Raw genomic sequence first — 144,179 nt, forward strand, 5'->3', positions numbered from 1 at the left:
GTGTGCGGCGTGATTCCACACGTCTGGTGTGAAAAGTGTTGCAGTGGGCCTGAGTGTGGCTATCCTTTTGGTACAACCATGTCCGGTTTTTGGCGTTTACAGTGCTGGGTTAGATCCCTGTTGCTTTCCAGAAGGGCGGTTCCGATTTACAGACTCACCAATGGTGCGCAAGGATTCCTCTCTCCACTCATGCTTACTTTTGTCTTCTTTCTGCTACGTGAGGTGATGTCTTTAGTTTGCCAATACAGAGCGTTCTCTTCTCATCAATCTGAGGCTGTTTGCCTCAGATGTGAGGTTTGAAAATCAAGTCCTTGGCCCGCTTTAGGAATCGTATTGCCGTTTTCTTGTCACGCGTCTCTCCCCGCTCCCCCAACCCCATTAAAGGGAAATAACGTCTCCAGCCGTTGCGGCTGCCAAAGACAGCGCTGGGAATTTTCTCACGTCCCCTAGTGGGTGGAACTGCTCTAGCTGAGCGTATTCACGTGGAGAGAAAGACGCTCTGTATTAAGTCTTGTCAAAGAGTCTGGATTCAGAAGGCCAGTTTTTGATGCACTGTTTCATCGAACTTTAATCTACGTTTTGTAAGATTCTTATCTGGGAAACTTAGTTGGAGCGCGTGAGTCCAATATTCCACGCTGTCTTTGAGAACGCTCAAGTAGCAGGTGATGCTGCTCCCTGTGCGAGCTCTGTGAATATAACCGCTCTGATGGTTAATATTTTCATCTAAGCAGTCTCTAGGAGACAAAACTGGTGCGTCTATAAGGGAGTTTCTGGATTGGGTTAGCGGGGTGGAAAGACCCACTTCAGCTGTAGGAAGTTAAGGTTACCAGGCCTAGAGACAGCCAACCTGGTGCCTGCCTGGCGTCAGAGGTCCTGATCATGCCTAGCTAATGGGGCGACCGTGCGATGCTAACCAATCAGGATGCAGCCTGGGTGCTGGGAGGCGGGTCTATGAGACTCTGCTGCCTCTCTTTGATGCTACGTCACTGATGCCACGCCTTCTCACGCCCACCCGGGAGGGTGCTGTTAGAACCCAGCTAAGCTCAACCACGGGCAACAATGTGTCGTGGACTGGGCCCTAGACTGGACGAAGAAGGAGAAAGTGAGCTGAGCACATCTCTCTTTGCTTCCTGCCTCAAGTGCCATGCAGCACCTATCCTGACACCATGCCCTCCCCACCATGACAGGCTCTACCCTCAAACCACAAACAAAAGCAAACCCTCCCTTCCATATTAGCCCTTTCCAGGCGTTATGTCACGGCCACCAGAGAAGTCACGGGTACACCCGCCTTTGCGCACATTCTTCTGTGACATTCTGATTCTTCAGTGCTCCGTGCCAGCCTGGGTCTGCCCTGCTCAACCTGGCGGAAACAGAAGTGTTTCCTCTCGATTACCTCGGTGGCATGGTTTGTTCACTTCGGTTAAATTCGTAGTAGGTAAAAATCACAAGACCATACTGAAAGACTAAATCTAAGAAGATCCCACCAATGTCACTTTGCGGCCTCGGAGAAAACCTGTGACACGTTAGTTAATGAAACATGCCCACTGCTATTCTGCATTGGCAAAAGACCGACCTAAGTCGTCGAAGGAAGCCGACCATCCTTTTTCAAAAACAACACAACACTGAGGAGAATTCCTGCAACCTTCCTGTGAGGCCTTTGCTCAGGCGCATTCGTTCACCAGGCTTTGTAGCCAGGGCCGGTGACTGGCGGTAGCTGCTGCCCCCTAGTGTAAGGTTACTGGCTACTGCAGGCCCTGAGTTCTTTTTATTTTATTTTATTTTTTTTAGGTTATTTTTTATTTTTAATTTAATTTATTTATTTATTAAGGATTTCTGCCTCCTCCCCGCAACCGCCTCCCATTTCCCTCCCCCTCCCCCGATCAAGTCTCCCTCCCTCATCTGCTCGAACAGCAATCAGGGATCCCTGACCTATGGGAAGCCCAAGGACCGCCCACCTCTATCCAGGTCTCCTAAGGTGAGCATCCAAACTGCCTAGGCTTCCCCAAAGCCAGTACATGCAGTAGGTCTGATCTCCAAAATATATAAAGAAATCAAGAAACTAGACCGTAAAAGGCTAATCAATCCAATTATAAAATGGGACACTGAGCTGAACAGAGAATTCTCAACAGAAGAACTTCAAATGGCCAAAAGACACTTAAGGTCATGCTCAACTTCCCTAGCGATCAGGGAAATGCAAATCAAGACAACTTTAAGATACCATCTTACACCTGTCAGAATGGCTAAAATAAAAAACACCAATGATAGCCTTTGCTGGAGAGGTTGTGGAGAAAGGGGTACACTCACCCATTGCTGGTGGGAATGCAAACTTGTGCAACCACTCTGGAAAGCAGTGTTTCGGTTTCTCAGGAAATTCGGGATCAACCTACCCCTGGTTCCAGCAATACCACTCTTGGGAATATACCCAAGAGAGGCCCTATCATACAACAAAAGTATATGCTCAACTATGTTCATGGCAGCATTGTTTGTAATAGCCAGAACCTGGAAACAACCTAGATGCCCTTCAACGGAAGAATGGATGAAGAAAGTATGGAATATATACATATTAGAGTATTACTCAGCAGGCCCTGAGTTCTTGACTCACCCAAGGAGCCTTCCTGATAAAAGAATGGGAAATAGGGGAGATAATAAAAATGATTGAGACATTTGCAACGTTAGTCTTTCAGAATGGGTCACAAGGGGGGGGGGTCAGAAGGACCATACTGCAGAAGGAAGATAGCTATTCACAGGCCTTTAAAACAGCCACGCAGGTTAACAGGGGTGGTTACCTGTCTTCAGGGATGAGTGCCAAAGCCCTGGGGAGGAAATGACTGCTCAGGGTTACGTCCTGGCAGAAGTCAATCTAGACCCGGGGGTCATTCGCAGCTCAGCTTTATCCGTCTCATTTTCTTTAGCCTTTTTCATGGGTGTGTGCGCGCACACGTGTGTGTGGTGTGTGCGTGTGCACCTTTGTGTGTGAATGTTTGTTGTGGACACGTGTGTGTGTGGGCCTGTGTGTGTGTGAGCCCCTGTGTGTGTTCGTGTGTGTGTGTGTGTGTGTATGTGTGTGTGTGCGTGTGTGCACAGGTAGGTTCCTGTTGAGGTCCAACATTTCTCTCAGAGGTACTAAGTAAAGCAGACTTGGGGTACAGATTCAGAAAGAAGAAAAAGCAGGATGGCAGGCAACACATTGGCTACAGTAAGGGTTTCTGAAGATACGTAGAGTGAAATTGGAATATTTATATCCACAGCAGAACTTCTCCCAATATGGTTCTTGGTGTAAATTTAAAAAAAAAATTAAGTGAACTTTAGAGCATGAAGACAGCTCTTAAGCTTTAAGATAAGCCGTGGAAACTGTCCTCCTGGACATGCGGAGACAGCCTGCACCCCGACAAGCCAGGCTCAGCTGTGGAAACTGCTCCTGCACCCTGACAAGCCAGGCTCAGCTGTGGGAACTGTGCTCCTGCCTGTACCCCGACAAGCCAGGCTCAGCTGTGGAAACTGTGGACAGCCTGCACCCCGACAAGCCAGGCTCAGCTGTGGAAACTGCTCCTGCACCCCGACAAACCAGGCTCAGCTGTGGAAACTGTGCTCCTGCACCCCGACAAGCCCCTGTACCCCGGCAAGCCAGGTTCAGCTGTTGGTTCTCAGTGAGCCAGTTAAAACAGTCAAGTTAGTTGTGAAAATCAGGAAAAGCATGTGCCCATGTGGCGCGGTGGGAAGGGGCGTTCAGTGGCTCCCTTCCCAAGCCCATTTTCAGGGTCTTGATTTGAGGTTGAGTTTTAAGCAGAGGCGCAGGGTTGTGCCCATACAAGCAGCTCTGGCCAAGGTGTGGTGCCGCCACTTCTGACCCATCATTCTCTTCTCTGTAAGGCAGTCGAACCAATTGTGAATCTTCTTTTCTGAAAAGTATCCCCTCCAGATGGCCCAGCGTCTAGTCTTTCTCTTCTCCCAGCTTGAGAATCCTGGGGGAATTCTAATTTCTTGGGGTCCACTGATTCTGTAGTCTGGTAGACAAAGCAAAGGACACAAGTGTGCCTTTAGAATAACTTCAGCCCCCCCCCCCCCAGACTGGCTACAAACACAGTTAATATTTACCAGCCACAAGATTGAACGCTTGGTCCCATGAAGGCTGAAGGGGTACCCACCCAAACTTGGGGACTTCTAGGTTCAAACAGTCAAAATAGAGCCTTCCTGCAGAGGGCATCAGATGACCAGGTAGTGACAATCTGTGGCCAGCCCTGCAATGGAAAGTCCTGCAGAGGGCATCAGATGGCCAGGCAGTGACACCCTGTGGTCCTGCAGTGGGAAATCCGGGGAAGGAGCTCTATTGAATAGACTCAACTGTGGCAGTTGAAGATCAAGGAAGGACTTGCCTGCCTCTTCCTGCAAGCTCCCAGCTCCTTCTACACACTTCTCTGTGTGACAGCAATCTGGACCTTTCAGGGTTGACAGACAGGTTGAGGAGAGGCTGTGAGGTGTGTACACACTTGCAGTAAACTGGACAGACAAGGAAAATCACAACAGACTAAGCTAACATCTGGCACATTGCATTGACACTCTTATGAGGCAGAGAAGAGGAAATTAGAACTTTTATTTGGACAAGAATATTTATTCTTCTTAAGTTACGGTAGAGGTACTGCCCTCAGAGTCTATCTCCCATGTATCTGGGGCAAAGATGTGAAGACGTAAGTCATAAACAATGCCACACCAGTTTGGAATTATGATTAATAGGGTGGTATTTATTTAAAGGGGAAAAAACTTACAGATCACTGTCAGCCCTCTGCGCAACCAGGAAGGAAGTCTAGTCACCGGGCGGAGCAGGAAGTGAAGAGAGAGAGGAGAGGGAAGTGGTCGCTTTTTTAAAGGGAGAGAGACCACGCCCCAATGGGCTGGTATCTCAGCGGTGATAGGCTGGAGGAGTGGGAGGACCTCCCGTAACAAAGATGGAAGCCCAAATAAGGAATGAGAGCTGATTCGCAAGTGAGTCTACTGAGAAATACAGATTCACCCCTCTCCGACCTGAGTGTCTGTGCCTATCGTTTACGTCAGATATGAGGTAGGTAAAAGAAGAGAGGTCAGACGCTTGGAGATGCTGACGTCTGGTCCTCCCTGTGAGGCAAGGCCATGGGATCAGAGGCCACACAGGATCTTCTGTGACGGGCAGACAACTTGGGAATAGGTGAGGTCAGTGAGCACCGGAAAAGAAGTACCAGGCATGTGGGTGAAAAGGGCCAGCCTTCTCATCTCCCTGCCACGTCTCCTCGTATCATCTCCCACTGAGCTACCCCCAGGAAATGGCAGCCAGGGAGAGAGGAGCACCATGGTGTGCTGTGGACCACTGAGGACACACATCCGTCCTGGGCAGTGGCTCGTTTTCTCTTTTGTAGCAGACAGCACCCATCTGTCTGTTTCTTAATACAGCGAGCATCTCTCAGAGGCTCGTGTCAAACCCGTGCCTGGAAACAGGGAGGAAGGCAGCATGAAGGCATCTGGGGGGGGGGGTGATGGATGTCAAAGGAACAGGCCAATCACGGGCAGGCTGTGACAGAGCATAGAAGGACAGAGGCTGCTGCTTGCACGTGATGGGGGAACTGAACTGAAGCAGTGGGGGGAGGGGAGGCAGTAGTATGTTTTAGGAAAAGTCAGTAGGGTTGGCATAGGCACTGGGGATGTAGTGTCCACTGGGGTGGGCGTTCGGGAGAGACAGACTGTTTCCTGACCAGGTGCAGGGTGATGTGAGCGCACAGACTCGGGGATGCTCCAATCCAGTCGCAGGCTGGATCCTTTCCTCAGCAGGCGCTTAAGAAGGTATTGATCCTTCTTCAGTTGGGCTACTTGTCTGTTCCGTTCCCCAACCGCTGCTCATGGGTAACTTTGGCGGCTGCCACCTTTGTAGCTCTGGCTGCTCTCCCAAAGGACCGGGGTTCAGTTCCCACGGCAGCACACAGCCATCCCTATCTCCTGCTCCAGGGGATCTAGCACCCTCTCTGGCAGCAGGCACACACATGCCTACATACGTGTGTGCGTAACACTTACATACATAAAATTTAAAACATGTATTTTAAAGCTGGCTGCCTCATTGCATCTGTTTCACAAGAGCCATGTGACATTAGCAGTAATTTTCTCTGGGCCTCAGTTTCTACTTTTATTAAATGAAGAGTTAAGATTTTCTATCTATTTCTTTTACTTTTTTTTTTTTTGGATTTTCGAGACAGGGTTTCGCTGTAGCTTTTGGTTCCTGTCCTGGAACTAGCTCTTGTAGACCAGGCTGGCCTCGAGCTCACAGAGATCCGCTTGCCTCTGCCTCCCAAGTGCTGGGATTAAAGGCGTGCGCCACCACCGCCCGGCTTCTATCTATTTCTATACCTACCTACCCGTCTTGTCTATCTGTCTACTTGTCTGTCTGCCTGTCTGTGCAGGAGCTCTCCTGTGCCGTATTGTAATGACTGGGTGCTAATAGACTGCTTTCTGCACGACATTTCCCCCCCTAAAAAACCACTCTTACATTAGTTTATTTTGCACTGGCACACACTGTGGAAGTACGGAGAGCCACTTCTCTCTTCCCACCATGTGGATTCCTGGGATCGAGTGCAGGTTGTCCAGCTGGGTAACAAGTGCCTTTCCCGGTGACTTGCCCTCCCTAAAACACTCTCCAGACTATGCCCAGCCTTCCGTCTGAAGCCCCGCTCGCCTCAGTCACAGAGGCGCCACTAGTTCTTGCTTAGAGCTGCTCTGCTGAGCCGCTGTTGAAGTCCTGGTCCCAAGAGAGCGTTCTGTAGAGCCTTTTAAATACGCACGTGCCCACAGCTCCTTCCCTAGCTCACCCACCTCTGGCCAGTTCTGCTTACACGGTACCTTGTTAGAGGATTCTTCAGTGATGCACGCTGGCAGCCAGAAGTGTCTTCCTTGCATATGAACGTGACCATGTCATTTCCAAGCTTGAAGTGTCAATGACAATTGGGATACAGCCAGTGTCTGTCACTTAAAGGGTTTATGTGGGCCCAAGTTCAGAGTTTGAGGGGCTGTCGTTCATCGTGGGGAGGGCATGTGGCATGTGGCTCTGTGGCAGTGGGTGTGTGCGCCCGATGACTGCTCCAGTCCCAGTGGACCAAGCAAAAGGAAGTGAGCCATCTGTCCTGTACCTCCCAGGACCCACCCTAGTGCCATTTCTCCCAGCTAGGTTCCGTGTCCCAAAGGTTGTATTATACAATGTCTTCTAAAACAGGACCACATGTCCAAACACATGCTGGGTGCGTTTCAAATCTACTCTTCCCATGGCAACCATGGCTCATGACGGTGATGCCTGTCTACCCTCTATGTCTTCCTGCCCCTCCCCCTAGCCACAGCTGCCTGGCCTCCAGTGTTCTACCCCACTCCCTGTCACAGCTCTTCTGTTTTCTGTCACCTTCTCAGGCATTCTCTGGTGCTTGAGCTGGTGGGGAACCCTTCCACCATGGTTTCATGACACTCTACCAACCCTTAGCCCTTTAATTGAGCTTACCACGTGGAGTGAGGCTGCCACTCACCTTGAGGTGGGGGAGCCACGGTGATTCAGTCTGTAAGCAGTGCTCACTAAATAAACCCTCCACTGGCATCTCCTAACGTGCTCTGCCTGAAGAGCGTGCACAGCCAGGGAAGAACTGTGTTGCTGGGGAACACTGTTCTCCAGCCATTAGCACATGCTGAAGAGGGGACAGGATGGGTCATTAGGTCAAAAGCCTAACTAGGGGACAGAATTCTTTGGGTAAGTTTTCTCATTTTCTCTGCTTTTGCAACACGGTATTACTCATGCATATTTTTTCAACCTAGGTTTCACCTCTGCTTTTTATAAACTATTCCTCCAAAGGTGGACACACTGCACATTGGGGTGGGCAGGGTGGAGATGCTGTCCTCTGTGAGCTCCGGCAATGTTACCAGGGACACAAAAAGTGCTCTGGGCGCTGGAAGAGCTGATTTCAGCTACTTATTCACTGTGGCTTTTGAGCAGTTCCTGGGGTGGCTGCGACATCAACCTTTACTCAGGCTGCAAATGCATGTCCCATGGCCACCGCAGGGTTCGTGTTGATGTCTCAAAGCTGGAAATACAAACCAGCGAGCATCTTAGTTTCATGGCTGAAATGGGGGGGGGGGCATTAGTCTCTTTTAAGTCTACTTTAATGAAGCAGCCTCCCTTTTCTTTCGTGTATGTGTGTGTGTGTGTAGAGTGCACGCAGGTGCACGTATCCATGTGCAGGTGCACGCTTCTGTTGGGAGGTCAGAGGTCAACCACTGTTCTCAGTCACCATCTTAGTTATTAGGCAGGGTTTTCCATGGAACTTGGGCATGTTATTTCAGCTTGGTTGGCTGGCCAACGAGCCCAGGATCCACTTGGCTTTGATCTCAGCACTGAGTACTGGTGTGTGCTGTGTGTCACGTGGGTGCTGAGGGGTTGAACTCAGGGCTCATGCCTGCACAGCAGGTTCTTCACTACCGAGCCATCTCCCTAGCCTAGTTGCTACCTTCTAGGCAGAAGATAGTTCTTCAAGTTAATACTGCATTTAGAAAAAATATCATTTTTTATCACTGATTCATAGACCTACTTTGTCATCTTTCAAAGGAAACAAAACTATATCTTGAAGTATTAAGCATATAAGAAAGAAAACAATTGTACTGCCCCAATGAATCTTGAAAATTTATTATTTGGGAGAATATCAGATATTGATCTTTTGCTTTATAGCTCATGATAATAATCAGAAAATATACATTTTGAAATGAAGTCAAAAGAAAATAATTACATATAATACATATTACAGATTTCTTATTTATACATCAGCAAAGCGGTACTAAAAGCATGTTCATGGCCCACAGTCAGTGAACATGGCCACTTTCTGTCTAAAGCTGCAGCAACGCAAACCCTTTTGGGTCAGTGACAAGACACTGAGCAGGACATGGGCGGGCTCTCACCAGAGCTGCTGTAAACCTGTATTTCCACTCTCCCCTCCCCCCACATAGACACATCTATTTATTGCCTTTAGAGTTCTGCTGGTTTAATAGTACGCTAAAGAGCCATCCGCAGGCATTTGGTTTCTAAAAATATATAAAATGCACGGGAAGGAGCTCTCGCGGCTCTGGCGCTGCCACTGACCTGGAGTCCAAGGTGCATGGGAAGTGTGAAGCAGCAATACTGAATAAATACTGATGGCCGTGAACCCTTGACCAGCCGACAGCCTTCTCCTGGAACGTAGCCACAGCAGACAGGACGCACATGCAACTTAAAGACACTGACATGTTACCAAAGGAATACGTAGGAGCTAGCTTCACCGCAGACTAGTCAAGACAGGCTGTGTTAGAAAGGGATGCAGAGCGTCACTTTGTAGATATATATATAAAAGTTAAGGCCTACTTTGTCAAAGGCAACGTCCAACGCTAACTGCTGCCCCAGTGCGTGCCTCAATTCAGCCCTGTCTTTTCTCCATACTATTTCTTCAGCCTGTCAGTCCTCACTTGGGAAGGTCTCCCTGGCATAGCATCCTTGTCTCGGACCAAGACTGTGAGCGTAGGACTGCACTTGGTCTTGGCTGTGGGAGCAGTGCGGATCTATAGGTCTGGGCCACCACACTCACCACGAGCTGTGTCTACTTTACATGCCAGGCTGGAATCGGCTCTGTTTAAACTGACTTCAGCTCTAGGAGCTGCTGAGCTGCCTGCCCGCCTATAACTAAGTGGGCATTCAAAGGGCAGCTTCAGCACCATCTGAAGCCTCACATATAAAAAAAAGCCCTGTTAACTGAGACAAAAATGAATGTTAACAGCCAAAATATAAAGAAAATGACAAAATACACACACACACACACACACACACACACACACACACACACACACACACACAAATGAGGTAACCCACTGTGGGTGATTCTCTGAGAACAAGGATGCTCTAGAGGTCAAACAGACCAATGATATTCAAATTATTCACTGGTCAGAATAAAACATATTACATATTTAATACCTGTAGAAAAAAACCACATAATATAACCTGCAGTGCTAATTTAAAAGACACGAAAATTTGTGATCTAATTTATTATTTAGAACCTGGATATTTGTTTCCCCATATGCAAAATTTGACATTTGGCACTTTTTGAATCCCACTGCCCGCACCCCTCTGAGATGTGGCCACAGACAGGGCTCGAAAGCCGATACGCTTGTAGTCACAGTAGGTAAAAACAGGCACAGTAGACTAAAATCTCTGTAGGGAAATTAGTTGTTTTTCTAGCTAAAAAAGACTTAGAAAACATTGACAGTGGTGTGCTTGGGGAAGTCCTGGACCTGGGGACAAAGCCCAGCTGCTCAGTCTGCCTGTGAATTGAATTCACATGGCCACACTCCGCCCGTCCGGGAGGCTGTCTGTGTGTATAGGTAGGCCCATGGAGGGCAGCTGGCAGCTTCGGAGCTGAGGTTGGTAGAGATGGAATGTGTGGTACTCACTGGTGGAGAGCCAGGACTGTCGGGAGCTGGTGGGATGTGAAACCTGGCAGTTCACAGAGCTGTGTACTGTGCTGCTCCACCAGGCGTGCCAAGGAATCGTGCAGGTCCTTCCCTTTCCTTCTGAGATAGGGCCTCAAACTAGACTCCAAGCTAGTCTAGAACTTTCCACAGAGCTTAGGACAGCCTGGGTCTTGTGGCAACTCTCCTGCCTCGGTCTCCTGAGTGCTGGGATTATGTAATGAGCCACTGTGCCCAGCTTTGTCTTTGATTTCTCATTAACATTTATCCATTTGTGTAATGTTTACCTTTGTGGTCAAGGTTTAATGGAAGAATAAGGCATGGGCTGGGCGTCATGAGTCACCACTGTCATAAAAAGATACAAATCCCTTGGAATTATATTTTTAAATATATATAGATATGAAACAATTGTTACAAATCTGGATCAAATGTGTACAGGCTGCGGTTCCTTCTTAAGTCCTCTGCAGAGCAGTAATGGCAAAATCAACTTGGTAAGTCCGAGGACCCAAAGACATCAGGTTGAGGTCTGATATTTATGTATTTATGTGGGTAGGGGCGACATTCATGGCTTTCAGTTCTCAAGAAGCGTCTATTACTTCACAGCCATTCTTAAATCTTCTCGCTGGAAACCTAAACAAAGCTGTGTGCTCGGCTTCACTAAACACCGGTAAACCAAAAGTAGCCCGGATGTGTTCACACATCCAGAGTCGCCCTTAGCGACACCAGGCGTTGCCCTACTAATCCACTTTTATTTTATTGCATGTAAGCAGTACAGGGGGTGCATTCTCTTTAGAATTAAAAACTACTTCACGTTTCAGACCGAAGTCTTACTTGCCTCGTGCCACATGTGCTCCGAGAGAATGGAAACGGCTGGAAGGCTGACACGTGTCTAAATATTACTTGTGAATGCAGCTAAGTCACTGCGTGTGAGAAAAGTATTGACTCTCTTTTTTTTGGCTTAATACACAAAATGATACAAATATAAGACTAGTATCCTATAAAGTCAAACTTAAAAATAAAAACAATCTCTGAATTTAACTTTATTTCCTTGGTAAAAAAATACCCGACCGCGGTGTTGCCGAGGTGTGACTGGGTGACAGAGAGCACGCAGTCACATTTACATTACGGCAAACGGCACCTACCCCTGCTGGCATGGCACAGACTACACAGAGGAAGTGGGTTGCTCTGAAATGTATCCCATGATTCCCAAAGTATGGCATCCCCATCTTCAGGGCTCTCTCCTCCTCACATCATGGGAGCGTAAGACAGGAAGACCTTAGCATGTACCAGGAAACCCATGGGCAGCCATCAGCTGACCTGCTGGCAGTCTGTGACCACAAGCATTTTATATGAACAGTTACCCCATTAAAGCTGTTTCTGTGATGGTGTATGGTAATTTACATTGGGAAATACTGTAAAGAAACGCTCAGCTTCCAGGGCAGAGAGAAAGCGGGGGTGGGGAGAAGCCCCAGCATTAAGTGGGCTGCGCTGGAGTCAGTCTGGACGGTGAGCGTCCCAGGAGGCCGCGTAGCTATGCATGAGCAAAGCTCGGACGGAATCTGCCAACATGCACAGTTAGAAGCCCACAACAGTTAACATAATTAAGTCACAGGATAAGGATTAATAAAATATTAAACAGCAACATTCATACATCAATCAGTTACATGGAATAAATTAAACTAAACAGTTACATAACTTTACTCTTTAATTCAGGGTTTATTCATGTATAAACATAGGCTAATACTTTTCTAATGTCCTCAGAATACTACAAATAAAAATGAAGGCTTTGCATGTCAGCTGCTAGACAGTGCGTCAATACTGCAAGTGTGAACAGCTCCGTGTTCGGCGTCAGTGCACAAGGCTCAAGTGGTCTGCAACTGGAGAGGGTAGAGTGGCCTGGGACAGACCCTCGTTCAGTTGGCACACACTGAAGGATTTTACTGTCCTCGGTACCTTGGCTGGACCTTTCCCCTGAAGACAATGTTATACATAGATGCCTTCAGGATTAAATCCAGAGGAGATGGGGTTCTGCAGAATACGAAGATTACTGGGGAGCTGCCGTGAAGAACCAGGTCGCTTCAGGGACCCAGACTGGAATGGCGCTTCTAAACAGGGAACAGACAGTCATCTGGTGAATTGGCTAACCAGAAAACTTAGTAACTTCTCACCCCAAAGAATTACAGAGAGAAGGCCACACTGCAGCCAGAAGCAGGGGAAGAAGGCAGGGACTGGGAAGGAGAAGGCAGGGACTCTGGTCAGGAGCCTGTTCCCAAAGTCTAGTGGGCTTTGCTCTGCAGCTTCTCCCAGTTGCTGGGGCCACAGCACAAGATAGGAAGTTCCAATTACAGAACAGATGATAAACAGAGACTCAGGAGAGGAGGGGGAGTCAGGAGAAGTTAGGATGCAAATTAACATGACCCATATTCATATTCATATTTTGGTAAACAGGTCCATACAGAAGCAGTTTAAAATAAACCATATGTCCATCCAAACAAACAGATCCCCCAGAAACAAGAAGGACATCACTGTAGTGACTTCAGGGAGGACAGAGGAAGGCCTTACCTGTCTCTATGTCTGCCTGGGACGCCTCTATTTCAGTGGGCTCAGCTGGCAGCACGGTGACCTTCGTCCCTGTCTGCTGGATGAACTGCTGGAGGTTGACTTGCCGCAGCTCTTTGGTCAACTGCTCCAGCTCCTGCTCCTTGTCCTGGTTGGAAAACACCAGCTATTCTGTAAGGTGCTGTGTAGGTGGGGCTGAGGGGCGGGGCCTGCTTTCAGGACTCATTTGACACTCTTGGTTCTGTGCACAGGGTGGCTAAAGAGAGTTCTGCCCATCCTCCTACACAGGAGGCGTCCCTTCTGGATGCGGCCACACACTCGTGTAAAAAAAATGTACGGCGTTAGTCTGCCATCAAAAGTACTGTTTCTACACACCTCAGTGCTACATCAGTCTTGCTGATCTTGTGACAAATGCCCTCCTACGCACTTTATGACCATCCGCACATTAAGAGCAATTTGGCTCACAAGAGCTAGAGCTCTTGTTTTGATGAGGTGTTGGAACTGAATCTGCTAACTCTTATTATAGCATGAAGCGAGCAAGACTCTCATGAACTTCTCAGTCTATAAGGTTCCTAGGTCCACGAGAGAGCCTGGGCTGCAGAGCCACAGCTGGGTCTGTCTTAAGCTTCCCCTTACACGGATGAGGTATCCTGCTCAGAGATAGCCTTACCTGTAAGCGCTTGGTAGCCTGCCCCAGAGACCTCTCCACGGCTCGGATGCCGTTCTCCAGCCTCAGGCTCTGCTGCCCTTGAAGGTCCATCTCCCCCTTGACCTTTTCAATCTTCCCTTTCACCTCCTCCTCATTGACCTGTGCCTCCTGAACCTCCCGGTGCAGCTTCTCCGCTTCGAGGCCGCTCTCCATGGTGTGGATCTGCGCCAGGTAGTCCTTCAGTTGGCTGTCACAGTCCGTGACTTTCTGCCGGATCTCCTCAAGCTGGTCCTGCAGCTGCTTTTCGTTTTCTTGTTCGATCTGCAGTTCATTTTCCCAGAATTCCTCCTCCTCGATCTCCACATCGTTCCTCTTGATCTTCTGCTCCAGGCGGACAATCTCCTCTTCCAGGCTGCAGTTGTACTTCTGCTCCCAGAATCGTATTTCGAGCTCGCTGGACTCCAGCTGCTGCTCGATGGCCTGTAGCTTCTCTGTCTGGAGCCGGATCAGCCGCTTCAGCTCCTCCGCAGTGCTTCTGCAGCTGCTCAGCACCTTCTGCCGAAACTCAGTTTCCTTCCCTTTCCCAAAAATGTCCACCAGCCCTTTGGCACCTCCTGTGAAGGTTAGTGATTTCCTTTTAGGTTCCCTTCTTTTGATCGACTTGTCCACCTGAGGCCGCAGTTTGGCTAAGGGGGGCAAGCTCTGTCGGTACAAAGTTCTTTCGGGAATCCGGGCCACACTGTCGGAGGTGGGTCGCTCACTGAGAGATGGCCCAGTCCGACGCAAGATGAGCTGTACGTCGCTAGCATACTGCCCCCACTTGTTCAAGGATATGATGGGGTTTTCGTGTGGTGCCAAGTGCCTTTCCGTATCTCTCCATTTTTCTATTAGGGTGTACCTTCCGGTTCGACCTGGAAAGGACCAGAATATTCTGTCATAGTGGGACAGGAGTGATAAATGGCGCAACAGACAAAACCGACATTTGCTCTAGGTCAGCACGGAAATGCCAGCGCTGAGAGTCCAGGCGCCTCGGCAGCTGACGGACGGCATGTTGTTCAGATCTCAACCCTCTGAGCTGCTGGGAAGTTCACTTTCTATTCCCCTGACTAAGAATTTTATACTCTGCTCAGACATCTACGCGCTCAGGACTTCTGGGGCAAGACTGAACAAAGGGAAGCGCTGGGAACGCTTCCCTGCAGCCAAGAGGGAAGGTCCCAGAAGTTAAAGCCGCACAGATTCTCACTGTGCCAGCCTTGACAAGACAGACCAGGGTTAGTGGAGAACCAGCCCCAGCTCACTGCAGTACCCAGGTCTCGGGGCTCCCCAGCACTCAGCTGGCCTACAGCTCACACAACTGAAGCTGCCCAGTGAAGCTGCCCCTTCCTAATAACTTCCTGTAAAACGGGGTCTGAAGATACGTCTAATTTAATGTTGACAAGAATAGTTTCAAAGGTTCTTAAAAAACCCCAAATTTAGATTTTATTGTTAGAGACAAAACAGTAAAATCATTTAAATAAAAAATATGCTTTATCCACTAATTACAGGATTGAAGTAAACTTTCAAAAGATAACATAGGGCCAGAATGAGGGCTCAGTGGGTAAAGATACTTGTCACCAAGCCTGGTGACCCTGGGCACACACAAGGTGGAAACAAAGAGCTGATCCTGAAATGTTTCCGGCCTCCATGGTGTGGGAGGTCCTTCTGTCTGTGGGCTGCTTTTATTGGTTCATAAATAAAGAAGCTGCCTTTGGCCAATAACAGAATACAGCCAAGTCGGAAAAGTTGGAATATATATCTATATGTCTATATATCTATATCTACCTCTCTCTCTTGAGAGAGAGAGAGAGAGAGAGAGAGAGAGAGAGAGAGAGAGAGAGAGGGAGGGAGAGTAGGCATTGTCAGGGAGTCGCCATGGAACCACCAGGTGGAACCTTGCTGGTAAACCATGAGCCTTGTGGTAAAATATAAAATAATAGAAATGGGTTAACCAAAGATATAAGAGCTAGCTAACAATACACTTAAGTGATTGGCCAAGCAGTGATTTAAATAATATAGTTTCTGTGTGGTTATTTTGGGAGTCTGGACGGCTGGGAAATGAACGAGCGGCCTCCCGCCAACACTCCACATGTGAGTTTTGGTGTATTTGCTGCCCTTCTCCCCAAATAAATAGATGTATAAATAAATAGATAATGTAATGTACGGGTGTGAACACATCGTTTGTTAAGCGCGTACATGAGGCACTGAGGAGGACAGTAGCCAGTAAACAGCAGCTGACACACATGAGCACCTAAGTTCAGAGCCCAGAGCCCACAAAACACCAGGGACAACAGGACACACGTGTGACCCTTGTGGAGTCTGGGACAGTGAGAAACTGTCTCGACAAAATGCTAGGGAGGTCATGAGAAACGACCTTTATACATGCAGGTGACACACGTATGCATATGTGTAGTAGTTACTGTCCTAGGAAGGAGAGGCCTGGCTCTGCCATCTTGCAGTGGGGGCATAGGAGCAGAATCAGCTGCTGACACACACAGTGTTTTCTCTGTTTCTGGGTCAACACAGGGGCATCGGGGTGTATGGGTACAAAGTGCCCCCAGTGATTCAGAAGCGGGACATAAGAAGAATAAACCGACATAGCCTGAATGTTCATCACGCTACCTACCCATCTAGATATCTGTGGCACTGAGCACCTAAGCTGCCTGTTAGACAAGTGTGACATAAATAAACAAGGGCAAATAAAACGCTGATAATGGTTTTAAGTAGCGGGAGCAGTCAGAATGTGGCGGACAGGAAGCAGCTGCAGGCCAGTCACCAGGCCAGCTCCTCCTCAGAGGAGCTCTGTATTCAGTTAAGTTTTTATGATACAAATAAAGGACTTTTTAGGCAAAATTTGAAGTAACATCATAAAACATCTATATTCAAGTTTTTAGCTTTTCAAAGTAGGCCTTGAATTGAGTTACTGAGAAAACGTTTGTTCACAGGTTAAATACATTCTTCACTCTACATGAAGAAACACATCTGGTGAACAGGACATGTTTTCTCCATGGCACTCTGCAGTGTGGGTGTGTGGTCACCATACAGAAAGACACATCTGGTGAACAGGACATGTTTTCTTCATGGCACTCTGCAGTGTGGGTGTGGTCACCATACAGAAAGACACAGCGGTGGCAGCAGCTCAGTGAGTGTGGCTTCTACAGGCTCACTTTCCTCCTCGGCATGCTGGTGTGTGCACTTGGATGGCTGAGACAGGAGAGTTGCCACAGGTCCCTGTTGCCACAGGTCAAGGCCAGCCTGGTCTACATAGTGAGGCCTTGTCTTTAAAGATTTCTTGTGGGACTCCTCACAGTGGGACAGGGGCTGTCTCTGACTCTTGCTGGTTTTTGGGACCCTACTCCTTACACTGGGCCACCTTGCCCACCCTTAATACAAGGCAAGGTGCTTAGTCTTACTAGAACCTGACATGTGTGTTTTGTCACACCCATGGGGGGCCTGCCCTTTTATGAATAAAAATGGAGGAGGGGGGATGGGGAGGCAAAGGGTAAGTGGGGAGGAGAGAGAGAGAGAGAGAGAGAGAGAGAGAGAGAGAGAGAGAGAGATTACTTAAACAAACAAACAACAGCAACACTGTTTAGGTGAATTCTGAGTTGAAGCCTTAATCATGCTGACCTGGCTGATCTCACTCAGCAGATCATGGAGGTTCTCAAGAGGAATACTGAATATATTGGCAGAAAAGAATGCCTTAGTCCCCTTCCACATTAAACCCAATTAACAGTCCTGGTGAAAGGTGTTTTGCTAGCCAGGGAAGCCCAGCATTTCCAGCACTGCTTTAATACAGTGAGGCTGCAGACCTTCGGAAAAGATGAGTGTGCTGACAACGGTGACCCGTTCCAATCCTGAACTGACTTGACATGCGCCTGCTATCAACCTCTGACTAGGAGCTCAGGGACAGAGAACAGCCGAGCACCTAGCAGGTCCTGGATGCAATTTCCTCTTAATCATGTTTGCTAAATGGCAGATTTATAAATAGAAACTTTGAACACATTACTTGGTTTTATGGAGATAGAGGTTTATGCCTTCATTGTGTTCCAAAAAATAATCTAAAGCATCTAATAAGTATATATAAATTCTGATAAAATCTTAAACAGGGCCTAGTGGCTCAGCCCTATAATTCCAGCAACTTAGGAGACTGAGGCAGGAGGATTCCAAGTTCAGGACTTGCCTGGAGTACAGAGTATTCCAAGGTCAGCCTGGGCAAGCTGGTGGTAACCTTGTCTCAAAACAGGAATGACAAGCAGGTTTTGGGACAGAGGCATGATGTGGGATTCCCTCCCCTCTGTATGCTGTGAATACCATTGGTTAATAAAGAAACTGTCATGGCCTGTGATAGGGCAAAAGAACAGAGGTAGGCAGGGAAAACTAAACTGATTGCTGGGAGAAGGAAAGTAGAGTTAAGAGCAGCCATGGAGCTGCCACCAGAGACAGACGTGCTGAAACTTTGCTAGTAGGCTATGACCTCATGGTGATGCACAGTTTAATGGAGATAGGTTAAATTAATGAAGAGTTAGCCAGTAAGAAGCTAGAGCTAATGGGCCACGCAGTGATTTAAGTAATATAGTCTCTGTGTGTTTATTTCGGGGCTGAGCAGCCGTGAACCAACAAGAGACCTTCCCACAACAGTGGAAGAGCACCTGCTCAGCACTCCTGAGTCCCTGGGTTCAATCCCTACTACCATGGAAAGCTTTTATGCGGAGGTGTGTGTATACAAACATACATACATACACACACACACAAAGACATGTATGTGTATGTATATACTTTTATTTTTAAATTTGTTTTATTTTTTTCAAAGAAGTACTTTTAAAAAAAAGTTTAAAATAAATTAGAGGGAAAGCTGAAACAGAATAGGAGGAAAGACAGAAGACAGAACCAGGAAATGTGGCTGAAAACATGGACTTCAGGGCATGAAACAGGGCAACTTCATCTTCATTATGTTAAAAAAAGTCCACATTCCTATTTAATAAAGACACACTGCCTAATTTACTTTATTCTTTATTTTAAATGTATTCAGAAATTGACAATAAGTAGAGTTTAACTCAGAAGAGGTTCTGGGAGCTAGGAGTCTGCTCTGGATTAGGAAACATCTACAATAAAAAAAATCACTATTGAAGACAAACATCAGGAGCAGGCCGTACAGACTTCAGACACAAGGTAGCATGAGGGAGGTTCAGAGCGCAAGCCTTACCACAGCCTGACACACAGTGTGCCTGAGAGCCCACTGGAGAAGAACGCAGTGTGCACCACACATGGTAAGGTGCACGGGATGGGCAGGAGAGCCTCGGTTAGCAGAGCACAGGTCTGTGGTGTCCGTGATGGCATTTCTAGAGGTGATGATTAGGGCCCTCACCAAATAGACGAATTCATCCTTTGATGGACTTATGGTTGTATTATTGAGTTGGAGGAAGTTGTCCATGGGGTCACGTCCTTTGGGACCACTTCTGTAAACCTTTTTGACTTGGACACTGTGGTGGTTTGAGTAAGAATCACTTCCATAGGTTCACATATCTGAATAATAGTGAGCAGGGGGTGGCACTATTTGAGAAGGATTCAATAGAGTAGGTGTGGCCTTGCTGGAGGAATTGCATCACTGCAGGTGGGTTTTGAGGTTTCCCAATCCTTGCCAGGCCCAGTCTCTGCCTGCAGATCTGAATGTAGCTCTCAACCACTTCTGCATGCGTGCACCATACCTGCTGCATCTGCTGTGCTCCCTGCCACATGAGCATGGACTAAACTTCTGAAACTGAAAGCAAGCCCCCAGTTAATGCTTTCTCTCCTAATAGTTGCCTTGGTCACGGTGTCTCTTCATAGCAACAGAACAGTGGTAAGACAGCCACACCCTTCCCCATCACGATGGACTGATGCCCTGGAACCATGGCACAAACCATACTACTCACGTAATAACTGGGCAAAGTAACCAACACAGAAAACTGATACCAAGAACGGGGTCACGGCTGCCATTCCATCTGACCAGGTGGTTTTTAAGGCCTTTAGACGTACTTTGTGGGGTGAACTTACAAGAGTTTAGAGAAACAGGCAGGGAAAAAAGTCTTAACATGCTGTAAATCAGAGTTATGGTGGTTTTGGTAGGAGCTCAGAAGAGCAGAATTCCAGGGGAATGTGGACAAGGCATGCCCAGAAGTTTCAGATGGGAACAAAACTCATGGGAACTGGATTAGAAGTCATTTATGTTATGCTGTGGCAAATAACTTGTCTACATTTTGTTCATACTTTGAGACTTTCGGGAGGGGGATTTAAACAGGATGGCATATTTACTCTGGCGGAGAGCATTTTGGACAGCACAGCATGTGAGCGATGGCACAGGTATCACTAGCCGCCGTGAGCCAGGCTTACAGCAGGAACTGGAAGGAAGAAGCAGAGTGAGGTGTGGACACAGGTCAATGGCTAGAGGAGGGTGCTGCAGACAAGGGCACGGCTACCCACTACAGAAGCCAGTACGTGTGCAGCGTCAACAGCAGGTGCCCTGACAGAACCTCAGGACCTGGCCAAACCCCCTCAGAGTGAAGAGTGGAAATGGTAGCATCACCTGAGAGCTTTTTCTTGGAAGGAGCGCACCTGTGGGAGCAGGGCTGCCTGGGAAGTATTCCCTCAGGACTGTCACTGTGCACAACTGCCCAAGGACGCAGAGGTGTTGCAACTGTGGTCCAAAGAGGCCCAGCTGCTGCTTGGGCTGCCAGCAGAATTGGTATCATCCAATTGGTGCTGGTTTTACAGGCATGCAGAATGTAAGAGTTAGGGATAATGGAAACTTCCATCCGGGTGTTGAAGAAAAGCCTGGGGAGCCAGAACATGTGTCAATGTCAGAGTCCCCAAAGGCCGTTCTGTGAGGTCAAGGAGTGAAGCCTGAGGGTGAAAGGGAAAATGTGCAGTGAAGAGGGGGCTGCAGGCAGGGAGAAAAGTCAGTGCAGGAATGAGGTCTTATAGTGGGTGCTGCTGGGAAGGAAACAAGGTTCCTACCCCTCCCTTCCTCCCTTCCTCCCCTCCCCTTCTCCCGGCACCCCATGTACTTCGATTACCTGGATGTTCTGCCCAGACATCTTAGGCCAAGAAACTATAGGCTGAACCCTCTGAAACTCTGAGCCCAAGCCTCCTGCTTAGGCTAATCTGAGGTATTTTATCAAGACGCCGAGAAAGCTAACTCATGCGTGCATCTCCACACCCATGAGCACTTGATGGGTTTTACTCACCTATAGCCTGGGCTAAGGCTATCACAACCTCCTGGCAGGTTGTGACTTCAGTGACACCGCAGACGATCCTCTGAACTCCATCCACCCACACTTTCAGTTCCATGGTGCACCTGCCAGTCACTCAGAGGCCCTGACAGTGGTCATCAGGGTTCAGGTCATGGCTCTGGCTCTGGCAACACAGAAAAGACAGATTCTATATTACAAGCTAGAAAACAAACAAACAAATAAACAAAAAGGTAAAATATCGTCTTTTTAAAAAGGAAACTTTCCCTATATTATGTGAACTATAGCATAATACTAAAATGTCCCACTGCGATTGAAGTCCAGGCTTGCTCTATGGGGCAGAACTCCGCAGGGTAAATGGCTCCTAACTCAATTGTGTCCCAGGTCTAAAGACTTGCTCAATGCTGTGCTGGTGTCTCTCTTCTCAGTTTGTTCATTAGTGTAATGTCAAGAGTTTTTTTTTTAATTTATTTATTTATTAAAGATTTCTGTTTCTTCCCCGCCGCCGCCTCCCATTTCCCTCCCCCTCCCCCAATCAAGTCCCCCTCCCTCATCAGCCCAAAGAGCAATCAGGGTTCCCTGCCCTGTGGGAAGTCCAAGGACCACCCACCTCCATCCAGGTCTAGTAAGGTGAGCATCCAAACTGCCTAGGCTCCCACAAAGCCAGTGCGTGCAGTAGGATCAAAAACCCACTGCCATTGTTCTTGAGTTCTCAGTAGTCCTCATTGTCCGCTATGTTCAGAGAGTCCAGTTTTATCCCATGCTTTTTCAGACCCAGGCCAGCTGGCCTTGGTGCGTTCCCGATAGAACATCCCCATTGTCTCAGTGTGTGGGCGCACCCCTCGTGGTCCTGAGTTCCTTGCTCGTGCTCTCTCTCCTTCTGCTCCTGATTTGGACCTTGAGATTTCTGTCCGGTGCTCCAATGTGGGTCTCTGTCTCTGTCTCCTTTTATTGCCTGATGAAGGTTAATATTCAGGAGGATGCCTATATGTTTTTCTTTGGGTTCTCCTTCTTATTTAGTTTCTCTAGGATCACGAATTATAGGCTCAATGTCCTTTACTTATGGCTAGAAACCAAATATGAGTGAGTACATCCCATGTTCCTCTTTTTGGGTCTGGCTTACCTCACTCAGGATAGTGTTTTCTATTTCCATCCATTTGCATGCAAAATTCAAGAAGTCCTTGTTTTTTACTGCTGACTAGTACTCTAATATGTATATATTCCATACTTTCTTCATCCATTCTTCCATTGAAGGGCATCTAGGTTGTTTCCAGGTTCTGGCCATTACAAACAATGCTGCTATGAACATAGTAGAGCATATACTTTTGTTGTATGATAAGGCCTCTCTTGGGTATTTTCCCAAGAGTGGTATTGCTGGGTCCAGGGGTAGGTTGATCCCGAATTTCCTGAGAAACCGCCACGCTGCTTTCCAAAGTGGTTGCACAAGTTTGCATTCCCACCAGCAATGGATGAGTGTGCCCCTTACTCCACAACCTCTCCAGCAAAGGCTATCATTGGTGTTTTTTATTTTAGCCATTCTGACAGGTGTAAGATGGTATCTTAAAGTTGTCTTGATTTGAATGTCAAGAGTTTTTAAGTTCCTGTCATTTCAGGAATCATAAATGACAGAACCATTTTAAACAAACTTGCTCTGTGTCCTGCTGACCAGTGTGCATCCCCAGGCCTCTCTGAGCTGCTCACACCAGGGCTATGAAAACCAGCAGAAGGAAATCATTCCCTCATACATGTCTGTCTTTTCTTACTGCTGGTTCCCTGATTTCATCAAGTCAGAAGAGTCCAACCACTAACAATAAAAAAACACACCCTTCCCAGTGTTCACTGTTTACCCAGTTCCTTAAAAACAATGTGGCCACATTATGTACCAACCAGAAGGCTTTACCGAATTAAACCAAGCTCTCCCACTAACTGGGAACATCATCTCACTGAAGTTCCATAGGATCCCTTCTTTCTGGGCTTTAAACCTCAGCTCATTCTGTGGTAAGTCTACAGTCTGAGGACTCTATCTGTTCTGTGGTAGCCTACAGTCTGAGGAGTCTACCTGTTCTGTGGTAGGCCTACAGTCTGAGGAGTCTACCTGTTCTGTGGTAGCCTACAGTCTAAGGACTCTATCTGTTCTGTGGTAGCCTACAGTCTAAGGACTCTATCTGTTCTGTGGTAGCCTACAGTCTAAGGACTCTACCTGTTCTATAGTAGCCTACAGTGTGAGGAGTCTACCTGTTCTGTGGTAGGTCTACAGTCTGAGGAGTCTATCTGTTCTGTGGTAGGCCTACAGTCTGAGGAGTCTACCTGTTCTGTGGTAGCCTACAGTCTGAGGAGTCTACCTGTTCTGTGGTAGCCTACAGTCTGAGGAGTCTACCTGTTCTGTGGTAGCCTACAGTCTGAGGAGTCTACCTGTTCTGTGGTAGCCTACAGTCTGAGGAGTCTACCTGTTCTGTGGTAGCCTACAGTCTAAGGACTCTATCTGTTCTGTGGTAGCCTACAGTGTGAGGAGTCTACCTGTTCTGTGGTAGCCTACAGTCTAAGGACTCTATCTGTTCTGTGGTAGGTCTACAGTCTGAGGAGTCTACCTGTTCTGTGGTAGCCTACAGTCTGAGGAGTCTACCTGTTCTGTGGTAGCCTACAGTCTGAGGAGTCTACCTGTTCTGTGGTAGCCTACAGTCTGAGGACTCTATCTGTTCTGTGGCAGGTCTACAGTCTGAGGAGTCTACCTGTTCTATAGTAGCCTACAGTCTGAGGAGTCTACCTGTTCTATGATAGCCTACAGTCTGAGGAGTCTACCTGTTCTATAGTAGCCTACAGTGTGTGGAGTCTACCTGTTCTATAGTAGCCTACAGTGTGTGGAGTCTACCTGTTCTATAGTAGCCTACAGTGTGAGGAGTCTACCTGTTCTATAGTAGCCTATAGTGTGAGGAGTCTACCTGTTCTATGGTAGCCTACAGTCTGTGGAGTCTATCTGTTCTGTGGTAGGCCTACAGTGTGTGGAGTCTACCTGTTCTGTGGTAGGCCTACAGTCTAAGGACTCTATCTGTTCTGTGGCAGCCTACAGTCCAAGAATGTCTGCCTGCCTATTATCTTATGCTCTTTCTTGATTTAAAAGAGAATGACAGGCTTAGGAGAAGTAATAAACATTGTTTTAATTAGGTGGTTATTTGGATTAGTTTTAAGGTTTATAAAACACTAAAATCTTTTCTTGTCCCTTGTGCAGTCTCGTAAGACCTTAGGACAACTCAGGCTACCTGTGCCTGGGGTGGACAAGTGAAGAATACCAAGCCTCGAGGGCACAAAAGCACACTTTCTGTCAACTCTAACATAAGGAGACTCTGATTGTTAACTTCCCAGAATGCTGGCCCAGCCCTCCTATGATGCCAGCCAGCACATGAGCTTGAGCTGACTTCCCTGAGTTCCTCAAGCGTGGTGCCCTGTGAGATGTGAATGGCTAGGGCAGGTGTGGGAGGTTTACATGCCACAGAAATGAAGGAGCTGCAGCCCTGGACTTGCACGGGTTCTGCAGCAGACTCCTTGAAGCCTTCATAGCTTGGCAAACACCTTTAGATGCGCAGCCGCATCATCATTCTAGAGAGCATTGAGGAATAGGAAACCAGAGAGTCCTGACAAGACACAGCTCCTTTCTTGTTAGACGCCTGGCTCACCAGATGCCCTGTTCACCAGAAATAGCACTCCTGATATTCTTCCTTTGGACAAAATTATCAGATATTACATACACCTTTGTTAAATTAAAGGTTCTGAATTGAAGCCTAGTTAGTAACAATTTATTGTCCATTAAAAAATCCTCAATCTTGAGAAAGCTTTGGGTTTCACTGAAATCATCTCCTTCCCAAGAAACCTGCACGGGAAAGGACCCCTCAGGTTCAGGATGACGGCCCACAGGACATGATGGAGTCGTTACCTCTAGACACACTGTGGCCTAATAGTGGGATCCAGGGCTCACACACTCTGTGACTGCAATGAGCAACTGTCCCCAATGCCCCCTTCTGTGATCTCCCCTTCTAGGCAAGCCATCTACGTTCCAGATCCTTACTTAACCTCTGGCACATGACCTCATATTTTCCTCTCAGGGAAGAAGGGTTTCACTTTGAACTTTCAATCATTAAGCTACTGCATTAAACACAAACACACGCACTTCCGCTATCAGGGACACTGCTGATCACAGACTCGTAGCATCTCACTCTCGGAGTCAGGGCTCTGACCAGGGCTGGCGGGACCAGTCTTTGCGGTTTTGTTTTCACACATGGAGACATGGCTTCTGTCAGGTTTGGGGCTACACTATATTCATCTCAGCTCCATTAAACACCACTGCATTATTTGTGAGCTCATCTAAGAATGAGCTTCCCCATCCTCCCAGCAGAAGCCCCTAGCATAACTCTCCAGGAACTGAAACCTGAAGTTTCCTCTACACCTTCTGAAGTCTGATCCCGGCTCTATGCCCAGTCCCCAGACTTGACCACAGGGGAAACTGGAAGTCTACACCAAGCTGCATGTGGGTGAGTAATTGTTAAAGTGATGGGGGAGAGTCTTTTGTTTTGTGTTAATTTTATTGGTTAAATAAAGAGACTGCCTTGGCCCTTTAGTGGACAGAAAATTAGGTAGGCAGAGTAGACAGAATGTTGGGAGAAAGAAGCCAAGTCAAGCGGTCGCCATGATTCTCCCACTCCAGACAGATGCAGGTTAAGATCTTTCCTGGTAAGCCAGCTCATGGTGCTACACAGAATATTAGAAATGGGTTAGATCAATATGTAAGAGCTAGCCAATAAGAAGTTAAAACTAATGGGCCAAGCAGTGTTTAAAAGAATACAGTTTCTGTGTAATTATTTCAGGTAAAGCTAGCCGGGCGGGAAGCAGCCCCGCTGCTCCTAGGTAGAATTTCGAATGGGAACAGTGACACAGTGAAGTCCTCCGACAGCAGTAGCATGCCTGAGGGCCTGTTTTTCTCACAAGGTTTTTACGTGTGCAATTCTGGCCTCTTAGGTTTTGGTAGAGTCTTTGGCTGAGCTACTTTGGACTCAGTAGGATATGAAAATGGCTCGGAGAAGAAAGTTTCTTTAGCTACAAACCATTGCTTGTGAAGAAGCCTTCTGTGGTCAAGTATCTATGTGTGTGGAGGCATCTCACAAGAGCAGGCGTGGGTGACTGGTGTTCTGACAGTCACCTGAGGACAGGCCAGGAGCAGCACAGCAGGAAGTCTTAGCTGTGCAGATGGAACGCTGGCCCTCTCACTTTTCAGCTCCTGAACTGGCAGAAAGCAGTCTTCCTCTGGCTGGCTGTTGTGCTGGTTTGTATTTTCATTGTTGGTTTCCCTGGATGAACTGCCCCACCCTCAGGCACAGCAATGAGCTGTCTAGAGCCTAATGTAACTGATGGAGAAAAATACACCAGACAGAAGACACTCGGTGTGAATGGAACAGAATGTGGACTGAGTGTTTTTCACTACAGCATCTGAAACAGGCGCAGACTGCTGCTGGTCATGTGCTGATTTACAAACTGCTGCTGACTAGATGAATGTCACGTAGACCTCACAGAGGACAGGCGTTGTGCTGCGCATGCAGAGACAGCATCTCTGTGACAATGACAAAGCAAACTTAACTCCTGGGACAGGAGGAGCAAGCACAAAAGGAGCTTATGGCCAAGGCTGGGTCATTAACACAAGATAAAGGTTCTAATGTCCTACAATAGAGAAAAAGGAGAACTTGTATTAAATGTAAATCAGCAATTTGTCATGGGGGAAGAAAGTCTGTTACTAATATTTTCACTACCATGACAGGAAACCTACAGCAAGCAACTTAAGGGAGTAAGGATTTACTTCGACTCAGTCTGGCTCCCTCGTGGAAGAGAAGACATGGAGGCTTCATGGTAGCTCATGTGTGAGGCAGTCTGCTAACATCTCAGTGGATCGGGAACTCTATCTAGGGTAAAATGGAGCTGGTATATAGTCCTTAAACCTACTCTGACGGCCCCACAGCTGCTTGCTAGGTCTCATGTCAGAGGCTGCATAATCTCTCAGAACCAAGAGTTCAGACACACAGGCCTGTAGGGACCAGACTTCACATTCACACTACAGAAATGCCTGTAATGCCGCCCCCCCAAAGACAAGCTAGAGACTGCAATCCATGCCTGCATATAAAAGGGAAGTGTGTCCCAGCCCTTGCAGGCGTGGAGGCCCCTAGAAATGGTAAGGACCACAGTTCTGCTTGGGGGGGTTCAGCTCTGCCCACTGCGTGGCAGGTCTTCCCTGCCTTTCCCCACCTCTATAGTCAGGCTCTAGAGCCCAAGATGATTGATTAATATGGTCAAGCAGTACAGGCTCCAGTGACTCCTGTACATAGAAATGAAAATGCTTCCAAAAATTAGAAACTTCTATTATACAGAAAGTCATTAGCAATAAAACATCTTGGAAAAATAAGACCACTTAAAATAAGGGACATTTTAGGTTACTGTAATCATGTATCTAAGAACAGTCAACAACTTAACATTTTTTTTTCTTTTTTGGTTTTTTGAGACAGGATTTCTCTGTGTAACAACTCACTTTGTAGACCAGGCTGGACTCAAACTTATAGAGACCCACACCGCCTGCCTCTGCCTCCGAGTGCTGGGATTAAAGGCATGTGCCACCACGCCCAGCTTCAACCTAAGATTGTTTAAAGGATTACTATTTAAAATTTTGATCACATTTAGTATAAAACATTCTGAGTCAGATAAAGTTACTGGAATGAAAATACTAATTCTTCTATTAAGAAGTGTCTTTTTTTCTTAAACTTTAAAAAAGTTTCTATTACATTTAGTGTGTGTGTGCTGTAGGAACTCCTCAGCCAGTGGCCTTTAAGTTACCAGCCCACTTGGGCGTGGCCTCTTATACTATGAATGCCTATAGAAAGCACATGCTTGCTCTCTCCCTCCTGGCTTCTGGATTCCATTCCTGTTCCCCACTCATGCAGAGGACTGTGATCTGGGAGTCTACCCCTAAATAAATAACCCTTTATTATATGCAATTCTGAGCTAGTGTGGGATTATTTTGTAACTTCCATCTTCGTGTGCCTGTGTGCGTCTGTGGGAGCACACCTGTAGGAAACGGTTCTCCTTTTCTACCAGAGGTCCGAGACTGACAGCAAGCTCCTTAACCTGCTGAGCCATCCTGATGGCTCCTTCCTTACACTTTCCCGTGAATGCAAGCAGTACCTAGGTTTTAATCTCATTTCTTACTTTGGCACTACAAAAGGCTTTTCTTTTTTCCACGCTCATCCTGGATAGTGTCCTGACACACTGACATACCCATTTTCCTAAGCCATATACGATTCTGATTCCATAACTGCACTGAGATTAACTCCATACCCACTGCTGTTAACAAGCAGCTCCTCAATCAGGACCAAACGTTTCTTTCGGAAGCACAGTGCTTAAACAACCAAGGAGAGATGCTTCTCTGTGCGGAGCCTATGCTGAGCTGGGGAGACAGCGACTGGGACCCAAGGATGCTGCTCTATCCTGGGGGCTGGAGTTCCCATCCTTGTACCGTGTTAGACGGCTTGCCAACACCCACAGTCCAATGCCCTGTTCTGGCCTGCACACACATTTGTGCATATACTCAGTTCGACTGACAGACAGACAGAAAGGCACACACACACACACACACACAATTGTCTTTTAAATGGGTAAAATTTGCTTTTTAACTAGGATCTAAGGACAAATGCAGAATTTCTATATAATAACCATAATTCAAAAATGAGCAAAATCTTTATGTTTATCCATTTTGGAAGACAGGTGTATGGATAACTGAGAGTGGTCTCCAAAGTGAACTCTGTTGACTGTCTCTTTCTACTACACTGACAAACCAAGTGAACTCTGTTGACTGTCTCTTTCTACTACACTGACAAACCAAGTGAACTCTGTTGACTGTCTCTTTCTACTGCACTGACAAACCAAGTGAACTCTGTTGACTGTCTCTTTCTACTGCACTGACAAACCAAGTGAACTCTGTTGACTGTCTCTTTCTACTGCACTGACAAACCAAGTGAACTCTGTTGACTGTCTCTTTCTACTGCACTGACAAACCAAGTGAACTCTGTTGACTGTCTCTTTCTACTGCACTGACAAACCAAGTGAACTCTGTTGACTGTCTCTTTCTACTACACTGACAAACCAAGTGAACTCTGTTGACTGGTCTCTTTCTACTGCACGGACAAACCAAGTGAACTCTGTTGACTGTCTCTTTCTACTACACTGACAAACTAAGCCTGTCATCATCCCCAACTACCTCTAACACCCTAAAGGACCACAGAACCGTCGTTAGACTAGCCTCTTTTCTGGCTGACAGAGAACACTGCCACACCAAGCTCTCTGCATGGGGCAGCGGGACAAGAAAGCAGCACAGTGGGCATAGCCCACAGCCTCCCTGTGAGCAGCACTACAAGCGGTTCCCGACGTCCCTAGCTTTCTGGGGGTCAACTCTGACAGGAGTGCTGCACCACTTCCAGCACCTTGTCCATTTCCCTCCTCCTCTCTTTCTCCACATTCTAGCCGCGCTATCCCTACCCCTCAGATCACTGACCTAGCAATGACTGAATGCCCAGAGCGGATGGCTCTACCTGGTGAAGGGGTTTTTCATGGGGTAGGTCCTCCAGGCATAGGGAGGATGCTGGGCTAGTCTGATTTGTATTATTCCACAAGTCTGTCCTCTGGTGGCATCACTGTGGAAGGGACCACAGTGGCAGAGCCAAGTGGATGGGAAGCAAGGGTTCCAGATGTGCTGAGAGTGCTTCAACAACGCTCTTGCCAGAAATAACCGGGGCGTGGTGGGATACCTTGACTCCTTTTGAAGGCAACTCCATGGTGCCCCACCTCTCAAAGGTCCAAAGTCTCGGATCATAGGCAACTCTAGGAAGCAGGCTTCCAACACATGTCCTTTGGGGGACATGCAAATCACATCCAAAGGCCATGGTGGCTCAGAGTTCACTGAAACCAACTGGAAAAGAACCACGGCAATGTCCAGCACCATGTGACACGGCTGTGTATATATTATAAAACAGTGCCCAGCAGAGATGCCAAGCAGGGTATTTCTCTCAAGAGTCAGGGATAGCGCATTGGCATAAGAAAGCCATACACGGCTGCTGCTTTCCCTACTGTTTGGCACAAAAGCCCTTAAATAAAAAATATAAAAACAATGAACTTCTGGGACCTGTTTGTTGCAGTAGTTTATTAAAGGGAGCATGAAAAGCCGTCTGTCCTGTAGTGTGCCTCTGTCGGGTCCCAGGATACTCTTAACCCCTAGAGACGGTGTGAGTGGGCAGCCTCTCCCACTGCGGCTTGTACCCCAAAGACCCTGTGGTGACAGCACGCGCCACCCACATGCCACCATAGGGCGCTCTTCCATTAATGAGCAAATGTCAGGTACTTCTACTGAAAACCTGCGGAGAAGGCAGATTTAAGGACAACCCTGTGGGTGTTCTCCTTGAGTAGGGAACTCCTGGGCTTTTTATTACTCAGGACAAAAAGTCAACCTAAGGGCAATGTGCTCAGGAACAGCAGGAGGAAGCACTAAGTCTTTCTGTGACAGAGTCTGCCAGTCAACTCTGTCTGTCTGTCTCTAACCTTTCATCACCCATCTGAGTTTAATTCACGACATGAATTAAACAAGTAAGGAAACTGAGGCAGAGAGCACTTGGACGCTCACCCAAGCTGACCCTGCTAGGAAGTGGCAGGTTTGACAGTGCCAGTAAGCGCTTATGAAGTGGGCATGTGTACCCACTAACACTCTTTCAGGAAAGATGTGCGCAGTTCCTGTGACAGCCAGTTCTAACACTGATGTAGGAGGGTCTTTATCTATCTGTTGTTTCATTGGTTGATTAATAAAAAAAACTGATTGGCCTGATAGGTCAGAACTTAGGTAGGCGGGAAAGACAGAACAGAATGCTGGGAGGAAGAAGGCAGTGAGGCAGAGGCCATAACTCTCCTCTACAAGATGGACACAGGTTGAGATCTTTCCTGGTAAGCCACCACCTCGTGGTGCTACACAGATTATTAGAAATGGGTTAATCAAGATGTGAGAATTAGCCAGTAAGAGGCTAGAGCTAATGGGCCAAGCAGTGTTTAAAAGAATACAGTTTGTGTGTTGTTATTTTGGGTGTAAAGCTAACCATGCAGGAACCGGGTGGGACGAAAAGCAGGCCTGCTCACCTCCTTACTACATAACACTAGCTCTGAAGGACGCTTCAGGGCCATGGCTGCTGCAGTCAGATGGATGGAACTCACAGCCAAAGGCTGGGAGGGAGGGAGCGATGCATGGCATGGGGTTTCTGGGGGAACAGTGCCTCCCAAGGCCACTCATCTCAGCTAAGCAGGGTACACGTTAGGGTCTGAGTACAAATACTACCTCACCCCAGAGTCTGACGGGGGAATGGCAGCATGGTAATAATGGCTGTTTGGATGGGAGAAGGCTGGAAATGGTACCCTAACAGTACACACAAGCTTAGTGGTTGATAAAAACTGGTCTTTAAAAGAAACATTTTTATTGAAGTATAACATATTAGAGAAAACTCAGGTATCCTAGGTAAGAATTTGGCAAAATGAACACATCTACCTATGCACCTCCAAGACCAAGTGCCCTTCTAGACCTGGTCCTCTGCAAAGGCAACCACCATGACAGGTGTGAGCACACGGACGCTCGCACAGTGTGTCTGTGAGCCTGGCTCATGCTGCAGAGCAGCAATGGCTTCTTCTACCTGCAGTAGAGATGCTCGCGGTAATGGACTATGGTGTCTTTTCTTAGCACTGACGGGCACTTGGGCTTCCAGATCCAGACGACTCAAATGGACTGCTGTGGACCAAACTGCTGCACTGCAATTGCCTGCTAGCTCATCGCTGTCCACGCTGCCTCTGCTTGCACATCACTCTGTACACTATCACCACAGGAAACCTTTTTCCAAATACAGTCCTACTAAAGAGATCACAGCTCTGCAGCTTCTCCAACTGTACTTCCCCCACCCCTGGAAATGTTTCTCATTTTTGGCCTCCTAATTCTCCACAAACCGAGTCCTTTGTCACAGTGACGACACAGGTGGACACAGCACCCACGTCTGTAGAACCGGACAGTAACCGCACAGATGGTGGTAAGGAGAAGCACAGGCACACTGGGGACTCTGAATGGGAGGACTCAAAGGTGTTCAGCATCAGAGCCCTTCCTCTGACTGCTCAGAGTCCTCGGTGCTGCTAAGTCACACCGTTAGTAGACGCTATGGAGCCTATGAAACACCGCAGTGTGAACCTCAGAAACGACACCCAGGTGGCATCAAGACACGGATGCTACTCTCTCATCTGTACTCTGCAGCTTCCTAGAGTTTAAACAAAACAGTTACTGAAGCAGTCTCCCAGATATTGTTTTGTTTTTAACATTTAGGGAAATAGCCAAGCAAATCATATTTACGGAAAAGGAGATAGAAAAACAATTATAAAAACTGTGTCTAATACCACTTAGAAGTGAAAACATTAACCAGTATTGTATGAAATTGTCTCAGAAAAGATGTTCCATATCACATAATAAAGCTTTTCTCTCTTAAAATAAGTTCATCAAAACAGAGCGAAGGTCACTAGTGAAGCAGCCAGACTGGCTCTGCTTTACCTTAGGCGAAGGTAAAGCAGAAATAACCAAGGAGCGTGAGGAAATCTGAACAGAGGGAGCAACGGTGCCCAGCACGTGGGCAGCTCCTCTGAGGCACGGAGACAACATAGAGAACCCATGCTGCATCCTGCCACTTCTCAGGGCCACAGGCTCCACATGCGCTCTCCTCTCAGCTCGGTTCTCGTGCGTGCGTGCGTGCGTGTGTGTGTGTGTGTGTGTGTGTGTGTGTGTGTGATTCATACATGCACATACCATGGTGCATGGAGCAGTCAGAGACTTGTGGAAGTCAGTTCTCCCGCTCTACTATGTGGGTTCTGGGAACCGAACTCTGGCTCTCAGACTTGGTGGAAGGCGCTCTTATATGCAAAGTCATCTTCCCAGCCTTGACAAATTCTTAAGTTTCTGTATGTTTCTTTTTTAAGTGGAAAAAATATAAATTAAAATTACTTGACTGACTCAGTGGGTGGGTGCACCCCTCGCAGTCCTGACTTCCTTGCTCATGTTCTCCCTCCTTCTGCTCTTCATTGGGACCTTGGGAGCTCAGTCCAATGCTCCAGTGTGGGTCTCTGTCTCTATCTCCATCCATCGCTAGATGAAGGTTCTATGGTGATATGCAAGATATTCATCAGTATGGCTATAGGATAGGGTCATTTCAGGTTCCCTATCCTCAGCTGCCCAAGGAACTAACTGGGGACATTGCCCTGGGCACCTGGGAGCCACTCTAGGTTCAAGTCTCTTATCAAACCTAAGGTGGTTCCCTTAAATGGGGCTGATCTATTGGGAGCTCACCAAGGCCAGCTGGACTGTGACTGAAAAAGCAAGGGATAAAACCGGACTCTCTGAACATGACGGACAATGAGGGCTGATGAGAAGCCAAGGACGATGGCATGGGGTTTTGATCCTACTTCATGTTCTGGCTTTGTGGGAGCCTAGCCAGTTTGGATGCTCACCTTCCTAGACCTGGATGGAGGGGGGAGGACCTTGGACTTTCCACAGGGCAAGGAACCCTGACTGCTCTTCAGACTGGAGAGGGAGGGGGAGAAGAATGGGGAGAGGGAGAGAGGGGAGGGAGGAGGGGGAGGGAAATGGGAGGCTGGGAGGAGGCAGAAATTTTTTTTCAATTAAAAAAATTATTTGACTGAAATTTATATTATTTCAGAAAAGATCCTTATTAAAGGTAATGCTCATAGCACATTCTGGGGAAAAGCTATCACATCCTTGTATTTTAGGTGATAAATATTGTATAGTGAGGTAGTAGCATGGCCTAGCAGGACCTGAAATGTCCATCCAGGTACCATAAATGTCCAGTGCTCAGAACCAATAGCGCATCACAACACACACACACACACACACACACACACACACACACACACACAAGGTAAACAAACACAAAACAGCTGACATTTATCTTAAGACTGGACATTAAAATTTCCAAAACATGGGCTGGAGAGATGGCTCAGTAGTTAAGTGGTTAAGAAGACCTGGATTCAGTTCCCAGCCCCCACACAGCAGCTCACAGCTGTCTGTGACTCTATTCCACCCTCACATAGACACACAAGCAGGCAAAGCACCAATGCACATCAAAAAAATCAAAACACAGTAGCCAGCAACTTCCTGTCTCAGTAAGATTCTGCACTAAATAAAATAGTAAATCAAGTTTTGGATATATTTATTTTGTAAGGGTGACATGTAGTTCTGTAGAGCTGCACAGAAAACTTAGAACTATGTACTTAAAAGAGAAAAATCAGACACAATAATACATCACTGTCTCGGCGCGAGCGATGTCGTTGAGCCTCTTCTTGCCCAGCTTTGAGACTGCACATGTACAACAGCTGCCCATCATGGGGATCCAGCTAACTCACTAGCACCTCACTGCACACAACTGTGCTATGTGTGCATATGGAGGGTATGTGTGCACACACGCTCTCTACTTTCTAGCACCTCACTGCACACAACTGTGCTATGTGTGCTCATGGAGGGTATGTGTGCACACAGCTCCCTACTTTCTAGCACCTCACTGCACACAACTGTGTTAGGTGTGCTCATGGAGGGTATGTGTGCACACAGGCTCTCTATTTTCTTGTCTGCTGCGGGAACTAGAGGACAGTGTTTCTGCCATCTTCTACAGGGACGGGAGCTTGTAAACCACACACTCTGAAACGCACTGTCCAGTCGAAACTGTTCAGGTCTACACAGCCACCCAATTAAAAAGATGCTGAATTTCTGATCATCTGAGTTTTCACACATTCAATAGCCCACCCAAGATCCCAAGGAAAAGCACAGACCTCTAAAAACAAATCAAACGTGAAACCCTAGAAGAACATTTGAAAACTGAGAACTTTTCAAAAGAATCTGGCTTTGTTTTGGTGTAATTAAATATTCCGGGGGAAAGGCAAGGATTGAATAACAGATTTAGACAATGGGGTCACAGAAAGAAGCATGTCTGCTGGGTCAGCAGCCGATGGACAGGGGTCCAGGGAAGGTGGTCAGGGAAGTCTGCTTCTGCCCCACAGACCCTGAAGAATGCCAGACTCCAGGTCAGCTGTGCTGCCTCCCAGTGCTGTAGCACAGCCCCATCAGAAAGGCCATTTCCTCTTTCCTCTTCTGCTGCCTTCGGGAACTTGTGCCTTTGTTTCCTCCTCAGGTCAGAGTTCACCTTACAACACTCTCTCCCACTCGCCACCCAGTAACCCTCCTCCACCTCATGATACTAATTCATTTTCTAAATTCACTTAGCAGTGGCAGAGCATCTGAGAAAATTAAGTTGGCTAAGTTTGGGGCTCAAATGCAAAAACCCAGTAATTTGTTCTAGCTATTAATCCAAAATTATTATATTGAGGACGTGACAATTTTCTGATTTCTTTTTTAAATACCAAGACTGGACACGAGCGCAGGGTGGGGGGATGGTGGGGGGATGGTGGGGGGTTGTAGATGGGCCAGCGAGTAAGAACACTTGCTGTGTGAATGGGAGAACACGGGAAAATCCCTAGCACCTCACACAGAAGCTGGCCATGGCCACAGGCGCCTGTGCAGGGCAGGGCAGGGCAGGTGGGACGGCTGTTGGGGTTTTCTTGTCACCAGCCTACCTCCAAGTTCAGTGCAGACTGTGTCTCAGAGGAATGACAGGGATAGAGCAGCCACACACCCCATATGTGCACACCACACACACAGCAAGAAAATGAAGTCAGGACTAACACGCTTACATTAGGAAAACAACTACACCAGCTACCATCGCCATCACAGGACACCCGAGGTAACCGACTCACAGAGGAAAGCCTGTGGTCAGAGTGCGGTGACCTGGTAACCAGTGCTGCCATGCATCTGTTGGGGATGCTGAGGACAGGGGTGCAGAACAGAGAGCACCCGCTTACCTCACAGGCTCTCATCTGCGAGACCCCTGGCCCCACTTCCTTAAAGTTACAAACCCTGCTAGCACCACTCTGAGGATCAGCCTTTAAAAACGTGCTTTGGGGCTGGGGGCATCCAGCATCTACCCTATAGCAAGAATAAAAGTCCAAACGTCAGAACACCAACAAAAACAAAACACAGAAGCTGATCTAAGTAAGTACCCAGATGTTCAGGGAATGGTCAGAGACAAGAAATGTTGAGGATTCGCCAACTTGTTTTCTTTTTCTTTTTTTTTCTTTTAATACAGGGTTTCTCTGTGTAGCTCTGGCTGTCTTAGAACTTGCTCTGCAGTCCAGGCTGGCCATCTGCCTCTGCCTCCTGAGTGCTGGCATTAAAGTCGCGCACCACCGCCTGGCTGGATCTGACTTTCCATGAATAATGTGATTCATGGACTCTGTGCTAATTATACCAGCACAGGGTCAGATCTTCTGTAATGTGGTTACGTCATGAAGACACAATTGACAAACACTCTATAACATTCTATAAAGATAGGTGAATCACATGATCTGTCTAATCTGAGCCACAGGTTGAAAGTATTTAAATAAATCCACTTATGAAGTAAATATGAGGAAAACACAAAAGTCCTCTCTTCGTCTCCAGTAATAGGTAGTTTTCTTTAGAGTCACAAGGCCAGGATGCTGAAGAGAAATCTGTATTGCTAAAAATGTCATGCTAGCCATGGTGGAGGCAGAAGCAGACAGATCTCTGTAAGTTCGAGACCAGCTTAGTCTACACAGTGAGTTCCAGGACAGCTAGGGTCCTAGAACAGGTTCTCACAGCTACACAGTGAGATCCTGTCTCAAGAAGTTTGTTTAAAGTCAGCAGAAGACGACTTGGAAACCATCAGCCACCAGTGCTGCTGACACATTGGAGATTGGATACCATGGGCAACAAGTGGTTACACCAAAGTCATTACAACTCCTGGTAAGGCCTTTCGAATTTTCAGTTTAAAAACTTCAGATGTGTTGCCAAGTGTTTAAATGATTTATGTAATACTCACCCACACCCTCATCAAACCAAAGCCTCCAAAGATTCCATGGCAGGGGTTACTGAACTGCTCAGGAGCTCAGGCAACCAGAACTAGACAGGGAGCTAAGTCTAGACCTCAGCCTTGGAGCCCCAAACCTCTACAGCAGGGCATGGCATCACAGCCACCACTCCACACCCTCAGATCCACAGCCGCCCATGCTCTTAAGCTCAGAGTCACTGTAATGTAGTAGGCGTTAAATGAAGAGGTTATGCCCCACCTTGGAGGAAAACCAGAAAGGAGAGTACCCTGTCTACTTTAGCAACACTAACCGCAGGACACTGTGAAAGCCACCGTACAGATCCACCTTCTGATTCAGACTACAACAGCATGGACCACACATCACAGGGACAGGAGTCCATGGTCACAGCTGACCGAAGGAACAGCCACACTGGCCATCAGTTCATAGGTACTAGTTCCTCACATGAATTATTTTTAAACTGCTCAGAAGCAAACTTTGCGAGTATAAACATTCTGACGAACACAGAGACAGATGACAGATGTTGGTAAGGAAGTGGGGAAGCAGGAGCTCTGCCTCTCTGCTGGCAGAAATGCAGACTGCCGCAGCTGTCCTGGGAATCAGCTGGGACCACCTTCCCAAACCTAGTGACAGAAACCACAGCTATGTCCTGGATGGGGAGTGAGTGCAGGCATGCAGGAAGGGCTCTGTGCAGGTGTAATAAGTCCTATTGCTCCCCAAAACTAGAACTCATTTTCCCCAGAAGGAACAATCAAGCCAATGCCACAGAAAAACACTCCTTGCTCTTCTTTTCTGGGAGCCCTGAAGCTCTTGCGCTTTCCCTCCCACCCCCACCCCCATGCTCAACACAGAAGCCAGAAGGGCCTGCTGCTGGCCTCACTGGTGTGCAGGGGGAGGGAAGCAGAGTGGAGTCACACACACAACAAAAGTATTGCAGTAGGCTTCGTAAAGCTCATGTATTTGATTAAGAACTTCAAAAACTGTATCAAGCTGAAAAGCATGATGCAGCAAATTCACCGACTCACCTTACAGGCATCTGACACATCTGACAGATGGCCTTTACCCTCTAGGTCAAAGGTTCTCAACCTGTAGGTGGCAACCTTTTGCCAAACCTCTATCTCCAAAAAAAAAAATTTACATTATGATTCACGACACTAGCAAAAATCAGTTATGAAGTAGCAATAAAATAACGTTATGGTTGGGGTCACCACATGAGGAACTGTATTAAAGGGTCACAGCAATAAAAAGGTTGAGAACACTGCTCTAGGTAAAAATCTTTTCTTATCACTACTGTGCTAAACTTTTGTGAGCATTAGTTGCTATAAACTATATCTTACTTTGGAGAGTTGTGGTAATTACTCTTGATGTTTCATTACGAGTTTTAATGGCATTTCCCCAACTGTCCAACACTTCTGATAAAAATTAGTAGAGGTGCAGTCATTTCGAGCTGTCCCATGGGTGTGGCCAGTTTTACTCTTATATAGATGGTCTAGTGACAGCAAGTTCCCCTCTGCATCTCTGGTTAAGAAGAATTCTACCTGCGACAGACATAAGAACGCTCATCTCACAGTTAATATTCAAGAAGAAAATGAATGTACTGTAGAGGAGAAAACACCCAGAGATACTCTGAACAGACAGACTGCATACGGACATGAACTTCATCAGAAATGGTTGAAAGTGTCAGTAACAACGCATCCTAGCTCCTTTCCTTGACCAAAACCCATCCCAGGTCACCTAGCACTCCAGGGGTTCACACACTCAGTATTAACATATATCTGGGGTCATCCTAGGTCATTCTGTCACTCCAGGGGTTCACACACTCAGTATTAACACATATCTGGGGTCATCCTAGGTCATTCTGTCACTCCAGGGGTTCACACACTCAGTATTAACACATATCTGGGGTCATCCCAGGTCATTCTGTCACTCCAGGGGTTCATTACTCTGTATTAATACGTATCTGGGGGCACTCTATCATGATAGAGTGGATGCTCCTCACTACTGCGGGATAATAAAGCCCACATTTTTCACACGGCCTACTTTCCTGCAACATCATCTTCAGCTGCTGTGAGACAACCATGTGCCTGCCCTGTGCATTGTTTCCTGCGCATTGCTTTCTGCTTAGAACATCTTCCTCCTGCTCCCCCCCCCTTCACTAGTGCTCAGGTAAATTGGTGGGAAGGAGGGGGCACCAGATATATAATGAGAGAAAATAATCCACAGACGCAATTTCATTGTCGTTATAAATTTATAAATGCAGACCCAAGCCCTGAAAAGGCCAACTAACATGATGCAATACGGTTCACAACGGTGGAGCAAAGACCCGCAGAGACTGACACTAAAGTACCAGACAGACACACAGAGTGCACAGCAGACCTCACCTCCACTCAAAACACACAGAGAAATTGTTACAATCAAGGTGAGTGACACCAACATTCATTCACCCTATAGACTTCTCTTTTTCCTATTAAACAATACTCTAACATTATACTTCTGCTGGTTTTTTTTTTTTTTTTTTTTTTGGTTTTTTGTCGAGACAGGGTTTCTTTGTGGTTTTGGTGCCTGTCCTGGAACTAGCTCTTGTAGACCAGGTTGGCCTCGAACTCCCAGAGATCCGCCTACCTCTGCCTTCTGAGTGCTGGGATTAAAGGCGTGCGCCACCACCCCGGCTACTACTGCTGTCTTTTAGGTCACTAGCTTAGACAGACAGCACGTCTTTTTGATCCCAGGAGCTGAGTGCAGAGTGGAGCCCGCGAGGCCGGGGACAACTGAGTGCAAAGTGCACACTGAGCCCCGATGAGGCTATGAGCTCAATCCCAGCAATAAAACCACAGAGAACAAAGTGAATGCCGAACCAAGGGGTCCCCCACATTCCCAGATTCTGTGATGGCCTGAGACCGGGCTACAACATTTATAAGAAACTGACTGGAGCTCTAGACACTGCGAAGGACAAGACTGGCCCTGAATGTGGGCGGCATCAGCCAAGGGGCTGGGTCCTGGAAGCCGAGGAGGCTGGGCCTGCCTAAGCTTGTTCTGTGCTTCCTGGCTGCTCCAAGTTGTTGCTGCTCCAATGCTCTGCCTTCACAGGTCACTGGAACCTCCAAAGTGGTGATACTAAATCAAGACTGCTTCCCTGGAAATCGTCTGTGCTGCTCTGTCAGAGTGGCAGGGGGCTGATGAGCGCGATGGTGAAGCTGAGCGCGATGGTGAAGCTGAGCGGTCCCTGAGTTTGGATGCGAGAAAGCAAGCGCATACGCAGCCTGCGCTCTGCAGCGCACCTCTACCGCCTTTATTAACCCATCGTGTAATAGTTCAGCTTTGGCAGTGCAAGGGTCCAGATGTTTGCTCTAACAGCTTCTGCAGACACATCAGGTTAATATTAGACACGTAATCGCTGGTTTTGGAGTGCGGCCATATGCTGTTTAATTACGCCGGCACTCCGGGCATTTCAAACATGAACAGAATTTCTCAGCTGACATCCCATGTGGAAGCAGCAGTGCGGGGTAAGGGAACTGGATGCTGATGGGATGCATCTAGCTCTTCCACTTTTAATAAGCCTGCAAGTTTTACAGATTAAAAGTTTCTTAGGCTATGACTAGCTGAAAAAAGTACACTAAAAATTGCTAGGAAGCTGGGTGTGGTGATGTGTGCCTTTAACCCCAGCACTTGAGAGTCAGAAGCAGGTGGATCTCTGAGTGCAAGGTTAGCTTGGTCTACAGAGTGAATTCCAGGGCAGCCAGTGATACACAGAGAAACCTTGTCTCCCCCCTCCCCCCCAAAAAATAAAATAAAAACTGCTAGGAAAGAAAGTTTCTGAGTCTTTCCCACCCTCCAAAAAATAAAATAAAAACTGCTAGGAAAAAAAGTTTCTGAGTCTTTGCTATGCACAAATGTAGAAATTTCCATTTTTCTAAAAAAATTTCTTGCCTAAAAACAATCTGTGTGTTTTAGAACACGTGACAGTCACAGAAGACTCTGAAGAGCCCCAGACCCTGGCTTTGGGGCACACACTCTATGCAAGCAATATGTTTTGTATGAACAATTCAAGCTTCCCTGCCTGTGTGATTTTCAACATTTTTCTATAATTGTAAGCGATACTCAATTAAGAGTTTTAATGTACATTAATATGATGTAGGTGAGTCTTCTATCTATCTGTTGCTTTCATTGGTTAATTAATAAAGAAAACTGCTTGGCCTGATAGGTCAGAACACAGGTAGGCGGGGAAGACAGAACAGAATGCTGAGAGGAAGAGGGCAGGGAGGCAGTCGCCATGCCTCTCCTCTCTGAGACTGACGCAGGTTAAGACCTTTCCCGGTAAGCCATCACCTCATGATGCTACACAGATTACTAAATATGGGTTAAAGCAAGATGTGAGAATTAGCCAATAAGAGGCTGAAACTAAGGGGCCAGGCAGTGTTTAAAAGAATACAGTTTCCATGTTATTATTTCCGGAGCAAAGCTAGCTGTGCGGGGAGCCCGGCGGGATGAAAAGCAGGCCTGCCCGCAGCTCCTTCCACATTAATAACTCAATTTCTCCTACTTCCTTCTATGAAAGAATTAAGTATCAACATACACAATAATACCATATCAAACTTCCTGAAAGACCTTTCAGTCAACACATGAAAACAAGCAAGGCATCACAAGAAAGGGTCCCCAGGGGGATAAAAAGCCGAGGCTGTGTCAGGAGGACAAGGCAGTGAAGCGAGGGGGTGGGAACTGTCATCTAGAAATCCCCAGATACAAAATGCTTCAGCACCCAGACGGTCTGCTGCTCATTCCTTTCCAGGCACGGCTCCATTTCAGACTCCTGTGGCGGCTTGCATTATGCGTGTCTCACTCAACACAACCCAATGTGACGCTGTACACATAAGGAGATTGGTGACTTTCTTTGAAATGTTTAGAAAGCAGGCATTTAAGTCAGGTGGAAGTCCTGGCTTCCTGGACACTGCTGAGTCAGAAAGTCCCAGGAGCACAGAGCCTTCGCCTTTCACACTTTCCAGTCCAGATCTGACCTCTCATGCCCATCAAGGAAGCAGCTGTGGACGGATTCCTCTGGCACCAACTGCTCACCACCCTTCCTGCCAACAACAAAGGCTCCCACCTTTATTATTTGTAGCCGCTGACGCCTCTCTGCAATCTACCAGGCCCCGGCACTCTCTCACCCTGACTGTACAGTACAGACGATTTCCACAGTACTAAACCTGTGCACAGACACGTGTGGGAGCTGGAGACACGGCAGTTGCTGCTCTTCAAAGAACACAAGTTTGGTTCACAGCACTCATGCTCTTATCCCACGCTGCCTGTAACTCCAGGACCAGGAGACTGTCGCCCTCTTCTGGCCTCCACTGGCAACTGCCCTCTCCTTGTGTTGTTACAATGGGGCACTGAAATGCCATGTTTCTACAAAATGATATTAAAATATTGAAGACAGGCTTATGAAGTTAAGACGTCTTAGCTTATCAGAAGAGTGGTTAATAGTCCAATAACATAATAACTAAGTATTCTCTGGCCTCCAAGAAGCTTTCTTATGATATTATTTGGTCATATTTTATGATACTGATACACACACATGCTACATGGTGAGAAAATAAATTCTTGAGTTTTTGAAATAAAGGCACAATTTCAGAACTACTTATCTATCAGAGTGGTCAGAATCACCTCTAGTTATTAAAGGAAATATTTCTCATTCAAATGATACACTCCTCTATTTCATGCGGTTACCGCAGGAGTTCCTGCTATGGAGTTGTACTGCACCATGACTGTCATGGCAGACAGTCTGAACATGAAAAACACACTCAATGCCACACCTCACCTGGACAAGTAACCTTAAAAGACACACCCTGAAACCTGCAAGAACTTTCTCAAGTGAGTAAGCTGGCTCATTTCTGGTTCCAGGACTGTAAAGTGAAAACAACATGGGTTTGTATTCCTACAGAAATACTTCAAACCCCTAGGCCTCCCCATTTTTAAATCTATTTACTTTTATTTTATGTGCTTTGGTGTTTTGCCTGCATGTGTGAGTCTGTGTCAGGTCTTAGAATTATAAACAGCTGTAAGCTGCTATGTGCGTGCTGGGAATTGAACCCAGGTCCTCTAGAAGAGCAGTCAGTGCTCTAAACCACTGAGCCATCTCTCCAGCCCCTGACTCCATGCCATGGCTCTTAATCAAAGATATTTTTTCTTGTTTTCTGAATAAGACATTATTTTGCTCACAGGGGAAAGCTACTAAGAATGCTTTCACCATCGAGTGTAAACCCCAACTATTAATCACCTACATATTACATTCACCTACATTCTCACAAAGGGGAGAGACAGTTAACACATTTTGTTTTCCACAGTATAGGCCTCCTTGTAAGTAACCCAACATGTTTCTTTTTAAAAGTGGGTCTCAAAAAACTAAACTTTGAAAGATTGATAAGAGCAGAAACTGACAAAAGGCTGCACTTACCGGCAGACTGAAGCAGTTGGGAATACTACCTTCTAGGACGCAGCCAACTTACACACCAGACAGCTGGCGTGAAGACAAGCAGCAGGCGAGGGTAGAGAGCAGACAGCATAGTCAGTGCTTTAACCAAGAGGAATGACAGACTCTCTACTCAGAATGGCAAAATACTTCAGTTAAAATAGAACTTTTAGGTTTTATTATTAGACAAGAATGACAGGGAAATAATTGGGAATACTTGGGGTCTGGAATTAAGGCTGACTGTACAAAGGGCACATGTGGCAGTAACGAAATGCTGTGTGTAAACATGTGGGAAGTCACTCACGGACATGGACCCGTGTGAGCGAGGCCACAAGAACAGACAGTGCAATCTAACAGACAGAAATGAGCTTTCCTGTGAGTGTGGGGCTTGTGGCTTCAGCCACCAGAGGTCAGTCTTCCCTAGAAAGAGGCAAGACAATGCTCTACTGCTATTTATCTGTGGAGAGTGATCTCACCCATCTCTTAGAGCAGGCAGCGGAGGACAGAGCTGAATGCAGCCCCAGAGGCTAAAACTCTGTCCATAATGAAGCTAAGTCCCATTGCTGAGGGGCAGAGAAGGGGCTGTGGTTCCCTCACAGTAGAGATTTGTGGAACCATTACCAAGCAAGTAAGGCATAGCCTGGGGGGCTTTCCAAGCTCTCACTGCAGAACCGTAACCACTCCTCCCAGGCACTCTTCACCTAGAGTGCAGTAATGTCTCCTGTTGCTTCACGAGGTTGCCTCACAGGGCTGCTTCAGGGTTCAGCACACTCATTTGAACCAAACAGAAGGAGAAGAGCCTGGACTGGTGGTGTGTGCCTGTAACTCCTAGCACAGCAGGGGGGGGGCGACTCTGACAGCAGGCTAGGCTGCGCGGCAAACCCTGTCTCAAAACCAAACTAAAATAAAAAAACAGTCAGAGAAGCTTAGTCCATCATGAGCCTTGAACAAAATACCCTGCTCCACCTCACAGACAGCAGTGGAGACTCCGTCAGTTCCACTATTTAAGGGAAGGTCTAATTATGGCCACAAGCAGGAAGCTCCAGGGCCACAGCTCTTCTTGATGATTTCATGTACACAGCAGCAAAGAACAATTCGGCAAAGACCCTCTGGTTACCACAGGGCTAACCCAGCAAAACACCATCCCTTATTTCACTACAGAAAAACCACGAAGAGCCCAGTAGAGAGTGAGTGACCTCTTCATTAAGTCCCTGCTTGGAATACATTGTATCCAGAGCACTGCGGAAATTACTGCACACCACTGTACCCTCATGTACAGCTTCTTCGATGCAAAAGTTAAGTGTGTTCACTAAAAATATCCAGAAAATCGGCACGGCTTTGAGAAAATAAAACCGCTGAAAACTCCACCGAGGATGGGAAAATGAGGATGCATGATACATTTTAGAACACACACAATCTACATTGACAGTTTACTTTATAATTTACCCCCATTTATCCTCAGGGAGCACAGTTCTGACAGCATCACCAAGAACCCTGTGCTGCAGTCTGTGCCCTCCTGTAACATCCTCTTGGGATGTCGCTATAGCGTCAACGCTCTGGCTTCTCCTCCATACCCTTGTCCTGACTGCATAACTGTCCTCCTAATCTTCTCCTATCTGGTCCTTCCCCAGCTATCACCACCTGAGGATGCTCCCTTTTAGGTTAAGCCTGACTATGAATACCCATGTTCATCCTCTGTCCTCCTCTCTGACGGCAGCCACTAGGAGGAATGTGGTAGGTAACCTTACATACAATAGGTCCCTGATAGGGATGTTGTCGATGTAACTTACATACAATAGGTCACTGATAAATGTCAGACTTTCATTAATGATTTAATGGTTAATAACTTGCAAATCTAACTTCCAGGAAGCTCTTTGTTCCAAGGCCAGTCAGACCCACGCGGTAGCAGCAGTCTCTTATCTATGAAGGGCAGGTTAGTCATTACAGAGGGTTTAAGCTGTGAATCCTAACCACATAACTTTGATACACTTACACCAAACAAGTTGGTTCGTTTCCTAGATTTTTAGAGTCCATGCCTTCTCTTTAGGGATTTACTGGTCCTTCTGTCTTTCTTGCTTAAAGTTCAGCATGAGAAATTGCCGGACCATCCAGTTTGTTTGATTAACGCCGTTTCCTAAGATACCACTAGCATTCCATGAGTCACTAGCTAAAGAGTGTAAGTTGACTGTGTAGCCATTACCACAATCAATTTTGGGACTGTTCTCACCCTCCACAAAAAGGCCTCAAACCCATTAGTACTCACTTGCCACTTCCCATCAAAACTCTAGCCCAAGCTTCCAGAAGACAAAAATACCCACAACCCCACTAGAGTGGGGATGAAGGAGTGATTGAAACATTTAAACACACACACAGCTGAATTTACACAGGGCTCCGACTTCTTTATGTTATGATTTATCTCTATTACAAAGGGCTACGCTGCCTCCTGTTAAGGCTCTCACAGAAACAATCCCGTCTGCACGTACATCTCTGTGACTGGCTCTTTAATGAGCACAGCACTTCCAATGCCCACCTATGCTCGAGAAGCTGAGGCCCTGTTTCCATTACCGCCCAGCATTTTATCCTTCCGCTGTTTCTTCTTGGTGCCAAGTGCTCTCAGGAACACCACTGGGTAGTTGTACATGGAGATGTGCTAATGTACTTGGGCACACTTGAGCTAATTAAGGCAATTAGTTTTGAACTAGGTTGTAAGAGATCTTATACTGTGTAGAAATAAGTCCTTTGTAAAATATTTGCAAATATTTTCTATTACAGAAGAGTTTCTTGTCACTTTTTTGATGGCACCATTTAAACCGAAGTTTTACTTCTGATGTTTACTTTATTCTTCTTCTGCTGCTGCCCTGGCACTTAGTGTCATATACAAGGAGCTGCTGTCTGGTTTCTGAGGATTCACACCTTAGTTTGAGAGTTTCTGATTCCTCATCTTTAAACCTGTCCTTACTTCCCTTTGGTGCACATGAGAACTGGACCGCCTCCATTCCTGTGTACACGATCCCTAGTGTACACAAGATCGGCTGCCCTTATTAGGGCTTCAGTTTTCTCAACAATGTTTATAGCATTTGGTTTCTAGCATTTATAATTTTTGTGAAAATACACCCTAAGCATTTTATTGTTTTTCACTGTGCTATATGCAGAGATTTGAATCTCACTGTGTGTCGGCTCCACACCAGTGTATAGAAACACAGGACCGTGTATCTCCCCTGCAGCAGCACTCCGCAGAGGATCCTGTAGGATTCTCTAAGATTGTTCTACAGCTCCACCCTTCCTCTTTCCCTTTGCCTCAGCATGGGGCCTAAATCTGCCAGGGTAAAAGTCAGCCTGGAGAACTGGGGTGTAACTCAACCCCTCAAAGCCATTCATATTGTAGAAGACTCTGGTGACTGCAGTGCCCACCAGCACATGTGTAATAGCCGGTGACTGCTGGAAGGGCAGTCTGGTGGGCAGGTTGTTACCTGCCTTGGACCCAGGGTCCACCAAGGCCTGTTTCTTCAGAGAGGCGTGGAACAGAGCAGGAGTTTGGCCACAGCCCCTTCCTGCTGAGCTGTGTCATCTTCCGTGATTCCAAGTTTCACTAAGAAATTAAAGTCACGTCTTTAATTGTTAGTAAGATATACATTTGGGCTTATCACACAGTATAGTTTATCTTAGCACATGAATTTTAGTGTTTTACAATTTTTATTTTTATGTGAGTGAACGTTCCTTAGGAAGTCAAAAGTATCGGGTCCCCTGGAGGGGAGCTAGTGTAGTCCTGGGAACTGAACTCGGGTTCTTTGGAAGAAGAGGAAGGGAGCAGTCTCTCCAGCCTGAACTGTCCTCCTTTAAATAAGGGACGGTGCTGGGCAGTGGTGGTGCACACCTTTAATTCTAGACCCAGAAGGGAGGCACAGGCAGGCTTATCTCAGGCTCATTTCCAGGCCAGTCTTGTCTATAGAAAAGAAAGGAAGGGAGGAAGAGAGGGAGGGAGGAAGTGCTGTAGTAGGATGTTTCTTTAAAAAAATCCATACTCAGATACTTTAAATTATTTTTAAATTAAAAGATGGACCTTCTAAAGATGACCAGGGCTAGAGCTACTTCTGTTCCGGAAGAATGAAGGCCTACAGGAGGCCACGCCCATCGCCTGGGGTGTGTGCTGTATTTGTGCTTACAGTCCAATGACCACAGCAGAGAAGAGGTGAAATAATACAACTCCTTTAAAACAAAAACAAGTTGACAGTTACAAGAAATATTAAACATTAGTCTGTTCTGTCGAACACTGTAGATGTTTATTTATGCAAGGAATTCAATCTTTTTATCTCCCCTACCTTTTAAGACTTTCCTGCAAATCTTTTCTCCCACCACCACCTTGGAAAGTCTTTATGCCAATGTTAGCCTCCAGCTGGTAATTCTGTGTACACAAAGACACTTAAGTGACCCCCGTGGTCAAGCCTTCCTTCTTTCCATCACATTCTTCGCTTGATTGAAAACTAGCTAATTACAAAGACCATGAGGTTGGACCCCAGTCAGTCCAACCTCTACCTGTGCTAGAATGTGAGCTTCCCGGCTGTGTGCTTGGCGCATTCCTGCAAGAAAGAAACTGCCTAGCTGAGCTACTTTCTCTCTGGTCACATATTCTTTGTGTGTTACCAAGATACGCTTGTTTCTATCACAGTGGCGCTCCAAGATCCCCCTCAAGTCTACAGACAACTTCAACAGCACTAATAGTTTCCTAGAACCAGAGTAACGACAGGGCTAACAACTCAAACCCTTCAGAAGTGAAGTCAAAGCGGGTATCTTTGCTTCACTAGAGCTCTGTTGGGCTATTATTATTACTGGACATTGCTTTATGTGATCCAACTTAACCCTCTTGCCTGTTCTATGAAAATAGGTCTGAGCTCCTAAGGATTTCCTCTGAATAGTCAAACCATGTGAAGTTTTGGCAAAGGAACACTGGTGAGTATAGGGTAGGTTCTACCTTCCGGTAAGTCTAGCAGCTCAGAAGGAGGCGTTCCTGGTGTGTGGGCCCTGCAGCAAGGGCAGCTTCTTCAGCACCCCCTTGGAGCCCACAAAAACAACCTAGGGCATTTTCTGGCAAGAGGCTTCATCAGCAAGATAGAGATTCTGGTAAATTTCACCAACAAAATGTCTCTATCCAGGGAGCCACGGCTGGGATTTTCCTGAGTGACGAGGCCTGTCTCCTAGGAACAGGACCTTAGCCTTAGGAGCAAGCAGTGCTGCTGCGAAAGGCCCCACAGCCTCAGCAACTCTTGGACCTCTCCTTGATTTCTAACTCTAGTTCCTGTGGTCAGAGTGCCACAGACCCTCTCCTGCAGACATCAGAACCACAGCAGTCCTGCAAGTGGGTACGCAATAGCAACCTCTTCATGTACGAAACTGAACATATACCCAGTTACAATCAACAATAATGATTTAATATAAAAATAAAACAGCTTTTGGGGTTTTTTTTTTTTAAAAAACTTTCTCACTGTCCAGATTTTTGCTCTCATGGAAACCTGAGGAAGAATGTTTCCTTATTCAACATTATTCAGGGGAGGAGGAGAGAGTTCCAACTGAAACACTGACAATAAAAATGAAGCAAATTCACAAATAAAGAGAAGCATATGCCCAGAAAAAAATAAAAATAAAAGAATTAGGTCAATTTTATAAACCATTAGAAATGAAACTGAAAAGGCAAGGAACTCAGCTGATGAGTGAACTTTAGACAAGAACTCCAGTGTCTCGGGAAAATGATGAACATAGGAAAGATACTACCACGGGGCCAAAGGAAAGGAGAGGAAGAAGGAAATATCTTCACACCATACTGTGTGGATGGACACGGTGCCAACTGCCACCACACAACTTTCTTTACAAGCGATCTAAACTGCAGATGGAAGTGTTGGTGATTTCTGAGATGTTAGACTGTACAGCTCCTAAGAACAATGCGTTCGCTCAGAACTCTGCCGTCTGTACAGCTGTTTACTCGAAGATCTTCATATGCAGAAACCACGCCTTCTCATCAGAGCCCCCTGCCGGGGCTTATGTCCCAAACCAGGCCTTTTAACAACAGAAAGCAACAGTATTCAGATTAATGAAGATGGCATTGCAAAAATACAATCTAAACTTGAGGATAACCGCACAGGGTTATTGGGAGATCTTAGCAAATGCTTACTATAAATCTATAGGACCCTTATCCTAGCGCCTAAAAGCAAAACAAAGCAGGAGTTAGATTTTTAGAACCAGAGAGATTAGATAGATAACCCATAACAAGCCAAATGAAGAAACAAAACAAAATAAAAAGCTAAACAAGAAACACTGAATCAGATTTAGGCTGTGAGATTTTTCAGGTTTTCAAAAGTTTGAGACAAACATGGCTGACTCCTCTCCGTGGTGCAGGAGAAAGCACACTTCTTGCTTCAGGTAAGCTGGGAAGCTCAAAGCCTAGACTCCAACCTTGCCGACTGTGACGGCCTGACAGAGGCACGCGATGGAAAGAAGGGTGACCAGCACTGAGCAGGGATCAGACACTCCACTGGTGTGGACTGATGCATAAACTGGACACAAAGAACCCGCAGAGAGAGGACTGCTGAACTTGCCTAAAGGTGAGATGATCTTTCAGGGTTCCTGACTCATGAAAGAGTCTGTGAGACATTCTGCAGGACACAGCAGAAAGTGACTGAACTGTCTTTGGAATTTCCTGCTTGATGAAAATGTCTGCTGGATACTATGAACCTGAAGGCTGAAGATGGATGCCCCAATGGTACAAAAGAACTTTGGGTGACTGTCCAGGCAGCGAGATGTCTCTGTCATTTCTAGAGTTTTGGATTTCTTGTTTGCTTAGGTAGTATTATATCCTTCTGGAGTCTTTGATGGAGTTGAAGAAAGGTTAGTTATAGTTTTTCTCAGTTATGATAAAAGATAAAATAGATATAAATATTGTAACTGTAATTCTTGCTTGATAACTGTTTTGTTATATGTAACCTTACTATGTTAAAATGAAAGCCTTTCTTTTTTGTTTAAACAGAAAAAGGGGAAATGATGGAGGTGGGTCTTGTATCTTATCTATTGCTTTCATTGGTTAACTAATAAAGAAAACTGCTTGGCCTGATAGGGCAGAATTTAGGTAGGCGGAGTAAACAGAATAGAATGCTGGGAGAAAGAAGCTGAGTCAAGTCAGTCGCCATGACTCTCCCACTCCAGACAGACGCAAGTTAAGATCTTCCCTGATAAGCCACCTTGTGGGCTACACAAATTATTAGAAATGGGTTAGATCAATATGTAAGAGCTAGCCAATAAGAGGCTGGAACTAATGGGCCAGGCAGTGATTAAAAGAATACAGTTTCCGTGTAATTATTTCAGGGCATAAGCTAGCCATGTGGGCGGCCGGGTGCCGGGGACGCAGCCCCGCCACTCTTATTTCAACACTCCACTGCACACAGGCTGAGCTCGTGCCCTCTGGCTCTAAAGAAGGTCCTCATCAGTAGAGAAAGAGGGGATGTGATTGAGAACAGGCAGAGGACACTGAGGAAACTCCACCAGCATGTTACATGTTACTTCGCTTAATTTCATTTATTTTTTACAAAAAAATCCAAATAAAATAATTTCAATTATTTTATAAGTAACTTTATGATACACACACACACACACACACACACCTGTCTGGCACCATTTCATTTCAGTGTCTTTGTGGCCAAGTGGCCTATCAATGGAAACATATTTCATATAAATTACTTTCTATTTCTCAGTTTTCTGTCCCTGACAGAATTTTACTCAGAGAGTAAAACTGAAGAGTATCTTCTAGAAGTTTAAACACTGAGCAGTAGATAAGAACGAGACATTTTTACTGTGGTGTTCCTGTGTCTGGCCCCAGCTCTGGCCTTCAGCCCCACACTGAGGTGCTCTTCCATGAGCCTATGGGGATGCAGGACCTTAGATCAAGGGTAAGGGGAGCAACTACAGTATCACTTTGACTAAGCATGGAATCTTTTTTTTTTAATTTAAAATTTCAAAGTGCTGCCTTTAATCAGAGGAAAATAACCAAAGAGTTATAATATTTACCATAACAAAATTTTATATTTTACTTTTTTAAATTTTATTTTGCAGCCTTATAGCCAGTTATTGCTTATTATATAAAATTTATTTCACAGATCCATTTGAAAAATTATTTTCAAATATGATGAGATAATTTGATTATATTTTTATAGTCGACTAAAATATTTTCCACATGGAAGTGACTTTTAAATGCTATTAAAATGGAAATAACTTGTATTAATCCCAACTGTCCACACCAGTCAAGATATACATAGAAAATTCCGTGTGTTTATTCTTCCTCTAAATCTGAGCAATGATGTATCTGGTTTGTTATTTCCCAAACACACTGGCTCAATTTCAGCATCCCAGTAGAATTCAAGAGAAAGTTAAACAGAGGCATATTCACAGTTAAGCATGTCACATGTTTTATATGACATGTTAAGCCTGATGAGCTACAGATGTCAAAATGAATGTCGAAAGGGCCCATCAGGCTCAGCATGAGCATCTATCATCGATTAGTGATGTCTGTATGGTCAGAAAGAGTATGCCCCTGACATAGTTTAGCATCCCTGGGATATCTGACCCTGCTCCTCATTGGCTATTCGCAGTTTCCTTGCTCTAGAATGGGAATAATAATCCTTAAACTTGTCAAGACCAAGTAATAATGAATATGAATGCTTAAAGCAGGGCTCATCACGCCACAATCACATAACTGGCAACCCTTATTAGTATCCTATTGCAATCTGCATTTCTCAGAGCTGATTACTGATCAGTCACGTAGATGTTCTGAAACAAATCAGCTGCTGTGGAAGCTGAGTCCTCACTAGGAAGCTACAGCACATAAGAACAGTGCAGTGCCCCGTCCAGCAGCACACAACAGTGCAGTGCCCTGTCTAGCAGCACACAACAGTGTAGTGCCCTGTCTAGCAGCACACAACAGTGTAGTGCCCCGTCCAGCAGCACACAACAGTGCAGTGCCCCGTCCAGCAGCACACAACAGTGCAGTGCCCTGTCTAGCAGCACACAACAGTGCAGTGCCCTGTCTAGCAGCACACAACAGTGTGGTGCCCCGTCCAGCAGTACACAACAGTGCGGTGCCCCGTCCAGCAGCACACAACAGTGCAGTACTGTTGTAATATGAGCTGCGGGACTGCGTCCCCAGCACCCCGGCCGCCTGCTAGCTTATGCCCAAAATAATAACACACAAACTGTATTCATTTAAACACTGCTTGGCCCATTTCTATCTAGCCTCTTCTAGGCTAATTCTCACATATTAATTTCTAATCATCTGCATAGCACCACTAGGTGCGCTTACCGGGAAGATTCTAGCCTATGTCCATCCTGGGTTGGAGCTTCATCGATCGTGTCTGCCCCGGAGCGGGGAGCATGGCGTCTCTGAGCTCACTTCCTCTTCCTCCCAGCATTCTGTTCTGTTTACTCCTCCCACCTATGTTTTAGCCTATCGGGGCCAAGCAGTTTCTTTATTGCTTAACCAATGAAATCAACAGATTGATATATGACACTCCCACATCACAGTGCCCCATCCAGCAGCACACAGGACAGTGTGGTGCCCCGTCCAGCAGCACACAACAGTGTGGTGCCCCATCCAGCAGCACACAACAGTGCGGTGCCCCATCCAGCAGCACACGGGACAGTGCGGTGCCCCGTCCAGCAGTACACAACAGTGCGGTGCCCCGTCCAGCAGTACACAACAGTGCAGTGCCCCGTCCAGCAGTACACAACAGTGTGGTGCCCCGTCCAGCAGCACACGGGACAGTGCGGTGTCCCGTCCAGCAGCACACAACAGTGTGGTGCCCCGTCCAGCAGCACACAACAGTGCGGTGCCCCATCCAGCAGCACACGGGACAGTGCGGTGCCCCGTCCAGCAGTACACAACAGTGTGGTGCCCCGTCCAGCAGCACACGGGACAGTGTGGTGCCCTGTCCAGCAGTACACAACAGTGTGGTGCCCCGTCCAGCAGCACACGGGACAATGCGGTGCCCCGCCCAGCAGCACACGGGACAGTGCGGTGCCCCGTCCAGCAGCACACAACAGTGCGGTGCCCCGTCCAGCAGCACACGGGACAGTGTGGTGCCCCGTCCAGCAGTACACAACAGTGTGGTGCCCCGTCCAGCAGCACACAACAGTGCGGTGCCCCGTCCAGCAGCACACGGGACAGTGTGGTGCCCCGTCCAGCAGTACACAACAGTGCGGTGCCCCGTCCAGCAGCACACAACAGTGTGGTGCCCTGTCCAGCAGCACACAGGACAGTGCGGTGCCCCGTCCAGCAGCACACGGGACAGTGCGGTGCCCCGTCCAGCAGCACACGGGACAGTGCGGTGCCCCGTCCAGCAGCACACGGGACAGTGCGGTGCCCCGTCCAGCAGCACACGGGACAGTGCGGTGCCCCGTCCAGCAGCACACGGGACAGTGCGGTGCCCCGTCCAGCAGCACACGGGACACAACTGCACAAAGCACAGGACCCACACAGTACTCAGCTGTACTCCCTTCTGGGCCTGCTCAAGCAGTACTGAAACATGCCATTTACTCTGATGAGAAATGACGGTTACAGAAATAGAACCATTTTTCTTCCTGGAACTACTCACCTACCTACCAAGTATGGGGTAAAATCTGGTAATTACACTCTGCTAAGGATATTTAGCACTAGCTACATTAAAGACTTCACACATAAAACTTACTTTAGTGACACAGTGAATATCATAAAACACTTTAAAAACTGAGATGTTAGGAAATGCCACCACATATCATAACCAGCAAGAATGAGCATAGCTAAAAGAGACACGTGTTTTTGTTATATAAAACAGTATTTCCATAGCCAGTAAGTACCCTGTCTTCCCACACTGCTGGAAATGCCACCCCATGACTGTGATTCTAGTTAGCAGACCAGCTTACTGCTCCATGCCGTGTTACTGTGGTTTTACTGAGCTGAATAAAAGGACAGGGCACGGACTAGCAGTCAGCAGACTCTGTCCATGGTGTACTTTAACCGTTGGTTTGGAACTACCTTGAACACGTATGTGATGGTTTATTGTTCCATCCACAGGGCACAGACACTGCTCACAAGCCTCAGTTCTCCCAGGCGGTAACCGTACAGACGGAGCTGGAAACTAAGGACATGAGAGGGGCTGGGACCCAGTCTCCAGGCACAGCAAGACACAAGAAGGCTGCCTGTTTACTAACCTGAGAGGCCAGATGACAGCAAACCCCGTGGAAATTATGCCCTGACCACATGAAACCTCCACTTGCCAGCCTACACTTCCGGATCCAAGGGCAGAGATGGAACAGACTGCTCAGTTCTTAAACTCACGTGGAAAGAAACATCACAAATGCCTCAAGTCCAAGAAAAAACCAATCAGGATACTTATCATAGTCATGGGTTTTTAAAGTCAACTCACGAACTGCACAAAATGCATAAGCACCATCACACCCAAGCCAGGCAGGAGGACGGAGGCCGCTGTCCAGAGCTCACAGACTCGGCTCAAACACTCCCTGCCAGCTCCAGAGCTCCGCAAAGAGCAGTGGAGCCTGGGGTTCTCATGCTCCCGTGCTGAGCCCTTTGCAGAAGGCTCACCACGCCAGGCTCTGTCCTAAGTGCTCCAAATGTGCCAGTTTGTGTGATTCTCAAAAGCTCTTCCAGACAGGTGTCACTGTCAGTTCCCCAGAGACTTCCTCAGAGCACTGCTTATCACCCTCCACGGCCAGGGAGCCAGGACTCGAATGCAGACACGCCAGGGCCAGGTATTTACGTAACATGCTCATTGTTCAAGGAAAGAATTAATGTGGCACCAAACAACTTCAACAAGCAGTTACTTGGTGGGACGGCTTGGTGCTTGCTGCACAGGCCTGGCAACCTGGGTTCAACCCCTGGAGCCCATGCAAAGATGGAAGAAAAGATCAGTCCACAAAGTAGTCTTTTGACCTCTACCTGTACACATCCTGGATGTATACACTAAAATACTAATAAAATAAAATAATTTACCAATGGTCTACTTAACTCTTCCCTGAGCCTGTGATAAACACTTAAGGATATTGCACAGAAGTTCATGTATTGGTGTGCTGAGCTACTTAACCAACACCAACAAGTAGGTAGTTTACTAATCACACATGGGGTGTGTTGTATGACGAGGACCTGCCCTGCTCACAGATGCCACCTTCCTGCTACACTGTCACATGGCAAAAGGAACAAGGCAGCTCTCCATGGTCCATTTCATACGGGACTGATTCCACTTATGACCTCTCAGAACCTGCTCACTTCCCAAAGACCACACCCCCTGAGACTCCCCCACCCCGCGATGGTGGAGGGGAGGGAGGGGAGCACACACAGACCACACCTCCTGAGACCCCCCCCCCCCGCACTGGTGGAGGGGAGCACACACAGACCACACACAGACCACACCTCCTGAGACACCCCCCCCCCGCACTGGTGGAGGGGAGCACACACAGACCACACCTCCTGAGACCCCCCCCCTGCACTGGTGGAGGGGAGCACACACAGACCACACCTCCTGAGACCCCCCCTGCACTGGTGGAGGGGAGCACACACAGACCACACCTCCTGAGACCCCCCCCCGCACTGGTGGAGGGGAGGGAGGGAAGCACACACAGACCACACCTCCTGAGACCCCTCCTGCACTGGTGGAGGGAAGCACACACAGACCACACCTCCTGAGACCCCCCTGCACTGGTGGAGGGGAGCACACACAGACCACACCTCCTGAGACCCCTCCTGCACTGGTGGAGGGGAGCACACACAGATCATACCAGGCTAAAACTCATCATATTTACTAGATTCTCTTGATTGCGGGATGGAGGGCAGATCTGAGGGAGGTCTGGCAGAACAATCCACTCCTGTCAAAAATACTACTGCTTATCAGGGAGAGTCTTCTGGGAAGGAGCTGACCAAGCTTTCCAGAAAATTCTTAAAAGGGTCTGGTACACAGATTGGCTAGATCCAGTATTCCCTCTTTTCAATGGGGATTTCTCCCATGGGCACACAGAAGAAGCTGAATTAAACTAAAGCAAAGCTTACTAAATGGTTGGCTATGACCAGATATTTCTAATGTAAGCTGGCTAAATGAAGTCCATATTGTGTTGTGGGACTGAACGTAGGGTCATGAAGATTCTGACCACAGTGAAGTCTGTGGATGACCACGAATTAGCTCCAGGTCAAACGCGTGCGTGCACGCTGTTTCTGGACGTGCTCACTCATGCTGTCATGTGACTTCACTGCAGATGGAGTTGTGAACATACACAGTGCACGTCATCACGTCATGACCACCAACACTGCCTAATACACCTTGGCTCAGATACAAGACAACTGTGTTATGGTGGGAAGTGTTCTTCTCACAGAAATGGCGGTTTACCCATAGGAAACAAAGGTCCCCCCTCTTCCTATCACACAGTTTCTGACACGCTTAGTCTGTCTGTGTACGGCACTGCTAGATACACAGCAGCGGAGCGCGCCCATCTCACGGTCTTTAATAAAGGGTAAAATCATGTTTATTAAAGAGTTATTTAAGAAATAACTATAGTTTATTATCATTAAGTGTTTAATTACATATCGATTTTATATGCATTTATAACCACAGTTGTGTAAAAATTTCTCAGATGGAAAGAAGTTGCTAGTGGAAAACCTTAACCTGAATTAGATAATGAGGGGAAGGAGGTTGGGCTAAAAAGCAAATTCAACTAATCTTCAATGGATAATATGAGAAGCAATCATTAGGAAAACAGAGCTTCACAAAAACAAGTGCAGCACCCATTCCCAGGACGCGGGGAACTGGGCTGTTGGCAGATGGGGACCCACTGTGCGTGTATAATGTGAGGTGGCTTCTCTCCCGGGTGCCCATGCAGTTCCTGCACGGCCTGAGAATGGCGCTCCTCTGTCCTGTCTCCGGCTCATTTTGGCAGAGCTGGTCACAGAGGAAGGGAGGGAAACTATGTGTTCTCAGAAACTGCTCATGGAGATGAAGTGACCGGTTCTCCAGCCCTTCCTAGTTCCTCATCAGGTTTTTATTTAATTTTTGGCTAAAGCTCATGGCCTTGGCTGGCACCTGACCCAACTTCTCCATGGAAGAAAAACAAGCCCTTGAGAGTGAGAAGGCTTCCAGCTTGAGGGCTGAGAGTCACGGGAAGCATTTGCCCCTGGAGGTCCTGGCACAGGCACGCCTGGAGAACCGTGCCCACTCCAGCACCACTCTCTCTGCCATCTCCTTCTGTCCTTACCTGTGAGGTCAAACACCTAAGCAGCTGGATTAGGGCTTTTACTGCTGTGAAGAGAAACCACGACCACAGTAACTCTCACGAAAAAAACATTTAATCGGGGTGGCTCCTTTACAGTTTCAGAGGTTCAGTCCATTATCATCGTGGCGGGGAGCATGGCGGTGTGTAGACAGACGTGACAGTGGAGCTCAGAATCCTACGTCTTGACGCAGAGGGAAGAGGAAGTCAACTGACTGTCACATTGAGAGAAGCCTGAGCAAGAGACCCCAAAGTCTGCCCCACAGTGGCACCCTTCTGACAACAAGGCCACACCTCCGAAGAGTGCCACTCCCTTTGGGGGCGTCTTCTCTCCAACCCCACAGGCTGTTTCAGACACCCTCCTTGCAGTCTCACAACCTGCACGGGCTTCTATTTCTTGTCCCTCTCTACAGCAAAATTCCTCAGTTCTCGCACATTCCACCTTCTCTCAGGCTCGTTCCTGCCCAGCTCTTGTTCCTGGTACTCAATCAAAGTGACTCTTACCAAGGTCATGAGCTTGGACCACTCAGGAGTACAGGTTGGAATGGATCATGATGGCTGGGCTGCTGCTATGTAAATCCATTTGCAGTAGAAGAAAGGACAGGTACACGGGAAAACACTGGACTGAATGAAAGAGATGGCATCCACTCCACAGACATTTTTACTCCTTACACAATAGACAGCCATTTTTGAACCAGAAGGAAAGTCCAGAGGGAATGCTCCAGTCCCAGACCATGCAATAATTTCTTCAGCATCAAATCTCAGTCTCAACAATACCCCCAAGCAAAAAAAAAAAAAAAAAGTTCAACTTCTATGTAGTTGCTTACAACATAAGTGTAAACTACATGAGAGATATCCAAGAGGGTGTGAGAGGCCCAGCTTCCCTAAGACTGGAGACCAATCTGTATGAAATTCTAATTTACTGGTTGTAAAAATCACTAAGCTTCTGGAGAGGATGAACCAAATGTCTTTTGATAGAAAAGAATAGAAACGGCAATAATTAATAATTACCCCCATTTGTCCTGAAGGTGACACTTTTTTAAATGGTCTATGATCATTTTATCTTCTTAAAACAATTTCCTTTGTAACATGAGCAATTTTCAAATGGTTTGCATATAAAACTGCAGTTGGCAGTGTAACTTTTAATGTGATCTATCTGCTAGTTCAAGAAGAATTTAAAATAGCAAGATTCTTTTGAGACCGAAAACAAGAATTGCTAAATATTTAAGATTAAAGAAACTATCAAAACTAAAACCTCTCTCTCACACACACAGGTACACATAACACATCCAATACTAGTAAGCATAAACAAGAAAACAAGATCTGGTATCACATCACCAACTATAACTTTCCAAAGTTTGGGAAGCTTGTGCACAAAGCAAGTGTCTCTGAGTCACATGAAGTCCTTTGATTTAATACATGTAAACTTTCATGCTTTAATCTTACCAAATAATACTTCAGCCATTTAGACATCAACTTAGTCACAGACTAGGCAAGCACAAGAGAACAAATCATAAAATGAGTGCTTAAAGGGAAAGCAGGTGCAGGCCTTGATTCATGCCTTTCCATGTCAAAAGAACTGGCGTGAAACGGCACAGACTAGCCTTCCCTGGGAGCTGCGGGACCACACGTGCACCTGGGTATGGTGACTACTTGCCAGAATTCCTGTCTGTCCATAAACATGCTACAAAGCTCTACAGGAAAAGCCTAGGAGGTACAGAGCGCGAAGGAACCATCTGTTTGTAGAACCCAGGGCAGTTAAAGCAATCTGCAGAGATGAAGAGGAGTTACAGGTGTCCAGTTTCCAGAAATACGCCATGCTCTATGTAGTCACCCTGAGATAAGCACTGTGAACTTCAGCCAATGAGGAAGAACCAGTGCTGAGAAAGGATGGTGACTTCAGCCCATCTGCCTACTGCTCACACACCCAGCAGTCCTTCTTTGCCGAGCATGCTGAGTCAGCACTGGGGTTGTGCCTAGAGTGACTGTGAGTCCTGGCTTACCTGCAAAAGCAACGGTTCACATCTCTTCTTCCTACCTATCTATATAGCTACCTACATATGTGTGTATGTATACACCCACCTATCTACATCTGTCTGTCTGTCTGTCTATCCATCTATCTATCATCTACCTAATCTATGTACTTACCTATCTATGTCTCTACCTACCTATCTATCGTGCTTGGTTTGAACAGCTATCTCCAATATAAGAGAAGAGAAGCCTTCTAGCATGAAAATATACACAGACTATGTCTGGAATAAGACTGAAATTTGGGTGAAAAGGCCATAATATTTTAACAAAAATGATAATAGTTTTCATTCATTAAATTGTTTATACACCAAGTCATAAATTTTCAATGAAACAAATAGATCTTCTTGTATTCAATACATTGAGAAGACGAGGTCTCCCAAACAAAAATGGCATTTCATTCATTGACACGTAACGTGACTTCCCCCAGACTGAGCTCCATACGACACGACAGTTTCTGAAAGGACAGAATGAGCACATTTGGAGACATCTTGAAAGGAAAGAATAAAAAAGAAGACGAGAGGAGGAAAAAGAGACAGAGAGAAGAAAAAAAGGTCAAGTTGGGAAGCAATCAAGGCTGCCCTTCCTCAAGGAGTGACTTTTCTTCTAAACTAAAAAGCACACTGGTGACGTCAAAGAAAAGAAATGATCACTACAGACTTGGCAAGGTCATGGAGCAAGCATCCCAAGTGCTGGAATGTGGGTTAAAGCAAGTTCCCTAAGCCTTCTAAGAAGCAAGCATGACCTGCCTGAACTCTGAGAGAAAGGAAGAAAGAGGCAGGCTAGTGTGACTATGGTTCTCTACTCATGTGGGATTCCCCTCTGTATGCTGTGAATATGTTTTATTACCATTGGTTATTAAAGAAGCTGCTTCGGCCTATGGCAGAGTAAAGCCAGATGAGAAATCTGAACAGAAATATAGAAAGTAGATGGAGTTAGAGAGACGCCATGTAACTGCCAAAGGGGAAGAATGCCAGAACCTTACCAGTAGGCTACAGCCTCGTGGTGATACAAAGATGAATAGAAATGGGTTAATTTAAGGCATAAGAGCTAGTTAATAGGAAGCCTGAGATATTGGCCAGTGCTGTAATTAACATACTTTCTGTGTGATTACTCGGGTCTGGGTGGTCGGGAACAAACGAGTTTACACTATGCAGACACCCTGCACTACCTCTCTCCTGTGCTGAGAGCTGCTAGAGACAGGTCTCTGTGCATAACCTGAGAGTAAAGAATAAGGCAACCTTGTTCACACTGCACTTTCTATATGCTTGGAGCCGCTGCATTAGCTCACACTGCACTTTCTATATGCTTGGAGCCGCTGCATTAGCTCACACTGCACTTTCTATATGCTTGGAGCCGCTGCATTAGCTCACACTGCACTTTCTATATGCTTGGAGCCGCTGCATTGGCTCACACTGCACTTTCTATATGCTTGGAGCCGCTGCATTGGCTCACACTGCACTTTCTATATGCTTGGAGCCGCTGCATTAGCTCACACTGCACTTTCTATATGCTTGGAGCCGCTGATTAGCTCACACTGCACTTTCTATATGCTTGGAGCCACTGCATTAGCTCACACTGTGCACTTTCTATATGCTTTGAACTATAATTTTATTTTTTAAATGAGCAATTTTTAAAAATTAATGACTACTGTTTGCCTTTGGGAGAAAGTTCCCAGAACTTAGGAAAACTAAAAAGGAGCCAATGTGTCAGGAAAGATACTCTGCAGTAACCAATCTTTGCCTTTAGAGAGTATAACTAAGCAAAACTAAAAACTGTTTCAAGTGACATAAAATCAAGTTTGACTTAAACTTAAAAGCAGTTCACTTATCGCTGACTTCAGCTCATGAAAGAGCAGCCAGGGCTCTTCCTGGCTAGGAACTCGGTCCAAGACTGTGTCAGGACAGACAGCACCTTATTCCCAGGTTCTTATGCCCCACAGAGACCAAAACTAATCCACCAAAGGATAAAGAAGGCCTCCAATCCATTCAGACAGTTAGGAAAAAGGAGCACTGGAAAGCTATGTTGAGAAGGAACACCACAGATAAAGTAATATTCAAGCTCAAAGGTTTAGAATATTTCCTGAAAATCTTCTGCATGGCTAGTCCCAGTGGGTGAGCTAATCAAAACAATGAAGTCAGGAGGAGAGGGGGAAGAAATGAATAGTAAGTTAACATGACTATGGGGGGAAGAAATGAATAGTAAGTTAACATGACTATAGGGGGGAGAAATGAATAGTAAGTTAACATGACTATAGGGGGGAGAAATGAATAGTAAGTTAACATGACTATAGGGGGGAGAAATGAATAGTAAGTTAACATGACTACAGGGGGGGGAGAAATGAATAGTAAGTTAACATGGCTATGAAACTGAAACGACTGTCCCGACTGCCCATGGAATCCATGAAGCCTACCTCATCACATCAATAGCAACATGTGAACATTTAAAGGCAGTGACACTGGATAAACGGGCACGGGGAAAGAGGCAGAGTTTAAGACAGAGACTGCTAGTGTGTGTCCCCTCCAAAATACATTCAATTCAATTCAATGCACTGAAATCAACTGCCATTTAAACAGCATCAGGGGGCTGGGCTTTAAGAGGTTATCAGGCCAAGAGAGCAGCTGAGGTGGAAACGGGACCTAGCAGCAGACACTAGTCTCTGAGTTTTGATCTAATTACAGGGACACTAGCTGGGCTGTCCTCCCTGTCCCTGTCCCCTATCCTTCACAAGAGCAGGACTTAACAGGCTTTTTAGTTTTTACACGGATGTAACCAGCTGGCTTTGTTAGCATCACTGTCGCACACTCAACCGTGTGAGCATGCAGTCACGATTTTTCTAGTGTTCAAACACTGTAGCAGGCTCTGTATGAGAGCTGAGCCAGTACAGAAATGGAACTGAAGATTGGGGAGCCCAGTTGCTCCAGGAATCGAGCAATTACTAGATTTTAAGGTTGTACATTTTGGGTGGAGGATTAATTTATGTGAGACCTCTGAGGATCATGCAATCACAAAACTTTAGCAAATGAAGGGCTAAGGAATTTATGCCATGGCTCACTGGCTGGTGTCCTGAAAGAGTTTATTCACCTGTGAAATGTGCACAGTCCCCTCATAAGTGATTTACCCGCACAAACAAGGCCAGACCGCTTTCCCTCCTGAGACCAGTGAGTCTCTTCCACGTCTGGGAGACAAGAGATGATGGGGCAGGCACACCCAAAGCAACCTGAGACAGGACTCAGTTTTGAATACTTGAGGTCAGGAACCCTGATGAGAGAGCTCACAGGACAGTTCGGAGTCACCAGAGAAGCCACGGAGCCTTCCTAGCCGAGCTCTGTGTAGACGCCTCTGCTTTCAGAAGTAGCAGTTAAAGAGCAGAGCAGCCATCTCAGAACTGAACTTGTTAGGACATGCACCTGTCAGCACCAGGGTGGCCTGGGCATTAGGACAGTCACTGAGGTTCTTTAAATAGACAGGCTGTAAAGGACAGTCCTGGAATCACCAGTGAACAGAACTATAAATGTCTCCCAAAACTCTAAAAGGTGTTTCAAAGTAACTGTCCTGGGCGCTCAGCTTCTAGGATGCTCATGCAAAGCATGAGCATCTGACTCACCTCCCTGCAGGGTTCGAGCAGGGCCAGCCAGTGTGAGGCAGTATGAGAGACAACAGAACACCATGCTGCTATCCTGAGTGGTTGGCACAGGCACCTGAAAACATACGAAGCGTTTTTAGCGTGATGGCCAACATCTATCTTAAAAATCATGACTTCCCCTATTTTAACTTGCAGTCCTAAAGAAGCAAAGCACAGACAGTGCTTCCTGAGAACAATCTCCCGTCAGCTCGCTCCCTACTCAGCCCTCCTCAGCCCTCTGACCCACCCCCGCAGTGACTTGGGTGGGAGGTTTCTGTTGAGTTTCACCTAACACTTTGTGTTATTGGAAAGGAATTCAGTTGTTTCTTTAAAGACCACTTAATGGCCTAGAGTGTTCCAGGAAAGGTTCTCTCCCGCTTTCTACCGCCTGAAATTCCGTGCAACAACAGCACCTGCGGATAAGCTGTTACTAGTCAGGCATTGGGAAAACTGCCTAAACCCAAGGCTAATGATGTTGAGGGAAACCCTGGGCGGGGTGGAGAGAGGCGGCCAGGCAGATCTCCCCTGACGCTTGCTGCCTAATGCCTAAAGAATGTGAAGCCTGAAGGAGTCTAAGAAATCCTGGCTGCAGGACGGAACTGACGCAGTTCAGTCTGCCACGTTCACACTATGCCCTTCACAAGTCTCTGCATCTATTTATAGAAAGTTTAGAGCAAGGCCAGCTACTGTCAGCCATTTTTACTATTTTCAAGATATACTCAGACACACACTACTCTCATGAATAAAGGACAACCCCACCCCCACAAAACCTCAATTCTTAAAGTCTTAGTCATGAAATTACATGAAATAGCAATAAGAAAAAATGGTGGATTTTTGTATCTCAAGTGAGATACAAACTGGGAATAAAATGTGTGTATTTCCACAGCGGGACACGTGAACCTGAGTCCACAGGTGCCCTCCTACAGCCGGTTCCAGCCGCAGGGCTGCTGTCTTCAGAAGCCAGTTCCTGACTACAACTTTCTAATTGTTTCACAGATGTCACCGATTTCCTAGTTCTTAAGAAGGCATTACATTTAACTTCTTACTTACTCTGCATGTGCACAAGCATGCGCGCGCGCGTGTGTGTGTGTGTGTACACATATGCCATGTAGGGCGAGTGGAGGTCACAGTGTGTGTGTGTGTGTGTGTGTGTGTACACATATGCCATGGAGGGCGAGTGGAGGTCACAGGACAACAGGAATTTGCTCCATCTAAAATGTGGGTCTCGGGGACTGAACTGGTTCCCAGGCTTGGGGGCACCTTCACCCACTAAGCCATCCCACCAGCTTGGTTATGTTTTAGACACTGTTATCACTGCAATGCAAGGTGTATGGCTGCCTGTTTACAGTGTTTAAGGATAAATAGTAGACTGTAAAGCATCATCGAATTCCCCTTCAAGTATGATGCCAGCTGTTAGAGGAAAGCCTTTGCTCCAACTAGCCCTGCCTACGTGTCCTCCAGGAGACCCTGACATGCCTGGGGATGGATGCGAAGTGCAGAGAAGGTCAACCAGCTGGAGAGAACGGGGCAGCCAGTGAAAACCATGCAGGAGAGACTAGCTGTTTGAACTAGCAGCCACAGGAGCTACTATCCACGAGTAGACTCCTTCCCCACTCACCTTCTCCGCCCCTCTTTACCTTCCCAGCACACTGCTCTCCCTTCATCCAGTTCACTTCGCAGATGAAAACACAAAGACCAAATCCTTGAGCACATCACTGTTGCCCATGAGTCCCTCTGTGTCAGGAGACTGTCTAAGCTCCTTCTCACCTCCTTTCCTGGAGCCGCCACAGAGCATGAGCCAGCCTCCCACCAGTCAGCTCCATTCATGTTGGCATCTCATGTCTGAGCCCCACCAATTCTCTCTGTGGCCAAACGCACCTCACTCCCCAGCAGGCAAGTAAGATGTCTTCTTGCCACCCCTAGGAATAATTACCCTCATACCTACAAACTAGTACAGTTCTCACCCTCACCAAAGCGCTTCTTTGTAACAGAGGGAAACTATCATAGAGATCCACAAGTAGTTAAAATGCAGAGAATTCGTGACCATGGGGTGCCCAGCCCAGTGCAGATGACACATCTACATCACAACCTACTCAGGGCTCAGGAAACATCGCAGAAGAGGGAGTGCAAAGACTCTAATGCCAGAAGACCAGGGCATCTGCTGTGACCTCTCTCCCCTCCCCTCCTCTTCTTCCTCCCTCTCACATCCCTCCCATGACAGATCTTCAGTTTCAATTGGTCAGCCCCCAAACATATACATATGAGCAACACATAGCAAAGTGACTCAGCATGTGCACGTGTTAATGTGTGTGTGACAATAATAGTTAAGAATAAGAGATCAGAGCTTGGGGGACAAGGCGGGAGCTGAGGGGAGCGAATGGAATAGGAATAAGTACAGTACTCGTTCATGTACTACATTTTCAAACATGAATAAAAAACAGAAATAAAACAAAAATGTATCAGCTTGCTTTTTCATAAACGATATACCCCTGTACCCACAAAATAAGAATAAAGTCATAAATACCATACAAATCTGAAATATTCCTAACTTTGTGGGTTTCTCATAATGATAAAGGACAGGAACATACCAGGTGTTTCTGTTTCTTTTCTCTGACATCAAATTCACAGATACACACTTCCTATGAAATTCAGTTCTGTTAAAAGCAGTGTCAGTGAGAAAGGTACCCTCTGTTTCACACATCCCATAGGAAAGGCTAAGAAAACAAAGGGCTCCAGAAAGAACAAGGTGGACTTGCTGTGGAAATACTCGCTGTGTGCTGCTCTTACAGTTAAAACATCACCAGTCAATAGGCAATGGTAACAACGAAAACAATTATATAATAATAAATTGCTAAATTCTTGCCTTATTTAAAGTAGGGCAGGCACTATAAAGACTACAGCATGGATTTCTTTCTGTGCAAACTTGTGAGACATCACCATTATCCAAAGCAACTTCTCAACCTGTGGGTCGTGACCCCTGTGGGGGTAGAATGGCCCTTTCACAGAGGTCACCTAAGACCCCAAACAACACAGATATTTATATTATGATTCATAACAGTAGCAAAATTACAGTTATGAAGTAGCAATGAAAATAATTTCATGGTTGGGGAACTTCACAACGCCAGGAACTGTATTAAAGGTCACAGCATTAGGCAGGCTGAGAACCACTGCTCTAGAGAAATAAAGTAACGTTTGCTAGGTCCCAACAGATGACAGACATTAACATGTCCCTCCTTATCTGTGGTCCTAAACTGGAGCTCCTTCCAGCTACTAATGCTGCTACACATGAGCAGGACGGGTGGCTGGAAGCTCATGCACTCACAGCTGCTGGTACAAGCTACCGTGAGCACTCAGCAGACAAGCCCCAGGCAGCGCTCTATCCAGTTCACACACGTCCACACTCTGAGGGCAACTCAGTGTGTTTTCACAGGCCACCTCTCCTATCCCAGGCTGCTCTCAGGAAATGTCTGCACTCCACAATACCTTGTCCCTCTCTCCTAAAACACTCACTGGTCCATACCCCATAAAGAACTGAACTTCACCCCAACAATCTCACAATCTACTAAACACACAGGATATCAGAGAGCAGCATATCAGAAGCTAAGAACAGAAGGTGATCAATTATTCTAAACAGCCCACCCACTGATTTTTGCTTAAACACCTCCGAAATATACTTCACAAATTCAGCTGCTAAGCTGTGGGATCATTATTTGGCCAGGGTTTCCTTCCCCTGGCTATATTTCAATATTCTATACCATGGTGTTTTCACAAGACCAGCTTCGGGCTAGACCAGTATTCACTCAAATTCTGTTGAAGATTTAGGATCCCAATTTGAGGGAGGGAACATATACCAACAAATAGATAGAGGTTGAAAAACAAACATAACAACGTGAGTAGAAACTTTATTACAGAACACACACCTGGTATAATAATGGGACATAAAGGGTTAAATGTAAAAAGGTGAGCCCTGGGAATAGAATCACATAATATCCATGGCCCAAGAGGTATATAAAAACAAACCAAACAAACAAACAAAAAAACCACCACATGGCTAGAGCCCTGCGTTTTGAGAGCAAACGTTGAAACGGATGGGACTGGAAGAAGACAGAGAAAGGTGAAGAAGAGGTGAGGAAGCAGGTTAGTGCTGCGGAGACAACCCTCTCACAGCTCTGATGGAGGCAGGGTCCTCAGAGGGATCCAGAGGTGGTGTGGAATATTAACTGGAGATGTGGTCCATTCGTTTATGCTGTTGAATATTAGTTTAATGATGCAAAGATATGTTTTATTCCTTTATGTTGCATTTGTTCAACTCTGTGAAGCTTTGTTACTTTGCCTGCTTAAAACACCTGATTGGTCAGATAAAGAGCTGAAAAGCCAATAGCTAGGCAGAAAAGAAAGGATAGGCAGGGCTGGCATACAGAGGGGATTAAACAGGAGAAGAAATCTAGGCTCGAGAGAGGATAGAGGAGCAAGAAAAGGAGGAGAGAAAGATGCCAGGTGCCAGTCACCCAGCCAGTCACAGAGTAAAAAGGAAAGAAAGATATTCAGGATAAAGAAAGGTAGAAAGCCCAGAGGCAAAACAGAAGAGAAATGGGATAATTTAAGTTAGAAAAGTTGGCTGGGCATTTATAAGCTAAGAATAAGTCTCCATGTGTTTATTTGGGAGCTGGGTGGCAGCCCCCAAAGAATAAAAAACAAAAAACTACACAAAGGGAGGAATGTGTTCTGAGTGCCGTAGATGACAAAGGTAACCTCACAGGTGAGGGCAGGAGGCTGCTTCTCTGAGCACACAAGGGCTCTCTCTGCACAGGCCTCACCCTCCCCTGGCTTCTGACTTCCACCCACCCCTCTTCTACAGCACGGAGCCCTTATTCTCGCCAACCCCACACCTCACACAGAATCTGGACAACTCAAACAATTAGACCAGAGAAAGTCAGGAACAGGGCACTGACAACACAGGAACCTGATATACTATTTCCTGAAGTGTGTATGTGTGTGGAGGGGGAGTGGGGATTTCAATTCTTCCCTATAAGGAGGGAAAGTTGCTGTGGGTGGGACTACTTCCTAAATCAAAGGAAAAATTCTAATGAGAACAGAAAGGTCCCTTGCTATGCTGTATTTTCATATTACCACAAACAAAATCCCAAATACTGGTAGAGACACCACTCCCAGTCACTTGGACATTCTCCTAAATGCCAGAGATTGCTGTGTTAACCTCTGCTCAGCTCAGACTTGATTATCCCATTTCACTGTGTGGATGAACCATCTGTTCATAATGCTACTCCCAGGAGAAAACCCCAAGATGGCTCACAGAGGTCTCTAGGTGGACGTCTGAAACTTCTCCAGTTAGGTCTCCAACCCCCCCCCCCATGCGCTACAGCCTAAGAAAATGAACTTTAAAATGCAGGAAGAATAAGTCAAAGATTGAGAAGGGTTTATTCTAAAATAACAAAAGTGAGTTTCTTGCAGAAAAGGAAAAAAAAGTAGAGGATTGGGAATGCAGTAAGTAGAAGGTGCCTCTCACCACCAGCCCTGCACCAAAGGCGCTATCAGGGACTCTAGTGCACATCCAGGGACAAACATAGATGTAGGAGAAAAGATACTACACTGGTGAACACAAAACTACTTTAGGTTATTGGCATGTTTCAGCATGTTCTAAACAATTAGCTAATTTCCTAAACTGGCTGATGGTGTATGTTAATCTTGAATCACTGCCCAATTTCCCATCAAAGAGAAATATACACAATAAAGCAATCGGCTCACAGAGCTGACTGACTGTCTTTAGGTTTTAATGCCATTTAGGTCAAGGACTTGAATGTGACCTGTTTCTGAAGCCCTACCGTCTCCTGTCAAAGGGCCTGAAGGCGGGTCTTCGGGTCCTTTCTGGAGTTATAGCACCCAACCGTTAGGGCTCAGTCTGGCTGTGCTCTCAGCTCTGACTGAAAGCGTAAGGTGGCATCTGTAACGTTTAGAGCCAGTTCGTCTCCAGGCTCAAAAGAGAGCGGCTAGAGCTCTTTCCATGTGATAAACGGCAGAGCACAGAGCTTCAAGGACATGAACTCATCTACTGATGTCACTGAAACGACCATGCGATGGGATTTTCCCATTCTCTGGTGAGAACAGGCACAGAGTATGCTACTGAAAGCCAAGCCTCCAGAGTACACAGCCTGTATTTAAGTAGCAGCACTGTCTGCCTTAGCTACACTCCTGACCACTCAAACAACACTGCAAAGGAGGCGCTCCCGCCCTTTCTCTCCAGTGATTCTACCCCGCTAAGTTCCACAACTGCTAGGAGAGTGGCCATCCCAACAACTGCTATTTTTAACCTGATTCTGACTGATTACATTTAGTATTCTTTTCTTTATGTTTAGAAGGTTGTCTCAACTGCTAAGGAGATTGTAATCTCTCATTATTACCAATAGCTCCACTATGGATTGAGTATAAGATGTTGCCCATCAGCTCAAGTATTTGAAAACCTGGTGCCCAGTTGGTGGCGCTCTTTGGGGGTTATGGAACCTTTAGGAGGCACACCCTTGCCAGAGAAAGTACATCTCTGGGGGTAGATTTGAGGGTTTGTAGCCTTGTCCCAGTCTTTCTCCCACGGTATGGATGAGAATACGCTTGGCCAGCTCTTGGTCCTGCTGCCATGCTTTAACCTGTTGCCAGGGCCACAGAAGTCATGACTGCGCTTCCAAACAGTTTCATTCCAAACTGTTTCTCTTGCTTTCTCCATTGTTATTCCACAGTGGAAAAGACACAGACACCATATTCCCCAGCTTGTTATTTCGAAGATGGTTCTTCCTCCTCCAGAACAGTAGACACTTGCACAGAGCAGTGCCTGCCACTTCCAATTCCACACAATAAATAGTGTTTGCCAGGAAACATTTTTTGAAGTGTTCTGCAAGGTGTCGTAGCACACACCTTTAACCGCAGCCTGGTCTACACAGTGAGTTCCAGGACAGGCAGAGCTGCACAGATTCTGAGACAACTCCCCCTCCTCCACTGCCACCACCCAAAAAGAAAACAGTATAGACAGAAAGCCATTGAAGAGAACTCTTAAAAAACTGTGCTGGGGATGCAGAGGTGAAATCTTCACAGTTGCTGGCTTCTGGTGGGGGTGGGGTGCTGAAAGAGAAGGACTTGGTTTTCTGTAAGGGGCAGGCATAGGGAATTTGACCATGCTCCAGTGAGTGTATGGGCAACACAAATTAGATTTGTTTTTTTCTTTTCTTCTAGGGAGGTCACAGGGTGGGGTGGACCTGGGAGACCAGGAAGAGAGTGTGATCAAGGTAGATTATGTGAAACGCCCAAATAACCAAAAAAAAAATACTACATTAAAAAAGCGGTATTACCTCAGCTTAGGAGTCATCATGGACACATACAAAGATTTCTAGTGCACAGCCTTGAGATCAGGACATATGCGGCCCACACACATCACAATCATATCCAGGAGCGCACAACCTTGAGATCAGGACATATGCGGCCCACACACATCACAATCATATCCAGGAGTGCACAGCCTTGAGATCAGGACATATGCTATCCACACACATCACAATCATATCCAGGAGTGCACAGCCTTGAGATCAGGACATATGTTATCCACAATATCACAATCATATCCAGGAGCGCACAGCCTTGAGATCAGGACATATGCTATCCACAATATCACAATCATATCCAGGAGCGCACAGCCTTGAGATCAGGACATATGCTATCCACAATATCACAATCATATCCAGGAGCGCACAGCCTTGAGATCAGGACATATGCTATCCACAATATCACAATCATATCCAGGAGCGCACAGCCTTGAGAGCAGGACATATGCTGCCCACAAACATCACAATCATATCCAGGAGACACAACCACAAGCTTAGATAACAGGACGATGGCTTTGAAAGTGGCGCCTGTAAAACAATCATGCTTCAGACGGTGCTGGCAGCAGCAGGAGAGAGCATGCAGGGAAGCAGCGCGTCCTGCACATTAGCCTCTGCGTCACGGACTGACTGACAGGGGTCTTTCAGCACGCCTGCCTCAGTGCACCTCAACTCAAAAGCAGACATACAGAGAAAAGCTGTAAGTTACCTTCTAGGATGAAGAGTCCTACCCATGCCAGAACAGCAGGCTGGACCTGGAACCATCTCTCCTCTCCTCCTCCTCACTCCAGACTGACCCGACCCCTGCCCTCTTCCTTCTCCTCACACCAGACTGACCCCTCACAGCAGGTTTCCCACTGGGTGCTCAGTTAAGACTGTGCAGCTTAAAAAGCATCTCTACACAGGTTAACCCGTAGAGCTGAAGGGCTAACAAAAAAGGCCCAGCAGAACCTGGCATAGCTCATTCACATCACTCAACTAGTGTTTTTCCTAGGATTTAAGTCAACAAACCTAAAGAGCATGACTGAAAAAACAACTTTGTTTGTGGAACTCATACTAATTTAAACGTCATGACCTGTCTGCTTTAAAGGCCTGGTGGCAGGGAGGGATCTGGGGCTCCCTGCTGCCTCCAACTGAAGAAGGCTGGGGTGGTGGGGATGGCGGGGTGGTGGGGATGGTGGGGTGGCAAGGGCTTCACTGTAGCTCCACAGTTAGTCACGGCATTTACTTCTTAAATTACACATTCTGCTAACTGGAGAGAACGGCCATGCTGCTGCTGCACATACTTAACACAGCCTGGAAGGGTCTTGGCTCTGAAGAGAGCCTGTAATTCCAGGTGTAAGAGCACAATGGGGTCAAGAGCCTGTTCACATGATCCTGCTGGGGACCGTCAAAGACACATTCTATTTGTTTCAGAAAACCTGATGAAAATAAAAGTACCTAAGTTTGGAATTTCAGATTTCACACCTACATTTCTAAATGTACCACCTTGCTTTGACCGCTGTGAACCTTTGCCAAAGGGCCACCTTACCTAAGAAAATTTTCCTAATTCCTGTCTCCCAACTAAAACTGTCTACCACCCTGTTTGCTCCTCATTCCCGCAATGGTTAACCAAGACCTCCCACCTGCTGTCCACTCGTGCCCAAGCTCACACTCTTCAGTCCTCCTGGGAAGTGCAGTCTTATTTGCTCGTCATAGCTTCAAGCCTTTATCTTAGGTGCCATCCTGGGTGACATGATGTCACAGGATGGCCCTCCTCTCTGCGCCCCGTCAGAGAGCAGCATCCACCCCCTTCCTGGCTGGTCCTCCAGCTGGGCCAGGCACTACAGCCCTCTGCTGTTGGAGTCTCTTCTTTCTCACCCACACCCTACAGGACAAGCTGGTTGCTCCTCAACTGCCCACCTGTGAGGTCAGTCAACTGATCATGCTGAAGAAATGGCTGGGCTGTATCTGTACTGCTGGCCAAACTTATAATCTGTATTTCTAGCCACTTTCTAGGGATCCCCTTCTAGAACTGAAAATGACACCTTTCTCTTTCCTGCTCTCAATGTGCTCTGGTTAAACAGCATGATAAACCGACATTATTCTTTCTCTCTCTAGCTATGAAATCCCTCCTTAAAGCCCCAGAAACATCTACATTGTTTACTGTACCTATGACTCCCAGGTCTCCCAGACTGAAGGGAGAGTTGGGACTTGTCCACAATGCCACCCAAGTGGCCAGCCTACACAGAGATGAGCCCTTATTTTAATGAAAGTACTTTTGGACTTTAGATATTGACATTTGTCATGGGATCATATGGACTCCCAGGGCTCACAGAGGCCAGTGATCCTGACCTTAAAGTCAGCCCTGTGCCTGTATTCCAGCTGGTCTCCAGACAACCTATGAAGGACCAACTGTACAACTTCTGGAAAGAGCAGAACATGTCTGTAAAGCAAGAGAGTCCATTTTTTGTCATACAAATAATTTAGTTTGGGGAACTTGAGTTGGCAAGTCACACTGCCAGTTAAACCCACTAAAACAACACACCTAATCTACTAGCTGGCATTCAATGAAAGAGTATTCTGTAAAAAAAAAAAAAAAAAGTCACTGATATGAACTGCAGTGATCTGGGCCAATTTTTCCAGAAAATAAAATCAAATGATCAGCTGAGCGAGAGATTGAGTAAGAACTTAGGCTTTGCTAGCACAGAGGGAAGATAGGTAACAGGGTGCCAGCAGAAGCCAGGCAGTTGCTTCCTATGCAGTCGACACGGGGTAGCCCATAACTGAAGCCCAGCAGGAATGCAAACATCTCACTAAGCAGAGGAACAGGGTTGGTCTGGCGTAGGAGGTCTTCTGTTTATGTGTTGCTTTCATTGGTTGAATAAAGAAACTGCCTTGGCCTTTTGATAGGGCAGAACTTAGGCAGGCGGAGTAGACAGAACTGAATGCTGGGAAGAAGGGCAGTCAGAGAGCCGCCATGGAGCTGCCAGGTCAGACATGCTGAATCTTTCCCGGTAAGCCATGGCCTCGTGGTGACACACAGATTATTAGAAATGGGTTGAATCAAGATGTGAGAGTTAGCCAATAAGAGGCTAGAACTAATGGGCCAAACAGTGTTTAAATGAATACAGTTTCTGTGTGATTATTTCGGGTGTAAGCTAGTGGGGCAGCTGGGATGACAAGCAGCCCACTTGCTCCTGTTACATTGGTCAGCTTGTGCACTAGTAGGAACTGAAAATCCCTGATGAGAAAGGCTCTGAGGACTTAACAGAAGGACCCTGATCAAGCAGGCCATGAAGAAAAAGTCTACTAATCTTGCCTCCAACATTCACGGTGGCCTGATCACTTCAGCTTTGGAGCTATCTCTCCAAATATAAGCTGCAGATCTGTTTATCAGCAATGAAAGTTAGGAACTAAATCAGGTGTAGACACAATGTGGCTAGCTGACGTTATGAAGGACCTAAGTGAGGAAAGCCAATTCAGGAGGAGAAACAAGAAGGAACCAGCCCAACGCTCTGGGACCATAGTTCTCCTGTCCTCGCTGTGAAGCCAGGGACTTCCAGGTGAGCACCATCAGGAGGACAGTACATCCACCTTGTGCCTCCCCCCCAGCCAGCAGGGGGAGGAAATGGAGACAGGCAGCCTGGGCCAAGAAACCCAGTGGAAGATTTGTTCATAAAATCCTGACTTAGAACAAAGCCTACACTCCTCAGGGCCACAGATACTACCTTCATACCTCAGGGCAACACGTAAGACCTCCAGACCTGGGCCTGGCCACACCGTCATCCCAAAAGTGACTCTACTACACTTCCTCCCAATGCTACTCCACCCATCCAGTTTTGTGTATCTAATTTGATTCTTGATTATCCAGGCTGATAATCAGACCTGCCACTTAGAGTTAGGGAAGTAAGTTCAGAAAGTAGAAGTGACATACCAAGACTATCAGCAATAAGTACTGGAGATGAGACTGGAGGCAGCTGACATCCTGGACCAGCCTCTACCACGTCCTCAGGGATGAGACTGGAGGCAGCTGACATCCTGGACCAGGCTCTACCATGTCCTCAGGGATGAGACTAGAGATGGCTGACATCCTAGACCAGCCTCACCATGTCCTCAGGGATGAGACTAGAGATGGCTGACATCCTGGACCAGCCTCTACCACGTCCTCAGGGATGAGACTGGAGGCAGCTGACATCCTGGACCAGCCTCACCATGTCCTCAGGCCGTGGTAGAGACTTTTCCCAGCTTCCCACCACATTCACCCTCACACCACTATCTGACATTCCATTTCTCTTAGGACTCTGGTCTTTGGTGTGCGCTGTCTTCTAAATGACAAGTATTTAACCACTTTCTTTACGGAGCTGACCAGGGCCTCACACATGGCACCTGAGCAAGTGTTCTACCACGGAGCAGCACACCCAGCCCAAGCCCTTTTTGGGGGCAGGGTCTTAATTCTGTAGCTCAGGCTGGACATGAACATGCTATGTAGTCTAGGTTGGCAAGTACGTAGAAAAGCCACCACCTTGTCCCAGCTCAGTCTACTGCGTGACGGAATCCCTGGTGTGAGCTACACCATCCAGCTCACCCTACTGCGTGACAAAATCCTGGTGTGAGCCACACTGTCCAGCTCAGCCTACGGTGTGACAGAATCCCTGGTGTGAGCCACACCTTCCAGTTCAGCCTACTGCGTGACAGAATCCTGGTGTGAGCCACACCGTCCAGTTCAGCCTCACTTCTGTTTCAAGTTCAGCTTTTGCTAAATGTAAGCTTCCAAAGATGCGGAGGTCCTTCTCTTTGTCAAACCAACTACCACAAAAACAGCTTCCTCACCACAAGGTGTGCCGTGAGCGTGCGCTGAGTAAACACAAACAGCCATAAACAAATGTACTAAACACGTTAATTCTCATTCGATCTCTGATGTGGGAGTGTCATATATCAATTTGTTGATTTCATTGGTTAAGCAATAAAGAAACTTCTTGGCCCTGATAGGTTAAAACATAGGTGGGTGGAGTAAACAGAACAGAATGCTGGGTGAAAGAAGCTGAGTCAAGGAGTCGCCATGATTCTCCCACTCGAGGCAGACGCAGGTTAAGATCATTCCTGGTAAGCCAGCTCGTGGGCTACACAGATTATAAGAAATGGGCTAGTCCAGGTGCGAGAGTTAGCCAAGAAAAGGTTAGATAGAAATGGGCCAAGTGGTGTTTAAAAGAATACAGTTTCCGTGTAATTATTATTTCGGGGCATAAGCTAGAGCTAGCCATGTGGGCGGCCGGGTGCCAGGGACGCAGCCCCGCCACTCCTAATACAACAGATCTCAACATTTCCCAGGGTAAAACTGGAATAAGCAGAAATTTTAGTTGAAAACAATGCCAGGAAAAACAATAATGCCCAGTGTTTTCATCAGTAAGCTCGCTATCAACCAAAGGTGAACAAGCTTTAGGAGAAGGCCGCCCTTGCCCCAGGGCTGGAATAGTACTCCTCACCCCTTGCCAGCCACTGTCCCAGGCCCCCAGGCACACAGAACCAGCAGAAATGGAGCAGGATCTGTTTAGCCTGTGCTGCACCCTGCTGCTCTGCTGTCTGAGACTCCTCCCAGCTTGAGTGCACTTTCCCTCTGATTTTCCCCCGGCTCCTGGAACTGCTCAGACGCCCCGCCCTGCCCCCAAAGGGAACGGCTGGAAATGAGAAGGGCTTTCCTTGCACACCCACCTCATAGCACTCAGAGGCTCTGTGAGGGGACCTGTGATGAGCTACTACAGCACTGCCCGATCCACCAGCATCAAGGCCACACAGCTAGGACCCGTCCCTCAGCTCTCCTGCACTATCTGACAGAGGAAGCCAAGCTCCGGATATAGAGTTGGCCCATCCAGCCCCAAGTATGGAAGGTCTCAAGGAGTCAGTGCTGTCCAGAGAGAAGCCATGATTTCCACACACACAGATTTAACATGGGAAGTGGGGGCTGCTCTAGAATTGACCTTGGCTTCAAGGTCCCTGTCTGGCAGACGGCAGTCCTCTCTTCAAAGGAGATACCCTCATCACTACAGCATACCACATCTTCACTCAGGCTTCCTCCAGCAGGGTAGGCTCCGCAGGCTGCAGGGCTCGGCCCACTAGACAGCGGGTTCTCTCCTCCAGCTCCTATCTGTGCCCACCTTCCCTCCCATACCATCAGGAAGTTACAGAGCACACTGGCAGTGATGCTCAGCAGAGCCCTCTTGCTGCCAGGCTGCCTTGGCTGCCCCTGATCCCCACACTAGCTGAGCTCTCAGAGGCTGCCTGTCATAAATCTTTAGGTCGACTTCAAATGCAGACCTTGGGATCACGTGGTTTCACTTCCAGATGGCACCTTTCCTCACCCTCATCCACAGAGGAAGCTGTGCCAACAGAACATGAATTATTTTAGTAGCTTAGCGCTCCTATGGGAACAAACAAACACACACTATGGCTGCTGGTTTATAAACAACAGAAAGTCGCACTTTCATGGTTTCCAGGAATAAGACTGGAGGTCAGGGAGGAGCCCACTTTCTGGGTAACAGCAGCGTCCTCCTGTGCTGTGTTCTCACACGATAGAGTTAACTCTCCCATAAGAACGTAAGGGATCTGCCTTCACAACCTGATCACTTCCCAAACCTCAGCTCCTCACATCTTGGGTGGTGTGTGTGTGTGTGTGTGTGTGTGTCTGCGTGTGTGTGACATCTTGGGTGGTGTGTGTGTGTGTATGTGTGTGTCTGCATGTGTGTGTGACATCTTGGGTGGTGTGTGTGTGTGTGTGACATCTTGGGTGGTGTGTGTGTGTGTGACATCTTGGGTGGTGTGTGTGTGTGTGTGTGTGTGTGTGTGTGTGTGTGTGTGACATCTTGGGTGGTGTGTGTGTGTGTGACATCTTGGGTGGTGTGTATGTGTGTGTGTTTGTCGGACCTCATGACAAGATTCTGAGGAGGTACAATCACTCAAGTCCTAGCAAGTCACCCTCCCCTCCAGAACCTGTGGAACACTGAGAGCAGGTTATCTTACAGACTCACCTGAAATTAATCCTCAATCAGTTTACTTGGATAACATTGTATTTAAAGGACCCAGGAATGAGAGAATCTGGGGATCAAACTCCCGAGAGAATCCTGTCCTTCTGTCCCCAGCACACACGTGCTCCCAGCACATCTGTTTGGGTATAGCCCCAACTTTTTCTCTCTATTCCCTTTCCTACGTCCCATGGTCTAGTCTAACTGGCAACTGAGTCTACGTATGTATAAACTTTCCTTTGTCTCTTTTAAGAAACAATTCTGGGCCGGGAATATAATCGGGTGGTAGGGCACATGTCTGTCCCTGAAGCCCTAGGTTCAATTCCAAGCATGCAAAATAAAACAACCAATCGACCAACAAATAAAACAATCCCACAAATAGTAAATTTCTTCAATTATAAAATATACATTCATTACAGAAAAATTGGAAAACATAAAGAAATAGGATTAAAAGTCATTAATAATATGAGTGTGCACTCTACAATGGCACAGAGTAAGTCACATGACCCAATATAAGACACCAGGCACCAAGGAGTACAGTAAGATTTTTTTTTTAAATAAAAAATGGTCAGAAGAGTGGGATACGCTAGAAGTCGAAGCCTGGGGGTCCTGCAGATGCTGCTGGCGTCCTGTTTCTTCGTCAGGCACTTGCTGCACACTCTGCTTGAGACGAGACAGTGAATTCATTCATCAAACAGCTGCCTGCACTGACATCCTGGGTAGATGCCCAGCACGGTGGGATGCTGCTTTCTAGAGGGTCCTGGTCTAGCAGGGAAGACAGCAGGACCCGGACCTGAAGCCTCAGTCCTGAACCTGCACATCTCAGTGGCAGGCAGGACCAGAGAACACGCCGAGAACAGGGAAGGCTCCCCTGGGTGGCGCCTTCATGGTCACTGTCATGGGTGTGCGAGCTGCTGCATTTAAGACATCTTTCTGAAGTGTTTTAAAAGCACTGGTTAACACTGTTCTGTTATCTCTGACTTTGTAAAGTCACAGTGTAGCTCTGTGCTAATACAAACACGATTATGACAGAAACAAGGGAGCTAAGAGGAACAGCTGGGGAGCAGAGAGCACTTCTGGTTTTCTCTCTCCCCTCAGTCACCACTCCTCTCAGAGCGGGAAGGTCTAGCTGACCTTTCTAGAGCCAGGATGAGCTCCAAGTAGTAATGATGAATTAGGGCACAAAGAGAGAGACTCTGACATCCTTGTGTTTAGAATGTGTGGAACAATAAACACTGCCAAGCGTGTAAATGTGGCTCGTGTGAGTTCAGGGGCCAGGAAAACTGCCCCAGAACAGAAAGGCTGGCCACAGATGAACGCACCAAAGCCCGAAGTGCAGCAGGCCAGGAGTGAATCTGGACATCAGGGACTACTTAGGGGCTCCGCGGGGCCAGAAAGAAACCATGAAGAGGCCTCTGGCCTCCAGAGACTCTCACAGACAAAGCACCTCACTTTAGAAAAGAGTACTCCACAGAACACCCACAGCAAGGGCACCACTGGCTAGGGAGCTTCAAAAGCCTACTTACACTCCTTGAACTGCAACAGGGGACTGCGAGCTTAGAGCCTGTGTAATCACTTTGAACCTAGCAACAAATGAGCCAAAAGAACCCCTTAGAAGTTCAGCTGTTTGAAGTTGAGAGCTTCCCAAATTACCACACAAAGGACTATGAGAAGTAGGCATGCATATGGCATGGAAGAAAGACTGGCTCTCAGGGAACCGAGCACTCCTGCAAGAGAGAAGCCGGCCAGGCTGGTGTTAAGGCTACCGCACAGACGCGGGCAGAACCTTTTATTCGCATGAACAAACAGCACATCGTATGAGGCATCACTGCAAAAGACACCGTAGTGAGAGCCTGCTCCAGCTGTTAGGCACATGGATGAGGGATAGGAAGGCAGGGCAGAGGAGAGCCAGCTGTACAAGGTCTGATGTGACGACCTGCAAACATGATTCTGACTGTGGCCAGGTGGTGAGGAGTGCCGGCTTCACAGTGCCCCGCCCCTTGCTTTTCCTACCCGTCAGGGTCAGGCTGCCTGCGCTGTCTATCCTCAGCTGACGGACACCCCCTGAGGAGTGAGAGGCTGTGCTGCGCGTCACCTGGCACCACTCACGCAAACACGCACTTTCTCTTCTAGTACCTTCCTTGAGCAGTTACTCAATAAAATGCAAAATAAAATGAGAAATAAAAATAAAAAGGGGAAACAAAAGGTAAAACTAAAAAGCAAAAACGAAGGCAACGATTTAGAATGGGAGACAGAGAAATGGTAGATCACCACTGCAAGAAATACAAAGCATCTGAACTAGTGTGACTGCATTCTTGTAACAGCAGAACTTCTTGTTTAACAAAAATAAAAAATAAAATAAAATGAAGGAAACTTTGAGTAGGGAAGGTTTCCATAAGGTCACAGAAAAGAGACCAAGAGTGTTATTAAAATAGCACAAACACGTTATCAAGAACTGGATTCGGCTTCTTTCATTCGGCAATGGATAGCCACTGACGAGTAGACAATCGATTTTAGAGACAGGTCAAGGAAACCTTATTAGACAAAAATCCCCTAATAAATAATGTTGGAACAACTGGGTTACTGTGTGTAGAAAATGAACCTGGACCCATAGTGCACACTGTATAAAAATGAACTCAAAATAGACCATAGGTCTAAATCTAAAGGCTGTTGCTATAAAACTTGGAAGAAAGCACAAGAAAAGATAGTTCTGACTTTGGGTTAACAAAGATGTGTTGAATACTACATTGTAGAATACAGTCCACAAAAGAAAACAATCATAGGTTGGACTGCATGGAAATGTAAGACCCCCAGTCTTCAAAGGTGCCCAGGAAGAGGGGAAAAGGCAGCTGCAGACTCAAACACGTTTGCAAAGCATCTATTTGATGAATAACTGTACCCAAATACAGGAAACCTCTCAAAATTCAATCTTAAAACACAGTAAGAACGTGGAAAGGGTTGGAAAGATGGTTCAGAAGTCAGTACTTTTCTACTCTTGTAGAGGACTTGGGTTCAGTTCCCATCACCCACATGGTGTCTCAAAAACAATCTGTAACTCCGGTCTCAGGGTATCTGACATCCTTTTCTGGCCTCAGAGGGCACCAGGCATATACGTGGTACACAGACATACATGTAAGCAAAACACTCACACATATAAGATAAAATAAAAATAAATTTAGAGATGTTCAATATCAATTATCATATAAGTGTCAATGAAAACCACCAAAGAACAGCCCAAACACTTAATGAAAAATACTAATCATACCAAATGCAGTAAGAAAGGTATGAGTGTGCGCACACACTGCTAAGAAAGGAAAATGGTGTTACACACCTGCTTATTACCCCTCCCTTCCTCCCTCCCTCCCTCTCTCCCTTTCTCCCTCTCTCTGGAGGTAGATGGAGATCCTGAGGGTCAGTTCAAGGCCAGCCAAACACTGCAAAGCAGAAGCAAAACAAACATGAAACGGTGGAATCTGCACAGAAAATAAGAAAATACTTCAGTAGTTTCTTTAAAAGCTCAGCTCATATAATGAAAGGAAATGGCCCAGAGGTCCAACAGAAGAATGGGTATGCATACAGCAACAAGGCCCAGCAGTAGATGTGTCTATCTGGGTTGTCTGTCTGTGCTTGAGAACTGCCCTTGGTATCCCAGCCTGGACTCAGGGACTTGCTAAGTAAAGGAGGATGACCTTCAGTTTCTAATGTTCCTGCTTCTGCCTCCAGCTGCTGGACTGAGTCACCCACCACAGTTCATACAGTACTGGAGACCGGGCTGGCAAGCACTCTACAATGAGTTACACCCCAGTCCTACTGCTAAACACACCACTATGAGTCCCAGACAACCATTCTGAGGGAGACAATACACCCATGACTCCATCTCAGAGTCTAGAAACTCGGCCTTCTGCAGTACAAGGAGGATGGGGAGGGGACGCACTGCTAGAGAGAATGAGACACTTGGGGAGGACAGTGGCTATGTCCCTTATGCTGGTGGTGTTGGGGACTTCCAGACCTGTGTCAATGCCTATTAAAACTTTAGCTAGGCATATGCAGGTTAGTTCATGACAATTTTATCCTACAAAATAATCTTTTGCTTAAAAAATAAATATAAGGCTGGCAAGATGGCTCAGTGGGTACGGGTGCTTGCCACCAAGCCTGAGACCCGAGCTCAATGCCTGGACCCACATGGAAGGCGGGCAAAGACTCCAAATTGTCCTCTGACCTCCACATGCGAGACTCCCCCACTCACACAAAGCAAACAAATAAATAATGCAGTAATACATTTAAAATAAGTAAATAAATACAAAGACGTTATTGTACAGTTAAAGATATGGAAGATAAAATACAAATAAACTACTTTGTTTCCCAACAGATTCTAATGTATCCAGTAACTGAACGTCTTGCAGGAATGGCCAAACTCTAAGAATTAGATCTAACCTAACCTATTCCCCAATGACATCTCTATTGCGGAACTGCAGAGAATATATATTCTACTATATTAAACAAAAATAAATTCTTACTTTTTTGACTAATGTCTATGTAGTAAAGGAATCTAATTTTTGGTATCTATATTTACATTTGCAAGGATCATTTAATCTTAACTGATTTCCCAATAATAAAATTACTACAATTAAGGATAAATTTGCTTCAGCACTCAGAAGCCAATGATAATTAACAAGAAAGACAAAGTATACATCCACATGAATATAATCTGGAAGAAAATGATTACAACTTGCCTCTTGTTACAACCTATATCTATATGATTTCTTTTCAAACCAGAGTAAACTACATGCTCCTAAGTATGCTACAGTGCTCAAACTCTGACAGCTCTCAAGTTAATGAGGTTGAGCTTGGCAACACACCTGAATGTATAAAACATACAAACAACTAAATCAAGCTATAGCTGACATGAGGGCTGGGAAATAAAAGGTAATAAATAATATCGGTACCAAGACACCCCAAGCAATTGTCCAAGTTCATCTAGGTAGCCAGTAGGCATATATACCTAAGGGACCGAGAGTAACAAAGGCACCCAGCCACAATAATGGCTACACTGGTGACCCAAATGTCCTGGGCCAAGAGACCCAGCAGGAAGCAAGTCTCATGCTGGGCCCACCCCAAAATCCATTCCTGTTTTTTTCGTGCAGGTAAGTCTTGGTCTCAATATGCTTGCACTAAGATAAAGCAAAAGACCCTGCTACAAAAGGCATACCTCTGTCTTTAACGGAATAAAAGGACCAGTTTCTCTGAATACAGTGAAGATCTGAAAACCTAAGGGTCCTTTTCCTGACTAAGTCCAGGTCAGCCACACCCTCCTCTTGAGCCAGCACGTGACTAGGTGTGTAATCTCTCTTGTTCCCCACCCCAGGAGTGCCCAGAGGGAGAGCTGGAGGCCCTGTGCGGAGGAGTCAGTTCGGAAGAGAGACAGTGAACCTACTGAGGGACAGAAGGAGGCTGGGATTACACATCTAAGGGTGAGGGCAGTAGCTGAAGGAAGAGTCGGGAGGCAATGTGTGAGCAGTAACATGATTGCATGGACACCTCTGGGCCGCAGGACACCGAGTCAGGACCGTGTCAGAGCAGCCACACGACAAAACACCCAGCCAAACACCCAGAGTTGCTTTAAGCTTCTTTGGCCATGGAAGGTGTGTCTCCTTTTGCTTAAAAAAAAGAAACGAGAACTTCCCCACCTCTAGGTGGCTCCTGTGGCTCCTCTCCCCACTGTCAGGACAGATGGCATGCTGGAACACCACTGGGCATCCTTAGACCTGGCCTGCCTTTTCCTACAGTTGTTTCCCCAACGTCCTTGAACATCTGGCACTGAGCGGCCAACATCATCTGTCTGGCAGACAACCACGTGATACTGTGTAAACATACGGCACTGTAAAATTATTTCCATTCTGCAATCCTGTGCTAATAAAAACTAATTTTAATGTTGTAGTCAGAAAAGCGGAATGTACCACAGAGAATCACAAGGACAACGTTAATTAGATGTTATCTCAATATATTTGATGTGGGCTTCCCCTCTGTATGCTATGAATATGTTTTATTACTACTGGTGGCCGCATATATTACCATGCATTTCCTAAACACCACAAGTGCATTATTTTTCTTGATATTTGCACTCAGGCTGTTTCAGATCACACAGCTAACACTGTTTGGAACACAGTAGGGCTGGTTTGGCTTTTCTGTCACAAAACATAAACATAACAGTGGTAAGGACCATTGAAGCACTTATGTGCTGGGTGTGATGGCATCCGAGTGCTTTAATCCCAGCATTCGGCAGACAGAGGTAGGCAGATCTCTGTGAGTTTGGGGCTAGCCTGGTCGATGTAGGGAGTTGCAGGCCAGCCAGGACCAACCATACAGTGAGCATAAACGAGAAATTGACACTAGACCAGCAGCTATTTACTGCGCACTGCTATGTATACTAGGGACTGGGGAGAGAAGCGGGCACTATTGCTGCCCTCAGGGAAGTGAGGCTAAACAATATTATGAATTGTGGTGAATAAGAAGGATGCCTGACTGTCCTTGTGGAAGAAAATAGGTTGGGTCTAACAGACATGATGATGGTGGCCTTCTCAAAGAGAACCTCCAGCAGAAAGGGTACTGGAGCTGGCACCCAAAGGTGAGAAGTTATTCAAGGCTGGGGAGACGCAGGTGAGGGGCAGGAAAGTCTGTGGGGATGGGGCATCTTACTCCCAGGATCACGCCTTTCTTGGGAATCCTGAAGGTCTGAAAAAAGCAAGCGACTTTTTCCTTCAGACTATTGGTAAGCAAACAAGCAGGAAGAGGCAATGCAGGCCACTGGACTGAAGGAGGACAAGAGTGGCGGACTAAAAACCAGATGGCTTTGGAGGAGACTTTACAGAAAAACATCCCAGCACCGTGCGGTCAATCTCTTGGAGGGCAGAAGAGTGCAATGGGCCAGGCAACAAGCTCGGAGGGACAAGTTTAGCAGGTGAGGGCGAGTGTGACATCTGGATGGCCATAAAGTAAGTTCTAGGGACACAGGAGATGCTGCCATTGCTGACTACCATGTGGCAGGCACATCAGGGGCTCCGCTCACAGCTGACCTGTTAGCAGTGGTGACCCTGGTTGTGAAGGCAGACGTGAAAAGGATGTGAATACAGATGACAGAGCTGGAAGGGCAGAGCCCCTCCCTTAATTCCCTGGATGCTGACAAGCCTGGCTAGCTGCTACAAGGCATCTCTCCCAGAAGCAGAACACCAGGTACTATGTCTACATCCAGAATTTGGAAACCTACTCAGGACTGGAACAAAGTAACCTCCGTGGAGAGTGAGTAGTTGGCACATTATTCATGATTCCTAAGCAGCCCACTCCACCTCCACCTAGAAGGAAACCTGCCAAGTTTTGACACGTGCAAGTTATCTGGGGTCTCAATGTTTTATAAACTGACAAAACCCTCTGCCAAAATTAACTACAACGAAAAGAACAACGACATCCTGCAGCAAACAACAGTTTTACTCCCAAGTTGCTATATACAACAACAGAAGACCCAATGAGAAGTAGGAAACCTTGAGGAATTAATCACTTCTCAGAATGCAAGGCATTCAGGTCAAGCGCTATACACACCTCTGAACACAAAAGGCTACGAAAAAACAAGCACCAAGGATTCCGATTTTAAAAGTCACAAGCTTAAAAAAAATGCAAAGAAGACAAAGATGCAAAGAAAAATGACACCATGATCCTGCAGAATTTTAAATTTGCAAGTTTCAAATATTTCTTAAAAACTGCAGCACTGGAAACTGTGACCCCTGCAATGACCTGGACACCTCTGGAACTGTGACCCCTGCAATGACCTGGACACCTCTGGAACTGCTTTTCTGCCCAGGTCACTAACTGAAACCTTTCCTGTGAGCACAATCCTGGCCTGGCTCCCTCTAGGGGCTCTCCACTGTGCCCCCAAGCTCCAGAAGCCCAGAAACAAGGCTTGACCACCTACGAGGATCTCAGTCCATCACGGCCAATTGAGTCTAGTACGGAAAGTACCATCTTGAGCCGCTTAAGGGGGAGGGATGAGTGATGGATTTTTGAAAAGATTTAATCACCTACATTGCAAATTATGCTGTGTTGCATCTGATCCTTCAGTAGAAGAATGATCAAACTGTTCAGTCTTCTTAAATGGAGTATTGGCCATGTGTAATTTTGAGGTTTGTGGGAAGTTCCCCGTGGAAATAAGTAAAATCACAGGAACCATTAATGTGACCACTGAAAGATAAAGCACAAACCACTTTCCAAACTGATAGTGCAGTTGTCCGGAGCCTTGATTCCTGTATTCGCCAGCACCTCCCCCTGCAGTGGACTGACAGACATTCAGGACTGCCTCAAGCAAAGGATGGGTTTAAAAAAAAAAATAGCACCAGGAAACCTGCTGGTTCTCTGTCTCCATCACGATCCAAACCCCTGGCAGCCACAGATGAAAGACTTCTAAAAGAGAAGAAAAACTACCTTAACCCCCACCCCCCAACACACACCCTAAAACTGAGCGGAAAAGCAGAGGTCGCTATGTATTTTAAATGCGTCCCTGGGTCAAAACAGATCTCATGAAAAATCGCTGAGCCTCAATCTAAGTCAGTAAGTGTTCCTGCGTCCCTGCAGTCAGCGGGTTGGAGGGGGATTTTTTTTTTTTAACGCAAGGCTTTGATGTGTTGGCAGGGCTGACCTCATGAGCTCAAGTCAGCTTGGAAACGTGCCCCGCATATTTCCTTCTCTACTTCCAAAGATTAGGACCAATACTGACCTGCAATTCGATGCTGGGAAAGTAGTGGTCGGGCAACCCCGGGCGGCTCGGCGGTGCAGAGACAACGCAACACCCAGGCGGCAAGCAAGCCGGTCTCCGCCGCCCACCGCCCGGCCGCAGCGGCCTCGCACGCCAAGCTCACGACCCATGAAGTTGAGCCTCCCTGCGCCTGGCCCTCTGCAAGTTTCCAGGGTTCAGAATGCGGCGAACTTTGCTAGCCCCCTCTAGGCGGCTCGGTTCCCCGGAGGGGCTGGCCATCCAGGAGGCTGAGCAAGGAGGCACGGTGGCCACGGTTCAGACAAAATGCAAAAACCTACCAACGGCCACTTTTCCTTTTCCAGAGGGAAAGCTCTCCCTCCAGGCGAGCATCCGATTTCCATCTGGAGAGGCCGGGAACCGCAAAGGGTCAGCCGTGCATTTCCCTTCCCCTCAAAAGTGGCCTCTAAACTCGTTCGCCAAGGACACCGGGAGAAATGCGACCCCGGGCGGGCAGCACCAACTTTTGGGCGGCGGAGCGAGGGCGCGGGGGTGACAGCGGGGCCGCGGGGGGCGCGGGCCAGGAAAGTTCTACTTACTGCGCGTCGCAGCCCGTCCCGCCGTCCGGGTGCACGGCCCGCGGCAGAGGCCCGGCCCGGCCCTGGCTGAGCAGCGGCGGCTGAGGCGGCCCCGCGGCGACCCGGCGGCCGAGAGCGAGCGAGCGGCGGGGCCGGGGCTGAGGAGGCCGGGCCGCAGGGCGGCGCGCGAAGGGCTGAGCCGGCGGAGGAGACGCGCAGAGAGGGCGCACGCCGGCCTGGCCCGGGCGGGGAGGGCGGTGCACAGCGGCGCGGAGGAGGAAGGGAGGGCGGGACCGAAGGGCCGCGCCGAGCCCCGCAGAGGGGCGGGATGAGGGCGGCGAGCACGAGCCGGGGAGGCCGCATCTGGGCCGGGAGGCCCGGCGGAGGGTCTGAGGGCGGGACGGAGAACCTGGGGGCGGGGCGGAGGGTCTGGGGGAGGGGCGAAGGCTCTGAGGGCGGGGCGGAAGGTCTGAGGGCGGGGCGAAGGGCCTGGGGTCGGGGCCGAGGGCCTGAGGGAGGGGCGGAGGGTCTGGGGGAGGGGCGGAGGGTCTTGGAGGCGGGGCGGAGAGTCTGGGGGAGGAGCAGAGGGCTAAGGAGGCGGGGTCGAGACCCAGGAGGGCTGGCCGAGGGCCGGGAAGGCAGGCCAAAGGCCGATAGCTCCTCCCCTTCTCTGGGGAGGGCTGGGGGCAGAGGAGCCCGATCAACCCCTCACCCGCTGGGGTTGTGGCCGCTGGTCCCCGCCCACAGACACCGTAAGGGAACTGCGCGGCGCCGCGCCGTGGGAGAGCGGGGGCCTGTGGGCTTCGCCTCGGGTCGCTCACTGGCTTCGGGGTCGCCAGCGCTGGACACCCTGCAGCTGCCTGCTCTGCGCCGGTTGACGGGAGAGAAGAAAGAAAAGGCCCGACCTGCCCGAGGACTGGGCTTTTCCTTGGCTGTGCTTAGGTGTCCACCATAACAGCCCGCGATGGCCTTCGCGAGTGAGGAGAAGTAAAAACGAAGTGAATGAATCGAATGTAACACAGGTGTAGGAAGAGCTGGGCTCCTGGAAAGACTGAGGCAGGAGGACTGTGGCAAGTTCGAGGCCTGGCTAGGCTACGGGCTACGGAGATCCTGTTTGGATTGCTTTTCCTCTGTGATTCCGCGTCCATCCTTAGCAACGGGCAGTATCAGCCCCCTAAAGAAAGAGTGAATCAGATATTGGAGAAGAAAGAGCCCAGCTTACTGGAGAGAGTAGGGTAGGCATATGGCCAGCTTGGGCTACGAAGACTGTCAGGAAAGAGAAGGAAATCTTGCCTTCTCCGAGGACTAGTTGGAATTGCTTTTCCTCTGAGTGGCTGTGATTCAGCACCCGCACCCCCACGCCCCCAGCAGCAGGCCATGATAGAGGCAACAGACAAGAAAAAAAGAAAAACGGCAAATGAATCAGAGGTGAATAACAAGCGTTTGGAAAGAACTGGGCTCGGATTCAAAAGATGCACCCACACGGCTTTAAAAATAGCCTTTAGTCAGCGAAGGGCATCGGAACCCTGGCCTGGAAATGCAGATCTGTGTGTTGTTTTCACTATTTTGTGTCAGACAGTGACTGAAGTGGACAAAATTCAGTCCTTGGGCCTGGCCAATGCTCGCACATTCCCAAAGTGCAGCAGTAGTTACTCGTTTGAAAAGAGATGCGTTTGCGTAGGGTGGTGAGCCGCAAGAGTGCGTTCCAGTTATGAAGTGTTCCCTTTAGTTTCCTGGCACTTGCTTTTAATCATCGATATAAGGATATTAACTAGGAAGGCTGGCTTCTCACAGTCTGTGTGACTGCTTTCTTCTTTAAAGGTCCATTTCCTCGTGTTTTTGACCTATGGTTTTCCTCAGCTCAGTCACCTCTAACACCCATGCAGGACCAGGGAAAAAGAGAATTCCAGCTAAGACTTAAACGGAAGAAGGCAACACTTGAGGAATTTGGTGAGATGCTTCCTCTAGGAGTCAAAGGCACAGTCCAAGGAAGTGGGATTGCGGGGAGTGTGGGACTGGAGTCCTCCTTAACCCCACTGGAATCCTTTCCAGCCTTGACGTGGGCGTGTCCCAACCTCACTTCCGAGGTTGGCAATCTTCCACTCCACTGAACACTATCAGTCACCTGCCCGAGTGCCAAAGCTTATGGAAAATTTGAGTGCCCAGTGTGTGCCTTTTGCCGCATCTGTCAGTCTTGGGTCTTCCCTTTTTACGATGCTCTTCTCTCGTGGAGGTCTGAAAATGAGTGTGTGAAAATGGCCTCGGTTTTGTCTTGAGGCCTGAGATGAACAAGTTAACTTATCCATGACAGCTCTCATGTGACCAGAATTGAACAGAATTATATGTACTATGATGAATAACCATGCCTGTCATTTATAGACGCCTTTCATAAGAGCCGGGCACCCAATGAGACACCGTATCCCCAAACTGGAAGACGGTCTTATTGATAGCTGCAAAGCCAGTGAGTTTTCCTCAGTTCTAAATGAACAGAGAGGTCTCTTCCCACCTCAGCCCCATTTAGTTGGTACATTTTTTTCTCCAGTGTAAAATACATCATGTACCTGTTGGACCTCCTGGGATGACCCCAGATGCCTTTGGTAGGATTGATAAACAACTCATACTTCTGGTTTCTTCTTCTGTTCGCGGAACAGCACCCAGCTAGACGAAAACACTTGAAGTCTGTGTCATTCTCAGATTCGCTCGTAGAAAACAGCTTGACAGGAAGGCTTCAGAAGAGAGGCAAATTGGAAGAGCAGCCAATGTGGAGAGCAGCAGGAAGAAGAGAGGAGCTGCGCCAAGACAGGACCAAGCGATGTGGGGACACAGTGGCAGAAGAGACCCACAGTTTGGAGTCTGTGTGACCTCTTAACAGCTGCGGATTGGGAATTCCAGCACAATTCCTGTTGTCTGTGAATGCCCATAGTTATCGTAAACAAAAAAAAAATGTTAAAACACCAATAAATGAGGCTGAAGGCTGGGATCTATATGACCTTGGATAGGACTCCCTCTTCTCCCAGATATTTCCTGGGACTCTCATGAGCAAAGCTGTTAACTTTCGTTCATGGTGGAGATAGGCTGTCTCAACTCTCTGCATCCTGACATCAAGCGTGTTGCTAAAGCCCAGCCCTGTCAGCTCACCTCAGGAGCCACATTGTGACCTCACTGAAGACGGTCACTTCAGAGCCCACAAAACTCTATATCCTGTTATAAAGGTAATGAATTACATCTTTCCTCTGATACCTCTACTCCCACACTGCCTCATGCGTGCCTTACTTTTTTCCTGGATGCCTCTCTGTTAACCGTCCATCTTCATATCTAAAATTTACGTTTAAAATATGTTTCAAGCCAGGCGGTGGTGGCGCACACCTTTAATCCCAGCACTCGGGAGACAGAGACAGGTGGATCTCTGTGAGTTCGAGCCCAGCCTGGTCTACAAGAGCTAGTTCCAGGACAAGCACCAAAGCTACAGAGAAACCTTGTCTTGAAAAAAAGATATATGTTTGAATACGAACACCATCTCTGCTTTATATTAGCTTGTCCGGATGTTCTCTTCTGCATCAAAGTCAGGGTTCTGGCTTCACCTGAGCGAAGTCCCCAAGAACAAGAGCCCTGCCTCCACCTCTGTGGACACTTTCCTCTTGCCGCTATAGGAAATTGTCACAAACCTGATGACTTAAAACAGCGATGTTGTATTAGCTTACAGTCCTGAGAAACCTAAACACGGGTATGATCCCCATGTTCCTTCTCAAGGTTGGACAGGGAGGTGTATACACAAGTCTTTGAGACGCATCTCTCTAGAAATCTGTGGCAGCTCTTGAATATGTCCACTGGAATCATTTTAACATTTCTCAAACTAGCCCACCAGAGAACACCAACCTGTATGATAGGGTTGTGGGAAGACCGTGTCCATGCTTGGTGGCCGAATCACTTTTCTGTTTCTGTGGGAAAGTACTCTGACCAAAGTTAGGAAGGAATGGGCTTAAATTGACTTACACCTCCAGGTCACAGTCTATCACTGAGGGAAGTCAAGGCAGGGACACGACTTTGAAAGTAGGAACCATGGAGGAATGCCGTTTGATGGCTCACTTACAGACTGAAGTTTAGCTGGCTTTCTTATACAGCTCAGGACCACCTGCACAGGGAATGGTACCACCCACAGTGGACTGGGCACCCTTGTCTCAATTAACAATCAGGACGGACATGCCCACAGGCCAATTTGCTCTAGACAACTCCTCAATCAGATAACCCCAGGCTCTGACAAAGCTACCTGAGACATTCAATGAGGGGACACCGTAGGGGACCCCTCTAAAACCGGCAGATGTACTCACATCCCAGATGGAAGGCCAGCGGTCAGAATCCACTAGGGGCAAAGTCCTGGGAAATCCTGCTGTGAGGAAGTCTGGGAGGCCACCCAAGGACTGAAAAGCGTGTGTAATCCTAGCCGGAATCGGTTATGCAGATCTGAACATAACTTTCACTCCACTCTGTATTCCACACAAAGTAAACTTCCAACTTTCCAGCCCCGGAGGACGGTCCATTCACATCCCTGAAATTGTTCGCCTGAAGGCCCCAGTGTCCTCTGCCACCCTCAGCCCAACCCCTTCTTAAAGCTTTAATCCTGCTCCTCCATCGTACCTGCCAGTGCCTGACTCGGGCCTGACTCAGACCAGGAACTCGGCGACTAAGGGATGAGTGGATGATGATGTGAGCTGGATATCTAGTGATATCTCCCCCTTACTCCTTTCTTTGTTCTTCAACATGTGAGACACAGTCTTTCAGTTAATAAATAAATCATGGCACAGGAATTGCAAAATGAACCCTATATGTCAAGCTTCTGTAAGCTCATAGTCCACCTAGAGAAACATGCTTTTAAAGGGGGATTCAGACTGGGCAGCGGTGGCACACACCTTTAATCCCAGCACTCGGGAGGCAAAGGCAAGCAGATCTCTGTGAGTTTAAGGCTAGCCTGGTCTACAGAGCTAGTTTCAGGACAGGCTCCAAAGCTACAGAGAAACCCTGTCTCAAAAAAAGTGGGGGGAGGGAATTGAGGAGCTGAAAAGATGACTCTGTAGTTAAGAGAGTGTATTGCTCTTGTAGAGAACCCAAATTCCAAATTCTGTCCCCAGCACCAATATTGGTGGCTCACAAGCTTCTGTAACTACAGATCCAGGAGATCTTCTACCGTCTTCTGGTTTCCATAGGCACTGCACCTATGGGGACACACACATATATAGGCTCACATACATACACATAATTTCAAATAAAATCTTTTTAAGAAATTTAAAGGAAAGTGAGGCAGATAATGACAGCTGCCCATCCATTCTCTTTCTTCCCTTCTTTCTTGGTGACAGAAACCTGGTTTTGTGCTCAGCGGAAATGTCTCCGTTTTTATACCCTTCTTTACAGACACTCACTGTTAGTTGGGCCTACAATGTATAGAGGGAAGTTGTGCAGGGCTACTGGGAAATCAACTCCTTTGCAAGAGTCTTGTGGCATCATAGAAGCGCAGCATCCTGCTAAAAAAAGACAATAGAGGGGAGAAAAGAAGAGCAAATCTAAGAACCCCAAACTACTTACCTTTGGACTTCTTTCATGTGGGAGAGAAGTGGCAGGTCTCCTATTACTAGCTGCACTGCTAACGAGTACAGCAGCTCATTACAATATGATGGCGTAGAGGTAAAAGAAGTAGAGGCCGTTTAGTCGGGTGGATTGTTACCTGGAGTGGGAAGGTGGAGAGAGCTTCCCAGAGAATATAACTGGAAAGCCGGGCAGTGTTCCAAAGGCTGGGAAAGGGGACTTTAGGTCTGATGCTGAGTGAATGTCTCAGATGAAGCAGAGGAGTCTGGGAAGAGGGATGATGACTTAAACAATTCCTGGTTTTGATTTAGAAGGATAGTTTGATGTGAAGCACGGGAAATTATGGAAGCCTTTGAAATTTGAAGTGTTAAGAATACCCTTTTAGGGTTTCACCTAGCCTCAGCTGTGTTGCTAAGGACAACACTGAATGTCTGATCCTTCACACCCCACCCCTCAAGTGCTGGGAATGCCGGCCTGTGCCATACATCTGGCTTCACGTGACGCTGAGGCTCAAACACAGGGTTAGCACTCTAGCTGGGGAGCCAGTTGTAAATTTTTGCCTTCATGTATGTTTTACTACTTTGAGAAGAAAATAATAGATTTTCTTGTATTAATTTTGCTAGTTCAAATGTTCGGTCATTTTGTTCAGAGTGTATAAATGAGGATATTTAGAGATCCTCGTCCTCAGCCAGAATTGCCACGCCTTCCTCTTGGCCACTGCTGTGAGTTTAGAAGGAAAAGGAGATCACACTTCCTACCCTTCTCTATGTATGTGCGTTCAGCAAGTAACAGAAGCGTCGTCCCAGGCTAGGGAAAGCCTCTTCAAGGGCTGAGAGCCCGCGGCACCCTATGAATGCTGTGGTGTACTTAACCAATGTAAAAGACTGAAGAAAAACCAACAGTTCTCATACCTAGGACTTCAGAACTGAATGATAGTGTCTTCTTAAAACCTCAAATTCAGTGCTGGGCATGATAGCAAATGCCTTTGATTCCGGCACTCGGGAGGCTGAGGGAGGCAGAATTCTAAGAGTTCAAGGCCAGCCTGGGCTATGTAGTGAGTTCTTGGCCAGCCAGAGATACATAGTAAGAAACTGTCTCTAAATAATACTAATTACAACAGTTTTAATATCTCACCCCCACTAATAATAGGACAGGAAGATAATAACCAATGTATTTTGTCAAAAAATAAAGTGCAACGTGGAAAAAATAAAGCACAAGCTACAGATACAAACTGTGGCAGCGTAAACCAAAAGGAATCTGTTAATATTTTCAGAAATGGAATTTAAAATATTGGACCCTTCCTTAGATGGAAGTTGCTTAACAGAATACACCCACGAAAATTAAAACAACAAACTTGATCCTCTCATTACGAGCTGGAGAACGGATTTGGATAGTTGGGATTAAGATGGGGGATTGTACCGAGCCTATTTTAGGATCAGAACATTGTGGGAAACGGTAAAGGAGGGACCAGATGTTTACGAAATTGCTCCCTCCCTCGTAAACACGCAGTCAAATCTGGGCTGTAGCATTCTTTCAGGCCAGATGCCACTCTTGAGTCTCGCTACACCTCTGCCACACTGTAATTGAGTTTCGTAATGATGACCCGAGTGTGACTTCTGAGTCACGGCAGGAAGATTGAATTACGTTCGACTCTGCCATCGTGTATTTAATTATGGTTTTATTAGTTGCAAGCATGGAAATCCGATCTGTCTTATAGCGTTAGTAGACTGACCCGGGGGGCTCCTCCTCGGAAGCCCAGCCGGCACCACCAGCCGAGTTTGCAGTTCATGGAGGGAAAACCAGAAACCAGGGACAGTGTGGGGATTATCGTGGAAGAATCATTATCAGGACATAATGCTATCACCATGCCACGTTTTAAGAGAATTGTCACAGGTGTTTGTTACTAATAAATGGCAGGTGACTGATTCCTTTAATAACTGTAACACCTCGCGTGTTGTCGTGAGGAACATTAGGCATGTATTTAAACGCTCGTGTTTCATATGCACTCACTCAGACACAGACACATGGATAAAAGTTTAAAAGTCCTTAGTAAAGGGAAAGTTGGAAGATAACAGTAAAAACATGTGGACTGGGGAGATGGGCTGGAGTGATGTGTGTAAAGTCCGCCCTGCCAGGCGCATGCGCTTTGCTGTCCTGCCTGGAGCATGCGCTTCGTTGTCGTAGCATCCCTATCAGGATGCTCAAGTGAGAAGTTGCATCACAGGAAGTGATTGAAGTTTTCTATTTCAGTACAGCCTGTGCTTAGCCTTTTCCCAAATGCTTGCACATCCTTATACCAGTGCTTTGACCAGTGATCGGGTGCTGGGGTGGACTTCCCTTAATGCAGCTGCTTCTGAGTCATCCCTGCTCCTGTAAGTAACCCCAATAAAAGTTCAGTGGTTCCCCAAGTCGGACTTTGGTGCAATCGTTTCTTTGGTCTGCCTTGGGGTCCCCTTGTGGGGTGAGTAGACCTGTGTGTTGTGTCTCCCCAGAAGTCTCTCACATAACAGTGAGAAATTCGGCCAAACACATGGGGGTGGCGGAGGGGTTTAGGTAAACCTGCCCAAGGCATATAGCACAGTTGCTGCTTCTTCTGTGTATTCTCTACTTCCTTCCGTGGCTTCACTCCCAGAATTCAGTTCTCCTGGACAGAGTGGGTGGTGTTTCCTGTATCTGAAACAATGGAACCAGAAGCGTTTGTATTTCCTATTTCAGGTTTGGAGAAATCTGTAATATTTGCATATGCATAATGACATATCTTCTGGGCGGGGCCCACCTATTAGCACGAAGCTCAATGACTTCATATATGGTGCCTGCCCGGAGCCTGGAGAGGAACACAGACGGTACTGTGAGCAGCTAGAACTGGACACAGTCTGCGTAACCGAAAAATCAGAAAACACCATTAGTAAAATCACAATGACCCTAGGAAGCTCCAGTCTCAGGGTCTTCATGGATTGAAGATTCTTAGGTTAGGGATGCTTGATTTGTGCTCCTTTCTAGCATCATTTCCCCTCAATGTCATCATCTTGTGAATTCTGTAGGTCCTGGAGCTTTACAACAAATGAAGAACAGAGCTGAAACCCTAAGACAAAGTCACTTGGTGTGGCTAGCTGCCACCGGCAGTAAGAGATGGCTCAGAGGTTAAGAGAACTTGTTGCTTTCGCAGAGGACCTAGATTTGGGTCCCAGCACTGGCAAGGCAGCTCACATTGGTCTGTAACTCCAGTTCCAGGGCATTTGACACTCTCTTCCCGGCTGCCTCAGGCAATGCACACGTGTGGTGTATGTACATACATTCAGGCAAACATACATACACATAAAATAAAAATAAACACTCTAAAAAAAAAACCCTGGGAATTTGCACTCTTACAGGCCATGAGAGCATAGGAAGCCAAGGCAGGGCAGAATACTGCTTGGCTCTCCCGGAAACCAGTCAGTTCTGCCCAGCGGGCTTTCAGAAGGAAGCCAAGCAGAGGATGTTTTTCACTTGTGCCTTTAAAATCGTTGCCAATGGATATTCTCTGGGGACACTGTAGTTCAAACAGAGCCATATTTATTAGGATGCAAGTGTCTGAGATCACAGAGAGGGTAAGACGGTTCTTCCTTTCTTCTCTCTTATGACAAGAAAGCAATAATAACCAGACTAGGGAACTCCCTACAGGTGAGACCAGCCACTAGGTTGTGCAGATAAATATAATGAGGTAAAAAGTAGCTTTTAGAAAAGTTCTGTAAGTTTAAAAAAAAGAGAAGATAAAATACAACATTCGATCTGAAAATTCAGGCTTGAATATCGGCAACCCTGAAGCCCGATGCTGCCCAGAAGAAAATCTTGGGAGAGCAGTGGTCATGCTGCTCAGGGCAGAGGAATTCCACTGAGGTGTTTCTGCACATAGGCATTCTGCTGTATGAACTCATGAGCACATTTAGGGTGCATTTTAGACGTAGTATATGATTAATATGGATGAGTAAAACACAAACCTCTCGATGGGAAGGCACACAGATCGTTTTTGATCCCCTAACTTGCTAGTGCAAGTGGTGATGCAGATAGGAGAGAGTAGGAATGAGGAGGGCAGGTGGGCTTAGAAGAGCTTAGAAGGCTGCCTGCCGGGGCGGGGGGACCAGGGGACCAGACTGTCATCCCTCTGAGCATTGACACCCTACTGTTCGCTCCCCTTTATTCCATCTCGCTTCCCAATAGCCAGGGGCTGCTAAGCATGAGAGGTGCCTGAGGAAGATTTTTGGCTGAATAGATGAAAAGTAAAGTCATGAATATTTCAGAGCTCTCCAGAAACTTGAGCCTGAGCAAGACAGACATCAGAAGGACAGAATATCTGCAGATGAAAACTTCTGGTATGATGTGGGAGTCCCCTCTGTGTGCTGTGATTAGCACTGATGAATAAAGAAACTGCCTTGGCCTGTTGATAGGGCAGAACTTAGGTAGGCAGGGAAGACAGAAGTGAGTTCTGAGTGGCCGGGACAAACAAGCGGGCCCTCCTCCTACACCGGAATCTGTGGATGTTGTCACCCTTCACCCCTCCCAGCTTCCGAAAGCCCATCCTTGAAGAAGGAAGATAAAGCCATGGCCGGCTCCAAGAAGGCTGGCAAGTATATGCCTCTCCCAGCAGCCCTGGTGCCAGCGTTGAGTCCTGTGATCTGTCTGGACCTCAGTTTCTGCGAATAGACCAGGATGATGGAACTGAGCACTCCCGACAGGGGCAGAAGGGTGAACTGTTTCCCTTGGTATGTGCGAGTTCTAGGCCTGCTTATTAGCCCTCGTTCCTGTAACCAGATACCCGACATTAAGCAATGTTGGGGGGGGTGGTCTGATTTGGCTCCCAGCATAAGGGAATAGAGCCCATGCTAGCAAGGAAGTATGGCGGCAGGAGTGGGAGGCTGCTGCTCACACTGCTTCTGAAGTCACAACTCATAGCCAGCTCGGGAGGATCCTTCCCTGTGGGAGGGTGCAGCTTATATCCAGGGTGGATCTTCATCCTCAGTCAGTCTCCCTGGAAACACCCTCACAGAAGCACAGAGGTCTGTCTCCCAGGTGATTCCAAATCAGTCAAGCTGGCCATGAAGATGAACATCACAGCATTGTAGACATCTGTTGTCCTCAGTCCGTCCACTGCGGCCAGTGGCTCCTGGTTGAAAGCCGGTGCTTTTAGTGGGATACTGTCCCCGTTAGTAGTGAGAGAGGGGTTGGGGGTAAGAGCAGAAACCAGACATCTTAGTCAGGATCAGGGAAGAGGAGAACTAATGCCCTAGTTATGATTCACAGGGGAGCAGCCACGGCAGGTATCTGTCCATTTCCCCCTCCACTCCCACCCTCCCAGCCCCGTCGTGTCAGCAAGGCTGAAACATTTCTTTCTGCACGTGCTTGTTTGGGGTTTTGCTTTTTCTTTCTTGTTCATTTCAGTGAGAAGTGGAAAACCGATTAGCTAGTTCTGCACTGTGTCTTCATCATTATTGTAAAAAAGCGTACTATGTTCAGAATCTAAGCAGAGGTGCATCACCACTGTTCAGAGTGACAGCTTGGCGTGGCTGGATGGTGGCTGGACACGGATGATGTGGGAGGGTTTCTGTGTTGACTGGAAAGCCTGTTTCTCCCTGTATTGGGTTGGCTTAGGGGGTCACATTGTATGGGGAAATTTTACAAGCCATACTGAAGATTTAAGAAATTGTTTAGATCTGGTCGGTGTATGCAAGGAAGCACAGAAAAGAAACTGCTGACATGATGGTTCCTTGATTGAGGGAGGATTTTATTGTTAATGAGAAGGAGAAAATAGCTAGAGGCATCTGGAAGAGTCTAGAACAGAGAGAAGTAGACTGGACACGGCCAGAGCTGTCTGCAAGAGAGCGAAGTTGGGGAGAAGAGTGGAGAGAGAGAGAGAGAGAGAGAGAGAGAGAGAGAGAGAGAGAGAGAGAGAGACAGAGAGAGACAGAGAGACCGAGACAGAGAGACAGAGACAGAGAGAGAGGTAGCTGGGTTATAAAGAGGATGTGTAGCTGGGGAGAGGGGAGAACCAGGAGACTAGAGCAGACTTTGAAATGAACAGGGACTGGGGGAGAGCAGAGGCAAGCATGGGCTCTGATATGCTGATAGGAACCACAGGTAGCCAGCCATCTGTCCCTTCTTCCAGAGGTAAGAGAAATGACTCCCTTTGGCAGATGGGAAACAGTCTCACAAGGTCCTAAGGAATGCTGACTTTTACCCAACCACAGTAAATCCTCTGTAGCCCATCTTGAACTCATTTCCAGATATACGGACAGCCTGAGCCCAAGCAATCAGGAATTTAAAAGGCAGACCTGCGCAGTCATGATTATGAAGTGGAGTAGCTATGTGAGGACCCAGCACATGGCTGCTTAGACACAGTCCATGTGCTCAGCTCCTGGGGAGCCAGAGCTGCCAATGAAGTCCCTCATCCCTGCACAACCTAAGCTAGAAAATTCAGAGTCAAATGCTGCTGTCTGGGAAGACACCTGAAACTCAGGGCATCCACTTCTTCATCCTCTAGGGAGAGGAGCTTTGCACGATAAACATTCTCACACAGATTGTTCTAGCAAAGTTCTAGTGACCTTTTCAACGTACACCTAAGTAGGGTCTGAATTTACTTGAGACGGAAAGAAAATAAACAAACCCCACCCCGGGGGCCAGAGACAGCTCAGCAGCTGAAGAGTACTGACTGCTCTTGCAGAGGACTCGGGTTCAGTTCCCAGCACCCACTCCAGTTCCAGGGGACCTGTCACTATCTTGTAACCTCCTCAGAAACCAGGCATGTCATGGTGCACATACATATACAGGCAGGCAAAACACTCATGCACATAAAAATTAAAAAATAAAAGTTTTAAGAACCCTTCTTTACTGGTTTTCTCTCTCAGTTTACACAGCTGCTATGCTCTGTCTTACTTTTATCTCTTTGCAAAATAATGTTGCCATAGCTCAAATGAGAGGACCTTCTTGGAGAATCCGGGCTTGTCATTGTTAGCCATGGAGCATGTGCGATTAAGTGAGAGTTCTTGTACATTTCCACAAGTAAAGCAATCTTTGTTCCATCCTTGGCGTCAGAGGCGGGTCTGTCCCCGACTGTGACAATGCTTTATGGTTTTGCATGCACAGTTAGACTGAGCTCCGCTTTGAAAGCAACTGGAGGCCATTTCTGAGGAGGCCAACTGTCATGTCTCTGTGATTACAGAAGGCTCAATTGTCAGGAGAGAAACCAGAGTCACAGAGAACAGCCCTCCTTAGTTCAGTTCTTAAGGCAGTTCTCAGCGCCCCCGAGCTGAACCCCATGACGCTTTCCCCTCAAGAGCAGGCATCCTCAGAGTCTTCAGAAGTCATGCTGGCAGCAGTGGGGGACCCACCCAGTGAGTTCAACAAAACCACAAGAAAGAAGGGTGCAAACGTATGTTTGGAAGCCGAAAAGACATTCGGTACATTTGGTGGGACTCTGGAAGAGCGGGCTTTGTTTCCTCTAAGCTGATTTTATAAACCACCACAGAGAGAATTCTTCAAGTCTGAGGTTTCCCATCCCTTAATGGTTGTCTACGAATGTCTGGGAGCTGATTGAAAAATAAAAGAGGTCTTTATCTCTCCAAATTGCTCTCCCTGGTGGCCATTCCCTCTCCACGCCCCTCCCATGCTGCCTCTCCCAATCTAACCCTCAGTATAGGCAGTAATCAAATTCCCTGTGGTCCCTGGCCAGGAAAAGCCCAGTCCTGCCGCTCTTATCTTATCCTGGAAGAGATGGTTCACATCAGCCATGGCTTCTTTCTCCATTCTCAGCGTGTCCTTCTTTCTGCAGAAAAGCAGAGGGCAGATGGGAGGCTTTCCCAGTTCCTTCACTTTCCTTTCTCCCTCTGGTTCCCCGACTCTACTTGTTACACACGGCTAAGAAGCAACCACATTAAAAGAAACAAAACCAAAACAAAAGCCGGTGATAATTTCATTTATGAATACAGTATACATTTAGATCATATCTACCCACCGCATTGCCTCCCCTTCGACTCCATCGTTCAAGTCCCTCTTCCAACTTCATGCCCCGCCCCTCTGAGTCTAATTAGCGCTGCCCTAGGAACAGAACCATCTGCTGAGCTTGAGAAACCTACCCGGAGCCTCACAGTTGAAGAAAACTGAACCCCTCTCTTCCAGCGTCTGTAACTGCCAATGGCTGCTCAGCTAGGGTGGGGCCTCATGAGCCTGTTCCCTTTCCTCTATGGAGTGTTGACTAGCTTTATGGTGTGTGTGTGTGTGTGTGTGTGTGTGTGTGTGTGTGTGTGTGTGTGTGTGAGAGAGAGAGAGAGAGAGAGAGAGAGAGAGAGAATACACATGGCTACTGTGATCCATGGGTGTAACAATACTTCACAACAATCTCTCCCACCTCTGTCTCTCAATACCTTCTAGACGCCCCACCACCACCCCGTGACGATCCCTGAGCCGAGGGGCCGGGCTGGGGGTGATACAGAAGCAACTTTAGGGCAGAGGTCTCCAGGGTGGACCACGACTCTGCACCTCTCCTCTTGGGACCCTCTGCCTTCACCACCCTCTGCGTCATGAGAAGCTCCTCTGGTGAGCGGCGAAGGGGTGCCCTGCTCCGTGGGTATAAGGGTGACTGTTTAGAAGGCAGGTTGATACAGAAGCAACCCCACGTGACCTGTGATAAATTTTGAGGAACAGAGCCACATACATTCTGGTGTTTTTGAACTGAAGAACTCTGCCCGACTGTCTAAAAAGTCACTCTGGACCTCGTTTCTTTCCTCCCACGGCTCTCCGTACCCTCTCTGTCACTTATTAAAACAGCACACGTGGTTTCTGCTTAGCAGCTCTTGCCTTTGGCGCATTAAGAACAACATTATCTTTGACTTTGCAGTAAGGATGGAACCACGTAAAGTAGACGAGCCCCGTTTGAAATAACTTTGGAACCCGGCCAGTTTTCTATGAGAAAACAAATTCCCAGCTCTTTAGGAGATGGTTCATTTTAAGTTGGTGATTTCCTCTGAGCTTTTGGTAACCAAAGTCTTTTGATGTGGTGACGTTAAGTCAGAGAGGCCTGCCTCGGGTTTTACCGTGCTGAACGTTATCATTGTGGAAATAATTGGCGCGGTTTGTTCCTCGACTCCCGCTGTGCTGGCACAGCTTCCCGGGCACTTGGGGGTGTGTAGGTTGGTTTGTGGCAGTTTTTTGCAGTCAAGCAATGTACGGCTTCCCATCCTGTCTGTCCTCTCCTGCACGAACACAGAAAGCTATCTTCTGGATTCTCTCTCGCGGCCTGGCGTGGTCATGTGAGCAGATATCTGTCACTACAGGCTAAGTGATTTGAAGACCTTGTGCCTCATCATTGTGAGAGCAAAGCCCTGGTCAGGAGCTCACCTGTACCAGTCAGCTCTCATAGTGACCGACTGTGACAGCCAGACTGGAAGCCAACTACGGACAAGCAGAGGTACCGCCAGCCTGGGTCTGCTGCCACAGCACCTATCTGGGGCTGTTACCAAGGAGACAAACTTCATTGTTTAGAAAATCTTCTATTTTTAATGGATCCATAATAATTATCCACATTCCTGGGGTACCGTGTGACATTTTAATGCATGTATACACTATGCAATAATTAAGTTGGCATAACACCGTATGTAATTCCTTTGTGGTGAGACATTCTGTCTCTCTCATCGGCCTGTTGTGAGATATACAGTGAATCATTATTAGCTCAAGTCAAACCACTGTACTTACACTCACCATCCCTATCTCCTGAGGAGCCAGCATCTTCCTGGCCCCTCCCCACCATCCTTCCCACTCTCCTAAGACCTATTGCACGCTCTCGTTTGATGATGTCACTGTTTTAGTGCTCCTGTGTGGGTCGCATCATCATGTGATACTTGTTTGGTTGACTTTGCGTTCTTTGAGCCACTGACTTTTAGGGCACTCTTACAGAACCCTGGCTAATGTCCACTGCTACTATAAAGATAGTTTATGAGTTATCCTGTTGTGTTTTATCTCAGAAAGAATGGCCAAACTATACCAGCAAAAACCAGGTTTCAGAAAACAGAACTCCAGGGGACTGGAGAGAGTCCCTTGTCTCTAATGTCTACACATTAAGAGCTCACTGGTCTTCCAGAGGACTTGAGTCCAGTCCCCAGCACCATGTCAAGTGGCTCACAATGTAACTCCAAGCTCCTGGTGATGTAACACCCATCCTGGCCCCCTCAGGAATTGGCACACACGTGGCATTTATTCACACAGATACACACAAACACATAGATAAAAATAAACCAAAGAACAATTTTTAAAAGATCTTAAAAATAAGGAAAGAAAAAGAAAACAGAACTCTGAAATAATCCAACTACTTCGCCTTGGGTCTAGTAATGTTTTTTCTCTAAATATTTAAAACTAATTTAAGGTTGTGTTCAAACAGAAGCGTATTTTCCAGAGCCAAGAGTAGTTTCCCAAGAGTTGAAATGTGCAGGGTAATCTCTTTGCCATTCCCGGTGTCTCTGAAAGGACACTAAACACACCTAGGATTTCTTTCTTGGCTACAACATCCCATGAGAATCCTGTTTTAATTAGGGTCAAATTCTGCTTCAGATAAAATGAATCCTCAAGAACATACTTAGTATGGGTCTCTGTGGATCGAGTAACAAAAGACACAGAAAGCAAGGTTAATTCTACCAAGTGTAGGACTCGTAAGGCTGCCCTGCTGGTAGAGGACTCACCACACACGTCTGATGACCTGAGCAAGCACCCAGGACCTGCAGTGGGAGGAGAGGAACCACTCCCCAAGACTGTCCTCTGGTACACACGCTCACAGGAGAGGAACCACTCCCCAAGACTGTCCTCTGGTACACACGCTCACAGGAGAGGAACCACTCCCCAAGACTGTCCTCTGGTACACACGCTCACAGGAGAGGAACCACTCCCCAAGACTGTCCTCTGGCACACACGCTCACATACAAGTGCAAGCACTTGAGCACACACAGTGATAATAAATAGAACCAAATTTTAAATTAAAGCAGAGAGACACCTCAGAAGGATTGTTTCTAAAATGAGGTATAAGTTGGAACAAAGGTGAATTTGTGACTTGTGTGCTTACATGCCTGGCCCTGGCTGGTGACGCTTCCTAGAAATAGCTGAATATTTTCCTTTATAATGATTGGTTTGCTTTGCTTTTCTCACGCATCAGAATAACATAATTGATGACTTCCTGTGAAGTTTTAGACAAGAACAAAGCAATCTAACAAACCAGAGCTAAAATACACAGCACCAAGTTGGCCCAGGATCAGAAAGCAAACAGGCAGGTTCTGGGTGAGCAGGCTACAGTTGCCTCTCACAGCCCTGAGCGCTGAAAGAAGGGAGGGGTACGGAGGAATCTGTCTTTCCTGAGCTTGTAACAGGAAGGCCACTTGCTCAAAAAACCAAGTGAGCACTAGCATCATTAAGAACGAAACTCTGAATTCCGAATGCGTTCTAAGGAATACGTTTATGTGGATAGAATAAGCTTCGACTGCAGAAAAAGAATCCTTCATATACTGTAATGACGATTCATCTTGTTTTTAATTTGTTTTGCATTTGTTTATTTTATAAGTATATATGGTGCACATGTGGTCATCAAAGGACAACTTGCAGGCCTAAGTTTTCTCTTTTAACCTTCTAAATCCTGGGGATGAAACCCAGGTTGTTAGGTTTAACAGCAAGTGCCTTTTCCCATCGAGTCTTCTCACCAGCCCTTGTTTTAAAATAAATAAAATTATAGACACACACACACACACACACACACACACACACACACACACGTACATGCATATATACACGCACACTATATATACATATGTGTGTATATACATACATGTGTGTATATATGTATGTGTGTACTCCCAGGCATTCTCCTCTCTATGTTTCCCATCTGGCTCTAAGATGTCAGGATAACAGACTTGAGCTCCAGTATTGAGTTTCACATGGGGTTCTGGGGATCTGAACGCAGGTCCTAGCACTTGTGTGAAGACTTCTATCTACTGAGCCATTGCCTCTGCCTGGCAGCTTGTTTTAACTCTGTCTTCCTACAGCAGAATTACTGTGGTAGTTATCGGAACATTGTAGGTATAAAGATTTGTGCTTCGTACCAGGAACATTCTGACTTGGTAAACGTGGTTTCTCTTGCTCCATTGTACAGCTTCTCCATGGTTCAGCTCCAAAACCAGCCCCCAGAACGGTAAGAGAACATGCCTGAAGCTCAGTCTCGGCAGTACAGGAAATGGAGCTTGAATGTTGGATTCAACTCCTGTTCTCGTCTACAAATGCCAAGCTAGGTTCCAGCACTTACTTTGCCTGGAAGGAAATGCTATGTTGATACTTGTTTTCCCCAAATCCACACTAGATAATGTAAATATCTGTGTTTCCTGATGGTCTTGGGGGACCCCTGTGAAAGAGTTGCTCATCCCCGCCCCCATGGGGTTATGGCCCACGGGTTGAGAACCTATGGTGTAGCATCTACAAGAGCTACTGAAGGAAAGTTGCTGAGTTTCACAGAAAAACAGTACCTATGGGGAGTGAGGGGGAAAACTGAGGTGAATAAAGACTGAAATTAACATAGAAGATGCAAGAAAAATTGAAGGAAGCTTGAGGGTTTGAGAAGGTGGTCGTAACTCTTCCCGGAGCCCAGACTTGGTGGAAATGTGGTTAGTTAGGATTAGGGGAAGCACAAAAGCATCAGATGAGGCCAGAGTGCCACTCCTGAGAGAAAATACAAACGTCAGAACTCAGCACAGATGCCATCTCCTGCGACTTTTCCCATCATGCTGACCGGACATCTGACAGGAAGAAACGTAGGATGGGGGTGGAGTTATCTGGGCTCACGGTTTCCTGGGATACAGTCAGTTAGGGTAGGGAAGACGTGGCAGCCGAAAGTCCGTGTGGACAGAGTGCAGATGGAGCCCCTTACCCTCTCAGGAAGCCGAGATAGATGAACATGGATGGTGGACTGCTTTTTCTCCTTTGCTCCTTTAATCGAGTCCTAAATCCTAGACCCTTTCCGTCAATCCTCTGTAGAAACAACGCCTGAGGCGCTCCCAGAGGTATATCCCGCTAATACAGCAGGTGTGTATTAACCCAATCAATTGGCAGTCAGGATTAACCATAGCACAATCAGAAAGGAGAACGCTGTCTGTCATCCGCCATCAAGGCTAAATGTTTAGTGTTAATACTGTGAGGACCCGGTCTTCACGGCAGGTACCATGGAGACTGAGGATGCAGGCCTAGGGATGTTGTGGTCACTGGAGATGGATCACAAAGGAAAGTCTGCCAGGCACTGGCACCCTGAGCCCGAGGGGCTGAGTTGAAACTGGGTAAGCCTTTGGAGTAGGGCTAAACAATGACTCATCTCACCGACTTTAGTTCACTGGATCCCTTTTCCTCCCCCTTGGGGAAACAGATTGAACGCATAATAGCTCTGAAACACTCCCTTGAGAATACGCCTCCGACTAACTCATAAAAAGTAAATGCTTTTCATTACAACTTGAGTGAGTGACTCATTCTGCCCTCCCCGTGAAGTGCCTTCCCCTGAATGGCAGAGAGTAGCATTGCCCCAAACACAACCCGTTTGCTATCAGAACACAGTTGAACCATGAAGGTCTACAAATATTGCCTATTTGAAAATTAATTTTTACTGCTTAGAGAACAAAGGAAAGTAGTTAATAAATACCTGAACTATTTCATTATTGGAAATATCTAGGTATTAGATAACACTTATTGAAGTATAACCAGATAGGAAAAATACACTGGAATGACTAAATACATATGTTTGTATATTGGGTTTATTTGACATGATTTAAAAAAAAAAATCTTTGTTTTCTCAGATTCAATTCCTTTCCCCCTCCTCTCATCCTAGCCTCCTCACTGTTACTGCCCCTAAATATTTATTTCATAGATTAAGCAAAAAATAGGAAGGAAAAATCCACGTGTTCCAGAAAGCAGCTAATCTGATGTAGAGCGCCAACTATCCCACAAAACAAACAAACTGAACACAGTTTTAGGGTAATTGAGTCAACTGATGCTTTTCAAATTGCTAGGAAATAAATGCTGTGAAAACCACTTTTTTTGATTAGTGTGACCTATGATATTTTGTGACGGAATATTTCTATTTATCCATTAAGAACAAAACACCGAGACTTGTGGATCCGTGAGTGGCCTGTGTTGTACACACATGAGCTGACGGGCTGTAAACAAAATTAAAACAAAGTTACAAAGTTGCCAACTTATCACTAAATCACATAATTAGGCAGTGATAAAAACCTATACAAGGAACGCTGCCCGCAGAGCCCAAGGTTGCCGGTTCGAGTCCCAGGTAAGGTAAGTCTGTACTGTGTGTGTGTGTGTGTGTGTCTGTCTGTGTCTCTGTGCTGTGTGCAACTCTAACTGTGTATGAATGTCTCTGTGCTCTGTGTGGATGACGTCTGCATGCATAATTAATTCGAAAAAAAAAGTAAAAAAGCCCTATACAAAAGAGACTCATGGACCCTCATTGTAAGTCCTTTAAGGTCTCTTGGTTGGAGGTGGAGGTAGTATGGGCTAGAGGCATTAAGCAATTGAGGATGAGCCTAGTAAATGGGTTGGTCATCCCAGAAGAGTCTAAGGCAAGATGTCTATCTGAGCAGACACAAACCCTGGAGCTGGGTGAGTTAGGGCTGCGGTTATCAAAACTGACTGCATCAGAGTGTCCTGAGGGCAGTGAGCCTCACAGTGCTGGCTCTGCCTCTGGAGTTCCTGACTCAGAGGCTCTGGGGTGGGGACTGACAGTTTCTGTGTTTTTACTACTTGCCCAGAAGTCACCGATGCTGCCGATTCTGTGAATCCTTGAAGAGTCATTTATTTGGAGCAATATCTAGAGGTGGAAGGGTGAGTAAGGAAGCCAAGGAGGTGAAGGGGAGAGCAGGAAGCCGACTGGCCTCAGGCCACTGCTGTGGCAGAGATAAGAAGCCCCGGAAGTGACTTAAGGCAGAGAGGGTTAATTTCAGCTCACAGTTCCAGGCTACAGCCCCTCACTGTGGGGAAGTCAGCATGGCAGCCGGCCACATCCCAGCCAGAGTCAAGACTGGGCAGAGAATGAATGGACAGATGCCTGTGCCCAACTCCTTTTCTCCTTTTCCGTGCAGTTTGGGATTCAAACCCGGGCACTGGTGCCTCCCAATTTTAGATGGAGCCTTCCTGTCTCAGTTAACATTGGTAAGAGATCTCCTGCAGACATACCCAGAGGCAACCTGATTTGGGAAATCCCCCACTAAGACTCTTCCAGATGATCCTAGATTGGGTCCTTAACAATTAAAACCACAGTAACTTACTGAGAGGACTTAAAGCAAGGACTGAACACCGGCGACAGAGGACTCACTAAGTTAAAATAGTGGAATGGGAGAGACGGCCTTGAACTAAATGAAGGCCTCTGCAACCTCTGAGCTGGACACTTTGGTCTCGCCAGGTCAATAAAGTGTCAGCACCCCAAAGAGAAACTTAATGATGCCAAAAATACGTGACAGATGGGAGTGGAAATGAGGTCTCTGGTTAAGTAACATCCCAAGGTCAACAGGTCACAAAAGAGTCCCCGAGTCATAAGCTACTTATGAGAGCAGCAAGGACTGAGACAGCTGGAGATGGAGCCTCGGTGCCTGTGGCTGATTGAGACTGGAGGGATAACGTGGCATAGGACACAGGGATCTGAGCTCGTTAGCGGTGCATCTCAGGAGGAGGCACGCTCATCCTCTGTCCTGACCAGATGGACGCAGGCCTCGTGCCGCAGTGGAAGAGGCGACATGAAAAGTGGTTTGCAGTAGCTGTTTATCAAACACACAAGGTTGAGCTCACAGACTCTGGAAAGGTGGGAAGTGGCCAAGACCACTCTAAGGAAGTTTCCAGATAAAGTAGACACTCGGGACCAGGAATAATTATCACCTCCTTGTGGGTAGGTAAAAACAGACTGCTTCATCTGAAGTTTTCTGGCTTTGAAAGATTCTAGACAGAAGCCTACCACAGACCAAAGAGCAGGAGACAGCATTATAAACAGAAGAAGGTTAGGTATGGTGGCAGACACTGCCAATCTCAGCACCCAGGATGTTGATGCAGGAGGACTGTTCTCTCCAGACCAGGCAGGGACACATCAGGAGACTTTTTTTGAGACCCAAAGAAGTGAAGAAGTCAGCAAGTCAAGCTTCTGGGCAAGGAAGACACCATCGAAGGAGCTACCTGTGTTTGGCTTCAGGAACAGCTGTCTACTGCCTCCGTGACTGGCCTTGGCATTGGTCTAGCAGGTGGTTGGGTCATTATCTCAAGGAGAGGCTTCTTGGTGTAAATTCCATGCACGATTTCCTGGCAACTCTGTTTAATTACGAACATTTTGTAGCAGAGGGCACAATGAGGCCTCTTTTCTCTGGGTGTTATAAGTATGCATGTGTGTGCACAAACACGAGTTTATGCAGGCCAGAGTCTCCCTAGAGTGCCATTACTCAGGAGCCCCCCGGCTTGTTTGTTTCCTTCAGGATAGCTTCTCTGACCTACCTGCGGCCCACCTGGGTAGTCTAGACTGGCTTGCCTCAGGGGACCCGCTGCCTCTGCCTCCCTAGCTGAGACTGCAAGCACCCACAACCATGAGTGCTGGGTCAGAACTCAGGTGTGCATGTTTCCAGGACAAGAGCTTTACACAGCAGCCCCCCCCATTCCCATCAGTTATAGTTTTATATGCCCGTGTCTATTAATTCAGTCTGTAGAAAGTGGCTCAGGGAGCAAGTCAGATACACTCAGTGAGGAAAAGAAGACACTGGCAAGTGAAGTCATGTACTCAAACAGAACGTGAGGCCAGGCTTGCACTTCTAGAGTCCTGCTCATAGGGCCATCCAGTCCCCCAGGTGGTCAGAGTCTAAAGACTCAGCTCCGAAGACTCCAAGAGGTGTAGCTGTTCTCTGAGGAGCTCCAGGTGTGCCACTTCCCCCTCAGCACATGGTACCTGGGCAGGTCACCTACTCCACACAATGGACGTTCTATAAATTGGACTTTTGTTAAAATGCCCCTATAGGTGCATGTCAAAGCTGATATTGTAATCCTGTACTATTAACTATTACCACTTCCATTTCTAGACCATCACTAAAGATACATAATTCAGGCCCATCCAGTGATTATAAAGGGACTAACATAAAATTTATTGGCACATTTAAAAAAGAAAAGCAGTTGAAATATTCTTGCAGCACTTAGCCAGTATAAGGGGTCAGGAGATGCAACTCTTCTTTCCCACATGTAACCAGGATCTGTAGTCCACATGGAACAGCTAGTTCATGCTTGGCTTGGTGCAGTCAAGCGGCACGTTTTGAGATACCTAGCACGGCTCTCGGTTACTGCGTTGGATAGCATGATCCCCAAAGCCTAAAATATACAGATGATAACCTCAGGATGGCTGGTCCATATAACTAGAAAGCAAACCTATTGTTTGACGTCTATGATTGAGTGTCGGAGTTTTAGATCAGAAACACACAGCGACTGCAGATGTTTTGAGCACACAGCTCTGTGAATCTCAATGCTGTGCACACCTACAGCCTACATCTCTATCACGCTCCTCCCCCTAGGCATTCGCAGGGTCCTCCTTCCTGGTCAGGCTGTGTTGCTGTTCAATCATCATTTTACCTGATGTGTTTCTCAGGGCATGGGGCTTCTTCTCGAGCTGCACTGACACTTTCCTTCTTTGTATGCATGCCAGGCTGCTTTTGACAATGACTTGGTTTTGATTATTTTTGTGTTCATGTGTGTGCACACACGTATGCAGTGCCCATGGAGGCGAGAGGAGGATGTTGGATCCCCTAGAGCTGGAGTCATAGTTGGTTTGTGAGCCACCTGATGTGGGTGCTGTAAACCAAGCTCAGGGCCTCTGCAAGAGCTGCAAGTACTTTTAACCACAGAGGCCTCTCCAGCCTCCAGCTCCTACATCTCAGTGGAAGCTCCTGAGATTTATCCATATTGCATGTTTTGATAATGTATTCCTTTTTCATCACTAGGAAATATGCTGTAAAAATGTACACATTTCGCTTATCCATACCCTGCTGATAACGCTGAGTTCTTCACACTTGGGTTACCATCCTAAACCTAAGAGCGGTTAGGGTTTGTGGATGAGATGCACACACAGGCTTATGGGTTTGAACACTTGGTTCCCAGGGAACTGTTTGGGGAAGATAAAGAACTGTTTGAGTGCGAGAAAGAGGTCACTGGGCCTTGAAGGTTATAGCAAAGTCTTGCTTCTGGGTTTAGTCTTCTGCTTCCTGGTCTGCCAAGATGTGAGCCAGCAGCCGCCACAGACCGCCAGCTGCAAACAGCTGCCCATGGCTGCCTTCTACAGAACGGTGGAATAGCTCCTGTGAGCTGAAACAGTCCCGAAAGTCATCTCTCGTCATGAATTTGTTCACAGAGACAAGAAAAGTCATTGACACAGAACACCATTACTGTAGGCTTTGTGTGGCTATATGTACCCTTGTATTTATTTGGGGGATTCCTGGGGATACAACTGGTCATGGGCTAGAGACAACAATTTTAATGTATTTGACAAAAGCGTGTTGATCTTTAAATGTTACTGGCAGCAATGCTTTATCTACAGTGTAACTAGTAGAACATCTAAATATTATTTATATTACTATTGAAAGGTTGGTGGAAGACACACAACAGATTGGGTTTGATGGGAGTAAATATGTCGAGTGCTCCTTGTCTGCTTACAGACCAGGGGTTGATATCGCGGGGAGGAGGAAGAACCGACAGGAGATGTACATCAAAGCTTTCTTTGGGGCCCAAGATTGGCCACTTCTAGGACCGGCTAGAGAGGTCAGTGAGGAAGGTCAGAGGGCTGAGAAGCATTGTCATGGGGCCTGCAGGGGAGGGGGGAGAAACAGCTCCTGCAATGCGAGTTACTGTGGTTTGGAGAGATTGCCACCATTGCATTAGAATGGAGAATTTTCCCAATGTTGTGGCCCTGACCAACAATTTTGACAGTTTTCCCTGCAGGCCAAGGACCTTGCCATTGTGACGTTTTCTTGTTCCCAAGCAGAAACCGTGTCACCCTTTCCCCTCTCTTTCATAGCTCTTCGGCCATTGCCTCAGAGTTGATTCTTGCTAGAAGCCAGCGCTGGCTAGGTGAGCTCTCTGGGCTCAGCTTGGCCATTTCCTTCTGCCGTGACCGGTGTCATCCGGCACCATGACCCAGCTATACATACATGAAGAGCGCCAAGATGCTTCTCATTTTCCTTTATGCATCTGTCTGCCAGGGTGACAGACACGGGCAAATTTGGTCAGATGAATAATGGTTGGATGTGTACAAGGGCCACAGAGTTAAATAGATTAAGGAGGCCGACGAAGTCTTACATTTAAATTCATTCTTGAACTGATTTTTCTGGGGCAAGCATTTTGCTTAAGCTAAAAAACAAAAGTCAAGGAGAATTTTCCTATCTGGATAAAGAGAGAATTAAAAAGGCCTTGAAAGTCAGAGTCCCTGAGACGTTGCATACTGGGAGTCGGTACGGGGGTCATTGGGCCTAGACTGGGTGGACAGCAGAATCCAGGAGCTCAGAACTCTATCATGGGGCCCAGGATCCTAAGATCCGGACCAGTGGACAGGGACAGGGGTTGTCAGACACTGGGCTGCTTCCCTGGGCGGTCTCTTTCCAAGGAGAAGGCCAGAGGACTGGGTGAGGCACAGATATGATTTGGACACAAATTTTAGTCATTTGGCCATGATTTTAAGTATCCATGGTAACAGGTTGATCTATTTCCATGTCTGGCTTGGCCTCAAGGGGAAAGGTCTGCACGCCGCACAGCAGGATTTATAGGCTCGCACGCAGGGTGAGCCCACCACGGCAGCCTTGTAAGCCAATCAGCTTAGGGCCTGTGTTCTCAGTCTCTGCCCGAAGTGATATTTCAGCTCCGTTTTAAAGGCGGAGACGCTCTCTAGCCCAGGATCTGCTTGTTCCTGTTAAATGGGATTGTAACTGCTAGGTCGCAGAAGACAAAAACACAACACGTTCACCACCAGCGGGATGCGGGATGCGGCACAGGCCCTCGCGGCTCAGGAACCTCCCTGCTGTCTTGTGGGCAATGCCACTTCTGTCACCTCAGACAGTGCGTTCCTGAAATGTCACTGGTAGTAAACACAGCATTCCCGTCCCAGGACAAACCCGGGCTGGGTTTCTCCTTCCTCAGAGCACGGAGCAGCGAGGGCTGCTATCAGCGGGGCCAGGTTTCCTTCTGGGTTTCCAGAGTCACCCTGCTGCTTTTCCATTATAAACAGCATCAAGCTTTGATTCTAGGACATTTTATTCCTCATAAAAGTTAAAACCACAGCCTCTACCCTTCTGCTGGTTCCCATTTCCCCCTCTTCCTTTTCTGGCTGAGACAAATCTCTAAGTTAATCTGATTATGAATCAGCAGCTTTCATCTCAAGAATATTTTCTTGGGGTGGAAAACAAATCCAAAAAAACAAAACCTGACTGCTCATAAACTCATCATGAATCAATGCTCTTTTAATTAATGATATGAGGTAGCCCAACAACATTAATTCATAAAGGCAAATCATACTTTAATTATTAAAAGAAATTTAATTTTGGGCTCTAATAAGGACAAGTAATTTAAGCTGAAGTAAAGCTGATTAGTCACCGTAGGTGGAACCATAAATTCTTCTACTGATTTGGAAAACCTGTCAGGACAAGAGCATCGGTACAAACCCCCAGTTCCTTCCACCAAGCTGTGCCAGCGTAACTGCTGGTCAACAAGCCATGTGCACACGGTTGGTGCTTTGTTCATATTAATAACAGGAGTTGACATTAATCCTACAGAGGAGGAAGGCTCCTGAGGTAGAAGCCAGCTCTGGGGCTTGCTTTTCAGTTTGTACATCCAGATACAACCCTAGGTTTGCCCCGCCGTTGTTGTCTGCCTGTCCTTTGCTGGGTCCCCTAGTAGGGTATTCACAGGACCCAGCTTGGCCAGGAATCAGTTTAGGTAACAGCCCGGAGCTTTTGGGGTGGCAGTGCCAGCGGGGTGGAGGTGGTGGTTATGGCAATGGTAGAGGTGGTGGTTATGGCAATGGTGGAGGTGGAGGTTGTGGTGGAGGTGGAGGTGGAGGTTGTGGTGGTGGTGGTGGAGGTGGTGGTGGAGGTGGTGGTGGAGGTGGTGGTGGAGGTGGAGGTTGTGGCGGTGGTGGAGGTGGCGGTGGTGGCGGTGGTGGAGGTGGTGGTGGAGGTGGAGGTTGTGGTGGTGGTGGAGGTGGCGGTGGTGGCGGTGGTGGAGGTGGTGGTGGAGGTGGTGGTTGTGGTGGTGGAGGTGGTGGTTGTGGCGGTGGTGAAGGTGGAGGTTGTGGCGGTGGTGGAGGTGGTGGTGGAGGTGGTGGTGGAGGTGGTGGTGGAGGTGGTGGTTGTGGTGGTGGTGGAGGTGGAGGTTGTGGTGGTGGTGGAGGTGGAGGTTGTGGTGGTGGTGGAGGTGGTGGTGGAGGTGGTGGTTGTGGTGGTGGTGGAGGTGGTGGTTGTGGTGGTGGTGGAGGTGGAGGTTGTGGTGGTGGTGGAGGTGGTGGTGGAGGTGGTGGTGAAGGTGGAGGTTGTGGTGGTGGTGGAGGTGGTGGTTGTGGTGGTGGTGGAGGTGGTGGTTGTGGTGGTGGTGGAGGTGGTGATTATGGCAATGATGGAGGTGGAGGTTGTGGTGGTGGTGGAGGTGGTGGTTGTGGCAATGGTAGAGGTGGAGGTTGTGGCGGTGGTGGAGGTGGTGGTGGAGGTGGTGGTTGTGGTGGTGGTGGAGGTGGTGGTTGTGGCAATGGTAGAGGTGGAGGTTGTGGCGGTGGTGGAGGTGGTGGTTGTGGTTGTGGTGGTGGAGGTAGTAGGGAGATGGGAATGCTGAGGATGAAAAGCTTTGAGCATTAGGCAAGTACTTCCCACAAAGTAGCCCCTCACCTCCACCTTTGACATCAAAGTCACCCATTTAAACAAGCTCTTGTGGCTACTTACTGGTGGCCAGCTCTAGTCATTGACAAAGAAAATATACTTTATTGGACCTCCAAGGAGTTCTTTCAGAAAGAAATTCTGTGACTTGATCTCTTGGAGCCCCAGGAGATGGCTTATCTAAAACCTACGGCTAGAGCAGAACAGTGCAGTGGCGGTACAAGCCTTTAATCCCAGCACTGGAGGCAGAGGCAGGCAGATCTCTGAGTTCAAGGTCAGCCTGGTCTACAAGAGCTAGTTCCAGGATAGGCTCCAAAGTTACAGAGAAACCCTGTCTTGAAAAAAAAAACCAAAAACCAAACCAAACAAAACAAAAAGCCCAGAAGAACTGGGAATGTGGCTGAGTGGGCTGAGCTCTCACCCTGCACACAAAGCCCTGGGGTCCATCCACTGCATGAACTGGGTGTGGTAGGAGAAGCCTGTGGTCCCAGCTGTTTGTGCAGCAGAGCCGTGAGTTCACGTCATCCTCATCTATATATTAAGTGTAGGCTATATGAGATCCCATCTCAAACAAAACTAGCAATACCAAGAGAAGACACAGATATGAGAACCTGTGTTTCTGAGCATTTTCCCCATTAACAAACACCATCGCGTGCTGTTCATTAGAGATTCATCGGAAGTTTTTTGTGGTGTTTTTCAGTTTTAGACTTGTGGGGAGCAGATGAAATCTGAGTGGAGTGTGTTGTTGATGTGGGCACAGCATGGCAAGACCCCAGTGCCTCAGACCTATAGGGGTGGCAAAGTTTTCCCTGAGTGAGGCTCAGAGGACTTGGAAAGCCTCCCTCCTGTCCACGTCTGTTTATGAATGATTGACCTGTGTGTGAAAAGCTAGGTTCCTCCTGCTGCTGGCTGCAACCCAGACTGCTCCCACAGAGACTTCCCACCGGCAAACCCCTCCAGTGCCATTCCTAATAAACCAGCTGAGTTCCCTCCATCAGGAAGCACAGCCCACCCGATCCCAGCTTTTCTGTGTGTGGGCTCATCACTTCTTCATCACCGGGATACCCTAGCTTCCAGGACACCCCAGCTTCCAGGACACCCCAGCTTCCAGGACACCCCAGCTTCCAGGACCCAGCTGTGTGAGACACATATACTCTTTCAATAAAGAAGTAATTACATTTTGATTTTTTTAATCAAAATGTCATTTCACTCACAGGTATTTTTTCTTGTGTCTCTAAAATATAAAAACTTTAAGATGTTCTTGTATTTAACTTATATTTAAGCCACTACCAGCATGTCTTTAGGCTTTGAAACCACAGACAAGATGTTGGGCTATATTAAATATTAAATAGTGTTATTCTGATTCTGCAGGGCTTGCCCATGACGGCCATGACGGAGCCGCACCTCTGAGGACCCTAATGTCACTCTTTGGTGCCTCTGCTGTCAAACAGAGTATTGACTCGTGTAGCCATTTGCTGACTGCCCCAGGAGGCTAATGGTAAGTCTGAAAAGGGCAGTTTTAGCAGGTCAGGGTTGTGTCAAAGGAGAGACTGACAAACCACAGAGCCATGTGTCTGCCCACCCTGTAGATGTTACTATGCATTTCCTGAGTTGGGAACGTCATGATCCGTGCATGATTTGACTGATCTTTGTGAAATCCCTGTGTGAATGTTGGCGGTCTTTTAATCTTGCTATCAAACATCCATCTGACTTCCTATCAAGTTGACCATGGTTTGTGCTTCCTCTGTTGGATCAGGTAGAAATATCCAGGGGAGAGCTATGACGACAGGGGAGAGGATGGGTGGGGAACAGAGGGCGCACAGCGAGAAAGCACACACTTCAGGGCTCAGTGTGAGATCAGTCACAGCTTCAAACTCAGAACCAGCTGGAGAGCAAGGACTGAGCATGTCAGTAGCTGCCGGAAAATTCTCACGCTTGGCATTTAACATAGTGCAGAAGAGCTATGTGTCCAAGACGGCACCGGGAAAAACCAGGAAGTACACTGGGTGAGAAAGTCAAAGCAGCACTGAAAGAGAAATTAAAGGACTTAAATACTGAATACACACACACACACACACACACACACACACACACACACACACACACTGAAAAATAGATCCTTAACAACTCCCTGAGAAATAACGAGCCTGGGAAGATGGCTCATTTGGTAAAGAGAGCTTGCTGTGCAAACAAGAGGGCCTGGGTTCAAATCCCCAGAGCCCAAGGTACAAATCACATCTTCTATGGCACACCTGTACTCCTTCAACCCCTAGAACCCAAGATATAAATCATGTGTTCTAGGGCACACCTATACTCCCGGCACTGGGAGGGGGAGGCAGGGGGATTTGCAGCTAGGCTCGGGTCAGACAGCCTAGCGCATCATCAAGCTCCAGGTGGGCAGAGCCTGCAGAATAATACCTGAATCCAATCTCTGGCCTTCACACACATGTGCACCTACCAAACATGCGTGAAACATGCACACACACACACACACACACGATGTCAAGAATGTTCAGCAGAACTTCCCACCTAGTCCGTCTTCCCCTTAAACTGCTCTGGGAGCTAGCCCAGCTGAACTGTCCATCCCTCCTGAGTCTGGGGATAAAGTGCTTCCAAAACACATGAAGCTTTGCTTGTGTGAAAAGATGAGAGAGTTCTCAGACAGTAACTGGATGAAACGAAAACTCCATCGACAAGGTGAAACTTGGCATAGGTGAGGTAGCAGCTGCTTTTCCGTTGCTCTCTCAGGACAGCATGATCAAGGCAGAGGACGGAAGGGAGGTTGACAGTTCCAGAGGGACAGACTGCATGGTAGCTGGTTGTAGGAGCAGGAAGTTCAGAGATCACAGTCTCAACCACGCACAGGAAGCAGACAAAGCGAACAGGAAGTGGAGTGAGCCTATGAACTCTCAAAGCCTGCTCCCAAACTTCCTCAGCATGGCTCCACCTCTGCCTCAAACAATGCCACCAACTGTAGAGATATACCTGAACCTATGGGGGCCATTTCTCTTTCAAACTGCAGCACGATACCAGGAGAAAGGGGAACTAAAGTTTCAAATCACTGTTCTGTGTTAGAACTCTCTTGACACATTTCCTCCATCCCCTGGGACAGACGTAGCAGGGACCATTGTGCTACACTGAGGTGCCCCCCAGCCTGCAGATGGAAAGTGAGGTTCCACAGGTATGCACACGCTGAATGTCAAGAAAGATAATTCTTGCGGGGCTGGGGGTGGGGTGGACAGTTTCCTTTTCCCTAACAGACAAATAACTATTCAATCAATGAACAGCTTTTGAGAAAGATATATTTTGGGGAGGGGGGGTGTGAGTCAAGGTCTGTCTGTGTAGCCCTGACAAGCTTGAAACTCATGGAAATCCAGTTGTTTCTCCTCTGGAGTTCTGGGTTAAAAGGTGTGCACCTCCACACATGGTGTCACGGCGGCTGTGTTTTTCTTCAGTCCTGTTCGTACAAGATCAAATCAATGAACACACTAGCACAGATTTGGTGGGGAGGCACTCAGAAGTCTGGCACCTTTAGCTATGAAGCTGTTGCCAGTTAATGGGGTAGGTAGAGTTAGTGTTCTTTAAGAGCATAGCCCCCGGCAGGTCAACCCTGCTCCAGTGTTGACCGACTCGCAAGACAACAAGGGCAGCACAAACTGGATTGAGTGGGTTATTACAGAAAAAGGAGGATTCGAAAGGGGGTGCTGTAGGAGAGTGAGGGGCGGGTCTTGGAGGAGTTGGGGGAAGAGTAGGAGGTGAATAGGATCCAAACATATTGGACACACGTACAAAATCCTCAAAGAATTAATATCTTGCATTAAAAATGCTGGTTTTAGCATAGATAATGTTACCCTCTTCTAGAAAAGGGAAAAGAGATGAATAAAGGGGGAGAAAGAGAGAAATCTGTGCCTGTGTGTGTGCACACGTGTGTGAGCATGCACACATCCTTCCGAGTGCTACAATAACATTTTAATCTCCTTGGCAGTCTTCCTCGGGTCCCAGGTCGTGTCGCAAGTCATCATAAATGTCTTGGAACACACAGTGCTGCGTTTTACCCCCAACCCCATTAATCTACATGAGGAAAGATCATTATTTTAAGCACCCAGCAAAGGGTATCTTTTGGTCGGTGGCAGTGACGAGGCATGGGTTGTAATTTACCAGCACATCTGTGAGGACAATCGCCGACTGACTTCTTGATTTCGGCATGAAGTAATTATGTGTTCCAGAGTGAACTCAACCCAGAGTTTTCTATAGAAACTCCATGCAGATTTTTCCATTTTCTGCTAAGAAAAATCAGCTCCTAATGTTAACTTCCCTATAGGCACCCCATAAATGGACACCCTGTTAAGCGGAACCACTGATGGAGCCCTCTCCAGCCGTGGTGGCACAAATGTGAAGCCCACACAAGAGTAGGTGACAGCCCCAGCTCTGCTTTGGTTCTCCTTGTGGGTCCTAATCACAGAGAAAAAAAAATGAAACCGCCAGTGGCATCATTATAATACCAGCACACTGGAAAATGGAGGCAGAAGAGTCACCATGAGTTCAGGCCAGCTTTGACTACGCAGATCCAGTCTAGTCTGGGCCACGCAGTGAGAGTCTCTCAGAAACAAACAGCCCAGTCATGGAGGCTCATTCCATTAATGCCAGCACTTGGGAGACAGAGGCAGGCAGATCTCCATGAGTTTGAGGGCACCCTGGTCTACAGAGTGAATTCCAGGTCAGCCAGGGCTCCATAGTGAGATACTGCCTCAAAAGTCAGCCCAAAACAAAACAAAGCAAACAAAACTAAAGAAAAGCCAGGTAATAGTAACAACGAGAAGAAAAGGATTCCAGTGGTTTAAGGTGAAGAAGTAGAACTTTAGACAGAGGAAGAATTTTTAACACACATTTCCTTCAGGGAATATGGCAACCATAAGTAAACTGCCCCGGCTTAGGTCTCTGCCTAAGTGGACATTTAGGTAATGGGTATAATAATACTTTCCGGATTGAGCTATTTCTTCAGCCATCTGTGCGACCGTGAAAGCCTGCTCATGACACGGCAGCCATGGCAACCCCTTCCGGTAGGACTATGATTATATCATCAGTGGAAACGGTCTGCATTCCTGTGGGGGGATGGGATGCAAGGAGACCAAGTCACCAGAGGCTCATGGGGGACGCCATCTTTCTGGGATCCTACACGGAGTTCTAGGGGACCACTGTTCGTGCCCTGCCCTTGCTACAGAGTCCCTCATCTTCAGGTATGGAGGTCTGCAGGCCTTGTGCCTTTGGAAAATTCCTCAGGAGAGACTCTGATGGTCTTGGTCTAAGAGGAAACAAAAGTCAAGTTTCTTAAATATGCAACTACAATATTTCTGGAGGTGCATGGGGACAAGACGCTTAGAGACCATGGTGTCTCCAGAGAGTCAGTAGGTAAGGGTGCTTGCCACCAAGCCTGGCAACCTGAGTTCAGTGCCCCCAGCCCACATGGAGGAAGGAGAGAATCGACTCCTGCAAGCTGTATTTCGACCTCCATTAGGCATGCTTTGGAAGGAGCGTAAGCCTCCTTCCCCACAATAAACAAAATGAATATAAAAACAAACAAAAACGTGTAAAGTCTCTGGGGCTGGGTGAGTGACCTTGTCCCTGGCCACACGTGCCTCAAGTTTCTGATTCCACTTTTTATCTCTGTTCATACTCAACCGTGTGAGGGAGCTCAGCAGACAGCATGACCCTAAAGGCCTTTGAGTAGAGATACGGGCCCCGAGCTCAGAATGAGAAGAGCTTCCTGGCGTGGGAGATGACTGAGTGAGTGAAGTGCTGGTCGTGCATGCAGAAGGACCTGAGTTCAGATGCCCAGCCCCCCTGCAGGAGTCGGGAGATTCAAATCCCAGTGCTGGGAAGGCAGAGGCAGCTTGACCCCAAGGGTCACCTGAAGCCATCCTAAGGGAACGCCCCAGGCTCAGGGACATCCCCTGTCTCAAAACCAAACAAGATGGAGATTAAGTGTCAATTCCGTTTTCATCCCTGCACACACACACACACACACACACACACACACACACACACACAAATTCCTGGCTCAGGCATGTGACCCGAGAGCACTGGAGACAATACAGTAGGAAGGGTAGCATTTGAAAATAACTTTGCCAGGCAGTGGTGGCGCACGCCTTTAATCCCAGCACTTGGGAGGCAGAGGCAGGCGGATCTCTGAGAGTTCGAGGTCAGCCTGGTCTACAGAGTGAGTTCCAGGACAGTCAGGGCTACACAGAAAAACCCTGTCTCGAAAAACCAGTAGAAAAAAGAAAAAAACAACTTTGTCGTTTGTAGTACATCTCTGCTTTTGTTAGTCTCTGCCGCTCTTGCGGGTGGCAGTGTTTGTGCCTTCCTTATTCCCAGGAAGATTCTTCAACTACCCCGCCCTGCAGATGGCTTCTGCATTGTTTGGTGGAGACAATGGCTGGCGTTTTCTCTTCTCTGCTTTCTATGCACACGCAGTCTAGAAACACACAATGCAGAGTGTTAGGCATCTGTCCAGTCATTGTTGCATGACCCGGGGCCGTTTCTCCCTTGCAGACGACAGAGCCGCATAAGCTCAGGTCCCTGCGAACTTGCTGCTGCCCCACCTTCAATTCATCGCTCAAGGTACACAGGAGGAGTCAAGCGTGTTTGCGTGTTTATTTATCTGGTGTTTGCTTTGAGCTCAGGACGCCATAAACCATTTAAGGATTCTGTCTGACTGTGGAGAAGTCTCTTCTTTTTTTTCAAGAGAACGTAAACACAGGCCTTCTACGTCTCCTCCAACCTTATATTTGCAGGATACTATAATAGCTACCAGATGGTGCAAAAATTACCAACTCCAACTGCAGTATGTAATGGAGGCTTTTTTAAACACATGAACATTTTGTGAAAGTTGTTTGTGAACTAACAAGTATTGTCAAGTATTTTATTCTATCTGAGCATTAAAGAAAGATTAAATGTTTCCCCCAGCAGGAGCTGTCATCTCTGTTTCAATTCTCTGGTGAGCTGAACATGTTGGCCTTGCTACCCTATGAAGATGAAAGGCTGCTTCCTTTTCATTTTCTCTAGAAAAATACCATCTCAAGGCGAAGGTGAGGTGTAGAGGCGTGTGCTGGCCACTAAGGAGCTCGACAGGACTCCACTCTCCCTCTCTAGCTCTCTGCCGGGGTCACCGCGACCTCTGCTTCTTCCTCTGAGCTGCCCTGACATAAACAGTTTCAGGTGTGACCTTTAAATGCATCATCTTCGTGTTCACGGACCTCTACCTCAACCCCTGACGTGATGCTTTGGTTCTGTGTGTTTCCGCCTTTGTCCTGGTGTAACCAGGTTTCGTTATATCCATCGTTCTTGCTTCATTCTGAGCTGTGATGGAAGCCTCTGACCCACAGCAGCTTAGGGGAGGGAGTGTGGGGCAGGAACCTAAACAGGAACTTGAAGAAGAGACGGTGAACGAGAGCTGCTTTCCTGCGCTCTCACAGGCTCGCGCTGTGCTAGCTTCCTTATACAGCCCAGGGAACGGTGATGCCCACAGAGGGCTGGGTCCTCTTCCATGAGGTAACAGTCAAAACGTCCTATAGAGACATGCCCACAGGCCAATCTGGTAAAGACAATTACGCACTGAGACTTTGTTGCCAGGACTTCCAGGCCCTGCCAAGTTGACAGATAACCTAACTAGGGTGTCCTCTGAGGCCCCTGTGTTACAGGGTTGGTCTCCAGGACCGTGGTAGCAGGAGGCACTGTGGACTTTTAAGAGGTGAGGTCTTTTGGAAGATCCTTGGGCCACAGGGACCATGGCTGGCCATCCGCTCAGTGCTGTTTGAAAGGTGATCTCTCTGTTCTGCTCTGATACGATGCCTTGCTTCGTTCTCCCTCCAAGCCACACCAGTGAAGACACTGAGCAGCTTGGAAGCTTCAGTATTACAGGCTAAATAAACTCTTTTTCATCATAAGTTATCGCCTTTTGGGATTTTGTTATGCATCAAAAGAACCTAACTGGTATAAACAACAGAGCAGAGCACTCGAGCTACCGTTTGCTAAGCGTGTATTATGAGGTTGAACTAACCTGAGTGCATTAAGCACGCCAAGCCGGTGATTATCCCAACAATTTTATATGACAGATGGATTCGCCTCAATTTTCGGAGGAGGATAAGTCACACAGGAATGGAGAGACTTGCCTGGGTTCAGACACCCAGCAAATGGCAGGGAGGCAGGGTTCCTCAGAGGCCATCAGCTGGAGTCTAGGAATTTCAGTTCTCCAGAGGGATGTTCTGTGACAAACTCGGGCTTCTGGCCAACCCCTGGTGAGCAGGCACTCTCCGCCCACTCTCTCTAAGTTTCCTGCTGAGTTCTGAGCTGTTGTGCCCACAGTTAGGGACTGTGGCAAGCTCCATCAGCATCTTGGTCCTCCCGGAGCTGGCCGGTTATTGTCCAAGGTCATTGTTGCAGGCATTTCCTTGGCACCGGCTCCAAGGAGACAGATCCAGGTATGGACGGTAACTGGCCAGGTTTCAGGAAATCATGAGGGAATCGGGACCCAGAAATTGCCAGTGACTATAGCAGAGGCCTGAGCAGATTCCAGGAGGCTTCTAAAACCAGAATGGCTTTTCCCTCTTTGAGGGAAGGATCCAGGGCCACCGAATCCTGGATGTCCTAGGATATGGAGCCAGCTTCCTTTGCCTGAGGGGAGGAACTGCAGAACAGGCCAGCTATGAGGCAGCAGACAGCTCTTCCAGCAAAAGAGAGAGAGGAATTCAGGCAGTGAGTGCTCTGTAAGTCCACACCACACACTAGAGGCCAACCCCAAGTCCCAGTGACATGGATGCTCCAAAGACTGTTTCAGGAAAGGGTGGGGAAGTTGCAAATGTCAGAGAGAATGGGGCAATACACAGGAGCTAGGGAGTAAGCGCTCGCCTGACGGGCACCCTGAGAAAATTCCTTGCCCATTGTCTGAGAGGTTAAAGTGCTATGTCCTTCTGAGTGGCAGCTGGCACTGGGTGAGTCTGGTATTATAAAGCTATACTAGTTCCTGGAACAAGGAAATGAGACAGTGTCGAAGAGAGGGTCTGTGGGCTTCCTTGTAACAACAGAACTCCGGATCTCTCTCCAGCCTCCTTCCTGTCCTGTGCTCACTTTCCTTCTCAGCTTTCCTCTTGCTGTGTATGTATATGTATATGCACTTACATGTGTGCAAAAGCATGCCTATATGTGTACATATGTGTATGGTTTTGTGTGTACATGCACATATGTGTGTACATGTGTAATTGTATGTGTGTGCATGTATGTGTATATATCTATGCATGTGTGCATTTTTATATGTATATGTGATGTGTAATTATATATGTAGTGTGTGGGTATATGCAAATATATGTCTAATGTATATTTGTTTGTGTATGTATACATATATAAGTTTGCACATGTATGCAGAACCACAGTGATTTGCTACATTTATAACAAGATTGATAACTATCAACAGCCTCCTAGATGCCAGATCCCTGGGGACATATTGCTGGAGGTCATGAGACCCCGCACTTCCTGTTTCACGGAGGAAGGTTGTTTCTCAGGGCATCACTTTGTACCCCTGAGACCTACAGCCAACGAGAGAACTGTAGACGGGAACTGAACCACTGTCCTCATCTCAAAGCCACACAAACGTCCCCTAATGATCTTCTGAGAGAGTTTGGTGTCCCAAGGTCTCACGTGGAGCATCCTGGGGCAGTGTCAGTCCTGGAAGGAGAGAGCTTGAGTCTGGGGCTGGGGAAGTAGACTGAGGGGCCTGTCCACATGCCCACACTACTCCCGGAGTCCGCTCCGTGGGCCCAGTGTGTCCCACACTGCTCCGGCAGTCCGCTCCGTGGGCCTGCCCACACTGCTCCCGCAGTCCGCTCCGTGGGCCTGCCCAACACTGCTCCCGCAGTCCGCTCCGTGGGCCTGCCCAACACTGCTCCCGCAGTCCGCTCCGTGGGCCTGCCCACACTGCTCCCGCAGTCCGCTCCGTGGGCCTGCCCAACACTGCTCCCGCAGTCTGCTTTGTGGGCCTGGTGTGTGGCGGTACTAATTGCTCACACGTCCACAGGAACACATGGAATCTTTGTAGAACGATGGAGCTAGAAAACGTTAATGACCGGGTTTTCTCTTCCTAGAAGTACCCTGTAATCTTCGCAGAGGAACGTGGTTAATTTTCTCTTCACAGCTTATAGGAACTTCAATTACAGCAGAACGGGTAACTTCTCATTTGCCATAAGATCTGGACTATGCAGCATACAGCTGTGTACAGACCCTCAGAATCAGAATTCAAGGGATCTCGCCTTTAAACTTCTCACGATCCTTTCCTATCACTTAAAATCAAAGCTGTTAGACTTATCCAGAAACTCGAGGTCTTTCCATACGGCTTAGATTTTTACTTTCTTATTGATGCACAAACTTAATGGCACAAAGTAATGGGGATAGTTTGAAGTGTTTTGATACATGTAAATATTACTTAATGTTTAATTCATGAGATTAAACATCTGTCTTCTCAAATATTAATCGTTTTTTTTTTTCTGTCAAAAACATCCAAAATTTTCTTTTAGCACTTTGAAATAGGCAATATATTATCACTTGTTTTTGTTTTAAGATAAGATCCCATGTTTCCTGGACTGGCCTCACTTTCACTAGGTAGCTGTGGAGGAACTTGAACTGATGACCCTCTGTGTGCTGAGTGCTATGATCACAGGCATCCACCACCATGCCTGGTTTATTCCACGCTAGAAATCAAACCCCAGGGCTCTGTGCAGCTCGGCAGGCACTCTACCACCTGGGTTACAACCCAGGCTCCCTGTTATTGTGATCTGTAGCACTACTGTACCCTGCAGCAGCACCCCATAAATGCTTGCTCCCGAGTGTAACTCAACACCCACTGACCAACCTTTCCCCATCCCTTCCTCCTCTCTAGCTCCCAGCCTCTGGGACTCAGCACTCCAGTCTCAGCTTCTGTGAGGCCAACATTTTTAGATTCCATGTCAATGAGATCATGTGTTTCTCTGTACCTGGACTGTTTCATTGAACATAATGAGCTACAGACCCATCTGCGCTGTTGCAGACGGCAGCACCCCATTCCTTGTTTGTCTGAATAGCATTGTAGAAGATACACAACACTCCTGAGCAGTTGATGAGGTTAGGTTGCATCAGTTCTTGGCTGCTGTGAGTAGGGTCAAAATGGCTGTGTGAGGGCAGATGCTTCATTAACACGCTGATCTTTATCTCCTTTGGATGCATACCTGGGTGTGGAAACACTGGATCACACAGTGATTATGCCTTTTAATTGCTGTGGATCCTCTGCACTATTTCTCTGTGGCTAGATGAACTTGAACTCCCACCAACATGTGCAAGGCTCCTTTCTCTACATTCCTGCTATAACCTGTTATTTTTAATCTTTCTGGGTTTTCTTTTTTCTTCCTTCCTTTTTCCTTCCTTCTTTCTTCCTCTTTCTTTCTTTCTTTCTTCCTTTCTTTCTTTCTTTCTTTCTTTCTTTCTTTCTTTCTTTCTTTCTTTCTTTCTTCCAACACGAATGGGGCCTGCTTGTTGGGGTTTCTGTCCTGCCCGGTACCCCACAGCCAGCAAGTCCCAAAGAAAATCACACAGAAATCTCTATAAGTTATAAAGCTGATTGGCCATTAGCTCAGGCTTCTTATTAGCTCTTATGACTTATATTAACCCATTATTCTGATTTATTTTTGCCATATGGCTCGGTACCTTTTTCAGCTGGCAGGTCACATCCTGCTTCCTCCGTGGCCTGCGCAGGACTGGGAGGAATCAGCTTCCTCCTTCCCAGAATTCTCCTGTTCTCATTGCATCACCTCTACTTGCTGTCTGATTTTCCCGCCTATACTTCCTGCCTGGCCATTCAGTGTTTATTTAAAACATGATTGACAGAATACAGACAATTTTCCTGCACCACTTTCTTTTTTTTCCTTCCTTCCTTCCTTCCTTCCTTCCTTCCTTCCTTCCTTCCTTCCTGAGATATCTCTTCGTGGCTTTCTGGTCACCATTTCTCCTTGGTTGATGATATCAAGCATACTTTGGTAAGTGTCATTGGTCATTTGTTTGTTTTGTCTTGAGAAATGCCTACAGCTGCCGTCATGTTTTCTGTTTGCTATTGGGGTTTGGGGGTTCTGGCTAGGAGCCTCTTTTCAGGTGTGTGATAAACAAAGAGTCTGTCATTCTAAGTACTATCTGCCCATTGCTTCCTGTGCTGCTCGGGAGTACTGCCTTCTCATGCAAGTGCATTATTTTTTTTTTGCCTCCATCTTGTTTTAAGAAAGGATCGTAGGCATCCCCTGCTCCTCAAGCTCACAGGGTGGTTCTTCTCTTGCTCCATCAAGCTCCTGTGGTACGCTGTGCATGTTTTCTGTGGGAAACATGACAGCCCTTCACAACCAAAATGTTGGCTTCAGGTGCCTTCAAGGTAGACAAGGACTCCAGTCTTTGTCCTCAGTGCCAGGCTGGGACACCACAAAATAGACACCAGCATCGTGAGCCCTTATCTTGGAGCACGGTGGATGGAAGTCTTTTCCATCTGTGGGTACGCAGCCAGGTGTGGGAATCCTGGATCCAACAGTCGTTTCTGCTCTCTGTCTGTTCTTGTTTCCCAGGAGCCTCCACAGGCTGCTTCGGGTTGGTGTTGAGCATGCCCAGCACTCCACCTGTGCTCTTTGCCTGTTCTCAAACAATTCAAGAGTTTTGAAAACTTAGGCCAGGCTGTCAAAATCAAAACAGGCTAAAAGCGTTTGTGCAGGTTGAGGCGTTTGCTCGAGGAATCATGTTACTGAAAGATTTGCTGTGTGCTGGAAATCTGAATGGCCATAGTAGAAACCTGAGCAAACAATCTAATATTATTAAGGACGCAGATAGAAACAGAGTCGTGGGAACAGAGGGATCAAGAAGGGTCAGTTAACTGAAGGCTTCGAGGCGTGCTAGGATCTGTGCTGGTGACAAGGGGGGCGAAAGCGGAGCAGGCTTTATTTTTATTGCTGTCCCTCGTCTGTCTCACACCAACGATGCAGAGATGACTAAATACTGCCTGTGGGTGACAAATGGCTGAAAAGCCAGCGTGGCTTGTGGAGCTGGGGCCATGGGAAGACGGATGCATTCCATTTACGACACTGTTTAATTAAACAGCACAATAAAACCTTTTGTGACGGGTGGACAGCGAAACAGGACAAACGATGGTGAGGTGAGGCCGTCACTGGGCACAGTCAGACACAGGTGTCTTTCCAGCAGGCCTGGGGGAAACCCATGTCGTCAGGAAGAGTGACTTCACACGCTCGAATGCTGCAAATGCTGGCAGCAGCACGGGCTGGGAGAGAGGGTGGGGGGCAGGAGATGGGGCCACCCTCATAAAGTGCTTCAACATCCTTGCCCAGGAGTGCTAACGTGCAGCCAAAAGAAAACCCCAATCCTTCTGACGGTGCGTGTGCAGTTCAGCTCATCTTGAAACCTGGCCTAAACATGGGTGGTATTTTGGAAATGACAATCTTCAGAACGGAGTGTGTGTGTGTGTGTGGGGGGGGGGGGGGGGAGCATGGCTTTCCTCAACAGAACGAAGTCAGCCGGGCTGAGGTTGGTAGTGCCCCACTCCGTTAGGGTTGTAGTGTTTATCTTCTTCTCTGACCACTTGTTTGTGATTTCCCAAAAAGCAGAAGGAGCCCCAGCAAATAGTTCTCACTGAGACTCTCCCTTGTAGGCCCTATCCAAGCCTTGTCTTTTCTTCACTGAGACTCTCCCTTGTAGGCCCTATCCAAGCCTTGTCTTTTCTTCACTGAGACTCTCCCTTGTAGGCCCTATCCAAGCCTTGTCTTTTCTTCACTGAGACTCTCCCTTGTAGGCTCTATCCAAGCCCTGTCTTTTCTTCAGTGGTCACTACACACCACCTTTTGTGTCTGCCAACTTTGATGGCCCACTGACCGTGCAGCTGGGAAGAGTAGCCACAGATCTCTATGAAGGCCGCCATGGATTTCTATAAAATAAATTTTTTTACACTAATTGGCTTTTAAAACCCAATCTCCTAACATAATGTTGGCTTCAGAATGAGAAAGCAACAAACTCTTGACAGTGAATGGGTGAGGCCTCACGCCTGTTAGGACTCTCCCAATTCTTAGTTAGAATGACCTGACAACAGTTAGTTAAAAAAAGAGATTTCTTTCTTTGACGTGACACTCGGCAAGGACGACATCTGGGGATGTGTCGTGACCGTGTGGCCTTGTCCATCCCTGGGGCTCCTCTCAGTTCTTCCCACTGTTCACACGCATTCCTTCTGAAGCTCATGGCTCAGTTGGAAGATATGAAAGAGCACAGGCGTGCCCTCTGGGAAGCCTCCCCACGCCTGGCCATTGTATATTGTTTTTCCTACCGTGTCCCCAAATACATAACAAGAAGAATCTTGAGGATGGTCTATTTGGGCTCACAGTTTGAGGGGCACAGCCCATCACAGTAGAAGAGGCAAGACCGTAGGAATTGGAGGCTGGCGGTCACACCACGCCAGCAGTCAGGAAGCAGAGAGCAGACAGGAGGGAGAGGCTAGACCACATAACCTCAATGTCCACCCTCTAGAGATCCACATTTCCCCCTAAAGCTTTCATAACATTCCAAAATGATCCCATGGACTGAGACCGAGTGTGCCAACACATGAGTCTGTGGGGGAGAGTGTATCTCTCTGTGGGTCCCGCCTGGAAAGGGAGTCTGGTAAATGTCACCTTCACTGTTGGGTGCTGCCACCGAAAGGCTGTTGTAGTCAATGAGTGAGGAAGAAATAGATACGTGCCAATCTCTGCGGCAAGAGTGTCCAAAGATGCCTTTATAAGATTGTAATCTCCAAGACAACACAGCCCAGTGGGAGGAAAAAATGATGAAGAATTTACAGAGGAGATATGAAAAGATATGCCAGTCACTGCTGACAAGACTGAAGATCTAGGGATGTCAAAGAAATTGATGTGGGATTCCCCTCTGCATGCTGTGAGTATGTCTTATTACCATTGGTTAATAAAGAAGTTGCTTCAGCCTATGGCATGGCAGAATAAAGTCAGGTGGGAAATTTGAACAGAGATGTAGAGAGAGAGAGTAGGCAGAGTCAGGGAGACATCATGTAGCTGCTGAAGGAAAAGGATGCCCGAACCTTAGCGGTAAGCCACTACCTTGTGATGATATACAGATTAATAGAAATAGGTTAATTTAAGACACAAGAGCTAGCTAGGAATACACCTAAGCTATTGGCCAAACAGTGCTGTGATTATTTGGGTCTGGGTGGTCAGGAAACTAAAATGAGGTCTCTGCTTATAGGAAGGAGTAAAATAATATTTGAGGATGAAGAAGAACCTGAAGGGATTGGAGCATGTTCAAAGGGAGTGATGTGGTGAGAGCAGGAGAGGGAATATGGGAAGGAGGGGCAGCTGTGTGGTCTGAGGATGGGAGAGGGTGTGAGATCCCAGGGGCTTAGCTGTCTCAGACAGGACAAGGTTGAGCACTTGGCTTTCAGAGTGCAGCAGGAGGGAGGGGGTCGGAGTGTAAAGACGGCTGAGCTTCCACAGTCATCCCATGTGCTGTGCACAGTCCCTGGCAGTGGCAAGTGCAGATGGGTTTTCATCTTGTTGAAAAACAATGTAGCTGCATTTTGAGAAACAGAGGGGGAGACTGACTCACATTCTCACCTCCCACACAACAGAGTTCTCAATTAGCTGTGTTGCTTTCTACATGAGGTGCAAAGCTGTGGGGTTGATTTGCATGTATATGCACGCATGTGTGCACACACACCATACACACTACACACACACCACACACACAAGACACACACCACACACATGCACACATACACACATGAGAAAGAGAGAGAGACAGAGAGAGAGAGAGAGAGAGAGAGAGAGAGAGAGAGAGATTGGGTTTGTGTGAGGATCCTGTCATGTAACCCAGTGTAGCCTGGAGCTCATGGGTCTTCTCAACTCAGCAACTCAGCTTCCCTCCCAAGTTCTGACTCTTCATTATTTTTTAAGTTTATTTTATTTTAAATTAGCTGTGTTTGTGTGTGTGTGTGTGTGTGTGTGTGTGTGTGTGTGTGTGCATGTGTTGGGGGTGTTGTTCATGTTAACGCAGATACTCAAGGAGGCCAGAAGAGGGCTTTAGACCACCTGGGACTGAGGGTACAGGTGGTGGTGAGATGCCAGACATGGGTCCTGGGAACCAAACTCAGGACTACCATATGGGACCTAGGGATCAAATTTAAATTGTGTCCTGCTTGTCAGCATGCGCCTTTATCTGCCGAGTGCTGACCATCTCGTCAGCCCAAGGGTTTTGTTTGTTTGTTTTGTTTTTTAATATGGCTTTGGATTTATTTTTTTCCAGAAGAATCTGCAAATATTCACACTATAGTAAAGTGAATGATTACCCCCATCAAATTAACCTTTAAGCAAATTGAAAATGAATCATGTCTAACCTACAGAAAGGCCTGTCATACCAGCTGGGCCCTGTTAGAAAAAAGAGAACTTTTGAGATGATGTTATTGCTTTCTAGCTGGTATGTATGGAGGGACAGTCTATGCTCAGTCTTGGGGATTAAGCCTGTGGCCTTGCGTGTTCAGGTCAGTGCTCTTCAGAGCTGTGTCTTCTCCCTGTTAGGAGTGGGGTAGGGAGATTGACCTGCTGTTCTGTTTTGTGCTACAGACTGTGACTTGTGCTCAGACCGATGTTTTATTAGCCCTAACTTCAAATAGTTGAGGAGTGCAGTTGAAGGCAGGACTGAGTGAGAACTTGGCTGTTGTGGGGCAGACCTGGCCATAGTGGAACAAACTTGGCCATTGTGGGATAGAGCTGGACGGTGTGGGATAGACCTGGACGTTGTGGGATAAACCTGGACGTTGTGGGATAGACCTGGACATTCAACAAGATGAAAATCCATCTGCACTTGGCACCCCCAGGAACTGTGCACAGCACATGGGATGGCTGTGGAAGCTCAGCTGTCTTTACACTCCGACCCCCTCCCTCCTGCTGCACTCTGAAAGCCAAGTGCTCAACCTTGTCCTGTCTGGGACAGCTAAGCCCCTGGGATCTCACACCCTTTCCCATCCTCAGACCACACAGCTGCTCCTCCTTCCCGTTTGTCCTCTCCTGCCTCTTCAGTGCTTAGTTTTCTATTCTACACCAAGCCATGTCGGTTCTAGGTGTTTGGTCTCAGAATCTCAGAGGCGAGCTCATCATATCTTAGCCAGAGGACTCCTAAGACAGATGTCGTGATGGGTCAGGAGGTCAAGGCTCTTGCCCCCAGGCAAATGATCTGAGTTTGATCCTTAGAACCCACATCACAGAAGGAGAGAATGACTCCTAAAGCTGCCCTGTGGTCTCCACAAGCAGGTTGTACTTGGGGCTCCCAACCAGAAAATTTCAACTATAAAAGGGACACATGGGAACAGGGAGGTGACTTACCTGCCGCCAGGTCCGACAACCTTGGGTCCAATCCCTGGGACCCACATGGTAGAAGAGAACTCTTGTATGCTGTCATCTAGCGTCACATATACAATATGGTGCACAATACCCCCCCCCACACACACACGTGCACATGTAACGCAAACGCATGTGAGAGACAGGAAGAAAGAATAAATGTAAAAGAAAGACTTCGCTTTCTTCCTGCAGGATCTACATGTCAATGAACCCCAGCAGCCTCTGTGTTGAGATTGTGCCCCTTGTGTCTGAACCACTGTCTCACTAGAACGCCACCTCCAGATCCGACCCATCCCCTGCGCAATGACTGTCTGCTCTGGTCCTCTTCACTGTCCCTGCCACTGCCTCTCAGTTTCTCTGTCATTTTTCCCTCCTCTTGTGTCTATGCCTGCTCTCCCAGTTTCTCTGCAGGTCACGTGTCTCACACATAGACACTGTGAATTCATATGCAGTCCGCTTGGCTCCCGAGCTGCTTCCTTCAATCCAATTTCTTTTTCTCTTAAGTCATAAAGCACAACCATTGTGCTGGGACTGGCCGTATGGCCTTTCCATCTTAGCTACTTGGGAAGCTGAGGTAGATAGATCACAAGTTCAAGTCCCATCTGGGCAACTTGGGGAGACTTAGATCTGGATGTGAAGAATTGAGTAGGGGTGAAGGGTTTAGCTGAATGGTACAGTGGCTGCTGACTTGTGCCCGTGGCTCAATCCCAGCACCCAAACCAGATAACACAACATTGGTGACACAGTTCCTGATACTCGGCTCACTTAAAACCTCCCTAGGTGTTGTCAGAAAGAACTCAAATCCTGTGATGTGGCAAGCAGAACTCTTTGTGCTCTGAATTCAACCCCCACTTCTCTGGGAACTTCTCCGTCAGCCCTGGGGTCCTTGTTCAGCCACACGGAACACACCCCGCTTCGTTCGTGAGCTGCCTGCTGTCTGCAGCTGTCCCACTTCTGTTGATTGTCTGTCAGTCACAGTCACCAGCTTCCCTGACCCCTGAGCTAGACCAGGAGCCTCCCCTCTCCCATGGTTCTCTGTTGTCCGCTATTTCTGCTCTGGACAGTTTTACTGAGACTTGTTCTTTGGTCCCTGAACATCACTGAGTGCCTGGACAGAGCGGAGTCACTTTGTCTGACATGGATCCAGTGGTTAGGAAGCATTAAGAGACTAGTCAACAGCGTGCTGCTGACCCCAGCTTCTGCGTCTCCTACTGCTGACCCCGGCTTCTGCGTCTCCCACTGCTGACACGGGTTCCCTGCAGCACCCACTGCTGACACGGGTTCCCTGCGTCTCCCACTGCTGGCACGGGTTCCCTGCAGTACCCACTGCTGACACGGGTTCCCTGCGTCTCCCACTGCTGACACGGGTTCCCTGCAGTACCCACTGCTGACACGGGTTCCCTGCAGTACCCACTGCTGACATGGGTTCCCTGCAGTACCCACTGCTGACATGGGTTCCCTGCAGCTCCCACTGCTGACACGGGTTCCCTGCGTCTCCCACTGCTGACACGGGTTCCCTGCAGTACCCACTGCTGACACGGGTTCCCTGCAGCTCCCACTGCTGACACGGGTTCCCTGCGTCTCCTACTGCTGACCCCGGCTCCTGATCTCCTACTGCTGACCCCGGCTTCTGCGTCTCCTACTGCTGACCCCGGCTTCTGCGTCTCCTTGCTGACCCCGGCTTCTGCGTCTCCCACTGCTGACACGGGTTCCCTGCAGCTCCCACTGCTGACATGGGTTCCCTGCAGCTCCCACTGCTGACACGGGTTCCCTGCAGTACCCACTGCTGACACGGGTTCCCTGCAGTACCCACTGCTGACACGGGTTCCCTGCGTCTCCTACTGCTGACCCCGGCTCCTGCATCTCCTACTGCTGACCCCGGCTTCTGCGTCTCCTACTGCTGACCCCGGCTTCTGCGTCTCCTACTGCTGACCCCGGCTTCTGCGTCTCCCACTGCTGACACGGGTTCCCTGCAGCTCCCACTGCTGACACGGGTTCCCTGCAGCTCCCACTGCTGACACGGGTTCCCTGCAGTACCCACTGATGACACGGGTTCCCTGCAGTACCCACTGCTGACACGGGTTCCCTGCGTCTCCTACTGCTGACCCCGGCTCCTGCATCTCCTACTGCTGACCCCGGCTTCTGCGTCTCCTACTGCTGACCCCGGCTTCTGCGTCTCCTACTGCTGACCCCGGCTTCTGCGTCTCCCACTGCTGACACGGGTTCCCTGCAGCTCCCACTGCTGACACGGGTTCCCTGCAGCTCCCACTGCTGACACGGGTTCCCTGCAGTCCCCACTGCTGACACAGGTTCCCTGCGTCTCCCACTGCTGACACGGGTTCCCTGCGTCTCCCACTGCTGACACGGGTTCCCTGCAGCTCACACTGCTGACACGGGTTCCCTGCAGCTCCCACTGCTGACACGGGTTCCCTGCAGTACCCACTGCTGACACGGGTTCCCTGCGTCTCCTACTGCTGACCCCGGCTCCTGCATCTCCTACTGCTGACCCCGGCTTCTGCGTCTCCTACTGCTGACCCCAGCTTCTGCGTCTCCTACTGCTGACCCCGGCTTCTGCGTCTCCCACTGCTGACACGGGTTCCCTGCAGCACCCACTGCTGACACGGGTTCCCTGCGTCTCCCACTGCTGACACGGGTTCCCTGCGTCTCCCACTGCTGACACGGGTTCCCTGCAGCTCCCACTGCTGACACGGGTTCCCTGCAGCTCCACTGCTGACACGGGTTCCCTGCAGTACCCACTGCTGACACGGGTTCCCTGCAGTACCCACTGCTGACATGGGTTCCCTGCAGTACCCACTGCTGACACGGGTTCCCTGCGTCTCCCACTGCTGACACGGGTTCCCTGCCCCTCCCACTGCTGACACGGGTTCCCTGCAGCTCCACTGCTGACACGGGTTCCCTGCAGCACCTACTGCTGACACGGGTTCCCTGCAGCTCCACTGCTGACACGGGTTCCCTGCAGTACCCACTGCTGACACGGGTTCCCTGCGTCTCCCACTGCTGACACGGGTTCCCTGCCCCTCCCACTGCTGACACGGGTTCCCTGCAGCTCCACTGCTGACACGGGTTCCCTGCAGCACCTACTGCTGACACGGGTTCCCTGCAGCTCCACTGCTGACACGGGTTCCCTGCAGTACCCACTGCTGACACGGGTTCCCTGCAGCTCCCACTGCTGACACGGGTTCCCTGCAGCTCCACTGCTGACATGGGTTCCCTGCAGTACCCACTGCTGACACGGGTTCCCTGCAGCTCCACTGCTGACACGGGTTCCCTGCATCTCCCACTGTTGACACGGGTTCCCTGCGTCTCCCATGCTGACACGGGTTCCCTGCGTCTCCCATGCTGACATGGGTTCCCTGCAGCTCCACTGCTGACACGGGTTCCCTGCATCTCCCATGCTGACACGGGTTCCCTGCAGCTCCACTGCTGACACGGGTTCCCTGCAGTACCCACTGCTGACACGGGTTCCCTGCATCTCCCATGCTGACACGGGTTCCCTGCAGCTCCACTGCTGACACGGATTCCCTGCATCTCCCATGCTGACACGGGTTCCCTGCGTCTCCCACTGCTGACACGGGTTCCCTGCAGTACCCACTGCTGACATGGGTTCCCTGCAGTACCCACTGCTGACACGGGTTCCCTGCGTCTCCCATGCTGACACGGGTTCCCTGCGTCTCCCACTGCTGACACGGGTTCCCTGCGTCTCCCATGCTGACACGGGTTCCCTGCAGCTCCCACTGCTGACACGGGTTCCCTGCAGTACCCACTGCTGACATGGGTTCCCTGCAGTACCCACTGCTGACACGGGTTCCCTGCGTCTCCCACTGCTGACACGGGTTCCCTGCGTCTCCCACTGCTCACACGGGTTCCCTGCAGCACCCACTGCTGACACGGGTTCCCTGCAGCTCCCACTGCTGACACGGGTTCCCTGCAGTACCCACTGCTGACACGGGTTCCCTGCAGCACCTACTGCTGACACGGGTTCCCTGCAGTACCCACTGCTGACACAGGTTCCCTGCAGCACCCACTGCTGACACGGGTTCCCTGCAGTACCCACTGCTGACACGGGTTCCCTGCAGCACCCACTGCTGACACGGGTTCCCTGCAGTACCCACTGCTGACACAGGTTCCCTGCAGTACCCACTGCTGACACGGGTTCCCTGCAGCTCCACTGCTGATACGGGTTCCCTGCAGCTCCCACTGCTGACATGGGTTCCCTGCAGCTCTCACGGCTGACACGGGTTCCTGCAGCTCCCACTGCTGACACGGGTTCCCTGCAGCTCCCACTGCTGACACGGGTTCCCTGCAGTACCCACTGCTGACACGGGTTCCCTGCAGCTCCAATGCTGACACGGGTTCCCTGCAGCTCCCACTGCTGACATGGGTTCCCTGCAGCTCCCACTGCTGACACGGGTTCCCTGCAGCTCCCACTGCTGACTTGGGTTCCCTGCAGCTCCCATTTTGCCCTTTTCCTTCAGACCTCCCCACTGAATTCTGAGCTCCTCTCTTGGACTTCCCATTCACCGTTGCAACTCAGGGTCACGGGATTCCCACCCAGTTCAGAGGTGACTCTGAGCGAGGTCAGCTGTGGCTCACACTGCGCCACCCCACAAACACTTCTCAGGACTTGATGGTGCAGGTTTGATTTGTTTGTAAGTGCCAACCCTGGGAACTCCCTATTCTTTGTGAAGCTCTGAGCACAAGGCTCTCCCCCATCCCCTGTGGCTTGGTGAACTCAGAAGTCTGGGCTCTCTAGGGTCACAAGTCTGCATATTCTCCACTCTTCACACAGAACGATGTCACTCACATGGTGTGGTTGATGTCCACGTCTGTCAGCGACCGCTTACAATGCCGTTGTCTCTTTGATCCCTGCTTGCCCTCACTGCTCTGAAATCACCTGAAGATTTCAGCTTTGCACTGTTGGGGCATGCATATGTTTGCATGCCCCGAGTTTCCCCTCAACACAAGTGAAAGTCTGAACTAAGCACCCGCACCCTCCCCTCTGGCCTTTCCTCTCTGTAGTCTGCCCCGCTTTACCCTCACCAAAGGCTCCTCTGGAATTCCTTAAAAATTTCCATTTTGTTTGTTGTGTGCGTGTGCTTGTGTGTGTGTGACAGGTGTGAGCACGGGTGTACACACGCCAGGACACGCATGTGGAGGTCAGAGAACAACTTTCAGGAGTGGATTCTTTCTTTCCATCGTGGTTTCTTGGTTCCAGGGACCCATCGCAGGTTATCGGTGCGGTTATGACATTCTCCTTCACTCGTGGAGCCATCTTTCCGGCCCCCGATTTCTTATATAAATCCCTACAAGCTTAAGTTCTCTCCACTGCAAAATGAGGATAAAAATAGAACCTAATTGATGGTGTGGTTAGAAGATTAAATGAGACGCACTCAACTGGCACGTTTATCTTGTAGCGTTTTCTAAGAGGACTGTTGTTCCCTGTTCCACGCCCCAGCCTTTCACCCCTCCCTGGAGCTAAGTAAGCCTGACTTGGGGCAGCCGCTCCCACAGCTGTTGGGTGACTCAAGTCAGATAGTTATGCATGGCTGCAAACTTTGAGGGGTGCTTTTTCCTGGAAGGAAGGGAAAGATGGGGGATGGGGAGGGCAGTGGGGAGCAAGCATGTGTGTATGAAACGGTCACGCCAAGCCCATCTCTTTGTACACTAACCAAAACTTAACAGTATTAAAAGAACACAGGACAATAAATGTGTGTTGTGGGGGAGAAGGAGGGGAGAAAAGAAAAAGAAAATAACCAGAATAAATATAAAACATAGGGAGGAGGTTGAAACCGATGCACAAAAACTATAGAAAATAATAAAAACGAGCCTGGAAAGGCAGGGTATAATTTCTATAATTATAATTCTAAGACAGAAGAAGGTATCCCACCAGCACTTGCGAGGAAAATGCTCATTAAATACTAGGACACACAAAGATGAGGGTCACATCTCTGCTGTAGCTACAAAGGTCATAACTTAAAAGAAGGACTTTGAAATCACGTAAGTCTTTGGAAGGGGGAGGAAGATAAAAAATAATATTAATTTTCAAAAGGAAAAACCTGAGGGCTAGTGAGGTGACCGCGTGGGTAAAAGGAGCTTTCCTGCGAGCCTGGCCACTTCCCGTCAGGCCCTGCACCCTCTCCAAGGGCTTTCTCTGACCTCCACTTGCTCTCGGGGCACGCATGTGCACAGCAACCCTGGATGAGGTCCCTATTTCTGGAGAAGTCAGTCTGCAGAGTTTGGTGAGTAGGAGAGTTTGGTGGAGTAGACTTGAAACAACGGGTATGAGACTCACAGAAAACAGCCTGCCCCACACCCGTGAGGGGCCATTCCTGGCAACTGGAAGTCCCAGCAAACCTGGGCCTAGAGCATTGCCAGCTGCGTCTCTAAGGGTCTCCACTCACTCCACTGACTCTTTGGCACGTGTCCTGTGGAACTCACACACAGAGACTAACAGACCTCAGTTTCTGCCTCAGGTTCTTCCTGGCCCAGGGAACTATGGCCTGGGACTATAGACTTCCCCTTTGGACTACAGACCCCCCTCCGAACTACAGACACCCCCCCCCACTACAGACCCCCCTCTGGACTCCAGCACCCCCTCTGGACTACAGACCCCCCTCCGGACTACAGCACCCCCTCTGGACTACAGACCCCTCTCCTCTGGACTACAGCACCCCCTCCGAAATATAGTACTCCCTCCAGACTGTCCTTATGCTGAAATTCTGATGGTTTGTTCTGGAGAAAGACCCTCTGTATAACCAGAAGTAGGAAACTGTAGTGATTAAACTCTCAGTAACTATACAGCAGATCATATATTAATCCCCAGCACAGACCTTTAAAAAGGACAGCCTTTCAAAATTACATTTACTGTCGGGCAGTGGTGGTGCACGCCTTTAATCCCAGAACTCAGGAGGCAGAGGCAGGTGGATCTCTGTGAGTTCTAGGCCAACCTGGTCTACAAGGGCTTATTTTCTTTTTAAGAAGCAAAGGACTACCCTTGCTTCCCCTGCCATGGAGTATAGGTAAAAACAACAGACACTTACATCAGCAGCGTCTGCTATAAACAGAGTATTTTCTAATTTCTTAAGAGTCTGCTTGTATGCCCTAAATCCTCACTTTGAAGTCGCTCCTGTCCTTCGGGTCCCCTGGCAGAACGAGCAGAATACAGCTCCAGGGAGAGCAAGGAAGGAAGGAATATTGTATTTTTTGTCTGCACCAGGGGACATGCTTGGTTTCAGCAATCCGCTCAAGGATGCACCTGCTGGGCAATGGAGAATTTCGTATCAACCCAATGGGGTTCCGACTCTCCTAGGACACCCAGGTGTGTCTGGGCGGGAGTTTCCAGAAAGGTTTAACAGAGGAGGGAAGAGCTGCCCTGAACAACAGCAGTACCGTCCCACGTGCTGGGCAGCTGACTGAATTAAGGAGAGAGGGAGAACTAAGCAGGAGGACTCCTCTCTCTCTGCGTCAGACAGTTGACGTAATGTGATGTAATATTGACGCAACTACGGACGTTTCAATTGCTAACAAGCTTTTGTAAGAGGAGACGGCCTGAATTTTAATTCCTACAACTATAATAAACACACAAGCTCCAGGAAAGCCAGGCTTCCACACACAGTGACGGTTTGTGTCACACCTTGGTTTCGGCTCATGCTTAACACTGTTGACCAGGCCCAGCCCAATACCAGCACCAAGGAAACCACAGCCTGCCTAGAAGACTGCCGCCCGGGACAGCCCACAGCGAAGCCGGCTGCAGCTGTCCCCTACCCAGGCATGACATCGATGTTCTGCAGAGACTTCTGGCACCTGGGAGGCTGACAACTAAAGTAAGTGCTTCTAAAACAATCCTGGAGAGGGTCTAATTAGTGTTGCAGGATTAACACCAGAATCTCCTGCAGATGAATTTAATCCCCATGGTATTTGGGGAGAAATTTGAGCCCGCAAATATGAGAGGCCTCTCTTGTTGCTGTTCTCTTTTGCAGATCGCGTAAGCTTGCTTTGTGGACTTACTGGAAAGCTACACGAGCCGTCTTGCATTAAATCCCCCACTAAGAGCCGCTTGCTCGGAATTTTGTTGTACAGTACATCGATTGGTTTTTATGATTTTGAACTCCCCCAAAGTGCTAATCTTAGGAAATAGACAATGATGTGGTCTATGTGTTTGTCACTAATGATCCCCTTAAAATGCACTATAATGTTTCCTTTTTTGCTATAACCATTTCTTACTATCTTAAAAAATAAATTAGGTGTAAGATCTATTTATACAAAATAAAAACAGGGGTCAGACAAAAGTTCTAGCCTGGAGGAGAGAGGTGGGCACCAAGTCTGAGCCTTAGAGAGGAGCTGCTGGGAGCGAGAGGAGTTTCTATAGGGATGTGGCTCCTGACCTGTCAATCACAGGGGTGGCCTCACACCCAAGAATATCTGGGTGACACAATTGCACTCAGAGGGCTCAACAACAACAACAACAATAACAAGAAGAAGACACAGAGGTGGGTGCGTGGGGAGATGGGTGTGGATCTAGGGAGAGTTGGGGGTATGTGTGGTTTTGACCAAAATACATGGTATGGATTCTCAAAGAATTAATAAAAATATTACTAAAATAAATGAGCAAAAAGGGATTAGCAATGTCTAGTCTTTCTGAGAAGAAAAAATATGATAAATATTTTTGTTTTTATGGTTCAATGTTTCCATTTGATATTTTGAAATTTGTGACTATTCTCACTCATAGGAAGACACAGTGTTTAATTTATTCCCACTTTGGTGGATTATGTACCTTGATGTCACCTTTCCCCAGGAAGTCAGGAAGAACTTGAGAAAGAGATAAACTAGCTGTTATGAACTTGCCTTGGAGTAACATATGTTTGTGTTTAGTTCACAGTTCTGTTTGCACTGGGGAGGGGAGCGAGTGTTTTGGTTTTGCGAAGCAGCCTGAGGTGAGGACAGGATGTCACCTTCTGCCTTTGCCGTCATGTACTTCTTCAAAGCAATAATGCTTTTGACGACATCACTCCAGGATTAGCTGATTTCCTTGTGGGAGTTCGCAGAGAGTGTTAGCAGGAGACAATAAAGCTATAGGGTGGGATTTTCCACAAGGATGTATATAATGCACCTGCAGGGAGCTTGGTGTGGGGTTACTGCAGCCGTTTCATGAGCTGCCACAGCCCTAGCTTGCAATGCACAGCCTGGCATTCGCTTGGCCGACTGTGTCTGTGGGTTGTGTTTGTAGGCTCATTTGAGCTGGAGATGGTCTCAGTGTCAGTCTCCTCGGAACCCTGCTTCCTCTGGAGAGGAGTCTGCTAGGCCTTGAGTATTTTAGTTACACAAGCAGGATTATGAGTTGAAATTTTAGAAAACTAGGATGACAAACTTTCTATCCCCCTTTCCTCTTCCCTCCGTCCCTCCCTCCGTCCCTCCCTCCCTCCCCTTGCCTCCCTCCCTCCTTTCTTCCTCCCTCCCTTCTTTCTTCCTCCTTTCCTTCCCCTCTTCCTCTTCTCTTCCTTTTTTCTTTTTTATGTTTAATACAGGTCTCATTCTGTAACCCATGCTGGCTCTGAACTCACAGCAACCCTCCTGCCTCAGCTTTGCAAGTGCTAGGATTACAGGCTGATGTCACCAAACCAGGCTTTTCTCAGCTTCCTTCTGAATTCTCCATCAGTGGATGTAGGGATGGAGCAGGTATCTAGGGGTGGAGCTCTGTGTATGAGATAATCCTGAACACTCTGATGATGTCATCCCCAAACCTGCTACCAAATAGCTAGAAGATTCTCCATACTCAGAGTTGACAGCCCATGGCCCTGATTGAGGCTGTCTTCAGATGGCAGAGTCCTCCAGCAAGAGCAGGCCTGTCTGCATGGTTTGTATTCTCTTGCATGACTCAGCGTATTTCTGGAGGTATGCTTAAAGTTTGAAAAGGAGATTGCCATCTGAGGAAGGTTGGTGGGGAAGAAAGAACAAGATGTGTGATCTGGGAGATTGGGAGACAAGTTGCGTGTGAGAAAAGTGGGGAGGCATCAGATGAGATGTGCCAGGCAGGGAGCCATGGACAGCCATGGGTTGGGGCAGCTGCTGAAGACTTGGCCCATCTTTCTCCCTAGTTACTGATAACAGGAATCATTTGATGATTCCAATATTGCCTGGGGAATGTAACTAGGTCTGGAGAGTATGAAACCTCTCGGGAACATTTATTAAATTCTTAGTCGAGAAGGTCCCAATTTTATTCGCCTATACTTTGAGTCTCAATGGGTCATATCTCAAAAGAAAAGATAATATTTAGGAAGGAAACAAGAAAGCAATTTTCTCAGCTTAAGAACATAAATGAAAATTTATTTTTTTTCATTCCCTCCAAGTGACAAGATGGAACCCATTAGTGCTTAGCTCCTCCGTGTTGCTCATCTCCTGAGCAACAAGTGCTGGCACCAAATCAGGATGAAGAAGATGCTGTCTCTTTACTCAAGGTACCCAGTGCACGATGGGGAAGATAAGCCCACAAATCGACACTCTCCAAACCCTGGCAAGAACTGTCATCAAGTTGTTCCCTGGGCATCTCTGAACCTGTAGGGAGAGTACTGGGGTTGGCTGTGGATGGCTGCTCTCAGAAGGAGATAATGCCTGAGGTGTGCTCTAAGTGCGAACGCAGGGTTAGCAGGTCAAGGAAGAAGGGCAGTGTGGGGTTTGAATGAGATTGTCAACCCAGGCACCTGGACACTTGGTTTCTCGCTGGTGCTATTTGGAGGGGTTTGGGAGGTACAAGCACATCACTGGGAGCAGACATGGAGACTACAGAGCCTCCCCTCATTTCAGGTTCACTCGCTCTGCTTTCTGCTTGCCATTGGAGAGGTGAGCACTCAGGTTCCTGCTCCTGTCGCTTGTCGCCATTCCTCCCTGCCATGCTGGACTCTTATCTCTCCGGAAGCTGAAGCCCAAATAAACTCTTCCTTCCATAACTCACTGCTGGTCATGGTGTTGGGGCTAAGGGAAAGGAGAGCTAGAGGCAAGCTTGTGTGAGCAGAGACGGGGAAACTCTGAATAGGATGTGGAGAGCTATGAGCAGCTTCGACCTATGAGTGAGCGTACGGGGAGTATGGGGTACAGGGTTTAGCTGAGTGGGAAGGGTGCACTCGGGCCACTGAGGGCCTAAGAGCTTGGGCTGAACAACATGGACTTGAATCTCCAATGGGTGGAAGGAGACAAGAAGGAAATGAACGTCAAGAATTAGGATTAGGAAGAATCTGGGAGTTTTGTCTTCTTGCCTGATGACAAGTTAAGCTTTTAGTTTCTTTAATGCTACCGAAAACATAAGACTCCAGGACCAGAGGAAAAAGACTTTGATTCTTAAGGCACAGCAGGCAGCATGATCTTTTCCTTCACAGTGGTTCACCTTGCTCTCTGAGTTCCATGGGGTGACAGGAAGGTAGTCCCAGTGCGTGTTGTATACACAGTAGCCTTATAACCGTTCACCCAAGTACATGTTGTATACACAGTAGGTTTATAACAGAATTTACTCAAGTGCACATTGTACACACAGTAGGTTTAATATAGATTTCAGGTATCATGAGGTTAGACTTCAACACTTTGTTTTAATTACTTTAAAATTTAAAATTTTATTTTATGTGTATGACTGTCTTGCCTTCATGTACGAGTGTGCACCCCATGTTCCTGGTGCCTGTGGAGGCTGGAAGAAGGTGTAAGATCCCTGGGACAGTTGTGAGCTGCCACAGTTGTGGGTGCTGAGAATTGAACCAGGGTCCTCTGCAAGAGCAGTCAGTGCTCATCAGCATGGGACTGTCTCTACGGCTCCTTCAATATTTTTATGAGGGATACATCCAAGCCTGCCTAAGCTTTGCTTTAAGGGAGATGTTATCTTTATTAGTGCGGAAAGCAAACAGACCTGCTCTTTGTCCTGAAGGGAGACACCACGTCTCTAAGGATGTTTGCCACAGAGATCTTCTCGGAAAGATAGTCGGGAACAAAAACTGCTGCGTTAGGATCTGTGCTCACAAGAAGCAGTAGAGAGATGTGTGTAAAACTGTCCTAACAAACAGGGATGCCGTGTGTCCCTCTAGGGCAGTGAGGGGCAGGGCTAAGAGAGGACTTATGGTGAGAGATG

At 47.7% G+C, this 144,179-nt stretch overlaps 1 protein-coding gene across 2 annotated transcripts; it reads right to left on the minus strand.

The window, feature by feature from the left end:
* Nucleotides 1–8,657: 8,657 nt before the first annotated feature.
* On the minus strand, nucleotides 8,658–87,490 carry Rassf8 (Ras association domain family member 8). 2 transcript variants are annotated; one of them, XM_075982287.1, is made up of 6 exons: nucleotides 87,124–87,490; nucleotides 63,393–63,486; nucleotides 20,950–21,118; nucleotides 13,709–14,598; nucleotides 13,042–13,186; nucleotides 8,658–12,584 (listed from the first exon to the last, which is right to left on the minus strand). In XM_075982287.1, exons 3-6 carry the CDS (start codon nucleotides 21,050–21,052, stop codon nucleotides 12,463–12,465), a joined length of 1,260 nt encoding a protein of 419 aa, XP_075838402.1. In that variant the 5' UTR covers nucleotides 21,053–21,118; nucleotides 63,393–63,486; nucleotides 87,124–87,490; the 3' UTR covers nucleotides 8,658–12,462. The 2 variants fall into 2 exon arrangements, with proteins under 2 accessions (XP_075838402.1, XP_075838401.1); XM_075982286.1 differs by lacking the exon at nucleotides 63,393–63,486.
* Between the last annotated feature and the right edge of the window lie 56,689 nt (nucleotides 87,491–144,179).

This window comes from Microtus pennsylvanicus, chromosome 8 (assembly GCF_037038515.1).
Source record: "Microtus pennsylvanicus isolate mMicPen1 chromosome 8, mMicPen1.hap1, whole genome shotgun sequence".
Taxonomy (NCBI): domain Eukaryota; kingdom Metazoa; phylum Chordata; class Mammalia; order Rodentia; family Cricetidae; genus Microtus; species Microtus pennsylvanicus.

Bases quoted from the DNA above. Each gene is read 5' to 3' on its own strand.
- Rassf8 (XM_075982286.1), bottom strand. From the start codon at position 21,052: ATGGAACTGAAAGTGTGGGTGGATGGAGTTCAGAGGATCGTCTGCGGT. The intron at 14,599-20,949 runs GTGAGTAAAACC...GGTCCTTTCCAG, and splicing joins AGCCTTAGCCCAGGCTATAG to GTCGAACCGGAAGGTACACC. The intron at 13,187-13,708 runs GTAAGGCTATCT...TTTTCCAACCAG, and splicing joins AGGCTACCAAGCGCTTACAG to GACAAGGAGCAGGAGCTGGA.